The sequence below is a fragment of the Cupressus sempervirens genome, chromosome 10 (genome assembly GCF_028749045.1).
Source record: "Cupressus sempervirens isolate cs-2001-9-10 chromosome 10, ASM2874904v1, whole genome shotgun sequence".
Lineage (NCBI taxonomy): Eukaryota > Viridiplantae > Streptophyta > Pinopsida > Cupressales > Cupressaceae > Cupressus > Cupressus sempervirens.
In genome coordinates, this window is record NC_143127.1 from 30,595,776 (window position 1) to 30,739,954 (window position 144,179).

General features: G+C 35.7%; 1 protein-coding gene across 1 annotated transcript; it reads left to right on the forward strand.

Moving 5' to 3' along the window:
* The first annotated feature begins 3,292 nt into the window (after positions 1–3,292).
* On the forward strand, positions 3,293–105,331 carry LOC149532409 (coatomer subunit gamma-2-like). Its single transcript, XM_089806936.1, has 19 exons — positions 3,293–3,546; positions 32,396–32,493; positions 32,615–32,665; positions 32,785–32,898; positions 32,992–33,192; positions 33,282–33,383; positions 67,218–67,325; positions 67,421–67,654; positions 96,559–96,809; positions 96,922–97,093; positions 101,168–101,323; positions 101,444–101,494; positions 101,798–101,938; positions 102,030–102,227; positions 102,370–102,501; positions 102,709–102,882; positions 104,291–104,359; positions 104,475–104,645; positions 104,817–105,331. Exons 1-19 carry the CDS (start codon positions 3,495–3,497, stop codon positions 105,009–105,011), a joined length of 2,670 nt encoding a protein of 889 aa, XP_089663062.1. The 5' UTR covers positions 3,293–3,494; the 3' UTR covers positions 105,012–105,331.
* The last annotated feature ends 38,848 nt before the right edge of the window (positions 105,332–144,179 follow it).

Sequence of the window (144,179 nt, forward strand, 5' to 3'; positions counted from 1 at the left end):
ACCCAAGTTTTATTAGCGAATTTCCATACTCAAAATAACACCAACAACATGATCAAATTTTAAGGTATTTGAACTAGAAATAGAGTTACTAATAATCATCACCAAGCCACTCGAGATTTTAGGCAAAAAGCTCAAGATGAAAAGAGTTATAATTTCTTCTTCAAAATTGACATTTACAAAAGGCAATTAACTAGTAATTATATTGAATTCATTTAAATGATTAGCAATAGGCCCGCCTTCTACCATCTTCATATTGAACAAATGCTTAATAAGAAATACTTTTTTCAAAATGATTGACTTTTCAAATAAATTTGCCAGGTTTCCATTAACTCTTCAGTTGTCTTCGCTTTTCTAATAAGACATAAATGAATAGTGCCAAGTGCCTTTTTGTTTAAAATATCCATGTCCTCATCTGACATATTTGGGTCTTTCTTGAATTTTCCTCCCAACAACTACCATAAATCCTTCTGATAGAGATAGCTATTCATTTGTATTGTCCATAACTAAAAGTTTTGCCCATTAAACTTCTCAACTCTCAACTCACCCTCATTTCCCGCTACTCCCACTCAACCATGAGACTCCCACAACGAGACCTTCCTATAAAGGATAAATGTAACCCCACTTTGATACCATGTTTTAGATTAGTGTATAAAAAAAAAAAATCACATGGAAATGTAACCAATAATGTAAAGAAATAAAAACATAAAAGCATAATAAAACACACAAATATTTAACATTGTTCATTTATTTTTGGGCTATGTCTAGCAAATGAAGAGTCCAATCTTATTATCCAACGAAGAAACAATTATATCTTTTGCATTTTTTTCTATTGAATATCATTTACAAATATATGCTCTTTTGAGCAGCAACTATTGAGAGTCACAAATTAGAAAGCATAAAGATGTCCCTCTTGGGATTTGAACCAATGTCTCTGCAATAAGAATACATTGGTTGAACCAAACAAACTAAACCCCTTGGACATCTTTTACATTTTACATTACAATGTTGCTTATTTATAACTCTTAAGATGACTTATCAATATCAATTAACAAGTAAGCCCTAAAATAATACTTGACAAGTCAATCTAGGAAAATTATTGATGAGTGTACAATACTTTCTTGATCAGTCATATAATACTTTCTTGATCAGTCACCACAAACCAACAATATGATTTTTTTAAATGATTCTTGTTTACAATCTATGAAAAATATTATTTTCTAGGATTGATGTGCTTATTTGATTCGAAGCACCATTTCCATTGCTAACAATTTTGTGGATGGATCACCTTGATTTGCTTTAGGTTGTGAAAGGCTATTCTTTCTACAACGTTCCCATTTAGGATAGTTATATCACTTGGGTTGACATGTGCTTTATAGTCTATTCTCTACCTTTTGTGCATATTAACTATTGTCGTTGCCCTAGTTTCATTGTTTGGCTTTCTTTGCGGATTAGGAATCACTCCTTACAAAGTACTTATACTTTCATTTGTGGGAAAGTGCTTCTAGCTTTGTATTGCTCAAGTGATTTCTTTTCCATAATTCTACAAGGTTTTTAAAGAGCCATCACGCCTATTTTTTAAGGTACACATTTTTCTCATCTTGTGGAGGGATCATCGTTCTTTCTTGTCCATCCCTTAGGAATCTTGTTTGCTCTTATGACAATACTTGGCTGACCCACATAAATTTTGTTTGCCCATGTGGGCATTAGATGTTACTACCTACTCTATTGTGTGTTCCCTTATACTTCTTTATTCTTCAAAGTTTCACAACTTACTATTTAGGCATTTCTACCGATTTTGCCATGAAACTTTGTTCTTAGCTCTAAGTTTATTCACATTTTTGCTTAATTTCAAAATATTGATTTACATAGTTTTATAAATACATGTAATTATAAATTAATATTTACTAAAATTCTAGTTAATAAATTTTTAGAAAAATATTTACTAAGAAATGAATGAAAGATAATAGAAATGAGAAAGAAAAAAATATAAATAAAATAAATAAATAAATATCTCTCGAATTAAAAATTTGAATAAAATAAATTTGAATATTACTACAACACAATTATAGATATTTAAATGAATATAAATGTACACATATCTATAAGACATATATAATACATATATACATGTATGAACATTTATAATATAATAATAATAATTAACATTTACAAGCATTTATAATATAATAATAAAAACCATTTACAAGCATTTAGAGCCCATTTGGCAAGCAGAATACGAGCGGAATTGGGTTTAATAAATTCCAAAAATATTTAATGCTGTGTTTGGGTGCATCAAATGGGTGTTAGGAATAGGGTTTTGAATTCCATTTCTACCCCAAAAATGGGCTTATCGTATTCCACCAAAATAGTTGGAATAGGAATAGATTTTTACCCCAAAAATGGGCTTATCGTATTCCTATTACTTTTTCACATTGCATATTTCCATTGGGTCCACCAATTTTGCTGCTAAAAATTGTAGGGTTTTCAAGCACCCATTCTTCATTCTCTGCACCTTACTTCTTGAATAGGAATTGTGAGGGATATATTCCGATTGGCATGAATACATAGGTTGGAATTTCATACTTGTTAGCCAGTGGCTGAACCCAAGAGGAACTGATTTTGCATAGGAAGTTGTCCATTTGAGGGCGTAGGAGGTCCCCACAGTCCAAGAGAGAAGCCAGATGTACAAGAAACATACATTTGCTTTCATCACTGGGCTCTCCATCTGCTATGTCTCGCATGGGGAGTTCCTCGAAACGAATGTTGAAGTTGCCAAGGTCCAAACCTTGGAAACGAGTGCAAACTTGTTGAATGTGAGTGGATGTGGCCACACACGATATGCTCAGTCCTTGTCCGACTATGGCTGTGTAGAAATGGAGGAGCTAATTCATATGACTTTGTGCGAGGAGAGGCACCACCACAACATGGATTTCTGTGGAGCTTTCATCTGACTAGCATGAATACAATAGGAATAGAAAATTCTCCATAACAATAAAAAATAATCTTATTCCATTTCTGCTTTTACACAATCAAACAAAGATTATACATAAAAGAGAATACATATTCCAATTTTCTATTCCTAGATTAACAAACCTGAAATAAGTATTCCTATTCCTATATTCCTATTCCGCTTGCCAAAAAGAGCCTATAATAATAATTAACAATAATAATTAACATTTACAAGCATTTATATTTAATTTTAAGGCAACCAAGGATCCTACTTGCCAAGGCGTCGAGGCAAAAAGAAAGAGTGGAACCTACAGATATAAACCACAGAATAACGAGTGCCTTTACATGAGGGTTAAGCTATTGCAGGGTCTAGGAGGACCAAGTGCCTTTGTATGATAATCAATTGCACAGTCTAGCAGATACTATTGCCTTGTATGATAGCCAAGCAATCGAAGTCTGGCAGATGCAAAACTTGAGAGGAGATAACAGAGGGAAGCAAGGAGTAGATCCGATTTGCTATAGTTAACAAACAGGTGGCAAAAAGCATGGCGCTGGCTCAGCCTCTTATCAAGAAAGACGACGATAGAGACGAGGAAGGTATTTATCAAGTTTTCCTTTCCCAATTTGCACTGAATCTCGGTTTTTTTTGAGACAGATCCAAACCACATTTCAATATCAATGCAAATTCATGCAACTTAGTTTAAAGCACCGTGTCAACATGGCTGTGGCTCTATCGCTATTGTTCCATTTCATCTTATAGTGTCATAATACTTATAAACCCCAAACTATTAATTAGGGCATCAATTTATGGCACGGGTCAGGACACTAATGCATAGATCCAACGCCATGTCCGGCAGAAACGTATTTGCACACCGAAAATTACTGTATTTTGTCTGTGATGTACTCATATGTTTTTAGGTGGAGAAGATATATCAATTTGATAGTTCCGTTCCACCATTTTATCTATTGTGGCTTCCTTCGTTTTTTGTTATTGATTGGAGCAAATGACTTTTTTCGGTAACTGTCCTCTTTCCCTCTCTCGAGACAATATTTTCATTGTAGTTGTTTTAAAGCAACGAGTTATATTTTGTGGCAATGGTTTATTCTCAGTTAACGTGAATTCATTTATTATCTGGAGTGTTGGAGGAGACCATAACTGTATTGGGCCATTTATCTATTTCTTTTCGATATTCATTAATGAGGTGGTTTTGGGATTATTTATTCTTTGTATTTCTGCATCAGGCACATAAATTGTCTTTGTTGGATTGTGCTGTTTTGTGCAAAGATTGGGTCATTTAGTGACTGATCGAACCATTTATTAAAGCTTTCGGTTTCCTTGGCTTGTGTGACAGGTAGATGCAACAGTTTTTGTAGATTAAACATTCTTCGTTTGGCTTGATTGTTGGGAGGTGCATTATCGTCTTATCATAGACCTAATCTATATGTATTGTAGGCGCTGCATTTATTACCCGTTGGACCCACATCATCATATACCCGTTGGACCTGCATCATCATAAAAATTGCCAATTTGTTCTTCATTAGGTATTTGTTTATACGATTGTGGTGTAGGAGCACCCGGCTGAATTCATGCCTCCACGAGGCCATTTTGTCAAATTTGCGTTGGTATTGTATTTTGAACATGCAATAAGGTCTTATTAGACCATTTTGGGTCATTAGTATCTAGTTTGAGTCATTTGAGGTTAGGAAGTGCAATTATGCCAAAAATTTGTAGAAGTTGCCAAGCAACTTTGTTTTGCTAATGTTGTTGTAACACACAAATTTGTTATTTTGGTGCTTGGTAATTCAAAAGGCAGTTAGTGAACATTGGGATATGGTTAAATATGCCCAGGAAAGTCGATCCCAAGGTTGTTCATTTTGTAATTTGAAGAATTTACAATAATGAGTTCACTGTGTTGATGTTTGGTAGCTTTAGTTGGATAAAACTTTGAGATTAAAGTGCATAACATATATATATATAAAATTATGTTGTTATTATTTTAATGAATAGGCATGTCCCTTCATGGGACATGTCTCCTCTTGATATAATGAAGGGACATGTCTCCTCTTGATATAATCTCAATATAAATAAGTGATCACTGCGAATTGGAAAACACATACCAAACATTATGGCAGTGCTATTATATTTGCAGCAATCCTAAAAAAAATCAGCACACTGTTTCTTGAACTTTGCAATGTTTTCTTTCTGTCTGAGACCACTGTACGACCCTGTATGGTAAATCCATGTTCCAAAACCGAATGCGGTGAATGAGGAAGTGATTCCTCTTTCATTTGGTTTTGGTCCCATTAATTTTCATTATGATTTGAGCATTTTATAGCCACTTTTATGAAATTGGTTATGAAACCCTAGGTTTGAGGGTTTGGTTGATAAAATCATGATAGAAGCTCATTACACCGGTGGATAAATCGGAGAATCAGTGGAATGGTGGTAGATAGAACGCCTTTTATGTTTTTGAATTTTGCAGGAGCAAAGGATGGAGTTAATTGCGGATTTGGTGATCCCCTAGCCTAATATCTCCATGTATTAGGCTTAAGTTGAACAGGTAGACATAGGACTGTGAAGAAAGGTGATGTGAGGATTGTCCCAATTGGTAAAAATTACATATTCACACCTTGTTCAAGTATGGGGAAGTTGTAGTTGATGAGCTCCCTAGTTCTTTACCACTCATAAGAGATGTGAACCGCCATATAGACTTTATATCAGGTGCAAGTCCTCCAAATAAGTCAGCATACAAACTGACTTGAAAATAGAATGGAGAGATAAAGAGATGGATCCAAGAAATGCTTGACAAGGGCCTAATAAAGGAAAGCCATAGCCCATATGCAGTCCCAATTGTTTTAGCACCAAAGAAAGGTGGAGATTGGAGGATGTGAAGATCACCATAAGATACCGGTTCCCAATACCTAGAATGGAGGACCTAATGGATTGTCTTGGAGGATGTCATTTTTCAAAGATGGATCTCAAGAGTGTTTACCGCCAAATCAGAATTAGAGAGGGGGATGAGTGGAAGACCACCTTCAAGACAAGTGAAGGATTGTATGAATGTTTTGTTATGCCCTTTGAGCTCACAAATGCACCAAGTACTTTTATGAGGTTAATGATTGAAGTCCTTCATAGGTAAGTTTGTGGTTGTATATATGGATGATGTCCTTGTTTTTAGCAAGACTAAGGAGGAACACTTGCAGCATGTTAATATGGTTTTGAAGAGGCTACACGAGGAGAAGTTGCTGATCAACTTGAAGAAGTGTGAGTTCACGAAGGAAGAACTGGTATTACCTTGGTTTTGTGATCTCAGAAGGCTCCTTGGAGATGGATCCTAACAAGGTAGAAGCCATCCTAATCTTGCCAACACCAACATCAGTTAGTGAGGTAAGGAGTTTCCATGACCTAGCTAGTATTTACAGGAAATTTATGAAGAATTTCAGTCACATTTGTGCTCCTATCATTGACACCATAAAGGGAGACAAAAGGAAAAAGGTTTATGTGGTTTGAGGAGGCTGATAAAAGCTTCCAATATATGTAACAAAGAGTGGCACAAGTTTTGGCTCTGCCTGATTTCAACAAAGTTTTCACTATAGAATGTAATGCAAGTGGGCGTGCAATAGGGGCAGTATTGAGTCAAGAAGGTAGACCTATTGCCTTTCCCAGTGAAAAGCTCAATGAGGCAAAGAGAGGAAGTACTCTTCATATGACTTGGAGATGTATGCTATGGTCCAATCATAAAAGAAGTGGAGATGCTATCTCCTCCTTAAAGAATATATTGTTTTCACTTCTTGCTTGGTGATTTTTTAACAGCCAAGATAAGCTCAATTACAAGCACATTAAGTGGATGGAGTATCTCCAAAGCTTCACCTTCACAATCAAGCACTAAAAGGGCAAGCCAACTAGGTGGCAAATGCATAAGTGGGAGAGTCTTATTGATCCAAGAAGTTCTGCTCCAAAGTGTTGGCATTGATGCTTGGAAGGGTGGTATATATGAAGGAGATTTAAACTGTTTGTAATCATTTTATGACAATTTTCGTGAAGACTATTCTGAATTTTTGATACAAGATGGTTTGTGTTGATGCGAGATGTTGTGAGGTTTTCACACCATCGCCCCAAAATTTTGGGGACCCCCCTTTTTTTTGATCGCCTCGGCAAATTTTTGGATTCTCCAACAATTTTGAGAATTTTGAGCCTTGGACACTTTCGGGCCAGTGGGAGAAAGATTAGATTTATTTTCACCCAGTTTCAACTTGATTTTCCAGAGCCACCAATTCTATCCTTAGGCCGAACAAATTTCAAAGTTAATTCCAACTTGGCAGGATAAAATTGTGAATTTTGTACTCAAGACATTTTCTTTTGAAAATTTGGATAATTTTCAAAAAATGAAATTTTTGTTAAATTTAGTCTTTTGGAAAATCTTAAATTTTTTTTTTGCTGAAGAAAATTAATTTTTGTGATGGTGAAATAAAATTGCAAAATCGATTTTAGGCTCTAGAGAAATAATTTTATTTGTGTTAAAAAGCTAAAATTGCTTAGCTAAATCGATTTGAATTAAAATTGCAATAATTAAATCATGCAAAATATTGATTTTAATGACGTATTAATTACTAAATCTTCATTAAATGGAAATATTTAACACCTCTAAGGCATTATTTATTTTCTATATGCAATTTTGGTCCAAATGACAATTTAAAAAGTTAATTTTCATCATGGCAAAATTAATTTTACCTAAGTATTTAATTGTGGGCCATAATTTTGCATTAATTATTTGTTTTTCTTTCTCCCAGGGTCCAAGTCGGCCAGCTTGGAGGAAATTAGAATGTTGGGTATAAGAGGAGACCTCTCTTCCATTTCTTCCTCACTTCTCACTTCTCCTTCTCAAGGCGTTGGTGATTTTGCAAGAGCAGATCTGTACTCTTCTTGCTTGGTGAATTTTGTGGAAGGCGAAATTTGTGGGAGCCAAATTTTGTGGAGGCCAAATTTTGTGAGAGCCGAAATTTGTTGAAGATAAAATTCTTATTTTTGCAAGAGGCTGCAATTTTTGCCCTAGGTTGGGTAATTTTATTTGGAGGTGAATTGCATGATAAACTTTTGATTTGCAAGGGATTTGAAGTTCTTAAGGTCAAGTCCTAATTTCGAAAAGTCGCTGTAAGATTATTGGTTAAGGAGAATTTTCATCATCTAGAGTTGCAAGGGGTCCTTAAGCTGACATCCTTCTTTCGTTCTAGTCTTAGGATTGCTTTCCTTGGTTCTACTTGCCTTTTGGTCCACCACTCTACCATCTCGTAATAGGGCGACGAGCATGGAGGATGTTAGTGCAAGTAAGAATCCCAAGCGGACAAGACTAAGAAAGACAAAGAGGATATGATGCCCAAAACGCCTCAAAAATGAAGAGAATAATCGACACCAATATCGATACAGTGGACATGATACAGATGAGGGACAGACTAAAGGAAGGACAATCCCCCTTGGCAAAGAGGATGTCAACGAGATAGATTTTGGATCGGAATTGGATGAGCTAGAAAAGGTTGCCATCAGGAAGAAGCATCTAAGTACCCTTTCCTCTCTCAATGCTCTTATTAGATTTGCGAAAGAATATGAGAAGGAGCATGAAAAGATGCTACAAGCAGCAAGCAGCGTGGTGAAGTCAGCGGAACTCAAGGTGAAGCACACACCTTGTCCTCCTATGGAAGAAGTTAACGAAAGGCTAGCTAAGTTCATTGCCTTAGCTAAGAAAATGAAAGAAAAGGAAAGATTTATATTAGAAGATCATTTGATGTAAGCCCAAGTGGCAATTTCCCTTTCTTCTAGAATAGGACAAGTGTCTATTTTTGATTGCCACCATTTTGGTGCCTTCTCATTGGTTGCCACTTTTTGCACTTTTTTCATTGGCCCATTGATGAGGTGGCAGCTTCTCATTGGCTGATGGGGTGGCAACCCTAATTAGGGTTTTGAGGATCCAATCTGGGTCGTTGATCTTGTTTTGATCTCCACCGTCCGTTGTATTTTTGGCCCCTATAAAAGGCCATTCGCTCTCATTTGTAAAGTGTTGGAGAAGTTGTTGCGAAGATAATACCAAAATTGCTCTCTTTTTCATTGTTGCAATTTGCATGTTGATTAAGAACATTGGGTATTATTGCATGTTTTCTACTTCCACATAGTTAGATTTCTTTTCAAGTTGTTGAAGCAAATTTCATTTCAAGTTATATTAAGTGAGAGTAAAGTAGATGGATAGAGGCATGGTAGCATTGGTAAATGTTTGATAGGGGTCAATACTAGGCCACTAGCATCCTAGCGGCTGGTTGGGAAGCTTTGTGTGGTAAACTAGTTTATTATTCTTTTGAATCATTGCACCTGTGGAAGTGAGGCCGCTAGTCAGCTCTCATTAGGTTCAATCCCCATCCAGGAGTAGGAGTAGAATAGTGAGTAGCTAGGTAGTCGAAGCTTAGAGAAGCAAGTTAGAGGAATAGGTCAAGCATTAGAATACATCCATTCACCTTCCACCACCATCACTTTCCATCAACATCATTTAGCTTTCACAAACCCATCACCATCACAATCATTCCACCAAAGTCCAAGTCATCCTTGAATGAATAGCGTAAGACCGCCTATGTGATTACCAGCAAATCACATCGATAAAACTGAGCGAGTATCCACCGGTGTAAGGAACATTGGAGTTATACTCATCTCTCATGAGCATTAACTTTTCAAGAGAGGAGTTGCATGATTGATATCCCATATCGAATATTCAAACCCTAATATGTTATGTAAGTGATACAAAACTTGCATCAACAGTTTGGTATTTAGAGGAGCTCAGTTATGTATTCCCAATTGCTCTATGAGGACTAATCTAATTAAGGAAAAGCATTGTGGCAGTTTAGGGGGTCATTTGGTGTGGACAAGACCTTGAAACAAGTAAGGAGGCATTATTATTGGCCAAAAATGCAAAGTGATATCAGAATATTTGTTGAAAAGTGTGTTGTTGTTGAAGGGCCAAAGGTTGCAGTACAAATTCAGGCCTTTATCAAACTTTACTGAATCCCAAATATGCCATGGATTCCATGAGTGTGGATTTTGTTTTGGGGTTACCCAAAACTCAGAGGGGCTTTGATAGTGTGTTTGTTGTAGTAGACTAGTTTAGTGATGACCCATTTTATACAATGTAAGAGTACATATTTTGTAGGGTTTTTTTTAAAGGACGTGGTTTGGATGCATGGATGACCATTGCTTTATATACGGACAAGAAGTTTGTGGGTCACTTTTGGAGAACCTTTTGGAAGAAGTTAGGAACAAACTTGACATTTAGCTCGCCTATCACCCCTAAACGGATGGGCAACTAAAGTTGTGATCACGAGTCTTGGAAATCTCCTTAGCTATTTGACTAAATAACACTCAACCCAATGGGATTTGATCCTTACCCTAAGATGAATTTGCATATAATTGCTCTGTGGATCGAAGTGTTGGAAAAAGGCCCATTTGAGATTGTCTATGGAATATAACCTAGGGGAGTGTTTGAACTTAGGGATTTGAATGGAATAGAGGAGAGTGCTGGTGGGGGGCAGGGGAGGAATTTGTAGTTGCCATGAATGAGATACATCAACAAGTCAGAGAAATCCTATAAAGCAATGTGGATAAGTACAAATAACATGCAAACTTGAGCAGGAGAGAGATTCATTTCAAGGTGGGAGATCGAGTCTTAGCCCATTTAAGGAATGAAAGGCTACCAAGAGGGAAGTACACAAAGCTGTAGATGAAGAAGATTGGGCCATGTAGGGTGGTCGAAAAATGTGGAGCAAATGCCTATGAGATGGAATTCCCTTTTGGGGTTGCTATCTCACCAATTTTTAATATTTTTGAAGTGTACCCTGTCAAAGGGGCTTAGATTGTAGTTGCATATGCAGGTACATTAGAGGTGGAAGATGAAGATTAGATCAGAGACTTACCACCATGTCAACCATCAAAGCTAGATTACATTTTGGATACCAAAGAAGCCAAGAGGACAAGGCACAAGGTGTAACATGTGTACTCGGTTTAAGTGGTAAGGCCTTCCTATGGAGGATGCCACCTCAAAGGAAGAAATCAAGAGACATGGAGTAAAATTTTGTTCTCCAAAGGAGTATGGTGCAAGAGCCCCTAGTTGTGTTCATGCCTCCGTAAGGGCCTTTTGTCAAATTTGCTTTGCTAATGTGTTTTGAACATGCAATAAGGTCTTGTCAGTCCATTTTAGGTCATTAGGATCTAGTTTGGGTTGTCAGACCATTTTAGATCATAATGATTTTATCATTAAGGTTTACCATAAATATCAAAGAGTTTTAAATATCTTCATATGACATATTTTTGGATATCACCTCACATGACATAATCAGTTTGGATATCTTTTCCATAAGACATGTCCTTAGACACTTCCTCATGTAATATCCATAACAATTGTTTTAGAAGGTTACCTTTAGGGCATTAGCTTGAATACCACCTTAAGTGGTATTCATCGCAAAGAGCTTTAAGATATCTACCATCATGTCTTTGGATATCCTTGTATGCTCTATGTTTGATAATGGATTTATGATATCTACCTTTAGGGCATAACTTGGATATTGTCTTATGCACTATCCCCTTAAAGGATTTAACATATTTACCTTTAGGGCACAACTTGGATATTGCCGCTTGTGGTATCCATCTTAAAGGATTTAACATATTTACTTTTAGGGCACATCTTGGATATCATCATATGTGCTATCCACCTTAAAGGGTTTATAATATCAACCATTATGACATGTCCTCAGGTACCAACGCATATGTTACCCACCATAATGGATTTTAGGATATTCATGTGAATATCCTTTACTACATGAGTTATCAACCATGATTTTGAGATCTTTACCTCATAATGAAGGTTATAGTGTAGAAGTGACTTATTGTTGTGGGATTGTCACCATACAAATATTTTCATTTTCACAAGTACAAAGAAATCAAAGCTTTTCCATTAAATTAAAATTAGTATATATACAATACATATGGATTTACAGCTTCATTCTCTACCATAACCATGCTAAAAATTCACCACTAAAGTATTCAAACATAATTCTGGAGAGAGGTTTGGTGAAAATGTCTTGTTTGTTCTTCAGTACTGACGTGTCTCAGTTTAATGGCATTCCTTTCTACCATGTCTCTTAGGCGGTGATACTTGATGTCCACATGCTTTGTTCTGTTATGAAACATAGGATTATTAGAAAGCTTTATACAACTCTGGTTATCACACTGACTGATTGTGGGCTTTGAGGGTTTTCCAAATAATTCTGTAAGAATCTTCCGGAGCCAAACTTCTTTTTGAGCTTCCATACACGCTGCAATATATTTGGCTTTTGTAGAGCTTTGTGCTATGAAAGATTGGTTCTTGCTAAACCAAGAAATCATGACAACGCCTAAATTGAAACAACAAGCAGAAGTGCTCTTTCGATCAGCCAGAATACCTGCCCAATTAGAATATGTGAAACCATGCAATTTCAAGTTTGTTTTGGCTGCATATCTCAGATCAAAGTCCAATTGTGCCTTTTAGGTATCTCAGAATGTGTTTTTCTGCAACCATATGTATTTGCTTTGGTTCACACATAAATTGACTGAGGGCACTCATAACAAATATCCAGTCAAGTGTTCATTAGATACATCAAGGATCCAATTATTTGTTTGTAGAGAGTGGAATCTGCCAATTCTGAATTAGCTTCAACCTCTTTTAATTTATGCAAGCTTGTTTCCATATGTGTGGACGTGGGTTTTGTTGATGTTTTGTAGCTTCAGTCATATAAATTCTATATATATATATATATATATATTTATAATATTTAATAATATGTTAGGTATAATATATAACATATACACACACACACACATATAAAATAATATTATGTGAGATATAATATTTGTATATATCTAAAAATACTATTATTAAGGAAATCATTTGTAGTTGTTAAGGGTTGAAACCGAATTAGAGATCAGGCACGAAGAGGCACCTTTTCATGAGACATACCCATGAACGAACATGTGACATGTCCGCTCATCGATATGTCTATTCATATCCTTTATAATGCAGATCCAATGCCAAGGAAAGACATCAAAATCAATATACGTTCTGCCCTTTAGAGTTAGGTGACCTCAAATATCAGATTCATAATTATATATTAATATTTGGTATTTATCAATATTGAATTGTAATTGCACACACATTTGCAGCAATCCTTCTTCCTCAACATGGTATTAGAGCCAAGCTGCAAATATAAATTTACGGAGGACAGCCACAAAATTTTCTATATCTGGTTTAGATGGAGGGACGGTTGGAGGCGATTCAGGAATGAATCAAGAACTGACATTGAATAGGGAAATATGACTCAGAGGAATATGGAAAATATTTGAAGAGCATCCGGTTATGTGTATAATGTCATTCAGCGATAATGGTATATGCATCAAAATTTATGCAGAAGAAGCAAATACCAATTTTACAATACAAAGGTGTTCAAAATCAGTAATTGAAATCAGTGGCGGTAAACAAGAATCGACCAATACAAAAGCTGATATATGCAGAGCAACATATCATCTTGTGTGTCAAAGACTACACAACTGCCGCCATTTTTCTTATGGACTACTCAAAATAAGTCTGTGTGAATGTCTTAAATGTAAGGAAGAACCCGTCAAAAATTTACGACATACGAATATACTAGTGGCAACGTATTTGCTATGTCAATTTAATAAAAACAAATATGGTGACCTGATATACATGCATCCTCATATACACTGACAATAGAATAAATGTATAAACTAAGACAAATGATTAAAGCAGAAATACAATACATTCTAATGAGTCAAAGGTCGGCGATAAAAAAAGGTTCAATGTGCCTGATGATTTATCGAAGGTGTTTTATCCAAACTTAAGGCATAGTAAAGTATTTATGCAACTTGATGATACTATTACCTTCCTCAAATTAATTGTTTAATGAAAAGGTGTGATTATTTGGAGAGAGTGTAATTTAATTATAAAGAGATACGACCTTTCATTTTGAAAAGACACACCTGCCATTGCATAGGTTATAAATGAAGGCCATTTGATTTGAAAAGAAATAAGTCAGTAGTTGAAGTATGTAAATCAGAGATAAAAGAACATATCTGAGTAAAAAAGGTGTGAAGGAGGGAAGTAGAGTCTCAACAATGGAAATATTGGAGTCTTTACGAGAAGCCAAAGTATGAGTAATCCAGGTGCCTCATGAAGAGGAACCATTTCTAGAGATACTACCTCTAAAGAATCTTAAGTAGAACTTAAGATGCAAAGAGAAGTATTTCTGATTATTATATCTTGAGAACTACGTTTATTTACTTTTGTAGTTAATCTTTTATTTGTATCCATGAATGTACTATAAGAGCTATTTGCCTTGATCTTTTCCGTTCTCTCCAGGGATAGTCTTGCTGGAAAAAGAAGATTGATATCAGATTTAGAAGGAGTTTGACACTTCATTAGAGGTAACCTTGTATGAGGAGGTTAGAAAAGTTGAGATTAGATTTAGAGGGAGTTTGACTTCATGTAGACTTTTGATGTCATGTGTGTGATTACTTGATTTTAATGGGCTTGCCCCCTGTGTACATCATGAGGAAGTGACGGCTTCCAAATGATTATCACTTGTATTTGTAGAAGTTATTGAAAGGTGACGATCTTACAATAACTTAATCTTTTATTATGATGTCTAAGCAGATCATGATAGACTATATCTTGCATGGTGGATCAGGTTCCTGAAACATACCATGAATATGATGATCATATGTGTTGTCCTGCATTTTTTCACCACAGAAATGTAGGTAACAATACAAATTTTTTTTAACTTAGTTTCAAATTTCTCTAAGATAATTCATTATTTAATTGGCTAACATTGATCAACCAATTGACCCCAATTTGCATAATGAATTCTTTTACTGAAAGCTTCTTCAAGTCCTTTTTGTTTTTCATTTTATTAAGCCTATGCTTGATTTGTGAAGCCTTCAAAGTCGTTATTTACGCTTTTGACTGTGTGTTTAGTTGCTTTTAGTCTTTTTGTTTCGTCTAATCTCTTGCTTTCAATTTTCCCTTCGATTCAATATATCTTAGGGGTTGATTGGACTTAGTAGTCAAATGATATGACCATTTAAGTGCCCAAAGTCGTTATTTACATTTTTGAGTGTGTGTTTAGTTGCTTTTAGTTTTTTTGTTTCGTCTAATCTCTTGCTTTCAATTTTCCCTCCGATTCAATGTATCTTAGGGCTTGATCGGACTTAGTAGTAAGATGATATGAATAGTTAAGTGCCCAAAAAGTAGACTTTTCAGGTGCAATCGCATATTTAAAATTTCAATGTTATATTTTAATGTTGACATTGACTTTTTGAAAAATATAACATAAATTGACTTTATGTTATGTTTTTAAGTTACTCTATCACTTAAATTTATCACTTAAGTGACTATAGTGCACTTTATTTTATATTTTCAGGTTGAGTTGCTTTTTAATTTTTCATTTAAGTAACTTTATCCTTACATAGTTATAATTTAATGTTGCGTTTTACTTTATGTTTTAATATTAAAACATCTAAGTTAAATATTACTTTTTGAATAATATTTTCACATGATATATATAAATTATAGTGTAAATATTATATTTGACTCCTTTAAGTAATATTAACTCAAAAATCAATTCGACATGTGCTTAATTGGTCACTTAAGTTGTGCAAACTCAATAACATGTCTTTTTACATGTTTACATGCAAATGCACTTGTAGAGTTCAATTTTAGCTTGAAAATGCATATTTAAAATATGTAATGGACTTCCAAGTGTCCAATTTACATGAAAACTTCCTTCCATATGCAAACAATGTTACATGTAATAGCACTTCAAGACTGCGATTTGCTCTAGGAAGCCAAGTTGTGGACTTGCTTTTTCCAGCCAATATGTAATATGTGATGGGCTTGAGAGAGTGCCATTTTGGACTATAAACATATGTAATGGCATCCCAAGACCACGTTTTTGCATTCCTAAGCCAAAAATGCCTAAGGCATAAACTATTCCATATTTTAAATATGCAATGAGGTTGAGAGAGTGCAATTTGCATCTCCAACCCACATATACATGCATTTTAAATATGTTATTGCATTCTTAGACCCCGATTTTGCTTCCCAAGCAAAAACGTGGGTTTTCTAAGGCAAAATAATATATGTATATGCATCTATAGGGTTCAAGTATGCATTCAAACACATGCAAATGATATTAGAGACCATGTTTTTGTATTCCAAATCCAAAAACAGCTCATGCATTGACATCTAAACGGCATGTTTTGACCCGAAACACCCAGGAATTTGCATTTCCAGCCCATGCGTTTGCATTTGGAGGAGGTGTTTTGGAGTTTGAATACATGTAAATGCATTTGGAATCCACATTTTTCACCAAAGCAAGCAAAAACGCTTATTTCATTTCTAGGGCACGTTTTTGCATCAAAACACCCAAATACATATATTTTGCAAAAATATTTTGCATGTGAGAGTTTGGAGACCACATTTTGGAGTTTGCAAGTCAAAACGTCCATGTTATTGGGCTTCCTAAATCCGATTTGCACCAAAAACGTGGGAAGAAAGAAGATTGCAACAAACATCTTGGTCTTGGATTGAAAGTTTGAACTTTTCAAAGGCTCTTAGTTGTATGCATTTGCACTTTGAGAACTCGATTTTGGAGAGACTTGTTCATTTCAACTTCTCTTTCCTCCATTTTTGGCTCATTGAGCTCCAAGTAAGTAGAAGATTTCAACTTTGCCTGTATTTCTTGCTGGCTTTGCTATTATGTTGCATTATTTGATTCATCTTTGTCCATTTCTTCAAATGTATCCCATATCTTTTGCATTTTTTCTTTAAATAAAATGAAATTGTCTCATTTCAAATTTTGTAAATCTTGTAAATTCCAAAAATGAAATACATTATTTGGCTCATTTTTGTCCATTTGTTCAAAGGCATGCCATATCTTTTGCATTTTGCCTTTAAATAAGACGAAATCGTCTCATTTAAAATGCTTGAAAGTCCTCCAAATTCCAAAAACGAAATTGCATATAGAAGAACATCTTGAAGTTTATCATGTTCGAGTTAATAGCAAGAAGTAAGTTTTTGTTCTGTACTTAGTTTTATTGATTGTTTGATTGCTTGTTTTGTTTTCTTTTTTGGAAGAAAGGTGAGGAATCCTATCCAAGAATGCAAGTGCATCTACATTGATGAAGGTACGCTTTGATACCACTTGATGAAGGGCCACACCACCCTTACCAACTCACAACCAAGAATGCAACAATATGGAGACAACAAGATGACAAAATGTTTCAAACAATTTTATTATACTTGAAAATCCAATAGCAATTACAATAACATTTCTGCAAGATCTCTCAAGATCCAATCCAAACCCAAGCTAGTCTAGATCCACATTCTAGTAGAAACCTTCGAGATCTCAACTTGTGCTTGCAAGCCACCAAGCAACCTCCTTGTTTCTAAACCACAGTCACTAGCTCTTCTCCAACTTTATCTAAGATTCAAGTGTAAACTGCCTCACATTCGGTGCTCTGTCCACAGACTTTGGAAAACTCAACTTTTACTTCCTCCTTTTTCACACCTTGAAGCCTTCACACTTTGAAGCTTTTCCTCCCAAAGCTTTCACCTTCCCAAGCTTCACCTTCCACAGCTTTCACACCTTAAAGCTTTCACCTTCCAAAGCTTTACCTTCCACAGCTTCTACTTCTCGAGCTTGATTAGAAATGCTCATATGCCTTGCTTAAATAGGCACTTACCACCCAATGCATGACTTATCCACAACCTTCTAGAATTCCTCCTACACAATATCCACAACCTTCTACAACTTCCATAACCTTCTACAATATCCATAACTTTCTAGAATTCCACCAACACACCTCGATAAATGGAATGACAACCATTTTTTTTTTACTTTTCTATTTTATGCCACCTATGCACCTCAAAAATAGAAATTCCTCCTTTTTTTCTCTCTCCAAAAATAGAAATTTCTCCCCTTTTTCCCTTTTTATTTATTTATTTATTTTTTTCTTCTAATTTTCGTCACTTTCTCTCTCCAATTTTTTTTTTTAAAATTTTTTTTTCTCGTGCAAGATGGTCCTGCATCATACATCCTTTCACCTTTCATGTTTTCATGTAAATACATATTCCATCCATTTTTCAACACATGCAATTAAATCCTCCGAACCCACTTACATGTTTATTTCAAGCGATTACCATGTGTAATTACCACATGTAATTACCTCTAGAGAACCCGATTTTGGTAAAAGGTCACTCTTTTAAATACCAAAGTCGTCATTTGCATGTATCCCTATGCACATAGCTTGCATTCTTGAGCATACAAGGAAAAGCCCATCTTTGCCCATATGCAATCCATCCTTCTAAGTCCCATTTTTGGCCTGCCCTTTTTGTCCATATACATATGCTTTCTAGATCGTATCCAGCCATCACATGTGTTCCATGAGTATCTAATCAATACTATGAACACCTTGTTCTTCATAGATCTATCTTTGCCAATCAAAGACTGACGTTTCCTTGGAGCTAATCCCTCCAGATGATGTATTTACTCTTTGGAATTTCCGTGTTGCAGCACAACACATCCATGCCATCAAAATCCACAGGGAAGATGAAATACCAGCATGACAAGGAGTTGGCTCATGTGATTGCATCACTCGTTTCATCTCCTCTGGATCAAGTATCAGATACGAAGATTGGGCACACAGACATGGCTGATTTCTTGCTAAGAATCGAAGCCCCCGCTAGCAGGGGGATGGGACACATTAAAAAGAGTAATATTCATCTAGTATCTACTTTTCTCATGGCTGCCCTAGAAGTTGAGTTCATCTTGGAATGCACCCGATGTTTTAGACCTAAGACAAAAACAATCAAGAATGTGGATGGCAAGATTATCATTAGCCTAGATCTGGATGTTGTTGAACAAATCATCAAAGTTCCTCAGAATTCAGAATGTGTAGATTTGTCTAAAGAGATGTCTCTGCAGTTGTGGAATCAAAACAAGTTGGATTATCAAAGACACACAAATGCATACTGGTTGGATAATAAGAGAACCAACTTTTCTAAGTAGTCCAAAACAATAAACAAATTTGACTTCAAACCAGAAGTTAAGGATTTGATAACTCTCCTTAGTAGAGTTTGTGGCCTCAAGGAATCTAGTGATTTTAAACCATGGGTCGATAAGTTTATTTGTTAGAGCTTTGATAACAAGGAACCCATCTACTGGGGAGAACTTATAAGCACAACGCTATGTGAACAATTGGTTAATGTGGGAACATCGACAACTTTCTACATGAATTTTGACTTGGTCTACATTGCTGCGGCCATGGGAATGTTCTCAGGACTTTCCATCAAGGGGGATCAAACTCTAGTTCTCGTCTGGGACTATTATGATCAGATTACATTGACACAGAACAAATATCATTACAAGAGGGTCCAAGATGCATTCTTTGGACATTTGTCAATTTGACAAAGAGCAGGTAATCAAAAGAGTATCGATGAAGCTTGGGAGAGGGTAAATCAGTTCGGCTGCATCTTCTTGTAATTTCCAACGTCCCCCTATTTGAGAGTTGGTTATTTTCAAGGGGAACTATATACCTTACCAAGATATCCTACTGATAGGATTATTCTGATTGAGTTGGCCAAACGACTCATGGAGATGCAATCATGCCAATACAGGCCAAGGTTCAACATTACCAATGCCAAACCTCGTGAAATTGGTCAGTATATGCTCAATTCGGTATAAAAAGCAAAAGCTATGGAAGCATAACTTAAGCTTATCACCTTGACAAAATTCAAAGGTAAGTTCAACTTCGATTACCAAGGAATGCATTCAAGAATCAGAAGAGCATTTACCCATGTTCGTTGCATGGAGGATGTATGGATTGACTTGTGCACAAAAGTGGACATCATGAAAATGGACTACTGCAGGCTCACATTGCAGCAAATCATTGACCTCAACATCGTTGAGATTCCACCAGGATTTCAGGTTGAAGATAATGGTGTCATCCTAGATCTAGAATATCACAAGGCTGGCTTTGACAAGCATTGTCCATTTCCTATTTAGTGGCAACAAGAAGACATGTTCATCTTTGATAGATTCCAATCTATCTTAGTAAATGCCAACAAGTGGCTGAAAATCCAAGGCCTCAAGAGAGTACATCCTAAACTCGAGGTAGAAGTGCAATCATTTTGTACCTATTGGAAAAATGTCTTAGGTGGAGATTACAAACAAAGAGAATTCATCTTTTTCAACGCTGGCTAAAACTCTCAAGTTCAAGCTCAAAGTCAAAAAAAGATCCAAACCACCTTTAGAATCTTCTCAAGCACCCATGCAAGCTCAAGAATCAGAGGAAGAATTTGATGAAGGAGATGAAGGAGAGGAAGGAGAGATAATGATCATATGTCCCCCATGGCTAATAAAAGATCAGGATCCATCCATTCAGGAAAGACCCATCTTGGATGCCATAGACAACGATGTGGATTCATTCTCTACTATTTTCACTCCTACCATTTCCGTCTTGTAAGTGAACATGTCGACACTCCCTATCTCTTCGACAACTCCTATCATTACAATAGAGCAGTGCGAGAATTTGGGAAATGTGTTTGAGGATTTATCAACTGTCACAGAGGGTCAAGTTTCCCAACTTGATACCTCGGTTGTAGGATTTGAGATGTTCATGACAGAGTCATCTCAGAGGACACCCATGGTTCTAACCACACAAACTGAAGCATGCACAATCACAATAGAATTACAATCAGGATCAATATTTGTTGTAGCTATTGTCCTTGTCTTAGCAGATGAAGGTTTTAGTATGCCTGCATGGTTGGTAAAAATCACTATGAAGAGAGGGAAGGTTGTAGTACCTCAAGACAATTTCCCTATCAAGAAGACTCAGTCTAAATCTTTAAAAGCCAAGTTTGTTTGAAGAATTGTTGTTGATTTTGGGAAGAGCAAGTATGCCGAGATTGTAGAGCCTTTGGTGGAGGAACCAGTTGAGGAGCTCAACCACTTAAATTACAAGTTCACCAAAATTGAACTTGGTAAACAATTGCGGCTAGGGTGTTTGAAAGATGCCCAAGATGCACTCGCCAATTTATCAACTGAAGCAAGAGGTTGCTCGTCTTAATGAGGTCATTCATCAATAGTCTTCATAGCCTACAGTCATCACATCTTAGACAACTCAGGAGAATTAGAGAGCCAAGGCAGCAAAGGCTTGGTTCAAAGAAGTTAGATCTGAAGGAGTTTAATCCATCAAGGATGCAATCAAAGTTCTTAAACGTATCAAAGGTGTTGAAGAGCTACTACATGACATGATTGCCTCTTTTAATCAAGAAATCAATACCTTGGAAGAAATCTTGGGTGTTTGGGATCAAATGGTAGACGTTGACCTGGATGCCTTGATTTCATGCGACATCATTCCTTTTTCTGACATGTTCTACATATATCAGGGCCTTATGGGTCATAAGGAGGAGATACTTGGAATTTTTTTCAAAAAGTTATGGGGAGCCTTAGAAGGTTGTCAAATAGTGGAAATTGAGATCATGTGCGATCTAGAGCAAATGGGATTCAATGTCCTTATTGAACATGTCAACCTGTTCACTCAAGAAGAAATGATCTCAAAATATACTGACAGAGTCAATGTTGATCTTGATTCTGAAGAATTTGGACGATGAATAGGTTCGCTACATACAAATCTGTAGCAAAGCAGTTGTGGGATTTTCTTGCAGAAAACTACAAAGTCATAAAATCAGCACATGCAAATGAAGCCAGAATCGAAGCTATCTCAAAGACAATGGAGATCCAAGAGCTTGTTATAAAGTAAAGTCCACCAAGATAACTGAGGGGGGGGGGGGGGGTGGGGGGGTTGAATCAGTTATCCAATTAAAACGAATCTTATTAACCTAATTAAATATGAAACATGTAACCAACAAGTGCAATAACCACAAGAAGATAACCATACATAATAACACTAGATTTGTTAAGTAGGAAACCCTTGATTAGAGGAAAACTTCGGTGCGGATGGTACCCACAAAATGATGTACTAATATATAAGTTCCTTGTAAGAGGATGGACCCTGTCAGGAGTCAATGAAATACAATCAATACATATCAATCCCTGTTAGGAAACTTTGAATCCTTGTGAGGAGATTCCAAACTTGTTAGGAGTTGTGGAAGGCAGAAGGACCCACTGTCCAAACAACTTCAGTGGAAGCCCACTGAATTCATAAACCAACTGGCCTTTGTACTATCCTACACAAAATAATACCAATAAACAATTGTCCGCTGAAATCTCTTTACCAAATACAGTCTCTCTATTAGCTTGCCATGCTTTATCCTCACCAAACACTTCTCTGATCTCAATTTTCAATATCAGGTTTGTTGGATCTCACATCTAGGTTGGCTCATTTGCATTACACATTCATGCACTAAAATCACACTTACAATGGCACTCATAATCACAATCACATTTAACCACAAGGAAAACAACTTTTCTTTATACCAAGTCCTCAAACTAATTAACTAAGTCAACCTTGGAGCTTTCTCAATTTACAATTAATATAGGACCACATTAAGATAATACAATACACGGTACAATACATCTTGTCATAATTACATAACATTGTTAGCTCACAGTCTTCACGATTCTTCAAACGTGCAATCCTCGTACTTAGCGTGATCAACCGCGTCATCTTCAACATGTCATTTTTTTTGGTAGTGGGCCAGTGTCCCTCACAGGGTTTGCGACATTGCTTAATCGCCTCTTGTGGCTCTATAAGACTATTGGTTGTATCGAGCATTAATAGGTCGATCTTTTGGTGCAACAGTAACCCTGTCCTTTCTAACAATTGGTATCAGAGCTTGGTCATAGGTTCAAATCTTGCAAGCCATGGCAAGTGACATTGGGAGGGGGATTGTTGGCAGTGGGCCAGCATCCCTCGCAGGTTTTGCGACATGGCTTAATCACCTCTTGTGGTTCTGTAAGACTATTGGTTGTATTGAGCATTAATAGGTTGATCTTTTGGTGCAACAGTAACCCTGTCCTTTTTTAACAATTTTCCTCTGTACAACTGCACTTAACCAGATTCTATCTGTATTGGGAGATATAATCCAATTAGTAGAATTGCTTCTCAGGAGCTCTTTTAGAACGTTGTCTTCAATAAATCTCAAATAACTGTCAATTGTCTTCATATTTCTAAATGCGCACTGAACCATATGATCACCACACTTTGTAGAACATGTCTGCAACTGTGCATAACCTCATCTTCAATCCTCAAACCTCACAATCTCAATCTTTGTCTACTACTCTACCAATCTTCATAGAATAACCAATATTTTGACATCAATGACAAACACTGCCATGAATGCAACATATAATCATGCTAACAATCTCCCCAATACTCTAACAATACTAGGATACTCCCCCATAGGCATATCATCAACATTCATGCTAATAGATCTTCCTATGGTTAATGATTGTATCGCCAAATATAAGGCTTTTCAGAACAATCTTTATGATTGATTCAACTTTTTTCGTCTTGTTTTAATTTTTAGTATTTCATGTTTGTAGTTGGAGAAGATGAATTGCATGCAATGCAATTACGTGTGATTTGATTGCATGTCCTTATGACATGTCCAATAATTCTTCTCACCTAGTTTTATCGGATCAAAGTGGTTGAGTTGCTCCCAAAATTTCCTCCTTTTTCTCACTTCTTATAGTATATAAGAAGTGCACCCCTCATTGTAAAAATCATCTTTTATTATATGCAAGAAAGCTCTGTAGAATTGTGCAAGCATAACTTTGATTGTGTAGTACCGTTTTAAAGAAAAGTGAATACAAAGAAACAATTGCAGCTGAAACTTTGATTGAGAGCAATTGTGATAGTGCAAATTGGAAGCTTTGAATGTAGTTTGCATCTTATCTTTGATTTATGTTGTTGTTGTATGTCTAAATGATTGAGCATAAAGAGGTAAGAAGCAATCGGAGCCGAAGCTTTGATTGTGAGCGATTGTAGTGATACATAGACTAGAAGCTTTGACTGTAGCTTGTATTACCTTCTCAATTTACAAAATAGTTAGAATTCCCTACCTTTGGAAGTCTTTGCGCCCCAATGGAAGAGGTTATTTTTATAGAATAGATTAAAATAGGACTTAGAGCCAAACCAATATGCTTTCAACCAGCCTTTGAGTTGGTGTTATTTTATCGGTATTATTGTTTCTAGCTATTAGATAGAAGTGTAGTTAGAGATTTTGTCTTGTCCATCACTCGCTCTATAGGTAAGTGAATTCTTTTCTAAAAGTTAAGAGGAAAGAATATTAGTAACACCCTTTCAAAATCTCTCAAATTCTTGCTTACCTTGAGTTGATCCAAGGAATGGTGAGAAGGGGGAGCCTTCCCTTAAAGTTAGGAGAGACTCTGTCTCATACGCTGTGGCTGGTCTATCTATTTTGTGATTGGATTTTAACAAATTGTCGGTTGCAAAATATCCACTCAACAATATGGTAAGTATCATTGAGGATACATGTGTGTTGTGAGGTTTTCACACATCGCCCCAAATCTTGGGGACCCCCTTTTTTTTTTATCATCTCGGCAAATTTTTGGATTGCCCAAAATTTTTTGAGTTTTGAAAATGTCACGCCTTGGCACCTTCAAGACAGATATGGGGAGGCTTAGCTTATTTTCACCCGGTTTTCTTAACTTGATTTTCCAGAGCTATCAATTTTATCCCTAGGCCGAATAATTTTCTAAGTTAATTTCAACTTGGCAGGATAAAATTGTGAATTTTGTACTTAGACATTTCCTTTTGAAAATTTGGTTTTAACTCTGTAAATTTGGATAATTCTCAAAAGAGAAATTTTAATTAGACTTAAGTTTTTGGAAAATCTCAAATTTTTCTTTGGTAAATTTTTTTTAATTTTGTTGAGGAAAAGTGCAAAAAATCGATTTTTGGTTCTAAATGCAATTTTAATTTTTTAATTTTTAGCTTGGCAAAATCGATTTGGTAGAAAATTGCAAAAAATTGGCTTTAATTGGATTAATTGCCTTGAAAACTTTTAAGTTTTTTAATGAATTTAGTAATTTAATATTGAAAAAATGGCTTTTGGTTAGCCAAAATCCAAATTTAATGACGTATTAATTACTAAACCCTCATTAAATGGAAATATTTAACACCCTCAAGGCCATTTAATTTCGTTTTGCAATTGGAGCTAATTGGTAAATTTAAAAGTGCAATTTTCTTTTGGCAAAATTAATTTTTTTGAGCTAAGTATTTAATTGTGGGCCTTAACTTGAATTTAATTTTTATTTTTTGTTTTCTCCTACACCATGTAGGCCAGCTTTATGGAGAAAGAAAATTGGCTATAAAGGGAGTCTCCTCCCCATCTCATTTTCACAAATCATTTCTTCCTCTCCATGTGGGCGAATTTTGTGGAGGAGCAGATTTTTTTCAGACTTGGGCGAATTTTGTGGAGGGCAGTTTTTTGCATGCTTGGGCAATTTTTGCTTGCATTTCTCCATTTTCAGACCTTGGCGATTTTTCTTGTGGGCAGATTTTTGCATATTTTGGTGATTTTCTCCTCCATTTGTGGGCTGCGATTTGTGCCCTAGGTAGCATTTTGGGCAGATTTCAGACTTCATGCATGGGCGAATTTGAGACAAAGGCAAAATTTTCCATTCTTGGCATTTTATTGAGGCAGATCTGATTCTGATTTTTGAGCAATTCATGGTGAAGGTCTGATTTTTTCCTACTTAGGACTGCATTTTTATACCAGATTTTGGCAATTTTGTTGGGAGAAGAGATACATATGAAAGTTTGATTTTTGCATAGAAGACAAGTGTTGGATAGTTTTAGGAGTGTAAATTTCTATTTGCAAAGGGATTTGAACTACTTGAAAGTCATATCTTAGGTTCTGAAAAGTCGCTGTAAGTTTATTGGTTAAGGTGAATTTTCATCATCTAGAGTTGCAAGGAGTGCTTAAGCTGACATCCATCTTTCGTTCTAGTCTAAGGATTGCTCCGCTTGGTTCTTCTTGCCTTTTGGTCCACCACTCTACCATCTCGTAATAGGGCGACGAGCATGGAGGATGATAGTGCAAGTAAGAATCCCAAGTGGGTGAACACTAAGAAAGACAAAGAGGATGCGATGCCCAATACTTCCTTCTTCTCAAAAATGAAGAGAATAACCGACACCAATATCTGTACAGTGGACATGATACGGATGAGGGACAGACTGAAGCAAGGACAACCCCCTTGGCAAAAAGGATTTACAAGAGTGGAATTGTACACGCAACGGCCTTTCCTCCCACATTGCCTTGTCCAGAATTGATTATGGAATGTGCATCCAGATTTGATCTAAACAGTAATTCTATCATTTTTGATGAAGAGAAGAGAGTTTTGGCCAGCATCAGTGAACAAGCAATTGAAGAAACATTTAACATTCCCCAGTACAAGGGCATGACAATTGTAATGATGGATCAAGCAACTAAGTCATTTCAAGATAACCAAGAGGCCTATTACACGCATCTAAAGCAGAATTGGATACGCAAGGGAAGAAAAGGAGTTAACAGATCATCGAGGCTTACAATGGCAAATTTCAAACCAGAATATGGTGATCTTGTTGTTCTGCTTAGTCGGATCATGGGCCTAGCTCAAGGGACAAGATTTGAAAACTGGATGTACTTCATTGATGAGATTGAGAAAGGGAAAAGAAGGTTTGATTGGGCCAAGATCATAAGCGAGAACTTAGAATTGCAACTCAAAACTGTGCAAAACCAAAGGCAGTTCTACATGAGCTCCTATCTGTTCTACCTAATTGCTAGATTGTACAAAAGTCCAAGACTTAAGGCCTTAGGAGAAGTTGGTAGTGGACCAGGGCAATATTTGGTACATGAATGCTATCCGCAGCTCCATTTGCACAATAACAAAGATTACAAGATATTTTGCGATGCCTTCGCCACGAAGACAGTAAGGGTGTTACAAGGGACACTTGCTAAGAGACTTTCATCGGAAGCAGAGACAAGAATTATGAAGTTTGGGAGTTGGTTCATCCAATTTCTGCAGTTTACATACATTAGAGTGGCAGGAAGTACAGTTTGTCCCAAGAGGCTACCAAGATACCCACCTGACAAGGTTGTTTTGTTAGAATTGGCTAGTCAACTTGAGCACTATGATAGAATATTGAGAAACGAAAAAAAAAAGGCATTTCATTCTCAATCATAATTGGCAATTATAGTTGCCCAAATCGGGCCTCCTTTGAAGCCGCAGAAAAGGAATTGGAATGGTATCATTTAGGATGGTACAGAGCAAGGCAAGGGTTTGACCCTAATGGTCTTATCAAGGCATCTCATGGAAACGAATTTGAGCATGTTCCCACAATGGAGGACTTTTGGGCCAACGCCAAAGATGACTTTCATGTGAGAAAGCTAGCTTTCTCAAGGCTGACGGTGAACATGATGAGGGCTATTAGATGGAGAGGCCTCGATATTTCGGATCAACTGAAGGATGATGGAAATGTGTTGAGAGAAGACTATGATACAGTAGAAGGAATAGAATTGAATCCAGTGGATTGGAATGACCATCAGGATCCTTCTTTGGAAGCACTTACAAGGGTAGTGGATTTACATACAGAGTCATGGTATAATGAAGGACTAAGAAAGCTACAAAGGCAAAGGATTCCCCTTACCTATGAGATGATGAAACAGAAAGAGAGACAAACAGAATCAGTTGGGCACAGGAATGAAAGAAATAGCCGGCAACAAGAAATGATTAGAAATGGCAAGAAGAAAGTTTTGGAGGTAGAGAAGGGCAAAGAACATCTAGAGCCTCCAGTTAAGAGACAGCATGTAGCGCCATCAAGAGAGAGTATAGTTGAGGCTAGAGGCCAAGAGGTCAATTCGAATGATAAAGGGGCCGTGATGGAGGTGAGCTTTGATTCGAAATCAAGTGGCTATAGTGAAAGCACCGAATACTCCCCTCTCTCGGAGAACCAGCAAGGAAATGATATGGAAGAAACTAGTAGAGAAGAAAATGGACCAATTGACATCGAGGCAATAAGTCAAGAACCCGAGGCAATTGGTGATGCTTTGTTAGTCGAACCAAATCCAGTTTTGGGGAGATGCACTGCACCACTGTGGTTAAGACAAATGCTTATGCCAAGAGGCGAGGTAGTAGCGGCCCATACAGCTGAGGACATACAAGGGTTAATAGAAAAGGGTGATAGCGAGAACCAAAAACAAATGGCAAGAACGGTGGCAAGGGTAATCAGGAGCGACAATGATGATCACTGAAAGGTTCAGATTGCTATTCCAACAGTCAACAAGGCAGTGAATGAGATTGCGGCCCAAGAATACGAGATAGTAGAACATAACTTGGGAAGGAATACAGATGATATGGAGTGTGAGGAGGTCCAGGAAGGTATAGCATCAATCAGAGAAAGGTTAAGGAAGGCAAATGAAAGGATAGTAAAGTTGGAGGGTGAGAACAAATATTGGAGAGATAGCCAGCCCATCCGACAGCTGCACCAGGCAGCCCTTCCTCAAGACAGCGGGAGCAATTCAGGAGAGATATCAGCTCAACTACATGAAGTCAGGGATTGGGTCCATGATACAATCCAAGATGGGCGAAATTTCTTGCCTTCCTTCATCTCAACATTCTAGTCATTAGTGGCCGTTAGAGACAAGTTCAGGTTATTCAAAGAGGAGTGGAAAGGTTTCCTTCCCATCAGAGATTTGGCTATTCCTAGGCTACAGGTGTTCATTGGGCTACTAGAGGCACATTTGCAAAGGGCCAGGTTGGTCGATGAGAGAGGATTGAGTATAGTTGAATCTTGGTTTGTTGCGTTGACTACCAGATTTAGAACACTTGAAGAGATACATAACGAGATTGCATGATACAGTCCAAGCGTCGACACTTCTCAACCATGATGAGTGACGTTGGGGTGGCACTTGATTTTGAGGATATCAGAGAAGAGGATGTCAATGAAACAGATTTCGGATCAAGATTGGATAAGTTGGGAAAGGTTGCTATCAAGAAGATGCATTTGGGCACCCTTTCCTCTCTCAGTGCTTTTATTGGATTTGTGAAGGAATATGAGAAGGATCATGAAAAGATACTACAAGCAGCGAACAGCGTGGTGAAATCAGCGGAACTCAAGGCGAAGCACACACCTTGTCCTCCTATGGGAGAAGTTAATGAAAGGCTAGCTAAGTTCATTGCCTTAACTAAGAAAATGAAAGAAAAAGGAAGATTTATATTAGAAGATCATTTGATGTAAGCCCAAGTGGCAATTTCCCTTTCTTCTAGAATATGACAAGTGTCTATTTTTGATTGGCCACCATTTTGGTGCCTTCTCATTGGTTGCCACTTTTTGCACTTTTTTTATTCGTCCATTGATGAGGTGGCAACTTCTCATTGGTTGATGGGGTGGCAACCCTAATTAGGATTTTGAGGATCCAATCTGGATCGTTGATCTTGTTTTGATCTCCACCGTTAGTTGTATTTTTGGCCCCTATAAAAGGCCATTTGCGCTCATTTGTAAAGGGTCGGAGAAATTGTTGCGAAAATAATACCAAAATTGCTCTCTTTTTCATTGTTGCAAGTGGCATGTTGATTAAGAACATTGGGTATTATTGCATGTTTTCTACTTCCACATAGTTAGATTTCTTTTCAAGTTGTTGAAGCAAATTTCATTTCAAGTTATTTAAGTGAGAGTAATAATTCTGATTCATTATGAGTGAATCAATATTTCCTAGAATGTAGCTATCCAAGTCATTTTCTTCTAGAGCCAATATGATTCTAAACTTCCAAGCTCTGAAGTTTGAGACACCTTTTAGCCTATCCTCAACCTTCAATCCATTCACCGTCGTGACAGTAAAGAATTTGCAGAGGAATGGAGATCAAATGTTCAAATTGCATAAGTTATATGTCTGATTATGATCTTCAGAACCTGCTATGATAGGATGCTGAATTTTATATCAGACTAATGGCAATTTCAAGTTCTATATATATAAACATTAATTTATTATATGTTATTACTTTGATTAATATAATTAATAAGTTTTACATATATAGGATAAATAATTAACAATAATTAAATAATTAATATAATTAATTATTCAATTATTAAATAAAAGTAGTTAAATTAATTAATCTCTTCAAACAATGCTTCATATTTCTTGAGACATATGTAAGCCTCCTGAAGCTATCTTCAACAATATATCCATATACTAGGCTTAAGATGAATAGATAGACAGAAGGCTTTGAAGAAAAGTGATGTGGAGATTATTCCAGTTGAGGATAAAAATGCATATTCAGATCTCATGAGCCATGTTGAGAAACCTGGAATGAAGATTGGGAGTTTGGAGTTAAGATACCATATGGTTGCTTTGTAAAACAGACCTAATTAGGCCTAATTGCAGCATACCAGTCAATTTTTGAGGGTTTTGTTCCAAAACAACCCTACCTGAATTTTTGATATGTTCTCAAGGGGCATCAAAGATACTTAAATGGTAATTAGAATTTGAGTACTGGGTCTGCCTTGGAAGATGTGCTAGAAAAACCCGTTGCGAAGTACTACTAGGGAGATTAGGCCATAAAAGGAGAAATCCAGTGCTTGAAAGTTTGAAACTTGCATTTGAAGGTTGAAAACCATCGTTGTTGTGAAATATGTTATCAATCATATGGAAGCGATCCTTACTCTACATCAGATTGGCATTACACTCTCTTTGACATGACTTTTATTTGGTAATCATCTTATATGTTGGATGTTTTCCCACATTGGTGCTGCTAGAGTTTATATGACTTCATAACCTGCATTCAACTCACTCCTTCACGAACATAGGCCCATGCCTATTCTTGTCTTCCTCCCTTGTACTAGGCATCATGGGTTGCGCACTACGCCTGATGTGATGCTGCTTCCTGGCCCTATGTGGTGATTTGGCAATGTTTGACCAATTAGCGACTTGTGCATTTGATTTGGGGCTTGTTGTATTGGCTTGGTGCATGGTCATGGTTGCTTTGTACTAATTGGTGTGATTTATTTTCCAATATATCATCCATCTTCCTTAAAGATCCCTACTTTTTGTAGCAGTCAGGTTATTTGGAAGTTATATGATTATGTATTGGCTTTATCTTTGAGCTTTATTTTGAAAAATTATCGTAGATGCAAATGGATTTTTCTTTTATCTTGGAGAGGGGGAACTACTGGCAATGGAGAAATTTAGAATTACATATCTTAATGAGTGTGATTTATTGCCATGTTTGTATAATAGTCTTATTCCTGGCACTCCTTGTGAGAAAATTAATCGAGGCTAATGCCTGACATACTCCCTTAGGCACTGCATACTGCTATATTTATAGAAGGAGCTGTTGCAGAAATACTCGAGTCCAATAGAACATGCCTATGATTATCTTATAAGGTGCCCTCCAGCTTGTGGTAACTTGCAGATCTTAAATTTGAATTTAGTTCAATATTCTGTTAAGAAAGAGAGAAAAAAAAACTATATTGGTGTCTATAGATGGTGGAATAGGTCAATGGGACTGTAGCTTATGTTACAAGCTAGGGTTGCCTTTGCACCAAAACTTCGATATGTTAATGCCCAATACAACTGCTAGACTTATAGAAGACACATGAGGCGGTTAAGCCATTGTGAACCCTGTGAGGGATGCTGGCCCACTGCCAACAATCCCCCTCCCAGCATCACTCACAGTGGCCTGCCTAGATTCAAACCTGTGAGCTAGCTGTAATACCACTTGGTACAAGCTAGGGTTGCCGTTGCACCCAAAGATCAACTTTTTAATGCCCGATATAACCTTTAGAGTTATAGAAGATATAGGAGGCAGTTAAGCCATGTCGCAAACCCCGCAAGAGATGCTGGTCCACTGCCAGCAAATTACAACTAGAGTATACAAAGAGAGCATTTAATAGGGTGTACAAGACTCGTACACACATATTATCTATTAGTTTTGAATATCATATATAAACCATATAGAAAGAAATATAGAAATTAGATTAGTGTCTGTGGATGACAAAATAAGTTGATGGGATTTAAATCACCGTCTCAGTGTAGGCAAAGGAAACTTTCAACAGGCTGAACAAACCTGTCAGCTTCAAATATCACCTATTAGCCTGCCAATTTATCTTTTAAAAGACTATTATAAAATTTCTATACTCCATAATTATAAATTTCTCAAAACATCTGCCAGCTCGAATGATACATCAGTTTTATTGAGCAGAGTCGCAACAAAACTATATGACAAAAGCATGGACTCAAAGACTGAATATTGTGATGAAAACTTACAGTTTATCTTGTGTTGGCAACAAGTGATCTTCTATAAAGATTTTGATCGGACTTTTTTTTCCATTTTGCAGCTGATTACTCTCCCTTTCTTGGCATTGAAAAGGGAGCTGTCCTACAGGAAGCTCGTGTTTTTAATGATCCTCAACTGGATGCCAGACGCTGTGCACAGGTTTGCACTTGGAGCATTTCCTAGATTATAAAAATTTAGTGTGAAATTTCTGCATTGTTTTTGCTGAATGGTACTGATTTTATCATTGGGTTTCAAATTCGTTTGTTGGAATGTTAATCAGGTGATCACCAAGCTTTTGTATTTGATCAACCAGGGAGAGACCTTTACAAAGGTTGCTATGTTTATCATTATTTGAATATTTTTTTGCATCTACATGATCTGGATCTTATGGATTCTGAAGCTTTTAGATAGTTCTTGAGACTTAAAAAGATTGTTTCCTGTTTGTATCAGGTTGAAGCTACAGAAGTTTTTTTTGCTGTCACCAAGCTTTTCCAGTCTAAGGATACTGGTTTGAGAAGAATGGTTTATTTGATCATCAAGGAGCTTTCTCCTTCTGCTGATGAGGTGATAGGTTGTTAATTACCCGTCTTTTACATCTTTGGATCATCTGATTTTTTAACAGTATAAATTTCTTAAAATTCATGACATGTTTCACAGGTTATTATTGTTACAAGTTCATTAATGAAAGACATGAATAGCAAAACCGATATGTACAGGGCCAATGCGCTACGAGTTTTATGCAGAATCACTGATGGTGCTTTGTTGGGTCAAATTGAGAGATATCTAAAACAAGCCATTGTTGATAAAAATCCTGTTGTCGCCAGTGCTGCTCTTGTCAGTGGAATTCATTTACTTCAGGTATAGTTGCAGTCCACCAGCAGCAACAAATTCAATTAATTCATAAGTTAGGTACCTTTCTCCTTAATTTGCTGCCAATGCATTTGTAGACCACTCCAGATATTGTGAAGCGTTGGAGTAATGAGGTACAAGAAGCAATTCAGTCCCGTGCTGCTCTTGTACAATTTCATGCAGTAGCCTTGCTTCATCAGGTTTGATTACGCACCCTAATTCTTACATGCTGAAATCTAGTTTATTTGATTTTACACAGTTATTTGTATATATGTTGACTTCCTTCAATAGTTCTAAAGCCAGTTGAGTTGCTTTGCTCTTATCTAGCATAGTTTTAGATTGCATCTTTGTTTTGGTGTTTTCCTAAGTTTTAGCCCAATGGCTGGTCAGTGCGATTTTATTTGTTTTTCAGCATGCATATAAAACTGGATGATTTACCTGCATTCATGTTCTTTCAAGGTTTAAACTGATTTCTTTTCTTTTTCAAGTAACTTTTGTTGGTTTAAGAACTTACAGGCCATGAAAACTATTAGTTTATTGAATATAAATAAAACTGGCATTAACTGTTGGTTATTTGCTGTGTAGCAATGATATTGTGTTGAGTTGGACCACTGAGCTGGTATTTTTAATGAAACTGGAGTTTATACAAAAAAAATTGCTTTGTTTTGAAAAATTCACCAAAAACCCACAATTTATTAAATAAATCATAAGAATTATTAAATGTACTGCAGTTCTTGGCGGGGTTTTAAAAAAACTGCCTTCTTTTTTGCTTTATTTTTTACTGTTTACACTCTAAGAGTTAGAATTGTGTTTTTGATGTTGTATTGTACTCTTAATAGAAATTGTACTTGATTTAGAATTTGACACTTTTTTATAATATTTGAGTCTTAAGTTATAGACATAGTTTACCATTTGTAATTGGCAATATTATACATATTCTATTTTTATATTTGTTTATATTTTTAAGCACTATGTTTGTTAAGAATTAATGAGAATACTTTTTTCTCCATTTGCACAGATGGTTGATCGTTTTTCCGTTTACTGATTATCTTTCACATTTTAAATCAAATAATTTTATTCCACTTACACTATCAGTTTGCAATGTAATGTAATGCTACTGTGGCTTTTGCCATTATGGTATTATCATTACCCTGTTTATGTTCTTAAATAGTAGGATGAAAGGTATTAGTAAAACATAAAGAAATGGGCAGCTGTTAGATATCTGGTACTGGTTTCTTAGACATTTGAATCCATGGATCACTGTGAGCCCAACACATGAAATTCATTTTTTACCTAAGTCACCCTGTGTTTCAGGGACAGGATAGAGCAGGGACATCGGGATGAGTTCAAGTATGGGGACATGAAGGAGCCTTTTTTTGGGGAACGACAGGGGGAGACTATTAGAAACTAGGAAAAATGTAAAAAATATAGAAATTTTCTGATATTAACATGAGAGTAGTCATAAGACAATCATCATATACATTATAAAACCTCAACACATAATATTTTAATTGCATTCTATGATGAAAGCCATATTACGCAAGTAATTGGTAAAATACTTGCTTGTTATTAACAGAGACCGGACGGTCAATTTATACAAAAGAATGAGATGATGTTTCCTTAGGAAACGATCGTAAAGAATAGAAACATTCTATTCTATAGAAAGCAAAAAAAAGAGAGCAAACTAAAGCTAATTAGATATTTACAATAGATATCCATTAACTAATATGGACGACTTATCTATTATTGTAATACCCTCCCTTAATGGTTTATCTATGCACAACACCAAGCTGTCCTTTGAATTTGACAAACTTATCAGGACCAAGAGGCTTGGTGAGAATGTCTGCAGTCTGATCTATGGTAGGAACATATTGCAAATCTCTATTCCCGTCTTCAACCAATTGTCGCATGTAATGACAGTGAACATCCACATGCTTGGTTTGTTCATGGAAGACTGGATTTCGTGCTAACTTGATAACGCCTTCGTTATAAACAAACAGAGTAGTCGGTCTTGTTGGTGACATCTGCATATCCCCAAGCATCTGACGAAGCCAAACAACTTCACATCTTGCCTTAACAGTCCCTTTGTATTCAGCCTCTATAGAAGAGAGAGAAACTGCCTGCTGCTTCTTACTGGTCCATGTGACTGCACCGAGTCCCAAATTGAACACATATTCAGATGTTGACTTTTTATCATCAACAGAGCCTGCCCAATCTGAATCTGTGAACCCACTAAGTTTAGGATTAGAACTTTGAGAGTACAGCAGTCCATAATCTGAAGTGCCCTTCATGTAATGAAGCACAAGTTTTGCTGCCATCTAATGATCAGCCTTAGGAGCTGTCATAAAATGTGAAATATAGTTGACTGTGAAGCTGATATCAAGCCTAGTAGCAAAGAGGTAGATGAGGGTACCTACTAGTTGCCTGTATGTAGTATCAACGGAAGGAGAATCAGACTTTGTTGATAACTTGAGACCTTTCTCCATAGGTGTAGATGCAGGTTTGCAATCCTACATATGGAATTTGTCTAACATGGCCTTGGCATATTGGACTGAGAGATGAATATACCAAAAGATTGTTGCCAAACTTCAACACCTAGGCAATAATGCATGAGCCCAAGGTCAATCACATCAAAAGACTGGCATAAATTCTGTTTGATTCCTTGAATCAAAGATGTTGAAATGCCAGTGATGATCATATCATCCACATAAATAACCAGAAGGATGATGTCACTGTCAATAGTCTTGATGTATAGATTTGAGTCTGAAGAACTCCTCTTGAAGCCTTGATCGCTGAGGTACTTATCAATTTTTATGTACCATGTCGGAGGGGCCTGCTTCAAGCCATAGAGAGCTTTTACCAATACGAGAACCTGATGGTCTTTACTAGCAACCTTGAAACTAGGAGGTTGCGTCATGTAGGCCTCTTCATGGAGATCACCATTCAGGAAAGAACTCTTGACATCCATCTGATGAACCTTCCAACCAAACTGTGCTGCCATGGCTAGAATTGATCTGATGGTGCTCATCTTTGCAGTAGGAGCAAGGGTCTCCTCATAATCAATGCCCTGACACTGAGAAAAACCCTTCGCCACTAAATGAGCTTTGTACTTATCCAAAGTACCATTGGATTTGTATTTGATTTTGTAGACTCATTTGTAGCCAATGGGTTTCTTCCCTAGTGGAAGATCAGAGAGGACCCAGGTGTTGTTCTTTAGCAGACTTTGGTGTTTAGATGTCATGGCTTGTTCCCACTCTGGAATTCCTTTAGCCTCAGAATATGTTTGAGGTTCAAACACACTGTGAATGTTGGCCATGAGAGCAAAGTTAATAGAATCTGTAGTTTTGCTCTTTTTCCGAGCAGTTTTCCCATCAATGAGCTCATCATCATGAAGATCAACAAGCATTTTAGCCCACCACTTAGGCCGGATAGGAGACTGACCAACATTAGTACTAGGAGATGCTTGATCAGCAAGATCCTCATTAGAAGAATCTAGATCAAACTCAAATGAAGCATCTACAAAGCGAGGTGATCTTGTAGGAGAAGCCAGAGGTGTTTGTACAGGTATCATTGGTATAATTGGAGTTGCAGGAGCTATTGGAGCCGAACTCCCAAATCATGAGCCTGCATAGGCTGGTTTGTTGGATCAAGAACAGGAGAAACAGGTATGAAAGGTTCTCGCTGCTCATCAAAGACGACATCACGACTGTAGATGAGACGAGATGTCTCAACATCGATCAGGCGATAGGCTTTGTGAAGACTGCTATATTTAGCAAGCACGAGTTTCTAACTCTTGGCATCCAACTTGGTGTGTGACACATTAGGGATCCAAACAAAAGCAAGGGAGCCAAAAATCTTTAGGTGACTGATTCTGGGCTTGTGACCTAACTAGGCCTCTTCTGGAGTTTTACCTTTGATTGCCACTGTGGGTGATCGGTTCAACAGATAAATAGTAGTGTTAACTGTTTCTACCCAAAACTGTTTCAGAACATGTCTGTGTTCGAGCATGAAACGAACCATCTCGGTGATTGTCTTGTTCCAATATTCAACTACACTGTTCTGTTGTGGTGTGTGGGGTGTGGTTAACTGGCGTTTGATGCCATGTATATCTAAGAAGCTGGAGAAAACATTAGAACAAAATTCCCCCCCCCCATTGTTTGATCTAAGAGTAATAATACATTTCCTAGACTCTTTTTCAACTAAAGGTTTAAAGTTTTGAAATGCAGGAAATGCATCTGATTTCTTTTTAAGGAAATACACCCACATTTTTCTACTGAAATCATCAACAAACAACAAAAAAATATCTGGACCCAAGAACAGAAGGAGTGGCCATAAGGCCGTAGATATAGGCATGAACAAGTTGAATGTCATGTCCCCTTTCTAAAGTGGACATCAGAGACGATAGAGTTAGCTTATCAGGGAGTCTGGTAGGTTGACAGTGGTGTTTAGAGACCCAGTCAGGGTATATAGTGTTCAGATTTGGAGTTTCAAACAATAGGAGGGCAGTTGAGAGCAGTTCCTTAATTGTAGGAGTTTCCTACATTTTAGGAGGTGGAGATGGGTTATAGTCTTGAGTCTCTACGAGATCATTCTATGGTTTCAGTTTTGGGAGATTCAGAGACGTTCCTATTTTTTTGGAGTATCCCTAATTTTGAGGGATGAGACTGTCTGTTATTTCAGATTATTTGGCATCAGTCACAGGAGGTGACGAGTTCAGTTTCACCTTGTAGAGGTGTTTTGGCTATCAGTTCGCTATTTGGGAAATATTTTAATATATTTAAATATTCTCCTAGTTGGCATTTTAATAATTTAAATAAGGCTAAGTTATAGCCATTTTGGAGTAATAAGGGGTTTTTTGGCCTCATTTGAGTGAATATCCCTTGATGTAATAGCTCGTTGGAAAGGTCTTGAACTTTTCTAAATATTTCTCTTTTGACTCGGAGTATTTCGGTGAATGGATTTCTTTCTATTGGGAAAAAGGTCATTTTCTGGATACTTCCACTTTAAAAATGAGAAATATATTATTTTATAACCCAACGCCACATGGGGACACTTTTAGGGTTCGAGCTAAGCTTGGTGGGTTATAAGGAGGTAAAGACAAAGTTCGAAGGCATTATTGACATATTACATCTTGGATTTGTGATTTGGGCTCTGATTGAGCTTTCAATACTTGGGACACCAACCCTACTTGCTTTGCCTGTTTGGGACGTAACCCCCAAAATAGTGGTTTGGATTTGTTGCAGTCAGAAGCATCTTGGAGATTGTGCATTGTTTCTTTTGGAGAACGCAATATTGAATCAAAATTTTAGCTGGGGTTTGGACATTCTATCTACGTGCGGGCACTTTGCAGCTATATGGCAGCACCTGGCAGCCATATTCCTTCCCACGTGCAGCATTAGAGAGCTGGAACTTGGCCGTAGCTTCCTTCTGGGCTTGTATTTCTCCTTTATGCCTTCAATTTGGGTTTATCCTTGGTTGTAATCATCTAGATATTATTGTAAATCTTCATCTGGTTACAAATTAGGTTTTATATTCAAAAATCTGCGTGAAGCGAAATTGCTTTGATTGTATTTGGAATATATTTTCAGAATTGGTTCATGTTATTGTACTTCTATTAATACTTGTTGAAAAATCATCAAAAACATAAAACAATCAAACTCTTCTACAACTTTTGTCTAGTTTTGCAAGAAAATTTTAATAAATAGGGAAAACAAATTTAAAAATATAAAATTACAGCAGATCAGGGGAAGAGATCCATCTTTCCTTGAATTACCTGAGAAGCTTACCATGAATCGCTAGTGGTGAAAGGTGTGCGATGTTGCTTCCCAGCCTGGCATGCATCACAAACTCCAAGCTGTTGAGTTTGAATCTCTGGCAATCCAAGAACAAGTCCATTTCGAGCAAGCTGTGAGATATAATGCACATCTAAGTGCCCATATCACTAATGCCAAAGTGTGTTGACAGAAGATTGCCGAGCAGCCATAGCTATGTCCTAAGAATCACTAGAATCAATAAGTTTGAAAAGACCATGATCCTCTAGACGCACTGCAATAGTAGACTTAGTCGTCCGATCAGTGATCGTGCATTGATGTGAACTGAAGGTGACTGCCAAGTGTGGAGAATGTCGCAACAACTGACTGACTGAGTGTAGATTTAGTTTCATCCCTGCAACATAGTACACATCAAGGAATATGAGATTCCTCCCAACAAATTGAATCTGAATGTTGCCTTTACTGTTAGCTGTGTACTCTTCTTTGCCACCAAAAATAACAGAGTCTAAATAAGGCTGGTAGTTAGTAAACTAGTCTTTGCGGTGAGTGAAATGACGAGAAGCACTTGAATCAATGTACCGGACAGACGACTTCACATGATCTGCAGGTCTTTTAGCCATGAAGGCGTAAAAAGCAGATTTCGCCTGCTCAGTGTGCTCTGCACTGTTTGCTTTGGGCTGCGAACCTGATTGCTTAGACTGTGTGGTCAAGTGTTTTCGATATTCAACCTTCATGTGTCCAAACTTGTGGTAGTAGTTGCATTGAATGTTCTTCTTTTTAGAACCATCTGATGCTAGAGTAGAAGAGTTCTACCGAGATGGCTGCTGAAACTTGCCTTTATCCTTCTAAAAGGATTTTGCAACAAAGGTTTGCTCTGTGGAGGTGGAACTGGAGCTGCTACTGAATTGTTGTTTCCACCGATTTTGCTGAAGCAGCAGTGTGCATATATCAGTGAACTTCAAATCAAAACTAGAAGATGTGATGTTGAGAGTCTCGATAAAATGCTCATAGGATTTTGGTAAACTCCAAAGAGTGATAACCACAATATTCTCTTCCTCCATCTTGTGACCGATGGTAAGTCTCATGAAGACTTTTGAGATGTGTCCAGATCTCGGTAGTTGTCTTGCCGGATGGAATCTAAGAAAGCTGATCATTAGCCACAGATAATTTGAGAAGCATCACTGCCTCTCGATTTCTCAAATCCCATGTATCTTGATCAGGACCAGGAGAAGTCGGATGCTTCATAACAACCAGAACAAGTTGATTGGTGTTCCAATATTAAAAAATTGCGATGATCCGCTGCTTCCAGGTGCCGTAATTTCAACCATTGAATTTGGAGTTATGCTCGAGCAGAATGTTTGTCAAAGATGCCATGGCACGTTTTTCAACGAAAAATTGTGAAAATCTATGCAGGCACGTTCTTTGAGGCAAGAAACAAAAGGCCTAGAAAAATCAGAGGGGGACCCAGAAGAGAGCTCGAAAAACTCAAAAGGAATATGTTGTTTTCTAGATCCGTTGGCTCAAAAATCGAGGCACCCAGAAAAACGGATGACAACCCAGTTGAGCTCTCAAAAAACCCACCAAAATTTTGAAATCAAAAAAAAATTTCGAACATAAATTAGTGTTTCGAGCAAAAAATTTAGCTGGCGGCCATGGAGGTTGAATTTGCAAAAAAATGTTGATTTTTTGGAAAAATGGTCGATTTGGCAGTGGCAGGTGTTTGTTTTGATTAAAAAACACAGAGCCGTCTAAAAACGACTGTGTTTGACCTCAAAAAAATGTGGATTCGGCAGGAGCAGAGCCATCTAAAAACGACAACCAGGAACAACTAGGTTGTGTGCCGTAGCAGAAGAAACTAGACTCTGTTCCACGATTTTTCAAGGGAAAAAAACGCCAAGAAATATCTGCGAGCTCCATGTAGATACTTGGATAAAGAAAATGGACCATGATTTGTACAGGGTTTTCAAACCCGAGTTTTGGCTGATTTGGATTTCTCCAGGCAGAAAACCCTAGGCAGGTTTTAGAGAAATTAACTGAATTTTTTTTGAAAAAATTTAAACAAATAATTTTAAGAAGAAATTGTAAATTTTTCCAAAAAAGTTTAAGTATTAGCTCTGATACCATATTATGAAAGTAATTGGTAAAATACTTGCTTGTTATTAACAGAGATCAGACGGTCAATTTATACAAAAAAATGATACGATGTTTCCTTAGGAAACGATCGTAAAGAATAGAAACATTCTATTCTAGAGGAAGCAAAAAACGAAAGCAAACTAAAGCTAATTAGATATTTACAATAGATAACCATTAACTAATAATAGACGACTTATCTATTATTGTAATAAGCCACAATGACTAAACAATAAACTGGAACACATGCCATATTAATTATTATATAAAAATTTCATCAAAATGCCAAAAGCCAACAAGTTTCAAGTTTCAAGTTCAACTACAAAATGACCTGAAATAAATAGAAATATTGAATATATGACTGTCCCTAGTCTTCCACCCAATCATTTTTGATCAATTTCTTTGCCACTTTTTAAAGCTAGATTAAAGGTGAGGCTGAAGATTATGTGCCCATCAATTTGAAAGCAGCAATGGCAGCAACAGAGGACACCAATAGAGCTACCATTATCTTTCTCCTTGACCAAAATGTCTTGCCATAATTCCAATGATAAATAATGTTACTGTACTTATCAATTCTAGAAGAAAGTAGCGTTTCTGATTCTTGCTTAGCATGATTAGTATCAAATGTCTTGGAATGCTCCTCTTTTTCTGCAAGAGTTGGGGACAGCCAATGACATTACCAATATGTCCCTGCGTTCACCAGACGTTTCCACTCTGGGACATCTATTATTAAGTCTGGTATGCATCTCCGTGTTTCACTGTTTTTGATTTCCATGTGTTATCCATTTTGAACATGACCATACTTTACCAGCCCAGCTGGTTATGTAAAGAATTCAGACTTTTTAATGATTTTGATATAATATATTACATATTTGGAAACCCCTTTGGCCTCAAAGGACAGTCGTGGTTCATATCATAGGGTCCTTTGTAATAAAAATAAGGTTTTTTCTTCCTTAAATTGTTCAAGGTCTCTCTATCCAAAGGAGCAAATGATTTATCTTTATTTTTAGCCTTTGTTTCATTCCTCTTAGGTTTCTTGAAGAATGGTTTGTCTTTGCTAGGTGATGCACCTTTTTACCGGGGCTACTTGTTCCATACTTCTAGCCTTCTTAATTGCTTCTTGCAAATTGAATGGATCAAAGGTTTTTATCTAACCCTTTAGTGGTTTGGATAATCCCTCCGTGAACAAAACAACCAATCTCCTATTTGATATATCTGGCACCATAACGGATAGCCTCTGAAAGTCACTAATGAAATACTCCAATCCGCCTATCTATTTCAACTGTGCCAACTCCCTGAAGTAGACTTCTGGATCTTTTTTATCAAACCTCTCTACCAACCTATCCACAAAGTTGTGATATCAAGTCACTTGGTTATGCTGAAGGGTAACCATCCCATGGTACCACCAATCATGTGTAGCTCCCTCTAAATGTAGCATGGCATATTTTATTGCCTCCACTTCTGTCATAGGTCTCAGTGCTAAGAAGGTATCAAGCTAGTGAATCCAAGCCTGCATTGTTATTTTGCTACTCCCATCAAATGTAGTTAAGAAAAGCTTCCCTATAGCCTGCTTTAATTCGTTATCTTCGCCATGAGGTCTCCTATTTTGTCTGACTGTACGGTAGTGTTCTTTTCTTTGGTTCACAAACCTCTCAAAAGTCAATTCTCTCCGATACCTGTGGTGCCAATAATTCCCATTCATCATTAGCATCCATAAGGATATCTGTAAATGTCCCATCCTCAGCTTCATCTACTGGCTCCTGTACTAGTTTCTCTCTAACAAAGGTAGGAGGTGTGGGCCTGTCTGTTATTCTGGAAAGAGTTCTATGAGCTCTAGGTGATCTCACTACACTCATGTTATCCCCTTGCTCCCGATTTCGTCTATCTTGTGGGTTCATGCACTCAACCATGGTGGTGAGGGCTTGCAAAGCCTGAGGCATCCTCTCTTGTTTTGTAACCATTGCTCTAAAAAATTCCCTTGTTTCTTGATTCTCATTCCTATTGTCTCTTGGTGGGCAACACTCTTGCTTGTCACCCATGGTGTTTGGCTACTTGTCAAAATCGTGTTCCTTGTCAATAAAGCTCGCCTACGAGTGTAAAATCTATGAGAGCCAACCCCAGGTGGCTGCATGTGATTGCTAAATCCTTAGGATGGCAAGATTTAGCTTTGATATCGATGTAATAACCCCAACAAGTTATAACTTCGTCAAACACAAAGTCTTCTCTAATTCACTTGCTTTTCATTTTGTCAAACACTTTGCAAGCAAGAGATATATTGCATATCTAAATTCTAATTGCTTTCTAAATGCCAAACTTTAATAAATATGCTTGCAAAGAACACATTAAACATCTAACAATGAAGATGCAATTGTTTTTGTATAACATTGATTACAAATAGGAAAATATGCATCTACATCAATAAGACATTAGGGCAACAAATTCTGATATAAAACTTTGATATAAATAAGATTACAACTTATTTTACAAACCCTACCAATGCCCTAAATATCTACACTCAAACAATGCAAAATGTAGTAGATAAAAACTTGGAATTGCTCCAAAATATGAATTTTCCTATAGCAAATCACTGTAGCGACAACACTGTAGCAGTGTCACTATAGCAAAGTTATTGTAGCAATATCCAACTTATTTCTACTCCACAAATCTGGCCCTAGGCCACAAATTTGACGCAATGAAAAGACTGATTTGTCTTCTCCAACAGTTGCAACCCTTAGGAAGATATTTCACCACCTTATTTATGCAAATCAATGCAAATGTTCGTTCCCAACGATCAATGTAGCAACTGCAGAAACCCTTGGCTCCACAAGTTCTCCAGAAGAGTAGATGTCAACACATTCGATGCTCAACAATGAAGTTGCCCTCCCTATTTATTCCTTTCCTCCAATAGATGGATCTCCTTTTAGTAGAAATAAAATAAATATTAAATTCCTCTTAGAAGATTCTTTTAATTTATTTATTTAACTTTAGTCACTTTTAATAGAATTATTTAAATATAAAATCACCTTTTAATTTTTTAATTTATTTAATGACTTTATAAGAAATTAATTTAATCAGTTTCTTCTTATTTCTCCACTTAGCCTTTGGAGAATGTAAAGGCTAAGAACTCCACTGAGATCCTAAAAGGATGGGGATATTACATTGCCTTAAACAAATGCACTGATATGATCATTGGTTGTAACCTTTCCATCTCCTGCAAATTTGGGGAGAATCTTCCATGAACCGACGGGCATATCGTGCAATTGATTGCTCAATGCTAACCGGCCAATAGAGTGTAAGGGAGCTAAGGTGCACAAAGTCGCTTCTTACACTAATCTTTGAGGGGACAATTATGGAAATTCAACTAACTATTGCAAAGATCTCAATAAATGCATAATAACATAATAAAAATAACAATGAACGCATAACACAATGATTACCGTGGGGAAACCCTTCCGGGAGAAAAACCCCACGCTCCAAAACCCGCACAATGTATTCTCAAATCTGGAAGATTATAGCAAGTTCTTACAGGAGCGCATAACCACAACTCGAACTCGGACTTGGACTTGGACTCAAAGAGACTCCTTCTAGCACCAGTCTTGCAAACTAAACTTGATGATTCAAACACCTCCCCAAGCCCTCCTTTTATAGTGATTTGCCACTTGGAAACCATTTGTGGTTTTACAAAACCATGGGCCAAAACCATGGGCAAAACAACTATGCCACATGTTACTCACTTGTAATTTGTAACTCTGAGAATACCATTTTCGTGCATAATTTTGTCCTCTAGATCCCCATAAAAGTCATATAATGAGTTGTTTACACTCAAAAAATAGCCCATCTACATTGTTCTAGATACTAGACACATTTTTAAAAACTCATACACCTTTTTCCAACTCATAAACATGTGGAAAACTACCACAAACAAATTCTAGAATTTTCTAAAAAAAATTTAGAGTTTTCTGGCTAAAATTTTCTAGAGTTTTCTGGAAAAAGCTTGCAAGGTTGAGACACAATTCTCAACATTCTCCCACTTGTCAAACATCTTGCAAGAGTTAGGGGATCCACAGTGTCATGGACTTAATTACTAGGGGCTAAGAGGCTCATAGAGTTCGAACGCCATCTGAACTTCTCTATGCTCATGGGTGTAGTTAATGCATCAACAACATTCACCAAATTCTCCACCTTGCCGTCCTCGACCATATCTCTCACAAAATGATATTGTACATCAATGTGCTTGGTCCTGGCATGAAATGTCGGGTTCTTCGCTAGGCTTAGCTATTTGACTATCACTATAAATTGTCACTGCACCCTGTTTGAACTCTATATCTGAACACAGTCTCTTAAGCCAGATGACTTCTTTGCAGGCATGAGTAGCTGCCATATACTTTGCCTCTGTAGTGGACAAAGTGACCACAGCTTGTCGCTTGCTCATCCAATTGATTGCACCACCGAATAATGTAAACATATATGCATTGGTGGATCTTCTTCTATCAACATTGCTAGCCCAGTCTGAATCCACATAGCCTTGCATATCTTGTTCTATGAAAACATATAGAAGTACTTTGAGGTACCTCACAAGTATCTGAAAACTCTTTTTACTGCATCCCAATGTGCTTTTCCTGGATTAGACATATAACAGGAAAGTACTCCCATTGCTTGAGCAATAACTGGTCTTGTACAGACCATAACATTCATCAAACTTCCAACAATACTCTGATACGATACTTGTCTCATCTCTTGCATCTCCAATAGGGATGAAGGACATTGTGAGCTAGAAAGCTTTGTTCCCATAGTAACAGGAACACTCAATGGTCTGAAATTCTGCATATTGAATATTCTTAGAATATTACCAACATACTTACTCTGGCATAGCCAAAGCTTTTTGTTTTGTCTATCTCTTATAATATCCATTCCCAGAATGTACCTTGCTGCACCAAGATCTTTCATTTCAAACTTTGCTGAGAGTTGAGATTTTAATTCTGCAATCAAACCTTTTCCTTTGCCAGTAAACATGTCATCAACATACAAGGCAATAACCAGGAAATAATCACCATCAGACTTGTAGTATATACAGTGATCAGATTTGGATTGCACAAATCCCAAACTCAATACATATGTATCAAATTTTTGGTACCACATCCTAGGATTTTGTTTTAAACCATACAAGGATTTCTTCAATTTATCGAGCAAATGACTTTTACCTTTCACCAAATGCTCTGGCTATGTCATATAAATTTCTTCCTCCAAATCTCCATGAAGGAAAGCTGTCTTCACATCCATCTGCTCAACTTCTAGATCATAAGTTGCTGCAATAGAAAGTAAAAATCGAATGGATGTCATTTTTGTTACAGGAGAAAATATTTCACCATAATCAATTCCTGCAACTTGGGAGTACCCTTTTGCAGCCAATTGTGCTTTATACTTCTCAATGCTTCCATCTGAATCCATCTTCCTTTTGAACACCCATTTACAACCAATAGGGTTCCGTTCTTCAGGCAATGGTATAATGTCCCATGTGTCATTCCTCTTAAGAGCTGTCATCTCTTCTTCCATGGCTATCCTCTAGGACTCTAAATCATTCATACCAATACAGATTTCGGTTCATCAATATTAACATTCAAAGCAAATATACACCTCCAATCATTAGGAGAATATCCATACCTTGCTAGTGCTTTCCTTTGTCTACTAGACCTTCGAACAAGATCTGGTTTAGGTTCAAGTTCATGATTAGGTTCTCCCGCTTCCTCTGATGATTCAAAACTCGAAGAGCTTTCTTCAACAACTTGTCTTTCTAAGGGCCTCGATTCAACTTTCTCAGGTGTAGCAGGAAGTTGAATCACATCTTTTTTTTCTTTTATCCGTTCTGGCTGCACTATAACAGAAAAAGGCTCAGTTTCTCTAAAAATAACACTTCTAGAGTAAAATACCTTTTGCGCAATAGGATCCCAAAGCTCGTATCCTTTCACACCATAACTATATCTGATGAAGATACATTTGATAGCTTTGTTGTCCAGTTTTGTCCACTTCTCCTTTGGCACATGAGCATAGGCCTCACAACCAAAAACTCTCAGATGTCTAAGTGAAGACTTGTGGCCCGACCATGCTTCCATTGGTGTCTTATCAAGAAGAGCTGATGTAGGAGACTTGTTTATCAGGTAGCAGGCAGTGGCTACAGCTTCAGCCCAAAACTTTTGTTCTAGTCCAGCTCCATTCAACATACTCCTAGCCTTCTCCATCAAGGTCCTGGTCATTCTTTCTGTAGCTCCGTTCTACTGTGGAGAATACAGAGTTGTCATCTCTCTTTTAATATCACAATCTTTACAAAATGTGTGAAAATCATTAGAGTAATATTCACCACCATTATCAGTTCTCAAAAGCTTTATCTTCTTTCCAGTCTGCAACTCAACCATTGCTTTAAATTCTTTGAAATGGCTGAAAACTTCAGCTTTAATTTTAAGAAAATAAACCCATGTTCTTCTACTGAAATCATCAATGAAAGAAACATAATAAAATGATCTACCAATAGAAGGAACATTAGCTGGACCATATTCATCTGAATGGATTAGATCCAAAATACATGAGGACTTATGAGAACTTCAGTAAAACTGAACGCGGTTTTGTTTACCATAGATACAATGCTCACAAAAATCAAAATCAAGATTGCAGTCATTCAACCCATCAACAAGGTTTTTATTCTTTAAGGTTCTTAGACCTTTCTCACCTATGTGGCGGAGTCTTCGGTGCCATAACACAGTCTTCTCTGCAAGTAACTTTGATTCAATAGATAGAGCACCCTTGGGTACCCAAAAACCACGACCATCTGTTGAAAGAGAAACCCTCTCCTCCTACAAAGTAGTCCTCTTCACAATCTTATCAGAAGTACTATTGCACTCAACCGTAAATGCATCAAGCTGGTAAACGTACCTGATCTACTTCCTCTCGCTATTACCATAGCACCTCTCACCATTTTTACACTTCAAAAAAATGTACATGCACACCTGCATCTATTAGTTTGCTAATAGATAACAAATTCTTTGCTAGTCCCGGGATATGTGAGACACCATCAAATCTTCTAATTCTACCATCAGAAAATTTCACACGAATACTTCCATGACCAACAATATCAAGAACTGAGTTATCACCCAAATACACCTTACCACCATCAAACTTTTCATATTTACTAAATCAATTTCTATTAGGAGTCATGTGAAAAGATGCACCTGAGTCTATCAACCATGCATTATCACCCGCATGAGTGGCCAAGGCTGCGATGAAAGCATCTCCATCTTCCTTCTCGGACTCATAATCATAATCTTGCTTCTTTTTCTTTTCCTCTTTGAAGTCCTTTTGGAAGTGTCTAGGTTTGCCACAATTCGAACAGATCACCTTGGACTTACCACAAGATTTTGATCTCCCCTTATTTTGGGACTTAGTACGGCCATGTTGGTTCTCGTTCTTGCCTCTTTCCTTTGGTCTTCCTTGAACCACTCAAAGCCTCTTTGGCATTCAGATAGACCTTCCTTCTCATCTCTTCAGAAAGTAGAGAACCAACAACGTCTTCCATCTTCAAGACAATTGAAGTGCTCCCTATGGCCATGACAACACTGTCCCATGAGTTTGGCAACGAACATAGCAATATTTGGCACCTTTCTTCTTCATCCATCCACACCCCAATTGAGGTCAACTGAGTCACCAACATATTAAAACCTTCAAGATGCTCAGAAATTTGTCCACCTCTTCCATTCTCAAGTAATACAATTTCTTCCTCAAGAAAATCTTGTTCACAAGTGATTTCGCTTGATAGATCTCACTTAGCTTCTTCTAATGCTTTTTCGCAGTAGGTTCTTCATGGACATTAATCGGTATAGAGTCTGCAAGGCACAATCTGATGAGACTTTTAGCTTTCCTGTCTCTCACATCATACTCTGCGGCTGAAGTTGGATCTGTGGGCCTCAGCTTCTTTTCATCAATTGCATCCCATAGATCCCGATCAATCAATAGATCTTCCATCTTCAATTTCCACATTTCAAAGTTTGTGCCAGAAAACTTCTCTACATCAATCCTCCCTGATGTGCTTGCCATCTTTGCAATCCTGCAACACAGAAATAAAAACCTCTGCACAAGCTCCCACTCAAACCTTGATTAGCTCAAAAACCCTGTACCCAACAAATAGAACCAAAACTGTCTAGGCTCTGATACCACTTGTAAGGAAGCTAAGATGTGCAGAATCGCATCCTACACTAATCTTTGAGGGGACGATTATGCAAATTCAACTAACTATTGCAGAGATCTCAATAAATGCATAATAACATAATAAAAATGACAATGAACACATAACACAATGATTAGTGTGAGGAAACCCTTCTAGGAGAAAAATCCCACCCTCCAAAACCTGCACAATGTATTCTCAAATCTGGAAGATTACAATACACTTGCAGTGCGCATCACCACAACTCGAATTCGGACTCAGACTCAGACAGACTCCTAGCACCAGTCTTGCAAACTGAACTTAATGATTCAAACACCTCCCCAAACCCTCCTTTTATAGTGATTTGCCACTTGGAAACCATTTTGGTTTTACAAAACCATGGGCAAAACAACCATGCCACATGTTGCCCACTTGTAATTTGTAACTCCAAGAATACCCATTTTCGTCCACAATTTTGTCCTCTAGTTTAGACCCCCGTAAAAGTCATATAATGAGTTGTTCACACTCTAAAAATAGCCCTTCTACATTGTTCTAGAGTCTAGACGCATTTTTAACAACTCATACACCTTTTTCCAACTCATAAACATGTGAAAAACTACCACAAACAAATTCTAGAATTTTCTAAAATTTTTCTAGAGTTTTTCGAAAAGGCTTGCAAGGTTGAGACACAATTCTCAACATAGAGGCTTCCCATGGGACTAGTAGTTGCTCTACTTGACGTGCCATTATCGATGTGATGAATGGCTGAAAATTAACATTTAGAGGAACAATAGTGTCATGTAAGACTATTGCTTGCAATGAAGATGGCAAATGGGCAACTTTGGGTGGTGAAGAAGGCCACCTTGCTGATTTGACTTTTTTTGTTCTTGTTGTAGGCAAGTGAGATGAAAATTTATTCTTTGGAGTTTATCGAAATCTGGGTTAATGATTCCTTTGCTCCTATCTCCTTTAGCGTATCTTTTAATGAGAGCTTTAATGGTGAAGGATTTAGATTCACCTGATCTTGGATGTACCCAAGATTTTTTCCTGTTTCTTTGAGGGATGACAACTATCCTTTCAACTACAACAATGTTTCGACTGACAGGTGCTCATCTCAATAGTTCTTCTTCTTCTTCTTCTTCTTCTAAGACTTGGTTAACCTGATGGTATTGCTCAACACTTTACCTACACCTCCGAGCCGAAGTATTCAGATCAGAGGTTGTGTCTTCTTGAGTATCTTGAAAACCAAGATTTGGGCAGAGAACTGAAACTATATCTAATGCAGAAAAATCATCTTGAATTATCATAGGCGACTGGTCTAATCTTTCTTGTCTGATTGTCCTTAATAGAGTCACCAAAAACCTATCAGTAAACATAATTGTCACTTTTAAAAATTATAACACATGCCCATTGGAAGAGTGACAAATTGAATATAATAGTTGGATAGATCACCTTAGGGGTATGATCTTCCTCTCCGTTTTAGAGGGGCACGTCCTTCATATGATATGGGTGTTTGGTATTTTGGGGATTTTAAAAGAACAAAGATATATAGTGTAATACAGGGACTCGCACCCCCTTCCCAAACCTTAAAATACCCGTCCCCTAGACGTACTTGCGTACCTAATTACCCCCACCTCCATCATTTCGCAACCATGTTATTGGTGGGATGGTACTTGAATTTCTATTTGATTTTTGATTTTTGAATGTTACTATGTTGAAAGTTCAACGGTTCTAGTTCATGTTGCAATTTTTCTATGTTCAAGTATTTTAATTTTGTATGTTCTACTGAAATGTCATTTCATAACAAGCATTTCAAGTTCTATATGTATACTATACAACACCCCTTCCTTTCCCCATCCTCCCATGGTCGTCCCCTTGCCATCTTGAATATGAGGCCCATTTTCACCCCATCTCGGAAACTTGTCCCGATGTCTCACTGTCTCGATGTACCCCAGTACTAGGGTTACATTGAAGATAAATGGAAGATAGTAAAGGGAAAGAAAGCAAGCAATATTGTTAGGCTGTTAAGCTCAAAGGATTCAACACATCTTTTAGATACCGAAAAGAGGAGAAGTTATATCAACCCACATTCAAGAAAAACAATAAGTATCGCTAATGAATATACAATCATCAGCAATAACATATGAGAACTCTTTTGAAACATTTCAAAAAATGTTCTTTATTGCTTTGCTCGAAAATACCATTCAAGTTTCTTTACAATGTCTTCTTGTGAGAAAAGTATGCAACCATTCTTTCCATATTTTACTAATACTAGGCGATATGTTTTTCTCTTGGCGATCGAAACTTGTGAAAGTTCCAAAATCAAGACATTGATGAATTCAGAGCATGCACTCATCAATGGATCAGGAAATATTTTAAAAATTTGAGTTGTGTTTGCAAACCTGGGTATCATAGTGCACTCCGTGTCTTTTGTAAAGCTTTTTACTATAGCAAATCAAATACATCACATCCTAACACATATGATGTGGGAGCGATCCCGTGATCCTTTTTGTATGAGATTAGACAATGCAATTAGTTAACGTTCCCATCTACCCTAAAATGCATACATCCCATAAACAAAAGACAAAGCCAAAACAAAGGACTATGAACCATCCTAACCACTCCTCATTATTAAGTGACATCTTCAAGTAGCATAGGAACATGGTGCTAGAATGAAATCAATGAAAGATAAGACTTACTGAACCAAGCACACCAATAGCCAGTCAAATCTAATTGAGAAAGGTGATAGTTTAAAATTATTGATAATATCAACATCCAATATGCTTGATTTCGGTAAGGACACATCCTGCATGAGACACATGATGAATAATAACAATGTCAAGTTTTTGGAACGACACATCACGTATAAGATGACGTCGATAGAACAAATGACAAAAAATTGCATAACGATGATTGATTGATGATGGCAAGTCTGGTTGAGTTGATTGCTGACTTCATTGGATAGGTTGTTTATTAATGCATGATTCATGAAGTGCACGATTGTACATCTCTTGATTGTGTACGCTGAAATGTTTGTCTAGTTGCAAATGACAACTTTTTGAAAATGGAACAAAATGACATTGGTGTCGAAAACTGACACTTTTTTGTTTTAGATTTTTAAAAGTTATTTAATATATTTGAACTTTTAAGTTTTTCTTACTCTTTTTTTAAGGAATTTTTTTCGTAACATTATTTAAATTTTAATAATTTTTAATATATTAATGCTTGAGCAAGATGTATTTGGTTGCCACCAGTGTCTAGCAAGGTAGGGGCGTTATGAGTGGATTGATGGAATGGAAATGGATGGAGAAAAGATGTTTGTAACTTTAAAATAGCATTGAGGATAATTTGACTCCTAAAGATTATCTTACAAGGGGATCACATATTCTAATGGCAAGCCAAGGGTTTAGAATTGACAAGGTAAAGTGATGACATTGTGTGGTAAATGATAACTGGTGCATCAAAATGGACATGTCAAGAGGTTTATAAAAATATGGCTTTTGCATTTTGTGTCCTCATTTAATATCAAAATCAAGGGATAAATTTGGATAGGACAATGACAGGACATTAAGGGATAAGAAAGATCAAAAGGATGGATAAGCAATATAACTGAAGGGTCAAATAAGGCAATGGTAAAGACTAAAAAGAATGCCAACCGGATTAACATTAAAGACCAAAATGGATATGGGCAATGTGAAGCAAATAAAATACATGATGCATATGAAAATCCTCATTCTTTCCAAAATCAAAGATGGAAAAGGGAAAGCATATGCCAAGAAGGATGATGGATATGAGGGACAAACTATAATGAAGTGTGTGACGGAAGCTCATGATGGATATGATATGATAGGGTAACATGAATAGACCTACCACCAAGTATGGAACACAAGATGTTCATACATTATGGATGACGCCTATTTGCCAAGTTTTCATCATGGTACTTATTCAAAGCACTTGTTTGCGAAGTTTACACTAATGGACGAATGCCTTTTCTTCACCTTTTTTCCCTTTTTTTCTCCTCATTTCTTTGACTTTCTTTTTTCCTTTTTTTTTTTTTCCTCTTTTGAGATTTTTGGAAAATAGCGAACGCATATAGGAAATGGATAACTCACGTATCTTATGATATTGGCAGGGCAAATGGATGATTGGATATAAAAGGATATGAATTTATGGAAAAGGTTTGATAGGATTGACGTAAGTATTGGAAGTAAGTGTTGGATAATGACATGTGTGTGATAAGGCTTGATTTTGGTTGAATGGAAATGTGGGCAAGAACCACATCGACACACCTTGAGGGGTGGTAAAGTGATGGAGGATAAGCAAATTTGGAATTTGGAGGAATGATTGTGGATTTTGGGACATAAGGACCCAAAATGGATTTGGAAAATGGAAGATGTTTCGATAGAGGGATAATAATTTTGGATGTCAGCGTTCATTTTTCTTTGGGAAGTGCTTCAAGGAGCTGTTTGGGAATCCACATGATTTATGATTTTTTTTGTGGTTCCTTGGAATGCAATGCTTTTGCACGAGACATAGGAACCTATATAGGAACTCTTTGAATTCTTCTTTTTCTTAGTGGGCCTTTGTGGCTTTTTGAAATTTTCCTTCTTTTTCTTAGTGGGACCTTGTGGCCTTCGGTATATTTTTCTTTTTCTTTTTGGATCATATTTTTCTTTATTCTTGCATGTTAGTTAGACTGGACATGTTGATCCTTGTCTGCTTGGGGATTGCTGGAGTTAGAAACCTTATGTTTAGCATCCATATTTTTAGGAGAATGAATGAGATTGATGGATGGATATGAATGACATGGGGCTTTCTTGGATGGATGGGAATAATATAGAGTTCTTTTGGATGGATAAAAAGTTCTCAAAGATGTGTGCCTTTTCTGATCTTGATTCAAAGAAGGATAATTTGATTGTGAGCTAATGGATGAAGGTATATATGTACCTAAGATAGGTGGAAGGGTTGAAGGGGGAGGTATATTTTGAATTTAGATTTTGTTAGGATACCATCGTCTCAAGAATGTGGTATATAATAAAGGCCATGACTATTGAGATTTTCTTTGATATGGATGTGTTTAAATATACCTTTCTCGTGGAGGTCTAACCCTTTATCTTGATAATGCATGCATTGACAACTACCAACCAAATAATGGTTGCTTTGGGACCATGAAATGGGTATATGAGGAGGCGAACATGGTACAAAAGACATAGTAGGTGTAGGAAGTAAACCAAACCAAATATAAGTGGAGGAACCTATTGACGTGGCTTTGTTGTTCACTATGCAAATAGGGTTAATAAGTTGTCATCGGGCACCAATGTGCTGGCCAATTATGTCTGAAGAAGCTTAGTAGAGGACGAGTCCTAACTTCCAAACAACTTGTAATTGAGTCTTAACTGTGCGGGGCTAGCTGAGTTGGATATGTGACTGTTAGTGTTTAAGGGGCTTGGTGGTTGTGATTCACCTAATATTGGCACTGAAGTTTATAATGTTTTACGAGTAATGATTGAACTTTAGTAAAGAAAACTCAAAAGCTACGATAGGACTCAAAGATAAATCTACCTACATTTCATATCATTTGCATTTCTATCAACAATACATGTTCAAAAAACAGTAACCTACTTCACATATACATGATCACCAATCAATAACATAAGAAAGCAACAATGAAAATCATTCCATTTACAATAATATCCCATTTCTTACAACATTTGAGACAAGGACATAAATGCAAACAACTTGAAAAGATCTCACCAAATTCAGAGACAAAGAACATAACACATGAAGCACAAGTTGAACTTTTTATATTAAAATCAGCTTAATGGGGCTAACATCACTAATTCGTACATATATCACAGCTTCAAGGGAGAATCAACTTCTATTGGAACTAAATTACCGAAAGCAAGAGAATTGGAAATACTGAAATGCAAGAACTTCATGTATATGGACCACAAAAATAATCAATTTCACCAACCGTTGTAGGGTTGAACAGATTTCTATTTATACACAAACTGACTTATTTTACATCAGGATTTGCAAACCCTACCTGCTCTTTACAGACAGGTACTCCTAGCACAAATGCACAACCTTACTATAATTACGTCATTAAATGGGACATCAGAGAAGAGGGGAAATGAGAAAGGGATAAAAGTTTGGGGAATTTGTCTCCGAGGAGGATCACCATATGTGTAGTTGTCTATCTGTCAAGTCTGGCATTCCTCTAATCGTCCACACAATAAATCCAACTACGATTCCATGTCTTCAAGTATCGCTCAGTACCATCAACCTTAAATGCATGATCAACCCATGAAGGAATGGGTGTAAAAAATAGGCAATACTGGGGAGTAAATCAGTATTGCATCAATTTTACACCAATTAATTCACTCAAAACTTAACCATCTAAATCCATAAAGAATAATATTGAAAAGTAAAGCTCATAACAATAATGAACTCGTAACACCATGATTTGTTTTCGAGGAAACCCTGCTAAAGGGAAAACCCTGGTGGGGATGGTACCCACTACTATGTAAAAATATGAAAAGACTATTAAAAGTTTAAACACTATTAGGAGTCATTACATACATTTAGTATGTTTGTCCTTGTTAGAGGTCTCAACCGTGTTAAGACTTGTGTTACAATGAGAGCTCACTTCTCAACAAGGACTTACTGCCCAGTGTACAAAAAGTTAACAATTACAACACCAAAAAAATGATTGTCTTGACATCACAATGCCTAATTACTCTTTAGTATATCTCGCATTTGATCTAACCAAAACATCAAGTCTCTCATATGACCATTAATTGGGCATCATAGCATCATTAGTACATCACATATTATGTTTGCATAACATTATAATACCTTGCATCTAAAAATTAGCTTCCTCTATACCCTGCTGACTTATTTTCTCAGTCGGCCAACAAAACTGTCTTTTACAAAATGTGTGGAATATTAACCAAAAGTTGATATTGGAATTTGCTAACCAAGGGTTACCATCTAGGATGTTGTCCATTTAATGCCAAGTAATTGAATTGTTTTCAAGTTGACCAATTACTAACACTTACTATAATAATTGCAATATCAACTTGTCAACATATTATCTATCCAAAATATGTGCCAACCACTGTCTAAACACAAGCAAACATACTTATACCATATGTGGACCTTATATTGTCATTACCCAAAATTGTGGCCATTGGTAATCGTCCCGCTAAGCTTGTTGACAAAAATAAAATGACTATTCATTGTTTCTTGTATTATACACAGACAAGTTTCATTACTAAGACTTGACAAAAACTAGATTAGAAGTTAGGTGATCATTTTATCTATCCTAGTTGCCATCAATGACAACATTTAAGTCTTCATATTTGATCACTTGCCAATGGTGGGAAGGCGTCAATGTTGTATGCTTGGATCTCTTGTCACATTGGAGTCAGATGGTACCATCAACCTTTTGACATGACACCTCTTGTCGTCATTTCTTTGTGGTGATGGACAGTCAGCTTCGGGAGATCATCAACACAATCCATTAAAAAAGTGAAAGTGTCAATGAACGGCTAGTTCTGGGGTCCAAAATTCCAAACTCCACAGAACAATGAATAAATAATTAGGATCAGGGAACAAAAACCCCATCACTTGGAGGATTCCTTAAACTTCTTGTATGCCTCAAATATCTCATTGATGGCCTCCATGTTGATGTCTTTATACAGTCAAGGAGGGTCTTTGCCTACCCCAACTGTTCATCAATTTCCTTTGCTACATCCTTCATCTTGCTGGTAACTTTACCAATACTAAAAGTCTTTTTCACAGAACTGGCGATTTGTCATCACCTCACAATCAAAATTTTTCGGAGGTCAGAATTTCCTCTTTGCATGCTCATCAACTTGGACGAGTAAAGAGTCTATGAGCACATACTTGTCTAAAGCCCATGAATTTGGCAAGGTGGCATCCTGTACAAATCTAGCGAACTCATCCATTGGGCCTTGGAGAGTTGCGGTTCGAGGGTGAGGTGTCTCAATTAGAGGTTTTAGTGTTTTAACTTTAAAGCTCAATAGTTGGTAGAGATCCCTAGGGAGGCCTGTGGTTTCTATCCCTGAGATCTCAAACTTGTATTTTGCCACTTCTCCTAGCGCCAAAATTTTGCGAAGGAGGTCATGCTATCTGATATGCTGGTTGACATCTCCTTGCCATAAAACAATTGCCTCACTTAACTGATGGGCAATCTCCATTACTTGAATGGATTTTGGAATGGGCTCCGCTAGAAAGCCTTGTGCAATTGCAAGCTGCTCAGAGATCCATTCGTCTACTGCCAACACTTTCTTCATCATCCAAAAATTGTCTACATCGCCCTATGGTAGCAATGTGTCTGATGTTGATGCTCCAACAACACTGTAGAAAGTGGCGATGCTCCAGCTTGGATCGTTTTCTTCTTATATTCTTTCTCATATCACTTGTGGGTGACGTGATTGACATCATCAAGTAGATTGAGCCCTGCTTATTCCTTTGGCCCAAGGGAATCCGTGCGACTGTATAATTGTCAGGATCATCCTAGCCCTCTGGTGACACGACTGTGCTAACAGTCAACTCCCCAATTGGCAAACTTTAGATAGAATGGAGTGGCCATGCCCTTTTTGTGTCGTAGGTTTTGTGAATTCTTCCATTAGTTCACTCAGTGACGTTGGGGGCAGAAAATCATCTGCTCTCTTCCTTCGTCTTGACTCCACAAGCCATTAAGGTGGGTCATCAAGTGCTTGGCCTATTTCTCCTAAACCCAAATGTACATTTGTAGTGGCCCTTTGTGACGGTTCTGGCTCCCTATCCCTATCTCTTCCTTCAGAGGATGAACCTCTAGGTAAATCTATTCAGACTTCAATGTTAGGTCTAGAATCTTTTGGTTGTTCCCACGTGAGTATGATCATTGGCGGCAATCTAGGAGGCTGCATTGTATCTTGGGCCCTTGATCTTTGTCGGTTTCTTATTCTATGCATTTTTATGTTTTTTGGTCACTTTGCATTATAGGGAAATTTATTGGTGACTTAGCTCGACAATTTTCTTTTGGGTGTTGACTCATTCCTTCTTACATTCCATAGAGGTCTCGCATATCTCCGTTTTTATTCTTGGTTATGAGATGACGTCTGTATTTAATACAAGGGAACTTGAATCAAAGCCATTAAATTTTAGTGAAGCTATTGAAGATATACTCAGCAATACCCATGAAGGATGAATCGAATAATATTCTGACCAAGAGAGTACAGTCATTGATGGCTTACTAAGTCAACCACTCTACCTAAAAAGAAAAAGGCCATAGAAGGAGTGGGTGTGTCATCAATGGTGGATCCAAGAACTCAACTATATAATACGTAAGAGGAAGCAAAATGTGCAAAAGAAGGCGTCTGTGATAATGCCGATATACACTATGTAAGGAAGAAGCTTGTGACTAATGATGTCTTCAATAGTGGATCTGAGAGCTCAACTCTATAATACTGTAAGAGGAAGCAAAACGTGCAAAGGAAGGCATCTATGATAATGTCGATTTACGTTGTGTAAGGAAGAAGCTTGTGACCCATCATGTCTTCTCTAATATAATTTTGGTTCCATCTGTGCATTAAAAGAAAAATATTATAGAGTTACAAAAGAATGGATGTTATGAAATCCAACTTGATGCTTATTTAGAAAACTGTGACAAGAGGTTGCTGGGGGCAACTTATTTAGAAAATTGCGTAAGGAATAAGCTTGTAACAAATGCTGTCTTCTCTAATAAAATTTTGGTTTTGTCTATGCATTAAAAGAAAAATATATTAGAGTTACAGAAGAATGGATGCTATGAAATCCAACTGGATGCTTATTTAGAAAACTGTGACAGGAGGTTGCTGGGGGCAACTAAATTGTATAGGAAATCTAGACTTCAAAGAGATGAGTATCTGATGATTATATTTGGAATGTTGAATTTCAGTTATAGTACTGGGAATAGTATTGCTTTGAGCATTAATCTCTATATATCTCTTTATTTTAGACTGATGTAATGAATTACTATTAATCTCTCTTGATTGCAGGATGCAATGGGATGATGAGAGGCTATGCAGACTGTATAAGGACACTGCTGACTGAATTAATGATGCATATTTGCATTCAGATACGAGACTCATAGGGAGCTTGTGATTCAGGGGGAGATGTTCAGCCTCAGAGGGAGGTTATGTCAACTACCTTATTGTGGTGATTTTTTTTGTGATTATGAGTTCTTATTCACATGAAATCAATAAAGCTGTAAGGACAGCTATGATAACTCTTTTTCTTGTGAACATCTTGTAGAGAGAGTCCATGATGTCATTACGTTGAAAGATTTTGTGATGAGAGTTGAATGTCATGTTGAGAGAGTCTGTGATGCAAGCTGGTTATGATCCTTGCAACCTTGTCATGTTGAGAGAGTCCACGATGTAAGTTGGTTGTGATCCTTGCGAGCTTGTCATGTTGAGAGAGTCCATGACAACATCACGTTGAGAGAGTCTGTGATCTGCACTGGTTGTGATCCTTGTAGGTTTTTTATGTTGAGTGATTCCGTGAATTATGTTATGCTAACATGACATGTCTTTAATGAGAATCCAGGTGCCGAGGATTTATCATTGACATTTTTGTTGCAGCCATGTGTAACTGCAATGCTAAAGATCTCTCTTGGTAAGAGGGAGTCTTAAAGATTGTAGGTGCGAAAGAGATCTTTATCTACGTTTTAGAAATATGATCATTATAACCATTATGGTTGTCTTCAATTGAAGAAGATATTTGTGATAATAATTGAGATAATTTTAAATATAAAGTGATGTGTCATGAGTCATGCAAAGAGGCATGTGTATGGAAATATGGGAGTTGTATATTGGGAAATTGAAGAAACCTTTGGTTGCGATGTGAAGAGTCTCTCTATTTGTTATATATATTGTATCAAGTGAAAGGCGTTGTACACTGAACATTTTTATTAACAATAGAAGGGATATTTTTGTTGTTGTGCTGGGTTTTTCCCTCCAAGTTGAAGGGTTTTGCCCTTGTGTCTCTTGTATCTATTTTTGCTCTTCCTTATTGTTTTTTATCTTTATTTTCTGGGTAAAACTTAACAATCGTAAGTCCAAGATTATGATGACAAAATGGTAACAAGGACAAGGTTCTAAATGAAACATAAGGTGATAAGCTAAGAGAAGTGAAATAGATGAGTTAAGAGGGTATGCAAAAATGGATTAAGGAAATGACTAAAGGGATGACCTAGGATGCAAGTGAGGAAATCTAAAGGACACCTATGGAAAGTTGAAACAAAGCTGCAATGTTTGAGTTTCCTAAGTTTTGAAAGTTTGTACAATGTTTTTGATCAAGGTTTGATAAAAGTGTTTGTGTAAATGTTTGAAAGTTTGGGCAAGTGATGGTTAAATAGGATTTTTTTTTTGAACACACGCCAAACGAAGTGTTTTCTTATGAGAATGAAGACAAGCACAACCTATGGTTAGGCAAGGGTAATACTCACTTAATTCCCACTTGGACAAGTCCAACTGTGCCTACCCATAGTGGATAGCCTAGAAGCTTGGAGGCACGGGCTCTCTTGTACAATGCATTCAATTCTCAAGCACACCAAGCTTCAAACTCCAAGGGTCATCACTTCCTAAGGAATTGCCATCTCTACTAAGAATCACGAAAATGTGGGATGTCTTTGGGGTTTCCCATTGCATCTATGAATAAAAGGATTTTGGCCACTACAACAATTATTTTTAGTAAGGGTATCCATTTGGGTGTCTATGCTCCTACAGTATTTGCAGTTAAGGGGTCTCTCCTAATCCGTTCACAGTAAAGTGTTTTATGTCTTGTTGTGAGGGATTTTACTACACCATATAGATACTAGAAGAGACTTTTGCCGCCATAAATGACTGTACCCCTTGATTGTGAGACTAATTACAACCACATTTCTTATATAGTGGTTCCAAAGTACTTGGCTTTGGCTGTAACTGCTGAGGTCATGTTTTGGGGTGAGCACCTCATTTAGAACTAACCTGGCCCTTCAAAAGATAAAATAAATTTCTCTTGCACCCAAGATCCATGTAGGCAAGGGGAGAGGATACGTTTGTTTATCTTGGGTACTAAACAAAAAAAGTGCCAATGCACCAAACACATCAAACACTTTGTAAATCTTAAGCATCAAATTGAAATGTTAGCTAAACGAAACAAACATTTGGTTTCAAAATAAAGTCTTTTAACAAATGTCCTACACCAAATGTCATTGGCAGTTTCAAAATAATGTCTTTGCACCTACACAAGCCACAATTTTTTTTTAGCTTTCCCAGGAAGAAAATCAAAACAAAAATAATAGAAAATTCTAACTAATAAAATGCAAAACCTATACTAACTAATAAAAATTACCTAAACAAAAATTAACAATAAAAAAATCTAAATTAGTAATCTAAAATAAATAAAAAACAAAAACAAATCCAATTCAAAAACTTAATCTAAATTAAAATAAATAAAACAAATTAATTTTTTAATATAAATTAAAACTAATCTAAACTAAAGATTAATTTAAATTATTATGTAATAACCCCAATAGGTTATAACTTCGTCAAACACTAAAAATCTTTATACTTTAGTTGTTTGACATTTCGTCAAACACTTTGCAAGCAAGCTCTGATACCACTGTAATGACCCTCCTCAAATCTGCCCTCAAAAATGCTGATGAAAGCTCAAGGAATTTTATCAAACAATTCACATGCAAGGGATGTATGACTGATATAGTATTTCAGCTAGCTTCAAATGACTTTTTCTTCAATTTGTATCAATGAGAATCTTGTGTTAGAAGACTACAATGGACTACACAATGACCTAACATGAGTGTGCTACTAATTTTGACAATATTCAGTGCATATATATGATCTAAGCATGAAAAATGAACACCTACAACCAACTGGCATTTTTACAAACAGTTGGTATGCAAACTAACTAGCTGATAAATAATGATATTAAATTGCTTAAATGACACTAGCAACTATTATCTTCTTAATTGCAATGAAAATTACAATGCTCATGAAATATGGCCAAGACTTTGGCATTTACATGGATTACAAAAAATGATAATGCTGGTATAATGCACACCTATAGCTGAAACTTATCACACCTAAAAAAAAAAGCAATACTAACAAAGGAACCTGGTTGTAGATGGCTGTAATAATTTTCTTCAATGTTGCCCCTTCTGTTTGTTTTTTTCCGATCTGCTTTTTCCACTTGCTATTTCGATTCTACTTTTTCGGCCTCTTGCTTTTTCGAATTGCTTTTTTGGTTCTTCTTTTTCGGCCTGCTTTTTCGATTCTGCTTTTTCGGTTCTTCTTTTTCGGCCTGCTTTTTCGATTCTGCTTTTTCGGCTCCGCTTTTCGGACTGCTTTTTTCAGCCTGCTTTTTCGGTTCCACTTTTTTGAACTACTTTTTCGTATCTTCTTTTTCGGACTGCTACCATGTTGAATCTCAAGACCATATCTTTCAATGGCGTCAAGATTTCCAGCTTGAAGGGATTTCGTCCTTCAAACTATTGAGACATAATCTCTTGAAAATTTTCCAATTTCTTTGATATTTCCAAGCATACTAAAAAGAAGCTCTTCCCTTTCTTTTATAGTGTTCTCACAAGAGCTCAATCCTTCGTTTTTTCAATGTGGGATAAAACATCACTCCCTTTATGTAACTTATGTCTCCAATGTGTTATAAAATAAAGGGGACTCTTTTAATTTAAATATTTCCCACAAACTATAGTCTATGCATTAATAAAGTTAAATATTTAAATTTAACTTTATAAAATAGCTTTATCAATGCATAACAAATCTTATCAATGATAAACAAGTCTTCTTGCCAATTTTAAACAAATTCCATTGACATACCGCTGCCACTGGATGTTTGACCATATCCAAGATGACTTACTATAAATAGTAAGTATGCCCAAAGTTGCCTCAAAACCCCTCAAAAAGACCTGCAACTGAAACTATCTAGGTCAAATGGCCTCCAAGTCCCTTTAATGTCCTGGTTAGCCTACGGGACCGTGGGGAAATAGGCTAACGACAACATCATGCTATGAATGCTAAAAAGGGGACATTACATATTAAACTAGTTATAAAATAAAAATACTAATCTCAAGTTTTAAAAACTTATCTAATTTAAAAAACAAACTAATCTAAGAAGAATAATATAATAAAAGTTAGATAAGTTACAAACCTTAGAGTAATAAGGTATTTTTTTTATTAATTAAATCATTTTGATTTAATTGTTAAGTCACTTATTATCTCTATTTACTTAAGCTAAAATTTAGGCATATAATAATTAATTCTTTTATTTATTATTGTCATGCAACCTAGATTAGTTACCTTTAGGGTTTTGATCTCCTTTACAAGGATGAATCTCTCTTCATAATCAACACTTTTTAATTGAATAACAATTTCTCTTTTGCACATCAAGAATGTTTCGTCTTTCATGGATCTCTAAATTCAAGCCTCCATAGCTTTGCTTCTCTCTTTTTGTCACAGGTGTTTGCATGAAGTGATTCTTGGGAGTTGTGGGTTGAACTTTCCTCAACTTCAACTCAAACTAATGTAAATTAGCAATTAATCTTAAAAAGCTAAAACAAATAGTCTAAGAATATGAATAGCGTGACCATGAAAACCATAAAAGAATCATATTAAAACTATCCCAATCATTCAATAAAGCTTTTAAAATCAAATTTGCATAAAATAACGTAAACATGTAATGCATTTAATGGTGAAAATGACATTAATGAATTTAACAATGTAAACTAAATGAGATAAATTCATTCAAAACACACTTTCACTCAAAGCCATTCAATAGAAGAGAAAGAGGGGCTTCCAAACATAACTCAATGCAACTCAAGTTACATTAGTAAAATCCAAATAGGATGAAGGGATGCCAATACTAAACCCAAATTATACTAATGAGGTACGCAAGCAAGTCCTCTTTCATGCAATGTTAATTAATTTTAAATGTGCAATATAAATGTAAATTGAACAAATTGATTAAATGACAAGTAAAATATATCTAGGAATTGCATGTGTGTAATCAGCCCAAATAAAATGTGGAAATAGGTCTATGCTAAGAGATAAAAAGAAGGGTGGAAAACTGACCTTGAAATATGCAAAGGAAGATGCTTTTTTGCTTTGAAAATCATGGATCTGAAATTGCTGCGAAAAACTTGATTGTGAATTTGTGATTAGAGCAAAAAACTTAGAAAACCTTAAAAATCTTAGATCTCCAGATGTAGGTTGATTTGGGTAACGTCTACCGCTAGGTTTAGGGGACAAGGGACACGTTCTCGAGGCACCGTAACAAAGTTGCCCCAGATTTTTCCGAAAGCCCTCAGCTAGTAGTTTTCAGGTCTGAATCCACAATTTTGATACCTTGTCCCTACACAAGAAAAAATGATTTTTATTTGGGGGTAGTGGCTTGTCTTGGTCAAGCCCTTGTTTAGGAATTAAATTTGAAAGAAAATGAAATGTAAAGCATGTAAGGAAGCAAGACAAATGTAAATATTCACCTTTCTTCATTAAAACTCTTTTTAATAAGGATTTTGCAATGCTTGAATGTTGTACATGTTGAATCTTCAATGAAGGATGTAGGAAATCTCTTTAAATACAAAGTATCTGCCAAAACAAAATCATGGAGCTATGGATTTAAATGTGCACAATGAAAGATGAAGACAATGAATTCCACAATGTAGATCTCCTCGATGACCAACAAAACACCAGAGCTTGAAAAGGAAATGCTCGCAAAGGATTCTTGAATCTTTGGAAACACCTTGAATGCTTGAAATTTGCTAGCTTGTGTGTCCTAATGCACGTAATAGATGTCTTGCGATTGCTAATAGATGAGAAACTGAGGTGTCTAGGCTTCCTTTTATACTAGTTTTCGGGCACAAAAACAAAACAAGTCGATGGGGACACCTGATTTTCCAATTTAAATCCCCGAGACAAAATTGGCGCTAGGACTAAAAATGTCCAGGGTATAGGTCGACCTCTACTAGTATAGGCCAACTGGGTCAACCTATACCAGGTTGTCCCTAGAAGGGGTAACCCTCAAGTCTCAGAAATTGTATAGATGAAACTAGAAAAGAAGGAACTGAGTGGGAGAAAATGCTGATTGAGCACAAATGCATCCATGGTCCATAAAATTACTAAAGGGCAAGAGCTAAAAGGTTTTAAATGATGGGTGCGTCCATTTTAAGATGGTACAAAATGAAATCATGCAAAGTCTATTGTGCTCCATTGTTCTTCTATCTCCTCTGATTAATGTTGTTCTCTATGACAAGTGCACTAATATCACCAAAACAAGGAACAATAAAATGTTAATAGCAAAGTGAGGATACTTATAGTGGTTAGTCACAAAATGGAAGGAAAGCCCATAAAATAGAAAACTGACTTGAAAATGAATGGACATGAAATGAATAGTCAGTGGGAAAAGAAGAGCCAAGAGTCAATAATTAAAGCTCAATAATACAACAATTTTTTTTTACTCTCCCTCCAGAGGACCCCAAAGGTCATTTAAATAATAAAATATTAAAATGTGAAATAGAACAAGACAATAAAAAGCCATATGAAATCGAAGATGAAATAAAAGACAAGGAAGCATAAATAAATAAATTTATTTATGCAAAAGGGGGGTATTTACTATTAGGACATAGGGACATTATATAAACAATCAATCCCCCAGACACACACATGAGGACATTAATTAAATAACTGTGAAACTTAATTAAACTGAAGACAAAATGACAAACTAATCAAAATAAATGAAGAGATGACAATAATAATGGATAAATGAAAATAATTAAAATCACTCATAATTGATAAAAAATAGCTAAAATTGACCAATGACATGAGACGATGAAAAATGGAAGACGGGCAATTACAACTGTTAGGCGTCTACACAGATTACTCAGGTCACATTGTATTTGTTTGAAATGATAATAATGTTAATTTCATAATGGCTGGTATCCATTGGTTTCTTTTTGAATCCTCTATTTTTTCATTTTGTCATATGAATTATCTTTGGATTCCATCACATATTTCTAATGTTAACCAAAATAGATGCGTTGCTGATTGGCTGTTTCAACAGAGGCTGTACTTTCTTAGTATTTATTGTAAATAGAACCAAGAAATGCAATAAAAGTATAATGAATTTGAAGGACATGTTAAATAAAAAATTGTAGACAACCTGAAACACAGTTTGCTATAGATCTCCTGGGTGTTGTCCTGCTTATGCTTTATGGGGTTGAACTTATTGATCATTTAGGCCTTGGGCTTTGATTTTTGCAGTCTTGCATTTGTAAACTGCTTTGACATGTTGATTGCAATCACTTATAATTTAATCTGTCTAATTCCTACTTATATTCTATATTCAAAGAGCTCTAGTCTTCTATTATTACACGTGTCTTTCTGGTTTTACAGTGCTATTATTTTAGTTGATGCTTCAAATCACATCCCCTGATCTGTAATCAGAAAGAAACATATGCAATAATGGCAGACAATAAATCTTTTCATGTATATAAACAATAATAACTGAGAAATGTCTTCATGATGGTTTACTGTGGGGAAATATCTTGAATTAATGTACGAGATTTGCATTAATCATGCATATTTAATGATTTATTTCATGTTCTATTTATGGCCTATCTCCTTAAGGAATTACATAACTTTTACATCGGCCAGGATGATTTCGCAGGTATTTTCCATGGCAGTTGTTGGTTGAAATGGTTTGGCTAAAATGGAGTTGTAACCTGTGAGGTTATAGGGATTTTAATTTGCTCTTGAATCAAGGATTCTGATAGCAAATTTCTGATAGATTTTACAAAAGAAAATGATGCACGTTGTTTCTAATTGCTTCCACACAACTATAATCTGAATGATGACATTTATAATTGATACTCTTTGTGACAGATTCGACAAAATGACCGCTTAGCTATAAGCAAGCTTGTGACTAGTCTAACCAGAGGAACAGTTCGCTCACCTTTAGCTCAATGCCTTTTGATCCGTTACACCAGCCAGGTAGAATACGCTTTCCTTCATTGATGGCTAGTACATTGTACTTTTGCAAGTATAGCTCGTTTAGTTCTTCTAACTGTAAACTACTTGCTCCTCAGGTTATACGAGAATCAAATATAAATTCACAAACAGGTGATCGTCCGTTCTATGATTATCTGGAAGGATGCTTGCGCCACAAGACAGAAATGGTCATATTTGAAGCCGCAAGAGCTATAACAGAATTGAATGGTGTGACCAGTCGAGAGTTGACACCAGCTATTACTGTTCTGCAACTGTTTTTAAGCTCATCAAAGCCAGTCCTCCGGTTTGCAGCTGTTCGTACTTTGAACAAGGTACACGTCACCTAATTATTTATGTTTGAATGTTAGGGTTATTTTTTCTATGGCTTGAGATCAGGCGAGTCTTTTTTCTTCTCCAATTTTCCTTCTCATTTCAGTTCATGGAAGCTTCTCTAGAGTCTAGGGAATCAAAACCTAGAAACTGAATTTTTGTAACATTTGCAATGGATAGTTTCCCCAATTTCAAGACATAAAATTTAAACAGATAATTTCATGCAATATATTTCAAATCAACCAGCAAAATACCAGAAAATACTCAGATGAAAATATAATCTCAGAAATGTATATTGCAACTAAATCTTCAAAACAATGACAAAATCCAATCGTAGTTATAGAAATTACAGCAAGATTGGATGCCAGAAATGAATCTGAAACAGTGCGAACTCCTTTGCGGATTGACCTCAATAGATGAACTTGGTTTCCGTTCAATCCACCAAGAAAGCCTGAAGGTTTCCGTCCTCAGGTTTCAGAATGAAAAGCTAGAAGCTTCCCAAATTTCTCCAAGAGAAATCAGTAATCGAAACATAATTCAAACATGCTGAAATGAGCTTTTCTTTGTTCTTTTAAGAAGCAGCCCTGTGACCCTTAAGTTCCCAATTTCTGTCTTTCCGCCTTCTTCCCCTTTTATCGCTTTATGAAACCTTCTTTTAATATTAAAATGACCTTTTTGTTAATTTGCATTAAGCTTCCACATAGTTATTTTTAATATTTTGGGAAGTTGGCATTAAATTTTCTGAAATCCCCAAAAAAGGAACATTACGATTTCCTATTTACCTGCTTTACATTTACTCACTAAAATATTTCAAAACATTTTACTATTTTTTTTATAATCTCATGCTCTAGTTGATTTTTTGCAGACTTTAGCTATTGAGAATATAGTGCATTCTGGGTTGTGGATACTAAGATTTTCATTAGATTAGCTTTGAGGCAAGTTGATTTCAAGTTTTCATTAGATTAGATGGAAATCCATAATGGTATAGGCAGTGGTGCTAACCCTGGTTGACTGTGGTCGTGTAACAACATATTTGTCATTCATTTTGTCAACTCAAGTAAATGGTCCTGACACTAGTCCAGATTCAGTTTCTGGGGTGCGGTCAAAATTCCTTTTGGGTTAGGTTCATTTGTGTTCGTCCTGAGAAAGGCATATAAAAATTAAAAAATATATTCGTAGCAGTAATTTAGAATCCACACATGACATCATATAATATATAATAAACAAAACCACTACAAAAAATGTTACGATGTCAATTAGTCAAACTTAAATATCCTGATATATTTTATTAATAAAAATATAAATATTATAATGTCATGATTCAATACTCAGCCATCACTGATCAAGCATCATTATATGGGTCTTCAAAGCATCATCATCACCAAATCTATTAGATGATGACGGTGCTAGTAAATTAGTGCTTGTTAGCTGGCTTGTTGCAACATCAAGGCAGCAAGGTGGGTATGGAAGCATCCAAGTCCTATGCTTTGTCTCGATATCCTACTTCATTGTGTCCCTTTCCTTGTAGAGACTTTGTTTTTGTCAAAGGACCACAAGTTTGAATGCATGTATATTAAGTCCTTTCCCTTTCTTGATCGATTTTACTTTATTGAGGGGATGCTGGATCACATGCTTCAATTACTATAAGATGTAATGAACTATCAACCTATTAAAACAAAATTAAAGTGTTAAGGTTGTAAAATATGAATGAAACATAATTTTTATTTAGAAGTTGTAGGTGTTTGAATGATTGCAGATGAAAGTACCACCAACTATGAGCATAAACTTTTTACTTGTCATGGAAAGCATCAACATTAACTTGTCAGTGCACACAAAATCTATGAAATCAATTCTTGTTGAATCTGGCATGTCAGGAACAACAAAGAGTCTATTAAGTGCTGTCTTGTATCTTTGGTTGACCTCATCATCTTTATAGTGGGCAGTTTTTTTTGACGTAGGAAGGAGCTCAATGCTATGATGTTTGGGACTCATGGCCATTTTGTTTCGTCTCTCTTCAATAATATTGTGTAGTTGTTTGAAGAGAGTTTCTTCAAGATTTTGCTTGTTTGCATTTACAATGTCTTTCATCCTCTCAATCATTGAGTCAATGCCACAATATCTTTTTCCTAAACAAGGTCGATCCATGTTAGTTAATTGATTGTACTCATACAAGATCAATGAAATGAGGATATATTCAACACGATCCCACCAAATGTCATCTAAAATCATTTGCTTAATATTTGTTGCCCATGTAGTTTTGGATTCTCCATATGGACCAATCGGGTTGATGGTCATGTTAGAAAGTGGCTCATGAACAAGTCATCTCAAGACATTGTGTTGGAGGGCATAATAGGTCTCCACAACTAATTTGAAAATCAAATTTTTTTCGTTGAAGTGAAACATATCTATTAAAATAAAATTGATTGCTTCACTTACCTTGAGCTGCACAAATTTCAAAACATATTCAAAACTTACCTTCAACATTATGCTGCAATATGATTATCAATGTCCTAATTTTTTGTGTATTTTTATATATTTTAAAATTTTTTAGAAATGTTTATTTTGATAGATAAATGACCTATAAGCCTTGATACATCATGAAGTACATAGATATATTTGGATAATCAAATTTTAGTCCATAGTTACATTTATTCGCCTTCCTTCTTTGTAAAACTAGTACTGGGGTGTGTTAGGACGATGGGATGAGTTTTCGGGACAGGAGGACAATGGGCCTCATTTTCAAGACGGTGGGGAGATAGCCAAGGGGTGACGACAAGGGGAGGATGCGGTAGGCAAGGGTGTTTTATAGTGTACATATAAAACTTGAAATGCCAGTTATGAAATGATGTTTCATTATAACATACCAGATTAAAATACTTGGAACATAGAAAAATTGTAACACGAACTAGAAACATATTACTTACCCAATAGTAACATTCAAAAATCAAAATTCAAATAGAAATTCAAGTACCCATCCCAACAGTGGCATGGTTGCAAAATGGCAAAGGTAGGGGTACTTGGGTACTTAAGTGCTCGGTATAGGGACATTTGGAGGACAAGTACGTCGAGGTTTGAGAGGGGTACGAATCTTCATGTTTTGATTGCCATCCTTCTAGGTCCCTCCTCATCCTTACCTTATTCTTTTGCTTCCAATCAGTATCTGTATATAATCTAAGCACTACATCTTGCAATTCTGTTAAGGATAAAGCTTTGAAAAGTCACGAAACATGAATATAGAAAGAGCAAAGAAAGGAAATGTAGAGTGAGGGTAAAGAGGCTCCCGTTATACTGAATGTCCATCGAGTCCAAACTGGAAGATTCCATAACCTCCAAATTCACCTGAAACTCATTTTTTGAAGCTTCAACAATATCTTCCACAATGAAGTTGTCTATCGAATCATATTGTCTTGGGATGCGAGATGTAGGCAGTGCGTAAAAGCTAAAGAAAGACCCCTGAATCTTCCTCGAGATAATGAGATGTAAACTATGGTTGAAATTTTGAGTACTTATGTTTGACCTTTTTCTATACCTATATTAGCTAATTCATCACTTTTTGATTATATGATTATATGGAAATAGGTTTATGCTAAGAGATAAAAAGAAGGGTGGAAAACCGACCTTGAAATATGCAAAGGAAGATGCTTTTTTGCTTTGAAAATCGTGGATCAGAAATTGCTACGAAAAACTTGATTGTGAATTTGTGATTAGAACAAAAAACCTAGAAAACCTTAAAAATCTTAGATCTCCAGGTGTAGGTTGATTTGGGTAATGTCTACTGCTAGGTTTAGGGGACGAGGGACACATTCTCGGGGCACTGTAACAAAGTTGCCCCAGATTTTTCCGAAAGCCCTCAGCTAGTAGTTTTTAGGTCCAAATCCACAATTTTGATACCTTGTCCCTACACAAAAAAATGATTTTTGTTTGGGGGTAGTGGCTTGTCTTGTTATAGAATCCCTCATTAATTGAGTCCAGTCTCCAATTAATGAGGGATCCTTTCCCTTTAGCATTTATTACAGTGTTACCCGACGCGGGGGTGCGGCGGTGCGGGGGGACGTCGGGACGAGTTTTGGGTGCGGGAAAAAAAAGGCCTCAATTTGGGGACGGCGGGGGTGCGGCAGCGGGGGAGTGGGGGGGGGGGGGGGTTTCGGTGGGGGGGAGGAGAGGGAGTGGGGGGAGGGGGTTGCATAGTATATATATAATATTATTAATATATATGATTGAAAATGCTAATTATGAAATGATACTTCAATATATTATATAACAATGTAACATTAACATACCAAATATAGTTGACTACAATGAATAGAGAAAATTAAAATGTGATTCATAAACCATAAGTTCAAACTTGAAACTTGAAATTTCATAACCATTACTATTACTAATGATCATTTGACAAATTAACTTAGTTCAAGATGCAAGATTCAAAATTCATTGTTCAAATATGATTTTATGAATATCATATATCATAAAGATGCTTATGATGACAATGAGCCGAATAGCATGAAACAGTGAAATAATAATAATGTATCATAGCCATATCAAAGTGAGTATAATCAACAAAATGACAAAATGCCAATAATGAGAATGGATGATTCTCAAGTGCTCTCTAATCATCCCCTATGCTGAAGTCCTCATCACTGGAACTACTAGACTCCTCCTGGGTAAGATCTTGATCCTCTAAAGGAACACCAACTAGCCCTACATTGGCTTCTGCATCAGCATCCTCATCAATCTGAGCTGGATCCTCTGGCTCCACATCCCATCGTGCTGCAGGGCTCTCCTTGTACTCGCATGTCTTGCGATCTTTGAGCCGCAAGTGACCATGTACAGCAATCAGCTTCTCCACTCTCTTAGAGGTAAGTCTGTTCCTCTTAATAGAGTGAATGAAGCTATAGGTGGACCAATTCCTCTCTGCAGCTGAGGAGCTAGACACCTGAGATAACAAAGTTGAAAGTTTCAACTTACAAGTTACAAACAAATGTTCATACAATTTGTAACAAATGATAAATGGTAAATCAATGATTAATAATTATTGAATCAATGAATCATAAATTAAAATCAGCAAGGTAAAACTCTTCAAGTTAAGATTGTAAAGGGCTGGAATTAGTTATTAGTATTACAAACCTGAGAAAGCAATCGAATGGCTAGTGAGGTGATTTTTAACTGTTGTGAACCATGACATTTCCACCATAAAATGGGATTCTTTTGTGCCATGGTTTTCGGATCCACTTTTGCAATATCCGAGTATCCTACAAGTTACAAATTTTAAAGTTTACAACATAATATTAAAATTATAAATAACTTAAATAAAGTTATAACTTATAAGTAAAGTAACAATTAATTATTAAAAGAACTTATAATTTAATAATTATAAAGAGTTTAGAGCACTGAATCAAGATTTAAGGATTCCCTGAAAGACTAGCAAATTCAGACCACTCGGTGCGAATCTCACTAGCGATCTCAGTATCATACATTTTGGCAATGCATCGGAAGAACCCATTCTTCACCTCATCATCGCAAAGTGGTGTGACTCTACCAGGCCTAGGTATGTACCACTTCGGGTTCAATGCATAGGCAGCCATGTGCAAAGGAGTGTTCAACTTCTCCCACTTGCGGTGAATGATAGGCTCAATGTGCTTCGTATAGAATGCTAGAGTGGGGTCTCTCTCACGTACAACAGCCCTCATCTGCCCAAGCATGGAATCAATGCACTCATAAACCTCTCCAAGGCTAGGTGAATTTGCATCTCCATATCTGATCACCTGAAACACTGGAGTAATGATGGAAACTATGTATTTTGCATCACTCCAAAACTGATCACTCTTCACTATCTCCTTTACCCTATTCCCCTGCTCTGTTCTGGACTCAAGCCATCGATTCCATTCTTGTGTCATAACCATGAGTTGCAATGGCTCTTGCAACTCAATCATTCTCTCCAAGAGAATATAATATGATGCATACCTGGTCTCAACTGGTTTGAGGAATTGCTTCTTTGCGAAGCTCTTGAAAAGTGCATGTGAAGTATGGTGATTGCAGAGAAACATCTACACCTCTCTCCCATCATTAACCACCTTTCTAATGCACTCTATTTTCCCCATGTCTTTGAGTGCATTGTTCATGGCATGCACACAACATGGAGTCCACCAGATATGCCTATAAGCTGCCTCAACAAGCCTCCCTGCAGCTTTGCACACATGTGATGCATCTGTCACAACTTGGACCACATTTTGTGGTCCAAGCTCTTTGATGGCTTCCCTAAGCACATGAAACTGAAAATCAGCATCTTTACGATGCCCTGAACAATCAACTGCCTTCAAAAAATATGGGCCCTCCGTGCATGTAATCATAATGTTGATGAGTGGACGATGACTAATGTCCGTCCACCCATCCATGATAATGCTGCAACCTGACTCCATCCAACATGCTTTCATTTGCTCCATCAAGATCCCAACCTTGTCATAGGCTCTATCCAACATTGTAGTCCTCAGCTTTTGGTCACCTGGTGGCACATATGATGGCTCTTCCTCATTCATTGCCATGGTCATCATCCTCACAAAATAGGGAGATCGAGCCACATGTGTAGAGATGCCATTGGAAAAGAAGAAATCACCAACAACATCATCTAACCGGTCCCTTGCATTTATGTTAAATAAATGAGCAATGGGGTTACTATCACTATGACTTGTGGTTGCTTTCCGTTTCCCCCTACTGCTGTACCCTGCTGAATTGTGTGTAGGTGAGGTGAATGATGGTGTAGGTGACATAGTCCCTGCTCTCTGATGCAAGATACGAGTAGATGTATCTTGCTGCCCCTGTAACTGCTGTATATGCTGTACCTGTTGCCTAGCAGACAAAGATCTAGGCACTGCAACGTCACTATCATCAGGAATGCCCCATAGTTTATTCACTTCAATTCTGTATTTGACATTCTCAGGATTTGACAAGAACATGCATGGGTTCACACCATAGCCACTCTAAAAAAGAAGGTGTGAATTAACTCTTGTAATGCTGCCAAACCATTCTGCTCCACATATATTGCACTTTCATTTGCGTGTGCCACCCCCTGAAGGTGTAGGACGTGTAATTTTTGTAGCAAATTGTTTCAGAGGGGACTTTGAGTCATAAGGACCCCTGGCATACTTCCTCAAAATCTCTGAAGGGCAATCCATAGAAGGCACCCTTGGTGCAACATAAGGAGGCTCTACCTCAGGCTCAGATTGACCACCTATATCAGCCCCATGATCACTTCCTTCAGGCTCATAATCAGATGCACTTGGCTCATTAATTTCCATGTCTTTTGCACTTTGGCTGGATCTAGAAGCCATTTATAAAACTGCATTTCACAAAATGAAAATAAAATTATAAAAATGATCATGATACATTTCAGCCCAAGTAAAAATAATTTAAAACTTAAAAGTTAAAACTTTACTATTTAATTTTAGCATTTACTATTTAAAAATTTAAAGTATTAAAAAATGAAGCTAAATAGTAAACACTAAATAAAAATATGGCAATATGGCATATGCTGAAACGTTTTACTAAGTTACTTTCAAGTTTCAAGTTTCATTCTTGAATGTTGTTGATAGTTGAATCTTCTTAGTTCTATGATTTTTTATTTTATAATTTATCATCTATATTAATTTTTAGTTTTTTTCATTGTTCTTAAAATAAAAATATGGCAATATGGCATATGCTGAAACGTATTTTACTAAATACGTTTCAGCATATGCCATATTGCCATATTTTTATTTTAAGAACAATGAAAAAAACTAAAAATTAATATAGATGATAAATTATAAAATAAAAAATCATAGAACTAAGAAGATTCAACTATCAACAACATTCAAGAATGAAACTTGAAACTTGAAAGTAACTTAGTAAAACTAAATAGTAAATAGTAAATACTAAATTTAAAAATTATTATTTATAAATTGATTTTTAAAACCAAAAAAACTAAGTAAAATAAAAAAAACCCTACTTTGAAGGCTTGAACTTGAGGTGACACTTGCCAAATCGAACTTTCTTGCTCCTCTTGCTCCTCTTGATCTTGCAATCCCTTGCAAAACCACCCACTAATCTCTCACAAGCTCCTCCAAACACTCTTTCTCACTTAGCTCCTTGCTGCTCTAAAATGGTGAAATGAAAATGAGATCTATTGGTCTTATTAAGCCTTCAAATAGACCACATGGGACCCACAACCAATTAGGGTTAGCATACTTAAAAAACAAAAACAAAAAAAAAAAGAAAAAAGTATTGTTTTTTAAAGTTTTTTTTGGGCCTCTTCTCGGCGCACCCCGCGAGCACCCGTGGTGCACTCGAGCACCACGTCCCACCCGTGTGCTCGATCAGTGCGGCGGGAAAAAAGCCGCTGGCGGGGGTGCTTGGGTGCGTGACACACCCGCACTGGGTGCGCCCAGGTTTTGACCCGGGTGCACTGATTTATTATAATTGCAAAATCTCCTTCAATCTCTATATTCTTGTAACCGAGTGTTTTACTCAGTTCCAGTCCTTACTAAAGTCATTAATTCCACCCAATTATTTGTACTTATTCCTATATATCTTGCTAACTTTTCTATCTCCATGCCTTTTGAGTTATGGGTACTACAACCAATGCTTACTCTGCTTGGATTCCCTCTTGAAGCTCTGTCAAAATTGAAGCAAGCTCAATTACACAAGTCTCAATTTTAATTAGAAGTTGTACTACAGTCATCTTATCCTAAAACATTCTTCGGTTCCATTACTTCCATAATTCCCATAGGACTATGGAAGGTGGAGATATCCATAATGAGCTATAAAACCTATCCTTTCGAAGGAGGGACCAAGGATGAAGCATATTTATTATAGTTCTTGGAAATGCTGATATCCATCCCAATTGTGAACAGAGCCATTTCCAACATTGACTCAAATTGGGCAATGCAACAAAAGGTGGTTAATTGATTCTTCCTCATTTTTGCATAAAGGACATCTACTTGGGCCTTGGTATCCCATTTTTAAAAATCTTTTTGAGTTAAAGACCTTTCTATTTAAAACTAACCATGTGAAAAATTTCTGCCTTAGGCAGACAAGCTTTATTCCAACATAAGGTTGTAGGGAGGGAGTCTTTTGTGCTCATCTGGAGAGACTTGAGGAATTTATACCCTTCCTTTGAGTTGTATTCCCTGCTCTTGCTTCCATCCCAAATCAAATTGTCCTTGCCAAAATTAAGTTACTTTCCTATTTGATAAGATTTTTTTTAGATCTTTCGCTTCTTTAGGTGGGAGGTTCATGTCCTTAAAATCCTTCCCTTTCCAACCTTTTCCTCCATCCTCAAAGGTCACATAAATTATAACTGTTTTTTCTCCATCTAGCTTCAAGTGTCAACCTTAATTGGGTTAGTTTACCATCCCTTTCCAAAGCACCATATCCTCCCCAGGAGTCTTCCCATAAGAGAGCTTCTTCCCTAAGTGTGCTGATCAGATCAGTATTGCTCAGATATTTCTTTATTAGGATCTTTGCCCACTTGAGGTGTGAATTCTTGTACATTCTCCATGCTGGTTTAGCTCCTAAAACTTTATCTTATATTTTGATGTCCTTGATCCCTACACTCCCCTTGTCGTTTGGTTTGCATACCTTGCCCAAGATAACATGGAATTTTTTTTTCTTTTCCCCAGTCCCTACCAAAAAGAAACTTCTAAGGAGTTTATTTATTTCTTCCCTATTTTTTCTCAGGAGATTGATACGAGATAATCGATAAATAGGTTGTGCTGAAAGGACAAACTGTATTATCATTGCTCTACTCGCAGAAAAGTGCCATTTTCCTTTCCAAAAATCCATTTTTCTTAATGATCTTTTTTGTTTTTTGATCCCACAGTTTTGTTGAATGTGCCCCTTTGTCTAGGGATACCCAGGTATTTACAAGTTAAACTTCCTCATCTGAAATTCAAAATTTGGCAAATCTACTGATCTAGATTAGGTTGGGTACTAAAGAAGATTTCTGATTTCTTGAGGTTAATCTCTTGACCTGATGCACTAGTATAATATCTTAATATTGTTTTATATGCGTCTTCCTCCTCTATGGTACTTTGTCCATAAAGCATAGTGTCATCAACAAACTGTTGGTGGGTTGTCGGATCCAGGTCACTAGTGATTCTTATTCCTTTAATAGCCTTCTCATACCTAACTTTGTTTATTGATCTTCCTAATGTTTATGCCATTAAGAGGAAATAAAAGGGAAAATCAGATCCCCCTTTCTAAGTGCCTTGCTTATTCCAAAAAAGCCTTCGGGTGATCCATTTACCAGTATTGATAACTTAGGGGACGAAATGCATTTAAAGATCGAATTCACCCATTGTTTACGAACCCAAAGGCCTCGAGGCATTTCCTCAAAAAGCCCAAATCTACTCATGCCTTTTCAATATCTAGCTTAATTTACATACTAGGCTCTTTTTTGTTTTGAACGGTATGTATGGCCTCTTGGGCAATAATTACTCCATCGAAGATAGATCTACCCTGTACAAACCTTGTTTGTTCCTCGCTAATTAGGTTTGGGAAAAGTTTCTGGATTCTCATTGCCACAGTCTTAGTAAATAATTTATAGAGAATATTGCAAAGGGCTATGGGACGCTAAACATAAGGGTGATAAAGGTATTATTCACCTCCCTAAGGAATTTACCTCCATCCCTTTAAAGACCCAACATTATTGAAAGAAACACGTTGGAAACACATCAAACCCTTTTTCTTAAGGGCCATACTTACTTTTGTTGGGTGGATATTTTGCAACTGACAGTTTTGGGTAAAAATCCAGTCGCAAAATAGGATGACTAGCCACAACGTGTGAGACAGAGTCTCTCCTACCTTAAAGGGTAGGCATCCCCTTCTCACCGTTCCTTGGATCAACTCAACCTAAGCAAGAAGTCGAAAGATTTTATAAAATGGGTGTTACCAATATCCTTTCTTCTTATCTTTCAAGAAAGAATTCACTTTCTCATGGAGCGAATAATGGATAGGGTGAATCTCTAACTACATTTCTATCAAGAGCTGGAAACAGTGATACTGATAAACCTTCACTAACTCAAGGTTAGCTGAAAATGTACCAGATTGGCTCTAAGTTCAGTCGTACTTCTATATGAAAAAACTTTACAATTAGGGCACAAAGACTCCTAAAAGTAAAAATGACTTAACTATTTTGTGAATTAAGAAAGATGTATAAGCTATAGACAAAGCTTTTAGCTATATATTTCCACAACCATTCCCAGTTAAAGCTTCAGCTCCAATTGCTTTTTAAATCACTATGCTCTATTATTGAACACACAATAATAACATGAATCAAGACAATAGGCACAAATTACAATTAAGGCTTCTAATTTGCTCTATCATAATTGCTTCTAGGCAAAGCTTTGAATCCAGTTGCTTCTTTTATTCGCTTTTCTCCCAAATTTGTGCTACACAATCAAAGTTATGCTTGCACAAATGTGGCAGAGCTTTCTTGCATACAACAAAAGATAATTTTTACAATGAGGGGGCACTCCTTTATATAGGCACATGAGTTGAGAAAAAGGTGGAGGAAAAAATGGGAGCAACTCAACCAACTTTGACCTAGTCTAACTAAAAGAGAAAAAATAGGCTTACATGCAACTGCACATGCAACTCGCATTACATCTTTACATACACAGGTAACTTGCATTACGTGTAATTACACATCTTCATGTAATACATCCTCTATAATTACAAACATGAAAGAAGAAGAAAGAAGACAGAAGAGAAGGAAATAATCCTAGGTATTTTTCTAAAGGTTCTTGTACTTGATGATGCAATCCCGAATGATCATAGGATTGGAAGTTCATGTACTTTGTACTGCTGCATTCACCTTGATAACCATGGTCTTGCGTCTTTTGATAACCTCTGACTCTCTTTGATGAATTGTCTGTTGTCATTTGAAAACTTTGACATATTCAAGCTTTCCTCGTTCAAGTTGTCGTGAATTCTCCTTTGTAGATTGGCACATTCTAGATTGATAAGTAGGAGATAATTTCCACAGTTAGTCAAATTGTGATATTGCTATCAGGATTTAACTGTTTGATTTTTGAGATGGATTCATGTTGAATCACTACTCATGAAACATGGGTCAATGAGTTTGACTAAAAAATCACAGAGTTAAATCTTGATAGCAATATCACATTCTGGATTCTTTGACACTTTGAAAACCTTCTTGATGATGTTTGGATGTAAACTCAGAATAACTTTTCATCAGCATCTTTAACTTTTTTTTTTGAAATAAAGTGCTTGATGCATGGGAATGTGTGCAAATGGAGATTGCTGATTTTCAAACGTGACTTAGGGTCTTCAAGAGGTTATTGCATGAAAAATGATTACATGTAAGTGCAACATGTAACAAAGGATGAAGGATGAGATGGAATGCAAAGGTAGATGGTGGACGAGCTTTTACATGTAAGTGTGAATGGAAGATGAGGTGCAAAGCATGTAAAGAGCGGAAAATGAAAAAATATGTATTTGCTCATGAAGGCACAAATGCATATGGAGAGGCGAGAACGGAAAATGAAAGAGGGATAATGAGCTTTATAGTCACCTTTGGTGAAAAGGTGAACTCAAAGTACATGGAAGATGAAAATGACATCTTTTTGACTTTTCAAAAAGTGACTTTTAATCAAAATCGGACCTTTTAGATGCAATTACACGTAGGGCTTTCCGTGTAATCGTGTTGTGCAAGTGGATGCAAAAAGTGAGATGAGTGAAAATGGAAGCGGAAAATAGGATTACATGCATGTGCGGATGGTGAATGAGATGGAAAACATGTAATCACATTCATCGAATGAGAGGTGAGGTGTTGTGGCATTGAAGATGGAAGTGAAACATGATGATGCTTTTGATGAAGTGAAGCAACAAGTTCTTGCGAAAGAACTTATAATTTTTTCCAAAAGAAGAAAAACAAAAAAGCAAGCAAGTAAAAATCGAAAAACAAGCACAAAACAAACACATGCCTTTGGTCTTAAACTCAAACATGTCAACAAGCAAGTTACTTTCAAGTGCAAATTCGAATTTGGAATTTGGGGAAATTCCAAAAATGTGAAAATGAGAGTTTTCATCATTTTTAAAAGCAAAATGCACTTTTCATGGCATATATATGGACAAGTGTGCAAGAACAAGCCATAATATGTATGGAAATAGCAAGATCAGCATGAATTGATAAGCAAATTTGAAAATGTCCACTTATTTGGAGGTTAAAGAGCCAAAATAACAAGTTTTATAGACTTAAAGACCAATTCTTCATCAATTCCGGATTTTCAAACAACTTTTTGACTTTTTTCGTACTTGCATTTACCAAAAATTATTAAGCAATGAATGGTCGAATTTGACATGAAAGTGCTAAATACATGGTCTCCAAAGACAATATCATGCATTTAAAACTCAAAAACAATCCCTCTTGATCAAAGGGTTATGGGCTGGAAATGTCATTTTTTGAGTTTTTTGAACAAAAACATTACTTTTAAATGCAAAGATCTGGGCCGTTTTTGCAAAAAACGTGGCCAAAAAATGCATATTTTTTAGTCATTTTTGACTTGTGAATGCAAAAACTACTTCTCCAAATGTATATACATGGATCAAAATGCAAAAAAGTGGATAAAAACCCCAAATTTCTAGGTGTTTTTACCAAAAACGTGATTCATAGAAGGCATGAAATGAATTCGTTTTTGGCTTCCAAGTGCAAAAATGTGAGCCAAGATGTATTGCAAATGATTTAAATCACTCTAAATGGATTTATTTGAAGATTTTTCCAAAAACATGCCCTTGGAAGGAGTTTGAAAAAACATTTTTTAGCAAGATAAATCCATTTTTGATGTTAGAAAATCCATTGCCAAGCAAAAACGACCCTATTGAAGAAGACCTCATGAAAAACTATCAAGTAAATCTTTCACAATCTCCAAAATCGGGTTCTTGGAGGCCAAATGCATGCATTTCTTCAAAATTAGACTTTTTGGAGGTCAAGACACATTTTAAAACATGCTTTTAGTGAAAATCAGACCCTTTTGGGTGTATAGCATGTTTTAAAATCTTTCAACAAAGCAAACGGGTCAATTACATGTTTTAAAATGTGCAAGCAATCAAAATTGGACCTTTTGGAAGGGAATGCACATTTTAAGGTATATCTCACATTTTGGATGCAATGACATCAAAAAGGTCCACCAAGTTGAACTTTATATGTAGTGACATGTAAAATGTTCACTTTTGATGGATTTTACATGTAATTGCGTATAAAATGTCCACTTTTGATAACTTAAAGTCATTTAATCCTCTTAAATTTATAAAAATGTTGCTAAACCGGTCATAAACAATATTTAGCTATCATATCTAAAAATATAACATATAAACATCATTTAAAAAGTAACATTTAAATGAGCTTTTAATTTAAAAATAAAAAATTAAACTAGAGTTATATAGTTATATAGTCATTTTAAGTGAAAAATTAAAAAGTAGCTCAACTTAAAATTATAACATAAAGTGCACTATAGTCACTGCAAGTTAAAAATTTAAAGTTAAAGTAACTTAAAAACATAACAAAAAGTGAATTTAAGTTATATTTATCAAAAAGTGAAAGTCAAATTAAAAATATAACATTATATTTTTAATTCGTGCTGTTGCACCAAAAAAATCCACTTTTGAGGCACTAAAACGGGCATATCTCTTGATTGACAACTCCGATTGAGCTCTAAGTTAGACCGAATCGAAGGGAAAAGCGAAAGGCGTGACATGAGCAAAACCAAAAGACTAAAAACCAACAAATGCAAACTCAAAAGCAAAGAAAGGATGATGAAGGCTTCAAAAATCAAACAAAGGCTTGAAAGGAAGCAAAACCAAAAAGGCTTGACAAAGGTTTTTAGTAAAATGATTTGATATACGAATTGAAATGGATCAATCAATCAATATTAAGCAATTGAATATCAAATTCAAGCTTAGAGAAACGTGAAACTAGCTTGGAAAAGTTTCGTGCTATTACCAACATTTTGTGGTGACTTAATGCAGGACAACAACTTCCTCAAAAGCAAGTTTACCCAATAGTGTTTTATTTTTTTCTTTGGATATGAGCTTTGAGATGTTGTTAATGATGTTTTCTTGTGCCCTCAGGTTTTGGTTACCATTATTATTGAAGAATTCTTCAAAGTATTTTATTTCTTCCTTTGCAATATCATTTGGGTCCTCTAGTTTTTCCCCATCCTTATTTTGAATGGAAGTGATTCTATTAGCTATCTATTTCCACATTGTTTTATATTGTTGTGAAAGAATTGTGTTTTTATCCCTTGCATCTAGCCATGTTTCTTTTGTTTTTTGTCTCCAAAACAATTCCTCTATGGTTAAGATGTCATCATAGTCCTTCATTAGGCACTTCTCTCTTTCATATAAGGCTGAATTCATCCGTTTCTCTATAACCTCCTTGTTTAGATTCTCCAATTCTTCTTCCAATTCTCCCTTGTTTTCAAAGATATACCCAAATTGTTCAAAATTCCATACCTTAAGCCTTTGCTAAATACTTTTTTAGTTTGTTAACTACTTGGTAAAGTTTAGACCCAAATAACTCATTTTGTTCCACCATTTTTCTATCATCTTTAGGAATCCCTCATCTTTAAACTATATTTGCTGAAATTTGAAAGGACAATTGTTTGGCCTTTTATTCTTTATGATGCGTAATTCAACTGAGTATGATCGGATCCTAAGATGGGTTTTACGTTTCATTCTAGAGTAAAGGGTAGTTCTACCATATCCCCATTTAAAAGAAATCTGTCCTATTTCTCTACAATAAAACTGAATCCTTTTCTCCTATTATTCCAAGTGTAGCTATCTCTGGAAGTGGCAATATCCATTAGTCCATTTCTGTTAATCCATTCGTTAAAATCTATTGCTGCTTTAGGGAGTTTCTGAGTTCCACCCCATTTTTCTGATGCTTTAGTTATATTATTGAAATCCCCTCCTATGATTGAAATCTCTCCTTTATAAACAATTAATTTTTCTTCAATTTCTTAAATTTTCTCCATATTTTAAATAGGGCCATACACATTAAAAATCCTAAAGATCAACTTCATTTGGGAGCTTCTTACTAAGCCACAACTCCAATTTTCATGATCTTCTAAAGATGTTATAGTTAGAAACCTCGGGTCCCATATGAAAGCTATACCTCACAAGGCTCCCCTAGTTGGAGATCCCTGTATCTCCCTAAATCCTAGCACCTTTTTTAAATCCTCTAAATCATTCCTATCTAGCTCTGTTTCTTGTAATAAAATAAGTTTTGCTTTTGTTTTTGATATGCGGCATTTTAAGACCTGCTACTTGTTAGGAGCATTTAAACCCTAACATTCCAAGTTAGGACATTCATGGTGACTTCGGAAGGATCTTCCCCTTCCCTGCATTAATGATATTAATTAATTTGGATTTAACATGAGCACATCCATCCCTCATTTTCAGGTCTTGTAGGGATTTTCTTCCCCTCTTTTGATTTAATTTTGCACAATCAAGGTTATTCTTACTTAGCTGATTCATGGCTATCCCCGTTTGTTCCTGATCATTTAGTTCTTGATCTTCTAGTTCTGCTAGCAGCTATTCCACTTCCACTTTCTCCATCGGATCATCACCTTCTAGAATTTTCTTGATCGACAATTCTTTTTGTCTCAGTAGTTCTTCCTCATCACAAATTTCATCCACAAATTCATTCATTAGTTCATTAACTACAAACTCGCATAAATGCTTAGAAATGATCCTAACCTCTTCCTCCACTCTAGCTTGCCTATCGGATTCCTCATTTGAAGGGCTTGATGGACATAATGTTTTCTCTTGGATATCTATGTCATCATCCAGGGGATCCCCTCCTTTGTAATCCTTTTCCTCTCTCCTTTGACTTGTTACACTTTTGAAGACTCCTTCCTCAATAAGAGTATTATTGCCATGTCTTTCTGAGGCTTATCCCTTTCGGCATTCCTACCCCTTGTCTTTGTGGTTTCTACCCCTACGTTTTTGCTTAGATCTTGCTTGGAACTTTCCTCACCTCTTGTTTTCTCTACAACTATCTCTAACTCCAGCTAGTCTGATAGGGTTGCATTTATTATGAAACTTGAAGCCTCCCCTCCATGATCTGTAGAGATAACAATTCTCAATATAACTGAGGGGAGTGAGGGGGCAACTTCTCTTATTTCCCCCTCTTCCAAATCATCTCCTACATGGGATTTCAGAATGTCAAAGCTTCCCTTTTCCTTATTAACAATAATTTGTGTGTCCAAAAGGAGGATAAGGAAAAGAAGGGATCCGATTCAAGATCAAAGAAGATGATGCAAGGTCCTCTTTGAAAGATCCTTTCGTGAATCTCGGTTCTATTATGAGTGACCTTCCTCCAATGCAGATCTATAAAAGCTTAGGTTTACATTTGTTGGCATATCCATACTGACTATGACAATTGGACTGGAGAAACTTAGTTCAGTTTCTACCCTAGATATTTCCTTAACTTGTTACCTATCAATTTAAGAGTTTGTTTTGTTAGTAGTTCAATAGGGAGATTAAGCACTAACAACATGTTCTATTATTTAGGAGCCTGGGTTATTTGGGTTAAAGAAAGGCTACCAATCAACGACTCTAAAAGACTTGCCTTTGAAAACTATGGCATTATTAAATAAAAATTCTTTTTTCAAACTGGAGCCCAAAATAGTTACTTCCAATTTCTTACCATAAGAGTCCTTCAACCACGTCACAATTGATTCTAGCTCTGTACTTGTTCTCGTCCACCTGACATAGAGTCTGTACTTCTAGCATTGTCGTTGATTATATTCCACTTCATATCCTTGAAGCTCTAGAGTGGGGATTTCCTCCTTGTCATTTGCCACTGGACTAGGGACGACCACTTCCTGTTGGCTTGTTGGGGCTTCCTTCCTAGCTAGTTCAGCTATGGGATTTGATTTTAATTTAGGCAAGGGTGATCTCAAAACCAGATCTCTCAAAGGAATGAAAGGATTAGAATTCAAATGATGTCTGAACAAAGTCGAATCCGGTCTTCTTGTAGAGGGTGGTTTTGACCTACGCGAGTTCTAAGGATAATGGTGGGAAGGAATTCGAGTTTTTGGGGGATTAAACGCTGCTTCTTGTCCTTTAGATCGTTTAGATTTTACAATAATCTAACCCTCATCCTCATATTCATTCTTTGCTGGTTCAGAAAGATTCCGAGGAACCAAGTCTGAATCAATTCGCAGCAAAAGGGGAGGGCATATTTTGTGTGCCAAAAGATAAAACATTGTCTGCCAAATTTTGCCTTAGCTGCTTGGTTTGCATAGGTCGAACAAAACACAGAGTTCGTAGGATTCGTTTTTGCAGTTAATGTTCTATGTTTAAGTTAATTCCAATTGGAAATCTAAAGTTTATTATCATCACCCAAGCAATAGAATTCGTTGTCTAATCTATGAGTATCACTTATAATTAAAATTTGCATCTGCATTTTGAGGAAAAAATTCTAGCTTAAGAAATTAACATTTATGACATTACCTAACTTTCCTCAGAAAAAATAATAACATAAACAAGAAGTAGCAAGCAGAATGGTATTGATATATTATATTTTAAGAATGACAGGATGCAAAACATGTATATATTATATAACCAACAGAGTGTACACCTGGAATCACTACCTATATGAAGATGTTTGCTCCCTAGAATGCAGAGCTAAATCACCCCTAATCTTGGGTTTAGATGAATGTCAGGCTGTTGCCAATATGGGTGTATTGACGTTGCTTCCTTCAATCAGAATTATTGAAAGCAATATATCTCCCTCACCCAGAATTATAGTTTCTCAAAGATTTTGTGTCACTCCAAATGTTGATCCACCAATCTCTGTATTACTCCAGCACTCTTGGAAACAATTCGCTCTCATTTTGGGGAGGTCAATTCACTGCCTAAAATCGCTTCAATGGCAGAATTCTGTGTTTTATATGAATGTCTCCAAATATTTGAAAGCCCCTGGGCTGCAGAGGCGGAAAAGTAGATCAAATTGCCACTGAGAGACCACAAACCTCTAGAGGGGCATGCTGGTCCAATCGGAGGGACGAAAATGGTGGAAAGGAATCCGATCCTGCCGCTAAACCCTTATATTTTCCCAGATCCTGATGAGAAATGCAAAGAAAAGACAAAGAAGTAGGGTGAGCGTGTAGAACCCAAGCACTACTAAGAGGTTGGGGTGGGAGTTACTGTGTATAGAAACTTTAAGCCAATTTAAACCTGTAATGATTTTTTGATGAGTAATCTGATTTATGTATAAAACAGCAACAAAAGTAAATAAAGGCAATGCAAGAAATGATGCACAAGATGTAATGTGGAAACCCAATCCGGGAAAAACCTCCAACTCAAGAGTGCTAGGATCTACTCTCCTAATCCAGTCTTATGAATCCTTAACCAATTAGACACTTACGGGCTACAACCCAAAGGATTCTCCAAACTCCTAATATAAGAGCAACAACTCTTCTCAACTGAGTACAAAGTTTTAAGGCCCCAACCTTACGCAACTTTACAATGCATCAACTGTATACAACCTGTAGATGAGTTATTAATAATGATGAACCATAATTTCTGCATATAAAACAATATCAAGATTATAGGCAATTTCTAATCATCAGCCTTTCTGACTTCAACCAGCGTCTGCATATCAGACTCAATTTGCCATCATTCTTTGAATAATAAAAGTGTTCTACAGGACTGAATTGAATGTATACACTATCTGATATTAATTTGGAACTTCTATAATACATCTCTTGATTGCAGCAATATCAAACTTGTAAACAAAATAATATTGGAAAACTATAGTGCAGTTATAGACAATCTTCAAATCATTAGTTACTGTATATCACTGATAGAATAACATACAGTCTCAGCAACAGTAATGAATTTAATTCTTTGGAGATATCTAATCTTCTACTGTATAACCAGTCATTACCCTTCACAGATTTTAAATCATAATTATCTGAACAATACCTGTATTCTGAAGTATGCTCCTCCTTCCATCTCAGAGTACTTCCCAAACACATCTATTCATTATTGTTTCTTTTCATGATCTTATATTAGACCAGATTATATGCACTGTGGATAAACATCTGTCACTTCTCCAATTTACTGCTTATCATCTGATAGAAGAAAGTATTTATAATCAAATATCCCAGTTGGAATCTTTGAACTGTCTTAACTGACATGTGAAATCAATCTGAAATGTATAACTCTTAGAAATATTTTCTGTTTGATTCCATTTTCTGATAAGCAAGTCTCCTGTCTGAGCGCTTCTTTTGTTCTCCTCTCTTTATGCCTTCATATAGGTTAAATATTTCTTGTCTGCTGATACTTGTTATTTCAAACTTCTTCCAATGCATAAATGTCCCTTTTTGATATAATTTACAACATAATTTTAAAGACTAATTATTCAAGTCACCATGAATATATTCTTTCAGAGAGCACAGGACTTCTTCTCTTCCAATGCATAGATATTTTTTTCTCAACCACATTCTACCTTTCCTTCATGGCATTTCGATATTTATAACCTGTTTAGCAGTTATGAACTGTTCAACTGTAAACCATTACCAAAAATTAATTATAAACATTCATGGCTGAACTGTTGTTTGCCGTGGCATACAAACTTTGTCTTGTTTAAAACAAAAACTATATTAATAATCTCTTTGACTCCCGATGATATGGATGAATTTAGACTTTGTTACATGTTGCAAAACAGAACTGCTAATTTGTGTACATTGGTCATTTACAAAGCACAACAGGGTTTTTAATCAACCAATACACCTCTTCAGAATGCTGCTTATTCAAGAATATTCACCCAACTAAATAATTGCTTGCATTTTGATATTATCAAAAATCTGTCTCTTGTTTTGGGAAAAAACAACCAAATTTGTCTTTTATTAGACTGCACTTATCATAGAAAATTCACCCGATACATATTGTTGAGTCTGAAAACCAGACAGGATGCTTAGTCACAGAAAAGACAAAAGTTTATTTCCAGGCTGCAACCAGGGAAGATTCTTAGTTAGAAAAGACAAATAATTTATTTCCAGCCTTCTAGCAAGACAAAAGTAAGCTACGTGGCAGATGCTCTTGAAAAAATGCTTTGTCTTTATTAGCACCATTGTTCCAAAATAGATATCGAACACATATCTCAGCCAAGCACATTGCTTCCTTCAGAAAACAAATATTTCCTGGTATTCATCATTGGGAAATATAACATTCACCATGACTCTCAGCAACATGGCAATTTCGGTCAAAGACATTCTGAGAACAAGTAACATGATTCTGACAGCAACCAAATGTACAAAGAACAGAGATCTGTTGCAGATGAAAAACTGTAAATACTCTTCTCAATATACATATCTATCATTGTTTTCCAGTTGACATCAATGACATTTAAGTTATTTAACAGAGTGGTCACATGCACAAGTTGCTGATGTGCACGGCTGGTTGGCAAAAGGGGGTTTCCCTGTGATCGCCCCGTAAATGCCCTGTCCTGAAGCCTGGTCTGCTTGGATTCCTTTGCTTGGCTTTCCATAGGCGAGGGAAGAATGGAAAAATGCAACGTGGTGGATGACTCGGCCCCTCCTCTTTCAGGCGACTCTCTCTCTTGATCTGAATGGATTTTTTATACTGCTGTGATTTGCTTCAAAATAATTCTACTATCCCCTACTGTATTGATAAAGTACTGTTCTATCTTGACTGATCCACTTCGCATTCATACTTCTGCTGTTTGCCATTTGCTATCTTCTTCTGTTTGCTACTTCCTTGATAAGAAATGAACAGCGGCTTTTTTAATGTATTTTTGTTGATAAGAAATGAACGATAGTAAAATGGGTCACTGAAATACAAAAAAATAACATTGCACAAATGAACTATTTTTCTATTAAGCTAAGTTGCCGATTCAGATTTGGGGATGGGTTCGGAAACCAGAATGCAATTCCTGGATTCGTGATTTTTTTCCCCATTATGATTCATATGGATTTGTGCGTGTGTATGTATATCAGTATATTTATGGATTATATGTATGGATTCATGCGTATTCAGGCATTATATATATGCATATATATTCCTGCAGGTCCCTGGGGATCTGTGCAGATTCTCTAGGGTTCGCATGGATTCGGGATGGACTCGTACAGGATCCGAATTTGACCCTGTGGGTTTGTTTGGATTTATGGATTCGAATGAATCCACAGGTTCAAATCCGGACCCTATGCAACTCCAGTACGTACCTGGTTCGTGAATCCCGACCTGGTAAGGACCCCAATCTGGTAACATAGAAATTAAGTTTAGGAAGGTTGATGTCAAACCATACAGTTTCTAACATGGCTGCAAAATTAGCTTTATGGGCAGGCATATGTACAATATCCAATGTGTATCCAAGAGGCATTGTATCCATATCCAATTGGATGTGGTGATGGAATTGCCTAGGGAGAGGTGCGGACATATCGAGCTACTCTGGACTAAAACATAATCTATTCAGATTGATCTTAACGAATATAAAAAGATTTCTATAATACACATGGCAAACCAAAATAGCCTCATTCTAAAATAGAATGTGTGCCAGGAAGTAGAAAATAACTGTTAATGTATACAGTTTCCAAGCTAGAACAAGAAGATAAGAATCATCTCATTAGCAACCCCACAGACACAGGTTCATGTGACTTTGAATGCAAATGTGGTCAAAAGATTAGCAAGGCAGAAAGTTACTTAGGGGTGGAAAATCCTAGCGTGGTGCATTACATTCAATTTTCCTGTTCCCTATAACATTCCTAAAGGTGCTTGTGTCCTAATCCAAAAAGACTGAATACTTTCAACAAAGATTAGAATATATCTTGTCCAGTTCCACTCCCTTTGCCTTGTAATTATTAACAACATACAGGAGAAGAAGAAATATCATAAGTTAAACATGTACCATCGTCTTAACATTAAAAATGCTGCAAAAATTAAAAATCTGAAGTTACGATTACTTAAACATTGATTGATGATTATCAATCTGGGGTGACCATTAATCAAAGGCTTTTCCATGATGCCTAGAGATTTCTTCTTACTTTGATTTATTGTATCCAGTTGGTTTGTGACAACTCAACAACTCATAAATTTTATCAGGAAATGGAGATGTAGAGATTTACACCATATGCAACTTGCATGGTTTGGTTGCAAATGGATGTATTTAGTGAAAAGGAAAATATGATCTTTATAGAGCAGTATCAAAGTATTTGTTTATCTCAGACATGAGCCACTTTCAGATCAGACTGTATGTAATGGTGATGATAGTGTTGGGTGATTGAAGCAATCGTTTATGCCTTCTTAATGATTTCGATATTTCTAGTCACTGATGGCAGAGGATATAAGTATTCAATTGAAGAGTCAATGTCCACAGAGGTTCATGACTCTCCCGTGGCATATGCCACGGAGAGTCATGGCCCTCCATGGCTTGACTAGAACATTTAAGACACCAATCTTAGACTAACAGTTAGGCTAAATAGTCATGCGAATACATTAGGTTAATATAATTAGTTTAACACAAATATATATATATATATATATATATATATATATATATATATATATATATATATATATATATATATATATATGACAATTTCAATCTGAATGAATCTATAACCTTAATGCTCCCTCTTAGAGGAAGGAGGATTGAAATTATTCAACTCAGTAATGCACTATTGTCAAATTTAGATGATGAAGATAACGAGATCTTCAATCCATCACAATTATGACACAACCATTATCAAAATTCCAGACTAGTTTGGAGCTAGATCCAGTGATAATACTTATATCAAGATATCCAACACAATCTAGGACTTCAACTTAATGCAGTCAATTTTGATATATCCATCATCAAGTGTTTTAACCAATATAGTGACTTCTGATAACAGGTCAAGCTATTGATAAGATCGTCACCTTGCAATAGCGACCATATCCGCATAAAAGATCATCATCTTTCATGCCACAACACCTCCACAATATTGCAATATTAATGTTATTTAAATATTCATGAATAAATTGCATAATACGAAATTCTAATCTCGAGTTTACAGTTTAGTCATACCAAGTTTATTTATGAAGTATTCAATTTTCAACTTTGCAAGAGGCTTAGTGAAAATGTCTGCATTTTGTTCTTCAATGCTAATGTAAATCAACTTGATAACATCTCTGTCAACCATATCCCCTATTTAGTGATAAGGAATTTTTATGTGCTTGGACCTGTTATGGAAAACTGATTAACTTATAATTTATTACAGGTTTGATTGTCACAGTGGATTATAGTGGGCTTTAGTGGTTTTCCAAATAGTCCATATAGAAGTTTCCTTAGCCATACTCCTTCACATGCTTCCATAGAGGCAGCCATATATTCAGCTTCAGTGGAGCTCTGAGCAATTGCTGATTGTTTTCTATTGAACTAGGATATCATGGCAGATCCAAGACTAAAACAACATCTTGTAGTACTCTTACGATCAATAGAATTTCCTGCCTAGTTTGAATCAGAATACCCTTGAAGTTGTAACTCTGTATTCGTATACTTTTGTCCAAGTCCAATAGTTCCTCGTAAATATCTTAAAATATGTTTGACAGCCATTAGTTGGATCCTTTTGGGTTCACACATGAAATGGCTTAACACATTCGTAGCATAGCAGATGTCTGGTCTTGTATTTACCAGGTACATAAGAGACCCAACAATTTTACAATAATGAGTAGGGTCTATAGTTTCTGAATCTGCAGCTTCACTTTTAAGCTTATGAAGATTTGTTTCCATTGGAGTTGAAAGAGGCTTACAGTCCATCCAGAATCTGGTCAATATATCAGTAGTGTATTTTCCTTGATTTAAGAAAATATAGTTCTCTTTCTGCCACACTTCTAGACCCAGGAAATAATGTAGAAGTCCAAGATCCTTCATATCAAATTCAGGTTTGAGGTCTTGTTTGCATTTGGTTACAAGGTGGTCTGCACTTGTTATCAATAAGTCATCATTAGATCTTTTGAAATATATGTTAGGGTCAACTTCATTTTTAGAGTCTCCTAACTTGGAGAGATAGCTGTCTATTCTCTCATACCAAGCCCTGGGAGCTTGCTTAAGGCCATAGAGAGCTTTCTTTAGTTTGCATACATAATGTTTCTTGTCATGTGTGGTGAACCCTTCAAGTTGTTCTATACATACTTCCTCTTCAATGATTTTGTTTAGGAAAGTTATCTTTACATCCATCCGATGTATTTTCCATCCTTTGGATGCAGCAATGGCAATTATCGTTCTTACGGAGGTGTAACGTCCAACTGGAGCAAATGTCTCTTAATAATCATTCCGACCTTCTGAGAAAAACCCCTTGCAACAAATTTGGCTTTGTGTTTTTCAATGCTTTCGTTAGGGGCACACTTGATTTTAAATAGCCATTTTGAAGATACGATTGATTTGTCTTTAGGTTTAGGGACAAGATCCCATACATCAATTTTTAGAATGGATTGATATTCCTCTACCATTGCATCTTTCCACACTTGACTTTTTAAAGCCTCCTCAACATTAGTTGCTTTTGTTTTTGTGAGTGTTAATAAGGCAACATAGTTTCTCTAGAAATCTCATCTGGTTCTAAATTGTTCTCTTCAATCATTTTTCTGGCCCACAGTGGTCTTTTCTTGTGATTTAGAACTTCATCATTTTTAGCATTTGGTGCAGATATGTCTCGTCTTCGAAAAAATTCTCCCTTAGATTTCGAGATGAATTATCTTCTATAGTATTCTCCCTCTGATTCTCAGTATTATGATCATCTTCTATGATGAACTCCCTCTAATTCTCAATTTCCTCATCTTCTTTGTTTAAGGATCTTTTGAAAGTAATGTCTTTGTCAAACTTGACATCCCTAATAATTTGAATAGACTTTTGTCTTGGAATATATACGTTGTATCCCTTAGTTGTTTTACTATAGCCAACAAATATGCCTTTCTTTACAGAAGATTCTAATTTAGACCTTTTCTCTTTGGGAATGTGAATGTAGACTAGACAACTGAAAATTCTCAGATGACTAAGATCTGGTTTGTTCCCTGTGAAGGCTTCTTTGGGAGTTAAATTTTTTAATGTTGCACGAAGACTTTTTTTTTGAATGTATACTGCTGTACTTGCTGCTTCGGCCTAGAAAGAGATAAGGAGATTTTGGTCATGAATCATGGCTTTTGTTGCTTCTATAATAGTTCTATTTTTTCTTTCTGCAACCCCATTTTGTTAAGGATTATAAGGTACTGTAGTCTCCGTCTTAATCCCAACAAAAATACATAATTCTTTGAAGATGTCAAATGTGTACTCACCTCCATTATCTGACCTTAATGTTTTTATTTTCTTTCCAATGTGATTTTTCCACTAGGGCTTTAAATTCTTTGAATTTTTGTAAAAATTCACTAGATTCTTTATATTTAAGAAATTATGTCCATGTTTTTCAAGAGTAATCATCAATGGAAGTTACATAGTACAATCATCCCCCTAGTGAAGGTGTTGACATGGGTCCACACAAGTCAGCATGAACAAGTTTTAGGACAATTTTAGACTTGTGTTTATTTAAAGGAAATGTCCTTTTTTAATTTTTTCCTAGGGTACACCCTTTACAAATACTTATGTGATCTGATTTGAGATTAGGTATGCCTGTAGTGATTTTCCTTATGATAGGAAGGGCACTAAAGCCAAGGTGCCCTTGCCAAAGTTCATTTGATTTATGGACTTCATGATTTAGTGCTTGAGGTTTTGCCTTAATTTGTACAAGCTTCCATCTCTTGATCTTGTACTAATGGCATTCTTTATGTTGGAGTTTTTAAGCCATAGTAACACTTTATCGTCATTGAAGGTGGCAAGATATCCTTGATCAGCAAGACTCGAAATGGAGATTAGGTTTATTTTTATCCCTGGTACAAATAGTACATCTTTCAATTTAAGAGTTTCTCCTGTTTTTATTTATAGGGAGCAGGTCCTAATTTATAGGGAGCAGGTCCTAATTCCTTTTAATGGATAAGTAGAATTATCTCCAATTGTGACTTCTTATGTGTAGTACTCTTTGAATGTTTCAAATTGATTTTGAATCCAGTTACGTGTCTTGAAGCTCTGCTATCTATTATCCAAGTATTATTACTTGTATTTAATTCACTTTACAAGGCTAAATAGAATAGAGGATTTTCAACTTCATGAGACTCAACTAGAGTAACTTGATTTTCCTTCCTTTATGGACAAAATTTTCAGATGTGACCAAACTTATCACATCGATAGCATTGGACTTTTGATAGATCTCTTTCTTTGTGATTTTGAGAGTTATTTCCTCTCTTGGATTTGAATTTTCTCTTCTTACCTTTGTTTCTAGAGTTTGTATGTACTGCTTGGATCTCTGCTTTATTTGTGCAGATTCCTCTTGAAATTAGCTGTGACTCCTCTTGAGTGCATTCATTCTTTATTTGATCAATCAAATTTTGGAAGAGAAGGTCGACTTACAGATTGAATGAATGATTCCCATGATATAGGTAGTCCTCTTAGAGCAATTAGTGAAAGTTCTGAGTTGTCAACATTGTTTCCAATGGTGGCAAGTTGATCCTTTATTTCAGAAATCCTTAAGAAGTAAGTCATTATTGCCTCTCCTCTGTTTATTTTCATATTGATGAGTTGCTACTTTAAGGTCAATATTCTGCTTGCATTGTTTATTTCAAATGTATCTTTTATAGTTTTAAATACTTCATAGGCTGTTTTCAAATTTGCTATTGAAGGGAGAATATGATCTCTAACAGCATCGATTATAATTTTCTTGGCTTTTCTGTTTCGTCTGTTCCAAGTAGTTATTTCAGGTTCTTCTTCAGGTATCTTTATATCTTTTTCTATGAAGGATTCTAACTCAAGTTCTTCTAGTAAGGCAATAATCCATATTTTCCATGAAGAGAAGTTTCCAGCCCCTTCCAGTCTATCTTCTACTTTGATCCTGTTCACCATTGTATTCTGACTGATATTATAAAATTTTATACTGATACATTTCCAATGGATAATCCCGACCTGTCTCTGAACCCGTCTGTAATAATAAGGTTTTAAATTGATTCTCCTCTAACGAATATGATCTTTATAGAGAAATATGAAAGTATTTGTTTATCTCAGACTTGAGCCACGTATCAGACTGTATGTAATGGTGATGATAGTGTTGGGTGACTGAAGTAATTGTTAATGCCTTGTTAATGATTTTGATATTTCCAGTCACCAATGACAGAGGATATAAGTATTCACATGAAGAGTCAGTGTCCGTGGAGGGACATGACTCTCATATGCCACGGAGAGTCATGGCCCTCTGTGGCTTAACTAAAACATTTAAGACACCGATCTTAGATTAACGGTTAGTCTAAATAGTCATGCAAATTCATTAGGATAATTATAATTAGATTAACACAAATATATATATTAATAATGTGATGATTTCAATCTGATTGAATCTATAACCTTGACATTTAGCACATGTTTCAAGTATTACTTATCCCTAGGATGATCAGACTCTAATTTTGGTATTTGAGTGGATGAAACTAAAAAGAGTTTAGGTAGAATTCGTTCGTTTTAGTTGTTAAATCTCTGTTACTGCCACTGGCACTGAAAGTTCTATCACAAATTGTAACGTAGATTGAAATTGCTATCACACAAACAATTCAGTCTAACATCAAACTTTAGTTTTGTCATACAGTGTTACACTGTTTTGCCTGATGCAAGGTTTGCATTCCTGTAATGTGTGATATTTGAATCTCCCATTAAATATCAATTCTTAGAAATATTTGTTGTTTATTTTCTCAGGTGCGTTTCATAGAATATATATTTTAAATACTTTCATGTATACTACAATTTCAGCTATGCTTGAATTACTTGTGATAAACACAGGTGGCAATGACACATCCATTGGCAGTTACAAACTGCAACATTGATATGGAGAGTCTAATTTCAGATCAAAACCGGAGCATAGCCACTCTGGCTATCACTACATTATTAAAAACAGGAAATGAATCAAGCGTGGATCGTTTGATGAAGCAAATTACAAATTTCATGTCAGATATAGCAGACGAGTTCAAGATTGTTGTTGTGGAAGCTATTAGATCTTTGTGCTTGAAATTCCCACAGAAATATCGTACATTGTGAGTAGATAGTAGCTGTTGAACTTGCCTCTTTAAGTTTTGTATTTTTTTTCTTTGAAAGTTATTATATAATTATGATGCTTGACTAATTTTTTTCCTTGTCCTTTTTCAGAATGAACTTTTTGAGTAATATACTCCGAGAAGAAGGAGGATTTGAGTATAAGAAAGCTATCGTAGACTCTATTCTTATTCTTATTAGGGATATTCCAGAAGCAAAGGAAAGTGGCCTGTCTCATCTCTCTGAATTTATTGAAGATTGTGAATTCACCTATCTTTCAACACAGGTCTGTCATATAATCCTAGCACTTGGTGTAATCATCTCCGTTATTTTTATTGCTTTTAGTCTTGACTCTTGACAGTTTGAGATATGCAAATAGTGACTGAAGTTTGCGAAGAGTATATTGGAAAAACTTAATGGACAGGAAAAGATTATGAATGAAGTGTCAAACAATTCAAATTTAAGTGACACAAACATAATATTCTTACCTGTAGCAGATTTATCTGATGAGAGCTAACACCAAGAAGCTCCTTTGGGGACCTGTAGATTTATATTCATGCACTGTATTATCCATACCAGTTGTCTAATACATGATTGTTATTCTCTGCTCATCAGCTCGTTTTTATCTTTTGTTAGGTTGTAGTTACCATTTGACATTGCATTTCCTACTGCTGCATGCAAATCTACTTCTAATCCTTATTGACCAATTTTGGAATCAGTGGATTTTGATATAATTCCTTTTCCAATTTCTCTTCATTGTTTAGGATCATTGTTTGAAGGTGTGTTTAAACTTCAAACCAAGAGAATCAACCTGAATGAGATTTTGTAGGAATCTATTTTAATGCAATATGACATCTGTTTATGAACTTGGGATTTCGATCAACCCATCAATTCTCTGTTTGATATAATAGACATCGTCTGAGCTTTGATGTTTTGGAATTGCACTCATTATTTTAATCTGCAGTCATTTCTTATAAAATTATTGACGCTAATTAATTTTATTAGATTAAATTTCTTTGCATTTGTTATTGGAGATACAATAATCACTCTGTGGATATGCAAAGAAATGCAGTTGACATATGGAATGCGTATGTTTTGTTCCATTTTGTTTCTCTACAACTGTGCAAGACTACTGAACTAGAAAACAAGTAGGGATTGGAATGGAAATCTGTAGAAGGCAATTGACTAAAGATTATTGTTAACACAGTCAACACCAGATTAAGTAACAGGTAGATCAAAATACAGTCATCACCAGAGGTATCCTGGGAAGACCCTCGTACTTGAGGGAAAAACCCAGCCACACCTAAAAATCTCCTTTATTGAATGCTTAAACAAAAAACACATTGATATCAGGCTAATGACTGTTAACTCTTAACAGTTGAACAATAAGCCTTATGCACAATTCATACCCATACTGTGATTACAGTTTGAATACAAAGCATATAATGCTCTAAGCATCTCACAAATATTACACACTCTCGCACAGAATCAACTGCAAAAATATATATCTTTGAGTTGATCATATACAGATCGATCATATTAATGCAATATGCCCAACAAAAAACATAATTCTCTGTCAAGAACTAACTCTACATGCAGACCTGAGACAACTAGCTCTGCAATTAGACTCGGCTCACTTTATTTTTCTCCTGGCCTTTTATTCAACGAAACAAACCAAGAATGAAGAGACTTGCAGGAAGGCAAAAAGTTGTTGGTTGCAAACACTGACACTCATAATGGCTGTTACGGTGAGAGAAAAATAAGACCAACGGCAACCTTTATAGAAATGAACCGATGTTACTTATAACATGCTGATAGTGATGTCAAAACATAATATGCATGATGCCAACCGACACACATATAGTGCCAAGTCAATCACAGAAACGGTGCCATGTCATTATTCTCTCAACGGACAGTAGGAAAAAAATAAAAGAGAAACCCGATAAAATACGGAATCGAACAGAAGCGATTCCCAGCTGAGTGGAAATGATAATTCCAACAGAATGGCTCTTCAGTACAGGTAAGTATGAACTCTATCACAGCTACTCAAGTATAACAATTATTCAGTAGGAACTTTGATACTAACTTAATACTGAAGAAAATGATTTTTTAATTTTTTTTTTTTTGAGTTAACCATATAATAGATTGCTGCAAAGATGCCATAAACCTCATTTAGTACTAATTGAAGCGATTGCTTGCTGACGCAAACTGGAATTACTGTATTTTTTTCCACTGTGAGGATGCCAACCTTCGTTAATTTCAAATTTCCACCACCACCTGAGATACCCGTCTTCAATATATGCTAGTAATCTCTTTCTCTCACTCACTCACTCACTCACTCATATTAATTAAATTTATATTTTTTGACACATTCCCAATATACATGTGTATAAATGCATGCATACACTTCTAATGTTACCCCCTTCAGATTTGTCACAGATACAGTGCATGTGTCACTCCACATAGTTACCAAATCACCTTTGATATAATCTTATCAATATGTCCCATTCCAAATAAAAATAAAATCACCTTGGGTGTGATCAGATTAGGACGTCAGAATTAATGTATCTAATTTTGAAATAATAATACTCTTACCATAAGATACATTTCCTATTAATAGGAATAATATTTTTTTGTGGAGTGGAAATTTATTGTATCTATTTTTGTTGTCTTTTCAAATAGTTATCAAGATTAAAAACTTATTAAATTGTGATACATTTAAAGTCAATTTTAATAAATTCAGAAAAATCTTTTAAGTTATTAAAGCAATGAGAGTGTTACAAAGTAGTAAATGTGCTATTGTATGGCCTATATTCATATATTTGAATAATCCTACTGGCCAAGCACTTCATAAAATGAATTTAATGGGAAAGCGTAATTCATAGGGCTTGGCCAATAGGGCTATTTGTTTGTATGACTATCGAGTATCAACTATCAAGTAGCCCCTTTTAGGTGCTTTTACAAGGTATACTTTTTTAAGGCTCAAGTCATCTTTCAACATTCCATATGCTACTGTCCCATGCTTATGTACTCACCCCCATTGACTTGTTTTGGAGCCAGTGGATTTTGATATAATTCTCAAAGAAGCAAAATTTAGACTGCCACAACTAATCGCAGAAGGTGAACTTCACTTTTTTTTTCCAATAAAAAACGCAATTTAAATAAATGTTGACTAGTGATTTCGATTGGTTTGTCACAACAATTGTTTATTTTTCTGACTATTCTTGCAACTTATTGGAGTTTTATATTCTATATTTCACTTAGGCACAGTTGGTAGGGTTTACACCAGCATTTTTGTGGACGTGTTAGAGGTCACTGTGACTATGTTACCTAGTTGGTTTGCTTGCTTCAAACTAACCCTAAGTTCCTGTTCGAGCTCAAGTTTGTGGTTTTCCTTTTCCCAGTTGTAGTGATGCTTGTGGAATGTCGTGATATATTGGGCAAAGACTATCTGGGTGACAGTTTTGGGTTAATAGTTTTCATGATTTCTTAATGACATAATGCCAAATGCATGGATGACATCAATTTATATTTTGATTAAACTAAGCTTTAGGGCCTAGCTAACCTCAAGAGAGCACATCTAAGCAAACATCAATCCTTCTTTGTGTATACGACATTTCAAAATTATGACTTAAAACCATTACATGGTTATATCTTCCCATATTCAAGTAGTTCTTAACTTGTCCTTCAATGTTAAAAAAATTGTGATAGATCTAATTTTTCAATACCATTAACATCCAGATGGCTGCAATAGGTTTCTGTATTTTACTATTTTGTTAACCGTCTGCCCAACACATAGATTACGAGACAAATCACATATTAAGGTGCAAATTTTCTCATGGTTTGACAATCTCTTAATATAAAGTTATCAATTTATAAAATCTATGGGTACCCATGCCCGTGACCCAGTCGAGGGGGTTCAATTATCTATTCTTCCAATGTGACCTATCCATGATCAAGGGATTTGCATTAATTTTAGAAGATTGTCTTTCTTCCAATGCGACCAAGACTGCTCTTACTGTTGTTCACTCAAAAGAAACAGTTACATTTAGTATAAGTATGCACTTTGCAATCAACATAATTAGTGATTTGAACATAAACAATAAAAGTTATATTCCATGTATCATGGGATGAACTCTATTTTATTTTCTGTCTGTATCTCTATCCAGTTTAAGTTAAATGCCTTGAATATTTCAAAATCTGTTTTTTCCTGTTTAAATTGTGACTTTTAAAAGAACGTTATGGTTTGCCTGTCTTTTCTCCAAAGGATTTTTGCTTTTATGGTACGAATTTTCCATCATGATAAATCATTACTCTGAAGTTTGGATCATATTATACTGATGAGCTATCTGTGTTGTAGATTCTTCATTTTCTCGGTCATGAAGGACCAAAGACTGCAGAACCTAGCAAGTATATTCGTTATATATACAATAGAATCATTCTTGAAAACCCAACAGTTAGGGCAAGTGCCGTGAGTGCACTAGCAAAGTTCGGTGCCCTGGTTGATTCTTTAAAGGTGTGCATTCTTTGCCATATACCTGATGACAAGATATTGAGTGGTTGTCACTCTGAAAATATTGGGCTGCTATTTTTTACAGAAGATATGCTAACAAGTCATTGCCAATGCATTGTACAGCCTCGCATATTTGTACTATTGCGTCGATGCCTCTTTGACAATGATGATGAGGTAAGGATTTGCTTTTTTTAAGATTTGAGCTAATTCTAAGTCAGCAGTTGAGTTGTTAATCTTATTCTCTGTTTTGTAGTAAAGCCAGTACATGGTAGACTTTAGCAGCTAGGATAGTTTTATCAGTCCTTTGCTTTATGCCTTCCTACAAATTCCTTCTTTTTCTTTCAATGCTATTGTCAGCTTTTGTGGATAATTTTGTTGCTTCTGGTATATGGGGCCGTCATTTTACAGGATGCAAGTTTGCTAGAAATACAATTTTCTTTTGTTGTATCAAATCTTGAACTTGGTTTGGTTCTCCAGGTTCGGGATCGAGCAACCCTTTGCCTAAATGCACTTGGTGGAGATGCTTCTTCAGATGAGACTGACAAGGATGTTAAGGATTTCATTTTTGGTGCCTTGGATGCCCCACTGGTTAACCTTGAAGCAAGTTTACAGGCATATGTAAGCAAAACAATTGTTTAAGCTTTTTCAAGGCATTGCTGAAGACATGGTGGAGGCTGATTTGTTTTCTTATATCGTTTTAACTATTTAGGAAGCTAGTGAAGAACCTTTTAGCTTGGTTTCTGTTCCAAAGGAGGTCAAACCACAGCCATTGGCAGAGAAGAAGGCTTCTGGTAAAAAAACAGCTGCTACAACTGTTGGGTTTATTGCTGTTAGATCTGTTGCAGAGACATATGAAAGCTCACTTGCTTCCATTCCGGAGTTTGCAGCCTTTGGCAAACTTTTCAAGGTTATTTGCCACTTTGATTTTTTTAATTACCTTTGTTTAATCAGTCACTTTTACTCCATGTCAAGACTTGAGCCATTTTTGTTTTTCACTTACTTTCTTAGTGCCATTCATATTTTCACCACTCACTTTCTTATCTTTGCAGTCTTCAGCACCTGTGGAACTAACTGAAGCAGAGACAGAGTATTCAGTGAATGTTGTGAAGCATATCTATTCTAATCATGTGGTGTTTCAATACAACTGCACAAACACTATACCGGGACAAGTATTGGAAAATGTAGGTGTCTCAATGAATTGATTTTATTTACTTTTGTAGTGCATTCCTCTCATTTTTAGGCTTTATACACAATTTACTTTGCCCGCAGATCTTTAAAATAATCTGATTAGATGTGGGATCCTTTGAACTTTAAGATGATGTTTACCACAATCAGTTTTGAAATACTTTAGCATTTAATTGTCTTAATATTTCTTCTTGCATTTACAGTTATGTGTAGAAGTGGATCCATCTGACCCTGATGACTTTATAGAAGTGGTATCCAAACCTGTGAAGTCACTGCCATGTGATTCACCTGGGCAGGTCTTTGTGGCTTTTAAAATACAAGGAGGAGCTCAGCCTACTGGAAAATTTGCGAACTTGTTGAAATTTATATTGAAAGAGGTACTTTCTGAAACTTGATGTTTAGCAACAAGGATGTGAAGATTAGCATAGTCTATCTAAAGCAAAGTAATTTGGCAGGAATAGCAAAAGGAGAGACTAATCAATAAGAAAAGTTAATATCTTTAGCAGCATAAGAATCAGTTGCTATGTCTCGTCAACTCCTCTTTTGTGGTTGAGAGAGAAACATTGGAATGCCTAAAAGCTCATTAAAAATCCTATACATAATGTTCAAGTAGAAAAATGGCATGTAGGTGGGATGCTTTTTTTTGGTTTTTGTTCTAAACATGTGTAAGGGAAAGTGACCCATGGAGGACTATCTGCCACAAATAACCTCTCGAGGACTATCTGCCACAAATAATCTCTCACTACAGTCAGGCAAAAGGAGAAACTAATCAATAAAAAAAGCTAATATTTTAGCAGCATAAGAATCAGTACCTATGTCTCATCAACTCTTTCTTTTTGTGATGAGAGAGAAACATTGGAATGTCTAAAAGTTCTCCCAAAATCCTATACATAATGTTCAAGTAGAAAAATGGAATGGAGGTGTATGTAGGTGGGATGTTTTTTGTTTGTATTTTTTCTTAACGAACGTAAGGGAAAGTGACCCCTGGAGGACTCTCTGCCACAAACAACTTCTCATTACAGTAAAGTTTACACCATCTTGGAGTGGGAGAGAGGTGGGCAATCAGGATGTAGGTGGGAATTTTGTAGAGGGTTTGAATGCAATTTTGATTCAGAAAAGTTGTTGAAGTTGACACTTCAGAAACATGCCTAGCAGGGATAATTGGAAATTGGTTAAATACTACAGGTTATGTTCTAAATATAAATGGTAGAGATGTTTGAACTCCTTGGTGCTTGTTGGATGAGTTGGGCAAGTTTTATGGGACTTTAGTTCTTACCATACATTCCCAATATGGTTTTTGTCCTCATTTTTTAGATCAATAATTTTTGTCATGTACCAAATGAGTAGTCGAATTCACTACATTAAAATGGTTTCTTTCCAGTCTACTGTAGTTCATCAACAAATTGCAGAGGCACACTTACTTTTACATGAAATTTAAAATGGAGACTTCTTATCTCCTAGGAGAAACTTAATAATTGTATCTGTCTAATTGTTTCCATTAACGTATAAAGAGAGCAACCATCATTGATGGGAAAGGATTTATCTAAGGAGATAACACACTGAATAGTGCCAACTAGATATTGTGTATTTGCACATACCAATACTGATTAGAGTGATGCCCATTTATAATTAACTTTGTTGTAAAGAATTGAAGAAAGTCATTCACTTTCCATTATTTGATATGCTGTTTATTTGGCTTGTCTTGCCGTATACTTTCTGGAAATTTGCAATATATGATACAACTTGCTATTCTGAGAGGAAAACCTAACTGAGATTGTGTTTCAGGTTGATCCTGCTTCTGGAGATGTAGAAGAAGAGGGAGTTGAAGATGAATACCAACTGGAAGAATTGGAGGTTGTACCTTCTGATGATAATTCTATTATATACATGTACAGAAATACTTATAATTTATTTACAAGAACATAAATGCTAATAATATAATTTGCATAATTTTTTAATGTTTATTCAGGTGAATCCAGCAGATTACATGTTGAAGGTTGGGGTATCAAATTTCAAAAATGCATGGGAGTCATTAGGGGCAGACAATGAACGTGTGGATGACTATGGTCTTGGTGTGAGGGAGAATTTAGTAGAAGCTGTAAAAGCCGTAGTTGAGCTTCTTGGAATGCAGCCTTGTGAGGTAAGACGGATATATCATATTGTGCCTTTTGAGTTTAGATATATAAAATTATGCATTTGAGTTTTGGTATTTAATTACAATTATTTTTGTTCTTGGCTAAAATTTATTGATGTCATGCAATCCAAAATTTCTTAGTGTTTAAACTGTTCTTACCTTATTATTGTTTGACAGGGGACTGATGTGGTGCAAAGCAATTCAAGGTCACATACTTGTCTATTGGCTGGTAGATTCATTGGTGATGTTCAAGTGCTTGTTAGATTGTCTTTTGGTATTGATGGGTCTAATCAAGTTGCCATGAGGGTTGCAGTAAGGTCTGAGGATGAATTTGTCAGTGGTGTCATCCATGATATTGTTAATGAAAGCTAAGGCTGCAGAATTTTTTGGTTAGTATAGTTGTTAGTTGAAGTTGACATGTTAATCTTAAATACACTTAGTATTATGTCCAAATGGACATTCGTGTATCATGACCACATCAATTTTCCATAGTAGGTCCCCTTAGCACAATGCAGAGAAATCATTTGATTATTATTTCTCTTTTTGGTTTGGAGTTTGAATTTAACCTGCTGTTATGGGTTTATGCAAGAGTTAATACTTCTTCATTAATTTTGTATCATAAGATTGATTACCATGTGACAGAACACGTGTTCTATTCAAAGATTGATGATTAAAATGTAGCATTAATGCAAGTTCTTGCAATGTTAGATTTGTGTGTAATTTTTTTTGAAATTCTACTTTTTAAGGATATAGGTAGTTCCAGTGTGTGACGATTACTTCTAATGGTTGAGATTCCAAACAGCAGAGCATGTATATAACTTACATATTGCCATAATCTAATATCAGTTTCTGTCCATCCATTTAATTCACATTGTTTTACAAAAACTTGCTGATTTGGATGACTCGGGGAAAGATTCTAGGCTTGCACTTCCTGCCATCAACATCATCATATGATATGAATATGGTCAACTATCTAGCTGTATTGGTAGGTAAGTCTTGATGGCGACAGTTGAAGGAATTAACGAAGAAAAGAATAAAGAATACTGGAACCTGTACACCATTCATCGATGAGATCTCAGAGTCCCTTTGGAATCCATGAATAAAGAACGAAGGAATTTGGGGATGTAGGACCAATCACCTCAAGGGGTTGACCTAACCAAATTTTTGGATGCACTCATCAATGGACTCCTTGTATGACTCTTTGACCCATTACACCCAGTGTCTTGTCTCCCTTAGAGCAACCTCAGCCTTGTTCATGTGTTCCACATCTTCACAACCTTCTAGACACTCGTCACCTCTTGTATATATGTTGTGAATTTTGTAGCGTGCTTTTGAGTTAATGACGGATAATGAATAATTCACCTCCATGTGACACTCATAACATCCAACTTGAAGCTTAGCTTTTAGACACTTAAGTAGAGTATGGAACCTCATCTTCGAGGATGTTAGATCCGGTGAGCTCAGCGCTACTTAGGGTACGTACCGTTTTCATATTCTTTGCTTGCCTATTGTTTTGAGCAATATTGGCATCTTGAACTACCATTGCTTCTCAGACACTCTTCTCTACCTAAATTGCCTCAAAATAATATTTAATGGACTTGAAAAAGAAAGCCCAAGAGCTTCCCACTTGCTCAAAGATCCACTAATTCATAATAATTTCTTTCTTCATTGTCTTTAAAGAATTCATCTCTTCATGTAGGGTAAATGCTAGTGTGGATGCGCCTAGAGCCTAGGAGGGAATGGGAGAAGCTAACTCCTGAAAAACTTCCTCATACTAGGCCACCTTTGCATTTAACTCCTATTTCTTTTTATACTCTTTCTCAACCCTCTCATGCACAATGCTCTCAGCATCATCAAGGTTATCGGTAGTTTGATAGTCAATTACGGTGAGCTCAAATTGGTCCTTGTCTGAAGGTTTTGCAGCTACCCCAACCATTGTTTCTCATTTGTTATTCCTTCTAGTGGCAACATCAACATTTCTTTCTTTCCTTTCCTTTTGAAGGTTGTAAGTTCAGGCATGATGTCTTATAGGGAGGGTACTTGGTGCTATGCAAGTTACTTCCTTTCGAATCTCATCACCAAACATTTAGGCAGAGCTAGGGCATTGAGTTCCACTAATGTAGTGTCTTGGAGGTGGACATCATACCTCCTAGCCATCCTGTTTGTTTGTGAGGATTTCGGGGGCCCCCTCTTTCCTTTTACTAAGGAGTTTGTTGCGGAGGAGGCAAAGGGTTGACAAATTGTGGGTTTACGGTTATTCTCAAGGGTTTAGTTTATGCTTGTACTTTTGCTTGCTCTTCTGCATTTTTCTTTTCTTCCTTTCTTTTCTAGTGATCTCATCTTTTATATTTTACTGCCTTAGTGGCCTTCCAACAAGCTTCTTTTCTTTTCTTTTTTTATATGGCCTCTTACTCTGCCACCTTTTTCGCTTCTTCTTCAAGGTGCAATGTTTCAATGCTTTCTCTTTTTGTTCTTTGGCCTTCTTGCCCTCCTATTCTTTGAGTAGTCAAGCCTCTTATTTCTAGGCTACATGTTCACTGTAAAGATTTACTTCCTCCTATTTTGTTCATTCCTTCTCTTCAACCTCTTATTGTTCCTTTGCTTTGTGAAGATCCTCTTTTTCCACTTGCCTCTAGGCTTCCATCTCCCAAGCGTGTCGTTCATACACAAGGCGGTCATCTTTTGTCATTTTGTCCTCTTGTTCCTTTCAGGCTCACACCTCTTTCTCTTTCTATTTCTCTTCCTCTTTTGATGCTTGAAAGAGGGTGGTGTGTTCCTCTAGTGTGAGCATTATATTTATATTCTTGGATCCTAGAGGATCAAGCTTGGATTTTTGGGAAGGGGACCTATTTTGGGAGGTCCATGAAGGTTGTACTTGCTTATTTTCTTTTCGGCCTTATTTCAAATATTTGTATGCCAGAGTAGAAGAGTGAGACGTCATCATTAGAGGATGTTTCTTCTCCTTGTCCACATTTATAGGTTGTACCTTGGGTTGGGAAGAGGAACCTTCATTACTTGGAGTGATCATCGTGGGAACCAAATCACCAGGAAATTTCTCTTTGGGGGTCCTAAGAAAATTGTTAGGTATGGAGGGGCCACATGCACCATGAGTACTACAGAAAGCCCATATGTGACTCCCTTCTTGACAAAGGATACACGTACTCGAACATGAGGCATCTTTTTTCCCAACTCTTGAATCAATTTTTTTTCAAGAGCACCTTTGAGGGGGGTTTGTTTTACTGGAGGGTTTGCCAACATTATTTTTCTTTTCCCTTTGCTCATATTCTTATAGGGATTGTTTATTCTTCACTTGGAGGGTTTGCCAACATTATTTTTCTTTTCCCTTTGCTCATATTCTTATAGGGATTGTTTATTCTTCACTTTGAATCTTTGGTTGCCCTTTTGGGAGTTGGTGATCAAAACTATTATTATTGCGGGAAATTTCAAGCTTCGACAGATTCCAATGCATTAGAGAGAGGCATTGTTGGCCTATTTGATCCTCTTTGTTAGACGGGTCTAGAATATCCTCTTTATCTTGAAAAATTTTCAAGGACTTTTGGAGCTCAAAATCCAACATTTGCACGATAGCCACCATGTGAAACTGACATAGACGCTAGTCAAAATTGTCTTGCAAATCTTCCCAACAATCTTCAATGGTGGGCTTTTGTGTAGTGTAAGCATTTGGAAGAATACTCTTTATTTTCCTTTCTAGGTCATAAGGATCTCTTTCTAACTCCAACTTCTAGAGATTCAAATTCTCCAGCTCAAAACTTGTTTTTGTGTTGTATTAATTGAGGCACACTTGTAATGCCGAAGGGAGAAGGGGAATCCATCTCTAGGCTTATGCATCTTCATCATTAGTGTTTGTAGATACAAAATTTGTCACAAATTTCTAACAAAATTATTTAATTTGTATAATGTTGTGAGAGGAGGAAATGCCTCCTAGGAAAACTTATTATTCTAATATATGTACAAGTCCAAATGTTGTAAGAACCAACATCCCCATACATTGACCGATTTCATTACATAATTGGATAGGTGGTATCCCACATTACCAATTAATCTTATCATTGTCAAAAATAAATGCATCATTGACATGGCAAGAATTAGTAGCAAGTTTTTCCAGCTGTAGCTATGGATAGTATTTGGTGTTTTGCAAAATTTTAGAGGCCATTATCCCTCCATTCTTATGATCTAAGGAAATTAACAAGGAAAACCTCTACAATATTGATCATTGAATTCTTGCATGAATTATAGGACATGGATATACTGTAGGAAAGATTGGGTTCTGATCATAGTCAACATTTAATATGGGGAAGTTTCCAAGGTAGTCTTGATTTGGGTTCTATCTGTCCTTATGATGGTTTAGCTTAAGGTGTGGATCTTAGGGTTCTTCTCGAACATTCCTTTGATAATCTCTAGGAGGTTGATATTGGCAGATTTTGTTACTCGTGCTCCTAAGGGTATGATGTAGGAGCATCTTGGGGATTTTGCAAATTTTGTATCTTGGTAGTTTGATTAGATGTGGTTGGTAGTTACTTTGGAGTTGTAGGTGGAATATTCTTGTTGATTCATCAAACGAGCTCAATCTCTTCTCTGATGTTTCTTCATCGAGAAAGCTCGATTACTTATTGGTCGTTCCCTCTTCATTGAGTAAAGTTAATTATGTGTTGGTGTCGCTTCACTAAGTGAGTTTGGTAGTGTTCTCTATTTCTCTGTGTTGTTGTTCTCCTTGTTTTACCAAGCAATTTATTTTTGGATCTTTATCAAGGCCAACCTATGAATTTAATTTGTGGTCATGATTTAATAAAGGGACCATTCATTGGGAAACATGTTGGCCTAAATTTGGGTTGTTTCTTTCTCCAATGCTTGATCTAGAAGGTTCTTTGAGCTATTTCATTCAATATAAATAGGTAGATTTGTTCTAGGTTTTAGGGGGGGTCAGTTAAGTAGCTAGTTAGTAGGAGTTAGAAGCAGGAGTAGCGATAAGATACCATGGATCTTGCATGTATGAGGACTACTTTGTTCTGTAATTGATTATATTGTATTGGTCATAGCTGGGAAGCCCTCACAACCTGACATGTATCAAGTTCGAATGTTTTAAAGAAAGCTTTGTACTTTTTCTTGGTGTAAGCTTCCAATGCCATAGACCCTTGTTGTGGTCTTTTGTTGGACATTAATATTATTATCTTATCTCTCCTTTTCTATGTTATTGCTTTCATTGTGTGACTTTGCAAGGTGGTCTATAATTGGGTGAGCCTTTGGTCCCACCTATCGATCCTCTCTTTCGTTAGGGTAGTAGTTAGATGAAAATTATAGGTTGACCTTATACCCGTAAGTACATTGAATAAGGTTGTTTGAGGAGGAAGTAGAACCATTGTCACATTGTATAAAAAAAGACATTCCAAACCTAGTGACTATATGGTCCCTGAGGAAGTGGATGACCACATGCATGGTATAATTTATAATTCTTGTAAGCGACGTCTCCATTCCACCTTGTATAACTGAATGTTGTGGTGAGGATGGACTTAAGGTTGAGAGAGGAGTTGGGACTGATGAAAGTCTAAATCCCATTGGGAAATTAGTCTCACCTCATATATTGACACAACTAAGATTAGTAAATCCCTAAGGGAGATGTCTAACCTTGTTGATAGAGAGAAAAAATGGAAATGCACAAACAAACTCAACAAGAAAGAGACAAAAAGGAAAAATATCACTTGATTGTCAACAATTTGGCCTACAAATGCATTTATTACATCACCCTTGTCAATACAACAAGTTTGTACCTGACCATTCCTCAAACTATAAAACTAACCTACCAAATGCTTCTAGCCTATCTTTGGAAATCTACCAATTTTACCACACTTTGTGATGTAGCACTTCTAGGCTCTACCTTGTGCTACTACCTTCGCCTCCCAATCTAGAACCTCCTAAACCCACTTATATACAAATCACCAACCACAAGTAAGCTTATTTGATCATCAAATCCCACAACAAAGGAAATTTATAATAAATAGATAAGTCAAGACCCAAATCATTAGAATAATCCTCAAATGGATACATCAGGTCGTGCAAACAAACAATGAAAGGGGTTAGTTAACCAGTAAAATATGTATATGAAATCAAAACATTTAACTAAATCCAACATTGCAAGAGAATGGGACTTGAACTTGATAAATAAACTTCTCACACAACCTTAGAGAAACTCAACAAGGGCACCCAAGCCTTCTTGTTTTACTCACGGATGAGTTTGTAAATGTGCTCTCTCTAATACATTTAAAATCCAACAAATTATTTGATATGAATAAAAAATATAAATGCAAAGAGATATTGAACTAAGTTGAAGATTATTGAATGCTCCAAGAGGTAGTTGTGGAGTTGACTACTCTTGACACATTCAAGGAAATCGATGAAGATGAAATGAAACTAGAACTAGGGTAAGTGCAAGAGTATGCAATATTTAACAAGTTTTGAATGCAACTAAAATATTAGATGAGTAAATGAAACAAACAATTCTAAGAACTAACAATGCATCTACCAAACAAGGTTCATAACAAAAAGCTCTAAATACTGTTAACAAAATACCAACATAATAACTCTAATGCAATAATGCAAGAGAAATGCTTGAGATAGGGGCTCTATTTATAAGATTTTGGGGAGGCCTTAGGAGGTGACATCTATGTGGCATCCACATAAGTTCCACAAGGGAGACACATGATCCATGCAAAGTTAAAGGTTTTCTCACACATGTGATCAACTTGGGTTGTGATTGGTCAAAGTGTTCTCCAAGTACACATATAAGTGGGTGTAAGAGGTGTATATGCGGAAAAGGCCAATGAACACTTTTAGAAAGTGTAAGAGATGTCACAAGGCGTGTAAGAGTCCCTTGTTTGGAGAAAATAAGGTAATTTGATTTGAAAGGTCAATATTTGGATATTTTCTCACACATGTATGAGCAAACAATTAGGACTAATAGTTGTAAGAAGATGGAAATTAGCTTAATAAATCTTAATTAATTAATGGGTAGGGTCATTAGATAGAAATGGATGTTAGTAGGGTAGGATCTAGATTAAGATAAAATTAAATAAAATTTTATATAATAGAGGTTTACGAAGAATTCAGTCATATGAGAGAAATAAATAAATAAGATTAATTTAAAAAGGGATTTTGTGAAGAAACTTATATTAAATTAAATTTAATACATCAGGGGATAATATTTGAATTAAATTCAAATACATTAGGAAATGCACATATTTAATTAATAGATAATTGAATATAAAAAATATAATTAATTATAATGTTACTAGAGTTATTTGTTAGAAAGTTAAGTCTACCAACACAAGTGAGAGGGGGAGGGGGGATGGGTGAATTAGTTGTGCTTAAACAACTTTTCTAAACTTTCAAATCTGAAAGATATAATCAATAGATGCAACAACCAAAAAATTATAGCCATGCATTGCGACACAAGATATGTTAACTAGGGAAACTCTTGATCAGAGGGGAAAAAACCCCGGGGGAATGTTGCCCATATGATGCAATGCAAAGCAGGAGAATCACCAAGGGAGATGTCCTAGCCCCTAGCAATTAACCAAATGATGGAATATAAATAATAACACAAAGATTTAGATCCAAAACAATTTCAATTTTCATAATAGAATCATTAGATTTACATCCAACATGCCCGACTGTAAGGCCTTCTGGGTTATGGCCAAGTACATAAACAATTACAATAGTAATTTTGCAAGACCTCGCAAAATCCAACCACCAGCTATCCTAGATACACAATCTAGTAGAAACTCCAAGAAGAATCTAAACTTGTTTTGGCAAGCCACCAAGCAACCTTCTTGTTTTCCCAAGCCCACACTTAGCTACTCGCTTTGCTTAACTTTTCTCCTCTAAGCTACTCCATCTTCTACATGCTAAATAATGACTCTAGACTCTACAAGATCATCTACTTATACTAAACCAAGCCACAAGTCATCCTAGAAACCCTTACATTAAATAAACACTCCTATTAAATAAACCCTCAAGCCACAAGTCGACTTGGAAACATACATTAAATACAGGAAATAATTAAATACTTAGGACAGGCCCCAAGTTTACAATGCATAACTAACTCATAAGACAACATAAAAGTATGTGCCCTTAGGCATAGGTCAACGTGTCGTCTATCGATACAAATCCAAGAGCACACATGTCAACTCCCTCAGATCGAAGCTTGCAAATATAATCTCCAATGTCTGCCAATAAATCCAGAATATGCGACCAACAGTCACCAAAATGGCTCTAACTCCAAAATAATAACTCCATACTCTATGCACACTTAGGACTAGGTTTCCCAATATGTCTTGAACACATTCCCAACCGCACGAACCATAACTCCACAAATTTGAGTTCGATGCTCCTGCATACAAGATTGTTGACTTCTTAGGATGCTACTACATTAGACACCCCAGTTGTGAAGAAAGATGTTCTCAGTAGATAGAAGAACATATTTCAGAGTTCAACATATAAACCCTGAATAGGTTCTTTACATACATGTCCACCATATCAACTTGGACACTCTTGCCTTTGTTCCATTTCTTCAAATCTTTTCTAGCAACTGTCATCTTCACATCTATCCTCATTGTGCAACAAGTCTATTTTCCATGCTGATCTCTAACCCCTTGAGAATCCTTCAACTCAACTCAGCTACCAAAACTTAGGTTCCTCTTTCAAAGTTTTGCATCATGCAAAGGAATCATGGAATGTTTCCTACCGCCCTTCTCAACAATAAAGACATTCTTGACACAATCATGCATATCCCAACAATCATATTGCCAAGGTCTATGAGTAATATGTGAGAACTACTCATGTCCACAATATCACATAAAACTTGATCAACATATTGTCTAATCTAAAAATTAACAAGACATTTCTCCTTTACTTCCATAGTATGCTCATCTCATAACTAGTCAATCCTAAAAGGCCAAGGATGTCTCACTCTCTTCAAACCAAGTTTCTGAACCACCTCCTCAACAACTAGGTTATCAGTTTTACCACCATCCACAATTACATTCCAACATTTACCTCTAGACTTACAACGAGTTCTGAACAAATTACTCCTTTGACAAGGTTCCAACACCTTCTTTCCAAGAAACACTCTCTAAATCAACAAGTTTTCCCCATACTGGTCGGGTTCATTTACCGAATGGTTAGCCTAGTTCTTCTATCGCCAACCTTCTATGAACATTCATAAGATCTTTCCTTCACCACATTTGTAGCAAGTAGCCTTAAATGCATTTTGTCTGTTCTCTTCCTTTGTTCAACAAGTTTTGGTTCATCTTTAATAAATTTTTTATTCTTCTCAGAATGTTACTTCTTTTCCTTCCCTCAGGGATTACCTTGATGTCTTTTCTTCAACTTCTCTTCTACCCTTAGAGCATACTAATAGGCATCCTTAACTAAAACAATATTCAACATACCAATCTCATCCTACATATTGAATCTCAAGCCATTAATAAATCTAGCTACATTTTCCTTAGAAAGTTTATTATGTCATGACCGAATAGTTAACGTGTAGAACTCCAACGTGTAATATTTCATAGACAAATCCTTCTGCTTTATATATTGCAATTACTTTAAATAATTTGAGTTCATAATCAACAGAAATTAACTTAGCCTTCAATTTTGTCACCATCAATCTCCAGCTAGTGATCTTTATTTCACCTTCTTCTTCTCTATCTCTTTGCAATTGTTTTCACCATATAGAAACATGTCTTTTCAACTTAGCACATACCAACCTCAGTTTGAGCGGATCTCCAATATCCTCTAACTTAAAGTAGTCTTCCAACTTACTAATTCAATCAATCAAATCTTCAGGATTCAAAGTTCCTGAGAAATTAAGAAATAAGAAAACATCCATCTTATGCTTTAACTTCAACTAAGATCTAGATCTATCCAACTAACCAACCCTATCTTCCATAGGTCTCTCCATGCGATTAGTTGCATCTTCACCACTAGATCTAACAGCTTCAAAGTCTTCAACAACTTCCTCATAACCATCTGCAGTACCCACATTCCTAGGTACACTAGCAATAGCTCTCATGATCTCATTCTTCATCAACTCCATCTCAGATCTAAAATCTTCTTTAACCTTCTCTAAAATCCTAGTCTCCACAACATCATAGAGATCATCAATCGTCCTAGGGTCCAATCTTCTCGGAGGCATCTTCCAAGATATTCTCAAACCCAAAGCAACAAATCTACAAGATCTACTAGCTCCAACCTTCTCTATGATACCACTTGATGTAGTGTAAGGAAGGAGAGTCCCCAGTGGAGATGTCCCAATCCTCAACAATCAACACAATGAAATATAAACAATAACACAAAGATTTAGATCCAAAACAATTTGAATTTTTATAATAGAATCATTAGATTTATATCCAACACACATGGTTGTAAGGCTTTCCAAGTTACGACCAAGTACATAGACAATTACAGTAGTAATTCGACAAGACCTCACAAGATCTAACCACTAGCTAGCCCAAATCCATAATCTGGTAAAAACTCCAAGAAGAATCTAAATTTGTGCTCACAAGCCACCATACAACCTTCTTGTTTTCCCAAGCTCACACTTAGCTACTAGCTTTGCTTAACTTCTCTCCTCTCAACTACTCCATCTTCTACATGTTGAAGAAAGACTCTAGACTCCGCAAGACCCTCTACTTGTACTAAAGCAAGCCACAAGTTTTCCTAGCAACCCTTACATTAAATAAACACTCACAATAAATACACCATCAAGGCACAAGTTGGCTTGGCAACAAACATTAAATACAAGAAATAATTAAATACTTAGGACAAGCCCCAAGTTTAGAATGCATAACTAACTTATAAGAAAACATAAAAGTATGTGCCCTTAGGCATAGGCCCACATGCCATCCATCGATCCAAATTCAAGAGCACACACATCAACTCCCTTGGATTGAAGCTCACAAATATAATCTCTAATGTCTGCCAATAAATCAGGAATACACAACCAATAGTCACCAAAATGGATCTAAATCCAAGATGATAACTCCAAAGTCTATGTGCACTTAGGACAAGGTTTCCCAATATGTCTTGAACACATTTCCAACCGCGTGAACCATAACTCCACTAATCTGAGCTCGATGCTCCTGCATACAGGATTGTTGACTTCCCTAGGACACTCTTACGTCACCACTAGATGATATACTAATATAAAAGTTCCTTGTAAAATGTTAAGACTTTGTTAGGAGTCAATTACATATAATCAATACATGTAGTCCTTGTTTGGAGACATTGAATCCTACTAGAAGATTCCAACCCTATTAGGAGTTGCTTCAATCTTGTTAGGAGTTGAGAGGAAGACAACTGAACCCCTTATCCAAATTGCTTTAGAACTGACTTCACAAACAATTATTAGGATAACATATCCAAGGATGAATTGACCAACAAAACAACTTATCTTTCCAACACAGTTCCCTTTAAGTTCTCAATACATCATCCTCATCATCCTCTTTTCCGATCTAATCAAATTTTCATCCACAATTCACATACAACAATGTATCATATAATACAACACACATGACACTTACAACCAAGGAAAACATATTTCATTTATACAAATTCATAAAATAACTAATTGAGTCGGCCTTGAGGCTTCCCCAATGTACAATAAATTATATAGGACCTCAATAATACATTACTTTGCACTTTACATAAAAAATATAACTTCCCAAAATGATATAACCAAAAGTCATCCTCCAAAGAATAACCCACACGCTATCCTTAATACCTATTCACATAATAATTAAATTATTCTATTATCTCAAATATATCACCATGAACATGTCTCCAAATGAAATCCAAGCCCACTAAACAAGATTCAATCTCGTGGAATAGATAAAAGGATTTTTCCCAAAGCTCAGCTAGACCTTATCATTCCTTGAAATATCTATAGAGTGGCCTAATTTAAAGGACTTACAAAACATTCAACATAATATCACCATACAATGGATTTACAAATAAGACTGTTAGATCCATTTGGTTAAGAGATTTTCTGTGAAATGGTTAGAGAGTAACAACGAAATAATTTGTTAGATTTTAGCAATACCTTGCTTGTTCAGATCTCTGTATTGCTCAATCGCTTTCCTCTTTCAACCTCTTTCTTCATTTTGATATCTTCTGGCTGATCCACTTACTCATACATCAACTTAGCACTTCTCTTGCTTGATCTTCACAATACATTTCTACTCGGTTATCCTTCTGGTTATCACTTTCTTCTTCAACTTGATCAACAACGATGAACATTGTGTTCATCCTTTAAAAAGAGAACTTTTTTCCGCTCCTCTTGTAATACCCTTTCTTTGTTATCATTGTAGACTTAATTGTTAAAGTTCCATATGACTCTTCTATAGATGTGTTAACCCTTATTTGATATTTGAAATGCAATACTTTGATATGTTGAGTAATTGATTATTTTAGGTTGTAACAATTTCTTACTTGCAGTGATAATGCTTTAATTGCTCTTAGTTAGTTAATGAAATTACTTTTATGATGATTTCATATGGTGTGTCTTAGAAAGATGTTTATTATGTCCTCACAATGATGAGATATTCATGTTAGATATGATGTTATTTATATTTAAGATTTACTATTATACTTACCCCATACTTTCATGTGTATGGTGTGTGTTTCTGTTTTATAGTTATGTTTGGCGTGACTGATATGGTTTAGGGAGGGAGTCATAGTCACTTGCTAGTTAGGATCTACTCGATGTGTCACTTTCTGTCATTGTTTGTTTAGCCTAGATATATATGCACATGTACATGCTCATAATTTATATAGATTTGTGGGTACTGGGCATCGACTTCCTTGAATTGCCAGGATGAGCATGCCCTATTGCAATAACTCAATGGTAAGAACAAGGAGATAATGTTCAGGTCCAATCCTAGCCATAGCCTAATTACTTGTCTTGAGGAGGACATGTATTTGACTTTCCACCTTTTTTAAACCTATGAATTTATCTTTGTTTATGTTGTTTAATTCTGAGTTTTGGTCAATTTTGATAATATTGCTTGTATGTGAATTTGGTAAATGATTTAATTATAATATTTAGATTAATCATATAATATTGAGAATGATTAAATATTATTTGATTAAAAATGAAAATATTAAAATATGAGAATATTTAATTAATTAAGTATATGCTTTAATTTAAAATACCAAATTTGGAAGTCTAATTAAAAAAATTGGTTAAAGAGAAATTAAAATAAGATGACATTTAATTAAATATGTGTTCCAGTTTAAAATATTTAATTCAAAACTCAAGTTGGATAAACAAAGAATTAAAATATTAAAAGATTAAAGATTTAATATTGCTTTATTATAATTATTTAATTAATAATAATTAAATTAGAGTTGTATTTAAATAATAAAATATACTTTAAATAGTGTTTGCACTAATTAATAAAATGAAGGAAAATAAAATAAAAGAATATTTTAATTAAATTTTTTAAAGTGTGCATGAAAGGATTTAACAATTAAAATATTAATATTTTTAATAAAGTTAGTGGCTTTTGAAATATTGGAGAATAGATTCCCTAGTTAGGGTTATGGCTCTTTATTAGGGGGTTGATAGTTCATTTGGGGGAAATAGAGGTTTTTGGGAGCAAAATTCAAAATTGGATCAAAAAAATCGTTGAAAGTTTAAGAGGGTTTGGATTTGCATGCCTTCGTAGATTGTCTAAGATTTTAGCCATAGTTTTGAGGGAGGGTTTGAAAACTCATTGTAAGTTTTTATTGAAAAATCTGTTTACTTCGTCTTTTCCTGAGTGCTTGCATAATGCTTATTAATTTATTGTATTGATTTTTTGGGTAAAGAATTATGTTGTACATCTTGAAAATGAAAACTTATTGATAAAAAAAACTTGACTGAGAAAAATTGTAGAAAATTTTAAAAAATTATTATGATTGTATTTTTAAAATATATTTTCTAGTATATGAATAATTCGATTATAGAAAATTGGAAGAAAACAACAAATTGAACAACTAGAGTTTCAACTTTAAAATTGTTATTAGAACCATGTGATTATCATGAATTTTTTAAATAAAGATAAATATTTATTCTTATATCAAAAATAATTTGGTTGCAAAATTTATTGGAAACACAAAGGATTAATTGAGAGGAAAGCATGTTGTAACTAAACTTATACATGCACGTGAAAAAAAATATACTAAAAATAAAAAACTAAGTATAGTATGGTTGCGTGATTTGAGAGATCAAAGACATGCAAAATTACTACTTGTATGTTTATTTATTTATTTATTGTTGGTGAAACATTATATTTATATTAATAATAACTGGTTCAAAAAAGCTCCTAGAGAAGGGAACAAGAAAAGAAAAACTCTGGTTATTGCCTGATACAAAAAAAAAAGATGTAGAAGAAGAAATACTGCATCAAGAGAGAGTATCTATCAACACTAATGAATCTTGTCCTATAGATTCCTAGATCAAGAATATAGTAATTACAAAGAGCCCAAAACTCATATAAATACAATTCATTTATTGGTGCCAGAGACAAGACCTAGAGCCCAGCCAAAAATTGTCACAGAGATTACCATGACTAATATACATCCAAAACTTCAATTAAGACCATGATATTAGAAAGCCATCTGATGCAAGTGTAATCCAAGACCTTGACCTACATATAATATCTCAAAAGAACAAGTAAGATCCATAAAAGAGAAAACATGTAAAATCATAAAGAAGTCATGATTTACTATCAAATAAAATATGAGGACGACTCAGCCTTATTCTAAACATATTCTTTTGTCATAATATTTATCAAGTTGGGGAGATCAAGAAGGTTAAGTGGGGAAAGTAAAGAGTTAATATAAACCCCATCAGTACCCAAATTAGCTAGACAATCAGCTAAAAGATTGCCTTCTTTATAAGTTTGCATGATGTAACATTCAGAGATTGAATTAAGAAGAGACCATACTTGACGTAATATTTACTGTACAGACCAATTATATACATGATGTTTAATACACACACTAATAATAATGGATGAGTCCCCTTCAACATGTAACTTAGATATAGAAAGTGATTTTGTAAGTTCCAAACCAAAAAGAAAGGCCAAGGCCTCAGCTTTGTTATTAGTAGATTGTGTGAAGAACCTCCTTATAGCAATATCGTGCGAATGCTCGAAATAACAGAATACAAAGTGATAGCAGAACTCAGAATGAATCTACTGATCGTAGGCCACTTCGAGGGGGTAACCTCCTTTGAGCAAGCTCAATACAATAAATTCGTCCATGCCCATCAAGGGCCTCAACCTATTCTAATATACTGAGTACGATCTGGAAAAGTAATACTACCTATGCATGTGGGATAATAAAATATACTCACGGGACGACTTACAAAGCATATGCGTCCAACAACACTACTCTAACAAAATAAACAGAAGGAACACACAGGTTCCTAACATCCCCTCTCCCTTAGAAAAAAGCTTTGTCCTCAAAGCTTAAGGTGTGGAAATTGTTGTTGAATCTGAAGAAGGGGTTCCCAGGTAGCATCCTCTGGTTGCATGCCATGCCACTGAATCAAGACCTCAGAGATGGAGCGAGAGCGAAGCTGGCGAGTGCGCTGGTCAATGATTGCCACCGGCTCCAGGATAATGGATCCTTCCGTATCCATTTCAGGGAGAGTAGTTTGTGCTCTGACAGTGGTACCCAGAACTTTCTTTAGACAAGAAACATGAAAGACTGGATGAATGCGGGAAGAAGGAGGAAGTTCCAGTTTATAAGCAACTAAACCAATCTTCTGCAGAACCTTATAAGGCCCATAAAATTTTGGGGCCAACTTATGACGCCCTTTCAGCTTTAGGGAGGATTGTTTGTATGGCTGTAGACGAAGAAAAACCATATCCCCAACTTGAAATGAGCGCTCAGAACGGTGTTGATCTACTTGCTGTTTCATCCGATTACGGGCCATGTGAAGATTATCCTGTAAGGTACGAAGAATCTGATCCCTGCTGCGGAGAACTATGTCAACTGCCTGGACTGGTGAGCTATTGGGAGTGTAGGGAAGGAGCACTGGAGGTGCCTGACCATAGACTGCTTCATATGGAGTCATTTTAGAGGCAGTGTGGTAAGAGGTATTGTACCACCATTCAGCTAAAGGGAGCCACTTGGCCCACTGATGTTGCTGTTCGGAAGTGAAGCAACGAAGATAAGTTTCCAAGCATTTATTGACAATTTCAGTTTGACCATCAGTTTGTGGGTGATAGCCCGAACTCATCTTCAGTTTGGTGCCAGTTTTCTGGAACAGTTCAGTCCAAAAATGACTGGTAAAAGTTGCATCACGATCAGAGACAATGGAAGAAGGGAGTCCATGAAGACGAAATATCTGGTCCATGAAGATTTGTGCAACAGAGGAGGCAGTATACGGGTGGCTGAGGGCACAAAAATGACTATATTTCGAGAGACGATCAACCACAACCAAGATCACTGTCTTGCCACCGGATTTAGGAAGCCCTTCAATGAAATCCATAGAAATATCAGTCCAAATCCGTGTAGGGATGGGCAATGGTTCGAGCAAGCCAGGAAGGAGGGTCGTTTCACCCTTGTGGCATTGGCAAGTATCACATTCAGCCACCATCTGTTGAATCGTCTGTTTCATCCCTTTCCAAAAGAAGTTTCTCCTTGCTCGCTCATAAGTTTTGAGGAAGCCTGAGTGCCCTGCTGAAGGAGAAGCATGGAGTTCATAAAAAATAGCATGATGTAGAGCTGGGTTCTGAGGAAGCACTAGCCGACCCTTGTATCGAAGAGAAGCACCATCCCAAGAGTAATGTGGTATAGCAGAAGGATTATTGGCGAGCTGGTGAATGATTTGAGATAAAGAAGAGTCACTGTCATAGCCCTGCTGAACAGACGCTAACCAATTGGGAATGGGCATAGAAATAGCGGAAAGGGAAGCTTGATTATCAAATGTGCGAGAAAGAGCATCTGCCACAATATTCTCCTTACCCTTCTTGTAGGTGATCGCATAATCATACCCCATGAGTTTGCTGACCCATTTCTGTTGTGTAGGAGAGGATACCCGTTGTTCCAGGAAGTATTTCAGACTTTGGTGATCGGTTCGGATGCAAAAATGACTCCCTAAGAGGTATGGCCGCCACTTCTGTACAGCATGCAAAATAGCCATCATTTCTTTTTCATAAGTAGAGAGGGCTAGATTCTTACCAGAGAGGGCTTTGCTAGTGAACGCAATAGGATGGTCATTTTGCAGGAGAACAGCACCCAATCCATTGCCGCAAGCATCACTCTCAATAGTGAAGGGTTTGGAAAAATCTGGCATCGCGAGAACAGGTGTACTGCACATAGCCTGTTTCAGTTGTTCAAATGCAGTCTCAGCAACAGGGGTCCAGGAGAAGGCATCCTTTTTTAACAGAGCTGTCAATGGTGCTGCAATTTTTCTGTAATCTTTGACAAACTTGCGGTAGTAGCCAGTCAACCCCAAAAAACCCCGAAGGCTCTTGAGAGTTTTAGGATGCGGCCAAGTTTTCATGGCATCTATTTTTGTAGGATCCACCCGCACTCCATGGTGTGCAACAATATGCCCGAGATACTCCACTTCCTCCTGGCCAAACACACATTTAGATAGTTTTGCACAGAGTTGATGATCAGAGAGAAGTTGCAAGACAAGCTCCAGATGATGGAGATGCTCAGCCCAAGTTTTGCTATATATGAGGATATCATCAAAGAAGACCAGAATGAATTTCCGGAGGTATGGTCGAAATATGTTATTCATCACTGCCTGAAATGTTGAAGGAGCATTCGTGAGGCCAAAGGGCATGACTAAAAATTCATAGTGACCATCATGTGTGCGGAAGGCAGTTTTAGGTATATCCTCCTCATTAACCCGAATTTGATGATACCCAGAACGAAGATCTAACTTGGAGAAAAAATGAGCCCCATGAAGTTCATCAAGAAGTTCATCAACAACTGGAATGGGAAACTTGTCCTTTATAGTGAGATGATTAAGTGCTCGGAAATCAATGCAGAGTCGCCATGACCCATCTTTTTTGCGAACAAGCAGAACTGGAGAAGAAAAGGAACTGGTACTAGGGCGAATAATACCTTGCTTCAGTAAGTCACGGACAAGTATCTCGATTTCGGTCTTCTGATGAAATGGGTAGCGGTAGGGCCTGATGTTGGGCGGAACACTGCCAGGAAGGAGCTGAATACGGTGGTCCTCTGGACGAGAAGGAGGTAATCCCACAGGTTCAGCAAATATACCAGAATACTTGTCCAAAATGTGTTGGAGATCGGCAGGAGTGCTAGAGACTGCTGATGGCTGCATCTGAATGGAATGGAGCTGAGCGATGACACCATGTGAATTCTTCTTAAGAAGTTTTTCCATACGGTGTGAACTGATGATGCTGAGAGACCCTGGTTGTAAGCCTTTCAAAGTGTGTTGGTGCCCCTCGGCTGAAAACTGCATCCAAAGTTCAGCAAAATCCCAGAGAATGGGGCCAAGAGTGCGTAACCATTGGGCACCCAAAACCACATCACAGCCACCTAAGGGTAAGGCAAACATGTCAGAGCGCATGTAATAATCTCCAATAGAGAGACGCACATTGCGACATTTCCCTTTACAAGGTAAAGTGCCCCCATTGGCAATCATGACTTCAAAGCTAGAGCAGGGATGGATAAAGCAATCAGCCTGTTTGGCTATTCGTGGATCAATGAAGTTATGAGTGCTACCAGAATCAATGAGTATAGTAAGAGGGATCTTCTTGAAGAAACCCTGGACCCGCATGGTTTGTGGAGTAGTGACTCCTGCCAAAGCATGGACAGATATCTCTGGTGGAGCTTCTGGTGAAGGAGGTTCAAGCTGGTGAGGCTCAACCTCATCATCCATTGTTTCCTGAGCATCTACATATTCTTCCAGTTTCGGTGGAGAATCCACATCCAAGAGATAGAGCTTTTGTTGAACACATCTATGGCCCCGAGACCATTTCTCATCACAATTATAACAAAGCCCTTTGTCTCGCCTGACTCGCATCTCTGTTTCAGACAAGTGCTTGATCGGAGTAGTTCTGGGAGCTGGTATGACTGGAGGGTTGTGAGAACCTGTATTTCTGAATGGAACAAAATTAGATCTGGAGCGTTGTAGAGCACTAATCTTGTCTTCCACTAACTTAGCCAACCCAAGGGCTTCCATCATTGTAGTAGGTCGAAACATTTTGACTTCTGAGCGAAGTGCATCCTTCAGACCACTGACAAAACAACTACGGAAGAATTCATCAGACAAGCCCTCTGTGTAATTAGCTAATTTTTCAAACTCTGTCTGGTATTCTCTTACAGTGCCTGTTTGATGCAGTTTAGTGAGTGCTCCTGTGAAATCATCAAAGGAACTAGGGCCAAAGCGCTCCAAAATGAGGGTGCACAATTCTCTCCACGTTGGGTCTACATTAGCCTTGATGTACCAACGGAACCATTGAAGAGCTTCATGTTCCAAATGAAAAGATGCAAGGGAGACTTTGTGGTTATCCAAAGTATTATGCAAGCTGAAATACTGCTCTGCCCTATAGATCCATCCAGTCGGATCAGAACCATCGAAGCGTGGAAAATCAAGCTTTGGTCCCCGGAAATTGCCAGAAGAGGACCCAGTATCTCCTGAATGGTTTCGGCTCATGGCTGACTGCTGAAAGTTAAGACCCAGAATTTTGTCATCCAGATCTTGAAGTTTGGTTTTGAGGGATGCAATTTCCTCTTCCATGATTTTTGCTCCTGTACGCGTAACAACCATAAAACAAGGTTTTTTTTTTTTTTTTTTTTTTGGAATGGGTAGAAGATGAGAAACAAAAACTTTTTTAGTTACGGCAAACTTGGATTTGGGTAAAACTCATATAGGAAATGGGTGTTCGACGGGTGGTAGGAGACTATCTGGGGACAAGGGAAAAAGAAAAATGAGGGTTTCAAGGGTAGGGAGGCGAAATGAGGCGAACAGTCCAAGAGGGATAAGGGAGCAAAATGAGGAATTGAATCTTGTGGCTCAGTTTGGTGGCGATTGGATGAGAGGTGAAAAAAATAGGGCAAACCCTAAAATTAGATAAATGAGGGATTTAGGGCTTTGATATGTAAAATTTGGGGTTGGGTCGCCAAGGAAGGAAGTATGCGAAATGATATTGCAGACGTTCGGCGGAAGTATGAGCAGAAACAGAAAGCAAACAAGGAAGCTACGACTAAAAAACAGAAAAATTTTTACTCTTTTTTTTTTTTTTTTTTTTTTGAACAGTCGACTTAGAAAAATTCACTCACAGACAGAACAACTGAAAAGAGTTATTGCAATAACAAGAGATATTAGAAGTGAGAGGAACCTGAAGGCCACGACAGAAAAAAAAATTTGATGTAATTTCCACCCAGCGAGCCCAAGAGAGTGCTCTGATACCAGATGTGAAGAACCTCCTTATAGCAATATCGTGCAAATGCTCGAAATAACAGAATACAAAGTGATAGCAGAACTCAGAATGAATCTACTGATCGTAGGCCACTTCGAGGGGGTAACCTCCTTTGAGCAAGCTCAATACAATAAATTCGTCCGTGCCCATCAAGGGCCTCAACCTATTCTAATATACTGAGTACGATCTGGAAAAGTAATACTACCTATGCATGTGGGATAATAAAATATACTCACGGGACGACTTACAAAGCATATGCGTCCAACAACACTACTCTAACAAAATAAACAGAAGGAACACACAGGTTCCTAACAGATTGAGGGAGAGAAGATGATTTTGCTACAATCACATGACCTTTAAAATCTCTAATGACTATGCCATAGCCTAACTTGCCTAGATTTCCTCTAGAGGCCCCATCAAAATTGAGTTTGAAAAAACCCTCACTTGGAGGAATCCACTTGGATTGTGCTCGGATAAGAGGAATCTTGGATGGACACAATGGCGCAAGAAGATGAGGAAAAAGTAAACCCTTCCACCACTGAATAACATAGCCATCCCAAGGAGAAAAAACATGTTTACCTTTATATTTACTTACTGAAGCATTAACAAGCTCAACAATTGATCTCTCTAATCCTTCCAAAAATTGAGGTATTTGAGATGATGTTTGTCTAAAAATTCTCTTGTTTCTTTCCCACCAAATTGCTCATACTATAGATGTAGGGATGCACTTCCAAAGACATGAAAACATTGATTTAGAGTATAAGATTGGCCATGCTTGGAATATTTCCCATAGAGAATTAGGTAATGGCATATGGAAATTAAACTTATCAAGGAAAAACTGCCAACAATCTTGGGCAAAAGGGCAGTTTAAGAGGAGGTGATATGTTGTTTCTATCACTTGTAGATAAAGCACACAGTTAAAGGGATTAGAAAATGTTCAATTTGTGAAGACGATCACTAGTTAAAATTTGGTTCTTTAGTGCAAGCCATGCAAAACATCTTGCTTTTGGCAAAATTGAGCTATTCTAGCAAAATTCAAAAGCACGATATGTGGCCTGATTATACTGGTTGTATTAGAGAGCCAAGTATCCTAGTTTAATAGAGTGTTTACCATCTTTTGTTGAAACCCAAAATTTGTATGTTTATTTTTATTTTATAAAAATATAATTTAATTTTCGGATTCATTTATTTAAAATAAACAAACAAAAAACACTTTATTTCTAATGATTAATTATTAATTTTAGAAATTTAAAAAAAAAATTTAAAAAATTATTTATTTATTTTTATAATAAAATAAATAAATACTATTTATTTTTATAATAAAATAAATAAATACTATTTATTTTCTTATAAGTGAGTTTTTAATATAAATTACTTTTAAAACTCTTAGTGAGATATAACTTATTATATATTTATTAATGCAAGTGGAGTTATAAATTAATAAATATATAATTGTGGTTTAGTTATATTTTAAGAGAAGCTATAGTGGAGTTCACTATATAACCATCTAGTTATGGATATTTAATATTATGAGAGAAATTGTAGATAACTTAATTAAAATTATAATTTCAAAATTGAGTTATCTCTAGTTGCATCATGAATTTAAAGACAAGTAAATATTAATTTTGGACTTAAATAGAAGTCAAATTAATATTTTAGAAATGAAATTGATATTAATATTTAATTTAATAATATACATTTATGTTATTAATTAAATCATTTATGATTTAAGATTATTTAAATTAATGACATGATAATGTTGCATGATATTTTATATGCACATAGAGATTTGACATTTAAATACTTATTGATTTAAATAAGTATATTAACATAACAATTTATATTAATATGTATATTCTTACTTTATTTCTAAACACATCCTTATGACCCAAAATAAACAAGAGAAATTGCTGGAATTAAATCATATGGCTGAAAACTACGTGTTTTCTTATAATCTGTTTATAGTCTTGATATGTTTATTTTCGTGATGGTTTTCTTTGTGGGTTGTTTAGTTGGCCAAATTAGGATGTGCACAAGAGGCATTTTTGAGATTTCTTTTATGATTATTTGACTTGATGTCATGATGTACTTTATGATTTGCATTGAGATTTATGTTTTATGAGCTTTATGCTATTGAGCATTTATGAGAATTTGAGTTTTGAGAACCAATGTTATTTTTTGGGTTGTTTTTTAAGGAATCAAATTTAATCAGTATTACTTTTATGATATGGGACACAATTGTGGTTTGTGAGTTTTGGGAAGGTAGTCTAGGTGCATGTATGTGGGAGTAGCTTGCAATGGGGGTCAGGGCTCAAAGTGACTACCAGGGTAACTCATTGTAAGTTGTGTAATAAGTGATAACATAGTAATTTAAAATATTTAGACACACATTAAAAAAATAAGTTAGAGATATTGCCTCGCCCATGCCTTGAGCACTTGTATAGGCTAAAGATGGGAATGGGATGATACTTAGTGAGAGGTATGATTAATTGTTCTCATCTTCATGAGAGGGTATTTTGGTTCTGCATGTGTCACGTTGAGGGTATGGGGTCCAGAGTGACCAGTCCAGGGCAACTCAACACTTGAGGGTCCAATGTCTATTGAGAGACCAATCCAAGGTAACTCAAGTAGTTTGACCATGAGATGACACTCCCTAATATGTAGCATGCATCTCCTTCATAGTTTTTTAAATATTTGCTTCTTATGGTGTACTTGTTGGATGTTACTGTGATGGGTATTTATTGTGAGTTGTTACTCATTGATTATATGTTATTTATTGTTGACAGTTGACATTTATTAATGAGTGTCGACTATTTATTGGTTGTGTACTTATTGTTGGTGATTTACTTTTATTGATGTCAGTTGTTATCTATTAATTACTTTTCTTGGACATGTGGCCCTTGACTTAAGGTGGATACATTTCATTGACTTTATCTTGATTTGATATTGTATTGTATTTGATATCTGGAAGTTGACTTGGGATGTGGTGTTGGTATTGGATTGAGTTCCCTTTCAATTTTAATTATCTTTTTTTCTTGAGTAGTTTGTATTATCCTTGAGGTACTTTTGGCTATCAATATTCCTTACCTAGGATTGTTTTATGATTTAATTATATATGTGTGGATCACATGTTATCTCTCTTGCATGGTGGGAATGGGAGCCTGATTAGGTGACCACGGGGTCGGGAGGTAGTGTCTTCTTACCATTTCAATCCCCCTCATATTTGTAGATGTTGGATGTTTATGGATGTATTTGTATCATTATTATTCTTATTCATATCTCAAAGACTTCTATTTAGTTGATGTATGTATGTTATCATGTATCTTGTATTTTGATGTGCTTGTATCTATTCTCACATACCTTGCGACATGTGCAATGGATGTTATTCACTGGATGTATTTTCATTGTATTAGGTGTACCTATGCATTTTCTTATGGGATAATGTAAATGTTATCTCCTTATGATTCATGAACATGTACTAAAGACTTAAACTAATTATTATAAACTTCTTAAACGTGACTCAACGTGAAGGAACCCTTGAGGAATCAAAAACAATATTTTTAATTGCTTATGTGTACTTGATGTGTATGTGTATATTGCTTTTGCATTGGTAAATTGTGTTGTTTAAACTTTAGAAGAAAAAAATAGTTCAGTAAACATTGAAACATGTTAGGTTATTTCTCTTGGGTTCCTAAGCAGTGTGTTACACCTCTATAATCTTCCAAGTTTTACCACTTAATCACAATTTTCAGATCTTCATCAAGCTCAAGTACATTTATTTGTTGACGAGACTTTGTTTTATGTACTTCCAACAAAGCAAAAATAGTCACCAGACTCAAATGTCTGACCAATATCACCTTAAAGAGTGGGAAAAAAAATGACCCACTTCCAAGCTCTTTATAGACTGGGTCTCGATTGTGCAAGAATAGGAAAAGTTGGATAAGGAGGTGATTGACTAATAAGGCGAGCATAAGCTTCATCATTTTTCTCTGCATTTTGGTTGGTACATGGATCACTTGAACTGGGTTGGGAAAATATCTTTGGATGGAACTAGGGGGCAAAAGGAAAGAAAATAATAGAGCCTACAAGGTTAGAAATTTAATGTACATATAGTCTATTTTTGTGCTATTGTTATCAACAATACATGCTTGAATGGTGGGATAACTTAGATACATGCTCGATCAATACATTTAACATGCACAAGTGTTGCAAATAAAATGGTACCAAAGTAAACATAAATCATTTAATTTTGATCCAAGCCAAGGAAGATAATAGAAATGAAATAGAAATATCTCACTATTTTTAAAGATAAATGAATCCCATAGTAAGCACTCCAAGATCCTTCTACTCAAAACATAACTTAAAAACACCAACACACACTAGGTGAAACAACAAATATTCTAGAAAAGATAATACTTCTTGCATTCATGAAAAATGGTGTTAAAATAGTATGGAAGATTAAATCATCAACTTTACTAACCCTAAAACACTCGACATTATTTTGATTTATAGGCGAGTATCTAGAATTTGGGTGGGAAACCAACTTTTTTCCCTAATGAACTTACCTACCATGTTCTCATGCTAAGTGGTTCTCATGTTGTTGATGCCAATACACTCTATTATCATCTATGTTCCATTATAACTTCTAGCTAAATACTTTTCCTACATTACAAATGGTGCTTAATTAATGTCAAAATAATTTTACTCTAAAAATACCATTTCTGTCAAGATGTCCATTACATTTTATGATGCAAAGAATTGCAAGAAAAAGGAACCACGTAATTATTGTGTTGTAAAATATTTACTCTCCAAAAGCTAAAGGACAAAGGATAAATAATGGTTTGCAAATTCTTCAAATCATTCTCTTCCAAATAATGAGGATCAGTTTCTACATTTTGGCAAGTTTGTTGATAGTCTATTTTAATATTAGTAAAATAAATCTTATTTGTAATGTCCCATTTCAGGGGCATCTTCAGATTTAACATTTATTTATATCGATTTGATAATATTTCTTATGATCCCTTCTCAAAATTGACATTCGATATATATACATCATATATCATAGAGACATGCCCTTTCAATTAAGTCAATTATATTATATTAATAATTATTATTATATTAATTATATACTTATATTTATATATTAATAAACTTTGATTATATTAATTAATATCATAAGATATACTATATTAACAATTATATTAATTATTATATCATATATTATTTTAATAATACATCAACTAGATATATTATATTATATTATATTATATTACCTCAATAATATAGTATTGCCCTATTATTTATTATTTCATTCGTATTTTTATATTACTATAATAATACAACATATATAATATGATTATTACTTGTAATGTAATATTAATATTTTAATATTACTTTATAAAATATTTTTTTATAGTAATGGCCAAAATGGGGACATCACAGTACTCCCCTCTCAAATTTGCTTGTCCTCAAGCAAAATCATTCATACATAAGCTTTTTCATAGACAAAACATATTTGCATTCAAAAAGACTAGAAAGATTTATGAATGAAAACATGAAGCATACACGATGTAGATAGGTCATGAAAACACGAAGTAGACATGATGTAGATAGATGAAGACATGAAGCAAACACAATGCAAACACATAAGACACATTATGCATTTCCTTAATTGTGACCCTGCAACCAAAAAAAAATCATTAGTACACATTATATATAAATCAATCCCCTGATAGGGTATTTATAGTCTCAATCCATTTATTAATTTCTCATTTTCTAAATATGGGAGGAGGAACCATAATAGGGTGCCCTGTTACCTGATGAGTGGGCCTCACCGTTCTCCCTCATTATCGTTACCTCTCTCCGATCATCATTTCCAAGAAGGTGCCTTTGTATAATGTACCCTGAGATGTCCCATCACCGAGGCCATACCCGATACCCATAGGCTTTATCCGGTACCTTGCGTGATGTTCCCCAGTCCATTCTACCGCAAGCCTTATCTCGACTTGGAGAATCATGAGCTTAAGGTGATTCTATCAACTATTTTCCAATAAGAAGTCTTTTAAAGCATAATCTTTGAAATATCAGATAGTTAATCTTATCATTCAATTATAGGAGGAGTAACCATAATGGTGTGCCTTGTTACCCAAATTAGTGGGCCTCACCATTCTCCCTCATTGTCGTTAGCTCTCTCCAACCATCATCTCCAAGATAGTGCCCTTGTATGATGTACCCTGAGATATCCCGTCACCAAGGCCTTACCCAGTACCCATAGGCTTTATCCGGTACCCCGAGTGATGTCACCCAGCCCATTCCATCACAGGCCTTACCTTATCTTGGAAGATCATGACCTTAGATAATCTTATTAATTTTACTTAACAATATTCTTTGGTTATTACATATCAACTAAAAATCAATTTCATTTTATTGTAACTAGAATAATTGATAGACTATTCAATATTCTTTACAATAACAAAATGTGTCAATACTAAGAAAGACACTAACAATTATTTCATAGTGCATAAAGTATATAACTTACCTCCATACCTTATGTGATGGGGTGATGATGTAGGTGTGCATGATGGGCTTGCTCTCTCATTCCACATTAAGGTGTTTATCCTTTAATCATATACATTTTTCCATCGTTGACTTTGATTACTTCATTATGATTATATGATGTCCCAAATATGATCTTCTCTTGGTTTACTTCTCGCTCTCAATTTAATAGACAATTTAAAAATATATTCAAAATCTCTTTAAGTAAACGAGTAAATCTAAGGTCTTATTATAGGTTCTCTTAATTAGTAATATATACCAACTTAATACTCCTTCCGTATCGATTTTCTTATAAACTTGACCCTTTGAGTTTCTCCAAAAAAATCATTGTGGCTTCCATATTATATGTTTCAAATTTTGTAAGTATGTTTTAATCTTTGCATTTATATCAACTTCATTCACCAAACTTGGTACATCTCCCTTCAGTCCACATCTTGGTTCGGTAGTGATGATGTGAGACTTAATTTTGGATGTTTAATGCTTTCAATTTTGGTGGGCCTTCGTTATATACTAGTTCTCCGTGAGCTATTAATTACTCTTTCTTTATAGCCATTTGAATGCAATGCCTTTTGTCTTGACTTTCTATTTAATTCCTCCATTTACAATTGACTTGCAACTCTTGATCATTCCAGCAGGGGTCATGGCAGGGATCACCCGAAAGGACAGCAATATCCTTATGGTTAGTAATCGCCTTGAAACATTCCTGGTGCACAACATTCAAAGCCATTTGCACACTCTTCATCTTCAAAGTTGACACACTCTTCATCTTCAAAGCAAGGATCAACTTCACCTAATATCATGCCCACTCTAATCAATGCCATCATGATTATCATCACTGCACAAAACAATTGCATTCCCTTTGCCATTCTTCTCTTCACACAAATACAATCCCCATAATGCTCTCCTATTATACAAGGAAATCGCCCCAAGCTAGTCCAGAAATCCACATCAGAAAAGGATGAAAATTCATTAACATTGCTCAGAGATTTAATCAAGAGTTGAATCTTCTACCACTTAACATTTGTTTAATATTCATTTGCACACAAAGTCTGTTAGGAATGTGTTCCAGTCTTGTAATATTAATAAAATCTCCTTACTATGTCTCGACCTTTGTAAATGCAATGACTTCTATTCAATACCAGACGCTTTCCTCCTACATCCTTTATTCTGATACGAAACTCGGCTATGACGACCTTGGCTTGAGCCCGACCTGCGAGTTCGTTGCTCCTTATTCAGTGGTGCTACACATATTATTTATGATTTATTCATGCTATCCCCTCTTCGATGTGGCTTCTGAATGTGCTTTCCTTCCGTCGCTATTATGCTCCTCGATGGTGTTCCTTTTTTGTGATGTTGCAAATAAACTAGATTATCCTCGAAACTTCCATGAATGCGAAAACAACCTCTTTCTTTTTATTGTCTTGCCCACAGTCACTTTTTTTCTGCCATTATCACTCCTACCAAATGAATTTGCGGCATACAATGGTTTGACAAGTCAAATAGCTGGCAATATCTGGATTTGTTGTGCACTTGTATTGGAGCATGATGCCAAGGCATAATATATATTTGGTGGTGTTTCTAATTTTATCGATTGACTTGTTCCAATCAAGTGTCTACAGTAGCATGTTTTATCGATTTCCTAAAGGCTTTTTTTTTTTTTATTGATTTCTTGATGCTAATTCATTGATCTATTTATAAGTGCTTTACATCTCGTTTAAATTCTTCTGCAATATTACAGGATGGTAGAATCGATTGCTCTGATACTACTTGTAATGGCATCTTCAGATTTAACATTTATTTATATCGATTTGATAATATTTCTTATGATCCCTTCCCAAAATTGACATTCGATATATATACATCATATATCATAGAGACATGCCCTTTCAATTAAGTCAATTATATTATATTAATAATAATAATTATTATTATATTAATTATATACTTATATTTATATATTAATAAACTTTGATTATATTAATTAATATCATAAGATATACTATATTAACAATTATATTAATTATTATATATTATATTATTTTAATAATATATCAACTAGATATATTATATTATATTATATTATAATACCTCAATAATATAGTATTTCCCTATTATTTATTATTTCATTCGTATTTTTATATTACTATAATAATACAACATATATAATATGATTATTACTTGTAATGTAATATTAATATTTTAATATTACTTTATAAAATATTTATTTATATTAATGGCCAAAATGGGGACATCACATTATTATTAGTAAATTGGTGGAGAAGATATATCTATGACCCACATAATATTTGCATGCATGGACATGGTTTCATGTATTTAAGAAAATGGTTGAAACCATTTTCCTCCATTTCCATATTCATATAGTTATGTGTATGAGTGTCATAAATCATCTATAAAGGTTTTATGTGGTCCAACATGGATATCTTCTTGTATATTTTTAGTGAGTCAATTTAAGTTCCTTTGGAAGGATTCTAAAGTGAACATATGAACAATTGTTACATGGTATGTGTGAAAGGTTATAAAAGACCATTATATATTCGCATAGAGATATGAAATAGTAATGTTGGAAGATACAATGTTGTTGTTTTGAACTAATTTAAGATCTTTGTGATCTTTGTGATTTTGTCTCTATAGACTGTTTGGGAGGAAGAGCGCCCACTCTTCAACAACTGATGGACTCTAAATAATTTGTCATTTATATTTATGTGTTTTGATCTTTGTTCATTATATTTTATATTTTTATGTTTGTACAATTGTTATTTATTAATAAATTGTGTTAGTTAATATTGCATATTTATGTTTAACAAGTGAAAATAATTTGTGTGTTTTCATGCTACAAATCTAGTTGATATGGTTTTCAAATCTGATTTTTGTTTCATAAACTATCATAATTTATATGTAGTTCTTGTTGCATTTTAATCATAGAAATAGAAAAACAAGTTAAATAAATTGTGCATCAAGGAAATTATTTTCTTACCAAATTAACCATTCATACCTTATGCACTTTTGTGATCTGCAAATTAGTCTTTATATTTCTAAATTTTATTTCTAGAATTAAATTTTTTAAAATTGTTGTTGCTAGGAAATGATAATTCTTGTCGCAAGGAAGTGACAATTCCCATCACTATTTTTGTCTTGGTTTGTTGTAGGTTTATTTCAGTGTGTTCTAACTACACTCATCTCCACTCGGCATGTTATATTCATCCCTTGAGAAGACAACCACTATAGCTTACATCAATCTATGACCCCAGATTGACATTTAGATGAAAGATGAACTAGTTCATAAACTTTATCAATTACTATCAATATTAGAACCAAAGTTTGTCCCTACATTTTTGTCATTGTTTTCGAGGAAAGGTATTAAAAGAGTGAAGCCATAGTGAGCCAAGTTAGGAACAATGTGCCTTAGATAGCATTTGATCAAGTGTCGAGCTTGCTTAATCTGGTACCTTAGGTGTGCATTGTAGTAAATCATATAAGTGCATTATTTTAGAGTTTGCAAGTAGGTCTTAGAAGTTAGATTCATTTTATGGTATCACTAGTTGTGATTTATTGGCAAAGAAAGGGAAAATTTGAAGAAATAATGTTAAAAATGATACATTTTCAAGGTAATTCACTCACATAAATTTTTGGTGAAAAATACTTTTAAAATGCAAAATTTGCAGGGAATATAGGGAGCAAAATGTGCTTGACCCCACTACAAGTATTCATCCCCAAATCCCTGCTTTCAAATTTAATAACAAAAGGAGAAATTGGTGGGGAAATCATGCCCAGTAAAAGGTGATATTTTTAAAGACTCTCTACCTAATGAATTCAATTTAAATGATCTTGATCTTCCATTGTCACAGGTATGTCCAAATCTTATTTCTATGTCTAACCAAGACCATATAATTGATGAGATTTTAGGGCAATGCAATTTTGAGAATGATAATTTAACCACATGTTGTTCTATTTTTTATAGACAAGATGATAAGTGCATATGCCCAAACAACTAATATGGTGAATAAAGTACAAGTTACTTGTGAGCCTCACCATAATAAGGATGTAATTGAAAAACTCTTCCTTGTAAGTGATGAACCATTTCAAATACTGGCTCAAGAAGATCAAGGTATGAAATATGATGGTAACATGTATTATCACTCAATTGCATTACAAAGACAACACGTTTCTTCAAAACACACTTCTTTACATAGTATGTACGATGAACAGAATCATGGATAGTCACAACAACCACTATATTCATCCTTACCATCTTCGTTCCACCCATCCTACTATTCCCACCTACCTTATCTCTTCCAAAATTCTTACCATTTTAATTATCTGATTCACACCATATACTAGCCACTCCACCATATCTAACTATAATGTTGCCTAATACATTTCATAATAAGGTGGTTGAAACTGCATCTAATATTGAAATTTCAAAGATCCCTTACCATCTAATCATGTGCTTAAAATTAGTAAATCAATGTTGGAATGTACTGATGCACATAAGGGATGTGATTATGGTTTAATTGGCTTAGAAGAACAATATAATTTATTGAATTATAATCAACTTTGTTCTTCTATTCTACTTAGTGAATCACAAATGCACACAAATGAGGTCATACTTCAAAGTGAGTCAATCATCAAACTCATAACTATGTGTGTTGACATTAATCATAGACTAGGAAATGTTAAAGTCTGTGCATTCCTCACTCCAAAAATGTGTTGTGAGATTCTCCAGGATCTATCTTTCATTTTTCTACTTATCCATAATGATCTTTGGAGGCCTCTGGTTAAAATGTGCATTGCTCACATACTTTTTGATTTGAGATTGCTGATAATTGATTAAGCACAATCATAAGGGATTATATGCATTAATGGACAAGTAAAAAATGTTGTGAATGGTTGATCTTTAATTTCAAAAGGATCAAGTATGGAGTAAAGTTGGGGGGAAAACCAATTAAATTTTATAATTTTTGATTGATTCCTAATAAACCCTCCTTGAATTTTTCATTGGTTCCTTTGATATTCATAAATTGTGTGACACCCAGATAACATCAAGGTGAACATTCTTGTGTTAGTTGATATTTATCTTTTATCTATACAAGAATTTTTTATCAAGTAAATATTCATATAAATAACTCTACCATTCATATTCTACTAAATACATCACATATCGTGGTGGAGTTATTAAATAAATAATTACTATACTTGATCTACCTGGTCTTGAGAATGTGGTTATGGTCTCTTCTAGTGATTATTCAATAATGTCACATACATGTCAATTGATGATTGCTTCCTTACATAATAATAAAAATTGGTCTTATTGGGAGGATAAAATGATGCTCCCTTTGTATTTCCCTCATAGAAATTACAAGTATATTATTGGGATATATGTTTAATATTCATGGATACTAGCTCCTTTGTACCACCTTGGATGCCAGATAATGTGATGCTTGGTTTTTGAGATCCATGGGCCTTATATATTTGGCCAATTCTTCATCACACATGGTATGAAGACATAAATGGGGAATCAAAAGAATCTAAGTATGTTCTCATCATGAGTTGATTCAACGACCTATCGAAAGCCATGAGGATGAATTGGAGTTCTATATTGGTATTTCTCTACATTGCCTTCACTATGGAAAATTTCTTCTACAATTAGTAATCATGTTAACCAAGTGACTGAGCATGTTTTCTAAAGTTCTATAATCAAAATTTTAACTTGGTGGCATGTATTCACTAGGATCCAACATTCTTATAACACTCATGCTATGGAGATATGAATGTTCACTCTTGGTGATGTATATTTCTTTCTATTGGTCATCATTACAAGATCTACAAGAAATTTATTTTATCTATGAATTTCATGGAACTTTATGATTTGGATAGTGTTGTTTCTAAATGAGAATTTCCATTTCTTTGGTCATTATATGCAATTTCTCAAAAATAATAAAAAATAAAAAATGAACCAAAAAATTAAAAATTAAAGATCTAACAATGAAAACCTTCGGGCATTGTTGGCCAGTTAATATCTAAAAATCAATTTTTGGCAAATATTAAAAACAAGAATAACTCATTAGTGGTGAAAACTATTTCTACAGTGTCATTAAGAGGTGAGTGATTGAAAACTAGGCTGCCAACAATCACTTGTTATCAAAAAAATGAAAAAAAAACAAAAACAAAAACAAATGGAAAATTGAAAAAAAAAGGAGAAAAGTGCAATAATTGTTTCTACTTATTATTATTTTCAAGAATACTCCATGGATTTTGTGCTTCTTTCATTTTTGGCACTTCCTATTGCTCACTCTTGAAGCTCTACTCCTATTTAGCGTGGTCATCATAACTTTGATCACCTATAGTATGTGCATTGAATGTTCTACTAGCCATTTGTTCTACAATGCTTCAATTAGATGATGGTGGCTCATAAAGTTGCAATCTCTATCTCAACTTTTGGTTCCTTCTAGCAGTATGCTCTCTAGTGAATTCTATCATATGGTGGTCTTTTGTGGGGTTGTAGTTCTTGGTGTTGTTCTCAGTTCCTTGCTGACATGCTTTGCATTCTAGCCTAGTTTCTTTGGACATGCAAGTTGGTAAAATATTTTATTTTATTTTTCATTATTTTATCTTTTAACTTAATTAATTTTTCTTAGTATCGTAATCATATTAAGCATCTTTCCTTGTATTCTCTCCTTATTATCCAAGGATGGTCAACCCTTTCAGTTGGGGGGAAGTCAACGATCCATTTTTCTATCTTTCCCCCATTTTCATCCTTATTCATTCCCTATTGTTATCCACTATAGATAATTTTTATACCTCCTTTATCAAGACGTTTCCAAAAATGATGCTTTAAAAAAAGGAAAATTTTGAGAGAATCTTGAAATAAAACATGAAAAGAGAAGTCATTACTCAAAGGAGAAATGCATATTTGAAATGAAAATAAGAAAAAGAAACTTGTTATGGAGAGCTATGAAAAAACAACCAATGGATAACCATGAGCTATAATGTCAAGGGTAAAAAGAAGTCCAAAATATGTTGAAACATTAATCTTTTCTTGAATGAATGTAATTTGGGATATTCCAAGGATCACTACATGTTGCTAGTCCACATGTGATGACATGTTATTTACTTGTCCTCTTGTCCATGTGTGAGGACAAATCATTTTTGTAATTCCTTTTATAAGGAAATTAGTTTATCCTCCTTAAGAGGATCTTGACACTTTGCACACAATTATTATAAATGTGGCATTCATAGAAGTTGGAGTTATAAATGCAACTCATTTCTCATCTCTATAAAAGAGATTCTTCTCTCTCATTCTTCTACACATCACATTGATTTTATTGTAATGAGCCAATCTCTCTCTCTCTCTCTCTCTCTCTCTCTCTCTCTCTCTCTCTCAGATTTTCCTTTATTCATAATATTACATGGTTTTTTTTCTTTCCCCTTTCAAATCTTTGTCTCCTTTTGTTAATTATTTAGTCCATGCTCATGGAAATAGACTTATTTCATGGTAACATATCTTCTCAATTTTCTCACTTGGATTCTTTCATATATGTATTTTCATTTAAACATTTCTTATATGGTATCAGAGCTAAGGTACTAATCCCTATTTTGAGTTCTTGTATTGAAGATTTCCATTCTTGGGAGCTCATCTTATTAAGTGACTTTTTTGAGAGAGAAATTTTATTTTGGTAGTTTTTAGCTCATTCTAACACTTTGTGTGTGTAGGTTTTATTATTTATCTTCTTTCCACTAAGCCCATTTGGAAGGCTTGTTGGCAAAGGTTATTTTGTTGCAATTTTTTTTTCTCTTGTTCTAGAAGGCTTGCTTGCAAAACAAGAGATATTTAGCTCTATCTTGTTGCAGGTTACACTAAGAAAAATTTGTATTGTTGCACTATATTGCTATTTTACTAATATTGATCTTGTAGGAAAATTTAAAAATTTGCTCTTGATTTTCATTCACAATATTTAGTTGTTAATCTTCTACTCTCTATTTTTTTTTTTTAATCAAATAATCTATATCAACATAACATATTATTTCTTTGAATTTGGGATAAATCTACATCTATTTATTTTCATCTACATATATTTTATCTTCTATCTCTAATCCTATATTTCTCTGAGTGGTTTTTGTCAAAGTAATCTAACTCTAATACATCTCTGAGTTTTTTCTTCACATAGTATATTGGCATCTCTCGTCTGTTGAGGCATTTTTTTCCATTTCTTATATTTCTTTGTGTATTTCTCTATCCCACCTTTAAAATTCCTTTCATTTAATTCTAAGAGTTGATGTTGATTTCATTATGGTTTCATTTACTCTTGGGTATTTATCCCTCTACTTCTTGTTGTTTGTTTTCTAAGGATCACTACAAATGTATTTACACTGCCATAATGTTTGGTATGTAATTTACAAATGATATCATCATCTTGTATTTGTATGAGGTATAAACCAAGATAAGATACATGTCCCTTCATGGGATATGTCTATTCATTAATATAATAAATATAATGGAGAACTCAATTAGTTGTATATATTGTTAGAATATTCAAAATAATTGGGGGGATGAGGTCTAGATGTACCAATTAAACTTTTAAAAACTTCAAATAACTAAATGAATATAATAAAATCACTCAACCAATATAGAAACTTATCAAGAACTTAACTTATTCATTCATCACTAGCTCTCTATTCAATATATGTCGGCTAACAGTAATAAAAAAAAAAAAAACTTGCATCATGAAAATAACATTCACACATATATGGCACCATGATTTAACGTGGAAAACCCAATTTGGGAAAAACCACCAAGTAACATGCTACAACTTTTCACCCTTCTAAATTAAGCTCAATTAAGAGACAACCTTGTTAAAGGTTACAAAATACATTATTACGTGTGACCCTATTAAATGATTTAATCACCTTGTTAGGAGTGGTCTGGTTAGAGGGCTTTGGATCATTCCATTAGAATGTCACCTTGATTAAAGGATTTACAAATGACTATTAGGTCAACATTGATTAAAGGATTTTATGGCCACAATGTTTATAAAGTAACAACTAGGTTTGATCTATCAAGATACAACTCACTTTGCAAATTCAGATTTCTATTCAGCTCAATTGCTTATCCATTGATTGGACTTCAATAAACTCTTTGTCTCTGATCTTCTTGGCAACCCTTCTCACTTTTCCTGTGCTACTTTTTTCCTTTACAAGTTCTCCAAAAAGTTTCCAATCAACAATGAACCAACCTAAATAAACATTCATTGTGCCTCCATAAATGGGTAGCTTTGATCTTTTTCTGCTTAAACACCATCGTAGATCTTAGGGTTTGATCATATTCATTGAATCTATCCATCATTTTTCCCTTCTTCTACTTCCTTGAAATTACTAGAAACTTCTCTTTAAATCCTTACCTTGACCCCATAATAAAGTCAATTAATGCATCAAATATTGGGAGGTTGGTGCCTTTTTCTCGTCTAAGTGAAGGTATTGTTCAACATACACTAATGGATTTGTGACATGTGCTTAACCACCTCCTATGGATCCATATCTCTGGCTATTGTGACATTCATTGATAGTTTGAGCTTTTAGTGTAACAACTATGGTGATTCCAAAAAAGTTGTATTAGACCACTGTGTTATGGGTTCAAGTCCCTTGGGTCATGCTGATCGGGGGATTTTTGGGAGGTTGTTGCCTCTGTCACCTCTAGGCGAAGGTAATGTTCAACATAGACTAATGGATATGTGAAATGTTCTCAATTGCCTCATGTGGATCCTTGTCTCTAGCTATTGTGACATTCATTGATAGTTAAAGGTTTTTGTTTCATGACAATGGTGATTCCACATTAAATATGTCATCTCATCAATCCTTATCATCCATGTGTTTTGACCAATCCAAAAATTCAATTATGTTAGTGTCAAAACTTGATTCTTCACAAACTATTATTTTTCTGACCTCACTCATCATTATGTTCTTCTACTCAATCATCAGTTATTGTCATGTCTCACTTGACTTACACTGGCTCACTCGGTTGCTACTACATTTTCTCCTTCATCTTGCTTGGCCATACCTATCACTCAACTGATATTGTTTGCTCGACTATCTCTTAAGTACCTTAATCTTCTACTTCATTGACCTAGTGAAACTATCACTTGATCAAGCTTAATATTTACTCAACTTCTTGCCGTGTCTTCTATATATCATTTCAATTGTCTTCTTCACTTTATATAATAATTAAACAACATATTATGTTTTCAAATAATAATTGATCAACTTCCATTGTAATTCCAACATACTTACTCCTCTTTACTCAAAAACTTCACTAGTTCATCTTGTTATCTCTCTTTTCAAATTATGTTCATCAATCAATTGATATGATACTCTACACTGTTAGTAAATGTCTCACTAGTAAGGTTTGACATCAATGACAATAATAAAATTGGTTTAATTTTAGTTTCCAATTGTTGGAAGCATGAATGATGATGATACTTCTATGGGGGAGCATTGTAGAAATATGATGAGATTATCATCATGATGATATGTTACATTCATGACTATGTTTTTCATTGATGTCAACATAGCAGTTTTCTGCAATATCTGATAGAAGAACAACAGTAAAGATCAAGTTGGTATAGACAAATAGTTGAGCATTTTTACTGAGCGAGGGTAAACCAAGATACTACTAAGTGTCTAGTATATGCAGCTAACCTCAGAAGCATAAGATATTAAGTCTAGAAGAAGTTATGCAAGTTTTGGTGAAGATTGTTTTGAGGTAGAGTTTATAGAAGCATGTTTTGGTAAACATGTTATATCTCTTAGTAGAGTTATTATTCTAAGAAGCAAGGTTAAAGACATGTAGAAGAGATGTTGTGGATGATGTTGCTAAGCTAGCTCATCATAATATCACATGTACAAAAAGTTATTCAAGTTACAAGGTGAAAGATTAATGTTATCACTAAGTGTAACATGTGCTTAATGAGGTCATGTAATAATTAATTGAGAAGGTGTAATAGCTGACTCAAGGAATCATTTTATGGATTTAGTGTAAAGGAAGGACATTTTCCTTTGTTATGTATGAGTGTATGAACAATTGGAAGAGGTACAAAGAGTGGAATAGAAGAGAAATAAGTTGATATGCGAGGATAAAAAGAACTAAGAAAAGTTGGAGAGAACTTCATTGCTGAAGTTTTATTCTGAGATTTGAAGTTTGATAGTTGGATTAGCGGTTCATGACCTAGTCTACAAGGTTTGATAGTGATTGGTCCAGTTGACAGGACGAAGGAAAGAGGTTAAAGTATAGTATGAATAGTTATTCTACAAGAAATAGTTGAGAGATTAGTTGGACAATGAATTTAGTGGTCTTTCCTTAGAAGTTGTTTGGACAGTGGGTCCTTCTGCCTTCTACAACTCCTAATAGGATTGGTACAATTCCTAATAGGGTTGGAATATCCTAATAGGGATTCAAAGTCTCCTAACAAGGATTCTTATGTATTGAATGTGTTTATAGACTCCTAACGAAGTTCATCCTCTAACAAGAAATATATATATATGTATGTATGTATATATGTATGTCTTTGTGGGCATCATTCCCACCGGGGTTTTCCCTCTGATCAAGGGTTTCCCTAGTTAACAAATATGGTGTAATTGTGTATGTCCATCTTCTTATAGTTGTTTACTTTGATTAGATGGTTAAGATTAATTAAGGTTAATAATTGTTTTAATTGGATAATTGATTCAACCCCCCCTCCCCCCCCCCCCCCCCCCCAATTATCTTGGTGGACTATTGTTTCTAACAATTGGTATCAGAACATCAAGTCCTAGAAGATAAAGTTTAACAAATTTGGGAGATCCATGGTGAACATATTCAGAAAGGATAGTCTAAAGTTTGATGGAACAAATTTTGACAGTTGGAAGGAAAAGATGAAGATGCATCTATTGTGTATGTGTCCATGATATTGAATCTTGACAAAGTTAGAAAAGACAATTATTGTTGAAAGTGCTTTAGAAACTTGTACCAAGGATGAGAGAGAACTTTTCATGTGCAACATGAGAGCTAGAGAGGCACTATTGTCTGCACTTCCTAAAATAGAGTACAACTATATAAATTCACTTAGTACTTCTCATGAGATTTAGGAAGCTTTGGAAAATAGTTTTAAAGGTGATGAAAATTCTAAGAAATTGAGGCAACAAAGATGGATTTATGCATTTCAAGATGTTAAAATGATGGAAGCTAAATCTATAATAACATATGTAGGTAGAATATTAGAAATTACTATAGGTATCAAATCTCAAGGAGGAACCAAGGAAGATGTTGAGGTGATCTGGAAGATATTGAAGAGCTTAATGCCACCATTTAAGAAAGCAACACAAATGATATAGTTATTGATCTCTTATACCAAATATTTTACCAAGAAAATATTACTTGGGAGACTTGAAGCAGTTAGGAATGATCTTAGATAGTCTGAAGAATTGACTAGAACAGAGACAACTTTTAGTGCCCTAAACATTC

Excerpts from the sequence above, each read along its gene's own strand:
- LOC149532409 (XM_089806936.1), top strand. The coding sequence starts at position 3,495 with ATGGCGCTGGCTCAGCCTCTTATCAAGAAAGACGACGATAGAGACGAG. Across the intron at positions 33,384-67,217 it reads CAGTAGCCTTGCTTCATCAG|ATTCGACAAAATGACCGCTT; the intron begins GTTTGATTACGC and ends TCTTTGTGACAG. Across the intron at positions 67,326-67,420 it reads TGATCCGTTACACCAGCCAG|GTTATACGAGAATCAAATAT; the intron begins GTAGAATACGCT and ends CTTGCTCCTCAG.